Raw genomic sequence first — 136,805 nt, 5'->3', positions numbered from 1 at the left:
GAGGCAGTACATCGCGCGGATTGTCTCCTTGCGGGCTGTCCGCCTCAAAGCGCCTAGGTTCGATAAGCATGTGCACCGGTTCAGAGCCTGGTGCATTTCTCGTTCAGCCATTTCGCGAGTGCGTTGCTTATGTACTTTTAATTGTGGTACATGGAGTGCTTTTCCGGTTGCGCCATCTTCATTTTTTTTTCTTTCTCCATTTCTTTCGTTTCTGGTTGGTCATGTAAACGATCAAGCATGATCCAACCAGGAGAGTTGCTTGTTTCGCAGTTATGTGCGAAGGCACACAGCCTTCTACGCCAAAAACTTCCAGGCAAACGCTAGATATCCCTAGTCGTGGTTCGGTTGCTTTTCCGGCTCGACACTAGGCCTTCCACAGGTCGCTTGCGGTGCCGCCGTCTGGGGCCGCAGCCTTTGCGAATTGTTGCGGAAACGAGATAGACTCGCATTTGCAACTCATAATAGTGGCAGAAGCTTATTCCTTGACTCGCACCCCGATATCTGCGTAACACTTATCCGGTGGTACCACCGTTCGAAATGGTAAGTGGAACTACAGGCAATATTGCAAAACACACAGCGCAATAATAATAATCGGCGCCTTGTGTCTGGCCTCTACTGGCTGAATGATTGTTGCTTCCGTTAACTGGCCGCCGGTGACAGAATGGGACGATGGCGCGCGCCGGCGGTGCCTGTGGTTACTGTGTCGTGTGCCTGACCACCACTTCGATATCAGGACCCCCCAGACACACAGGGTTTACGGTACATTTGTTCTTTCGTCTGAGCGTCAGAAGTGAGACATTATCCAGGCGCTGACTCAAGATTCGTGTGTTTCGTTTGTTCCTGGTTGTAGATGGGTTCCAAGGCGGTGCACAATCCGACGCCCTAAGACAGTCAGCTGCTTCAAACTGTGTGCTGTTCCCCTGCTTCCTAGTGTCGATTATGACGCAAGCTAAAACGGTAGGAGCCCGCCTGATGGGCGTGACCGCATATGTCGCACTTGCAGTATCACTGGAAACTACAGCTATTGGCGCAATAGGGTCCCGTCCAGGATTACGTTTGCCGTACGAGGTCGCAGGACACTCGGGTCCTGCGTACTTCCCTGAGATTTTTGATCCTTTTGTTCAGAAGGAAGAGCCGGCGACCGAACGCCAGCCGGCAGCTCTGTCTCCTAAAACAGATCCTCGTCAAAATCAATCTTTTCAACTGGGTGGTACCACCGCAGCCGTATCCGTTCCAGAGCCATTAACATCCAGGAGGATACAGCCACGAACACCTCAGCCGACAGCATTGGCCAGTTGTAAGCGTTGAACGACAGTGGCCTGTCTTGATGTCCAATACAAAGCGGAGGTGTAAAGGCGGGCAGAAAATATCGTGGTGCATTCATGGACTAATTCAATGCGTTTTGCGTTCAGCACTGGTCTCCCAGCTCCAACAGGATGTGGATGATTACTGCGCTAAACAATTTGAGCAACTGTGTGCGAAGGCAGTACAGCGGAAGTACTGTACAAAAGACCCTGTGGTTGGTCGGTACGATCCAAGAGCACGTAGTGTAGAAGAGGCCTGGCAATGCCACATCAGCACGGAAAATGACCACCGTGAACGGAAAGTGAAGTGCGTAGACAACTGCGGGAACCTGATGAAATGCGTGGGGGATGTGCGTTCATCAGAAACCATAAAGGTGGCCATGCCCAGGATGGACGACTGGATCAAACGACGGAAGTGGACATACTGTTCACGCTACCAACAGGCAGCAGATGCTCTATGTAACTTAAAGCATCATGGGGACATCGCCAGATACGATCACCACGGGCAAAGATGGATGTGCCTTGACCTGGTACGCGAGGTCGTGCAACAAACCAGAGTTACTGTTTTGCTTGCAGACGCATCGGGGAGATAAAGCGCCTCTGCGTGAACGAGGTCTTTCGTTGACGGAGACCTGTGCTTTGCGTGCAGGGCGATGTTGCGTTGGATCGGATTAGTTACTGTGCTGACAACTGTGGCGGACCAACGCCGTGTGCAGGAGGCTTGTTACCAAGTAAGGACACGATGCGAATAACAGGCGTAGTAAGAAGTGAGAATACAATTAAAATGAGTTATCCAGATGTCGACTGGATACACAGCTTCTCGACGTAACTTGGTTTTATTGTCTCAGGGGATCTTCCATACCGGAGTGTACGTCGTGTCCGACATCGCGACATGAAATCAGCTTTTGAGGCAATACAGCCATGCAGAAATGCTGGTGACATCTGCGTGCCCAGCGCGGTGAATCCACCACAGTGCCTATCACAGGGGCAGACTGTAGTACTCCAGAGACTTGTAGAGCAGCAACGGGCTCTTGACGCCGCGTGCCAAGAGGCCATGGACGAGGAATGCAGAAAAGGCAAGCAAACGGAAGACTGCTTTGGACTGTGGCTGGCCCGTTACGACATCGGCCGCATCCCTCGGGAAACCACTGCGTGGAGGTGTTATCCAGAGTCCCGACTAGACTTCACGCGACTGTCCAAATGCATCGACGGATGCGGCAATCGAGTTTCTTGCCGGGGACAGGCAGCAGAAGTGTCACCAGCCGTCATCGACTTCTCCATGCTGGACAAGATCGCCGCCGACATGAGTTACTGTTCCTCGTACCAGCGGGCAGGGAATGCCTACTGTGCCCAGAAGCACGGCTCCGGCTGGGTAGCAAGGCAAAACTGCAACACCTACAAGTGGGCCTGTTTCAAATTGGTACGCCTCTAAGGCATCACTAAGATAGTGCCTCCCGAACGTCCTCTGCACGAAACGGTTCTCCAGCAGAAATTCATGCCGCCTCTCACTGCCTGGACAGTCGATGTGTTTGTGGTGCGCACCGTGTTGCAGGGCAACTTACCGGCGAGTGTCTGGGTAGGATGCGCCGGCCACTGCGGAGAATTCGTTTGGTGCCCCAGCGCTGGAACAGGTGAGGGATTGGGATGCTAACAGCGGATTGATTACAAAACATTGCAACGTCCTCATTCAGACGAGAAACGACAATAACTGGAAACGGCCGGCGCCAAACGACAAGAGTCTTTTGTAGTTGTTGCGTGTGTGACTGTATCTGCAGGAGCCGTGAGCGACGGTGTCCAGGATGAAGACTTGGAAAACGTAGTCGTCGCCGTCCCGGACCCGTGTTTAGTTGGGGAGACGTGTGAGCCGGCAGCGCAAGAGCCGGCGTACTGTTCCGTATCAAGACCCAATCCCCTATCGAAAGTAATTATGTCATCGGTATACGAGTAAAAAAGCTACGAGGATACTGAGAAAAGCGGTTCCATACAAGGTGAATATCACGCTACTCCAAGAAACAACGAAAGTGTTCTCTCGCCGCCCTGATGCGCCGTTTGAGGTGTTTACCAATGAGGGTATTACAAGAAAAAGCTGAGTCAGCATGAGGTGCCGGTGTTTGCGAGTTGTCCCAGCTTCCGATTGCTGGTATCTTCCTGCATGGAAAGACCCATCAGGTCCACGGCATGGGCGGGAACGATATAGGAGGAATGAAGAGTTCTGTTTCCTGTTGCCACTGAAACGTATTTGCAAACACAAATGTGGCAAACAAGGTGTTTCCCATGGCGGAGTGCCCGTGCTGTTGGTAACCCACAAGGTTTCTCCGATATGTAAAGTTTGTTGTGCCTCATTAGTTCAGGTAAATGTGATGTTATCACGTCATACCGAATCTAAGGAGAGTAGCAACCAGGACGAACTTAGACGCGCGCAAGCCGCTACCGTGATGCAGACTAGGAGACCGACCTGGTTCGATCGCCCGCGGCTGATGCAGAGGTTGACACCGCGCGTTTTCCTTAGTACAAAGAGTCGCTGGTAAACTTCCCGTGTGCGACAGCATGTTCGAGTACCTTTATCAAAAGGAAGATATGCCGTGCAGCGACGCGCGCAATGTTGCTGAGCGAAAGCCATTTGAGAGCACAGCATGGAGTAACATAAGCAAATACCCGGATTTCTTCCTATTACAGGGTGACTCTTCGCCTGTGCAACTAGTCACGTACTCTAAAGGTCAGATGCGTAGTACACGCGTTTGTAAATTGCTGCGATCATCACCGCAACCGATGGGTGGTGATATCAATCAGCGATAGCCGAACATTGAATAGCGACGTTATCACGTACTTCGTCGTAGAGTACATAAGGATGGAAGAGAGGATCGGATGGGTGAGAGAGTATTGGAGTGGATGAATTAATAATCTACAAACCATTGGGAAGCCTTAGCACGCGAGAAAAGGAATCTCTGAATTCCTGCGGGAGGCCCTCCCAGAGCAGCGGCAGAGGCACAACCAGGTTTAACACCGAATTACCTTCAGTCGCTCATTGTGATGGGAGAACTGTACCCTATGAAGTGGGTCGTGCCGCGAAGAGGTGGAGACTGTGGTCATTCTCAGGTTGTATAATTACGGTTTGTCGACCAGGGAAAGCTCGATAGAACGCGTTACCATCCGATAGCCGAATGGCGGGCGTACTGACGTCACACCATCGAGGCCTGGATGCGTCTCGGGTGCACATCACACGCGTGGCTCCGCTCGGGGGCTCACCCCGTGTTTCTCGCCACGCTTTGTGCCGCGTGGCGGGACATTCGCACGAATTGCTACAGCATGAAGCATGCCTTGAGCACCGAAGCGAATGCCTAACCTTGGGGACTGTTGCTTATATATTCGTACAATTAATCGCGCTCACCCCCTCATCAAGAGAGTGGAGAGGTCTTGTACACGAAATTATGTCTCTCGGAAGCCATTCCATGTTACGTCTGCGGTCATGCACTCAGGCTACATACATGGAAGATGTGCAATGCGGCCACTGAGCCGTGTGCATTTGGCGCACAGTCACCCCATTTGTGCCAGCAGACCCACAGCATTCTCATGTGCAACGGTATAGCCGAACACAGATGCTTGCAAGGCATTTTAAGCCAACAATCAATTCGGATTTTTTCGGGGCAGTTGGATGTTCGGGCTCATAGACACCGAGTCGGTACTGGCTAGGAGTGAGGAGACACGATCGACCAGTAAGACTGCTCGACTCCCCTAGCCTCGAGAGGCACACCCCCCTCGGGCGCTCCTCAACCCGCACAGTCATCGAAGAAGCGCTATTCAATATCAGCCGATAAGCCACCGATCATATGATGTTTTCACTGGTGTGGAAAGCGCTGTGCTAAGTTGGGACGTCGTTTAGGAGCGTCCGGAAGGGTACATGCTGTGTGTACTGCTTCCTGGCCGTTTGCCATTTCAGCCAAAGAACAGTGCCCATACCTTTAAGGCTGTTTTCACTCGCGTACTGACGTAGGCGGAGGATGCTACCATGATGGTGCCCCTTCTGTGGAAGAGAGGGTTGGTGTTGGGCGCGTCTTTTGTGTTGTTAGTCTTTTTTTGTGGAGCTGCTGGTGTGAATGGGCAGATGCAGCAGCGTAGACTAGCCAGACCTTCCAGGGGCAATTCTATAAACCGTGACAACGATCGCGCGGTTGCGGGTGCGACGCATGATCAACATGGTGCCGATATGGGAATGATGGCACCACACTCGCCGATTCTCCATATAAAGACCGTAAAGTCAACAACCACACGAGCCCCTAAAAGTGAGCGTCCCCACAAAAAACGTGTGACCACCCCAACCGGAGCAGTACCACAGCCTCCCGCTCCACATGAAATGCCTGTGAAGCTGACGACCACTTCTCAGCCTGAAGCTCCAAATACAGGGGCGGCGACAAAGGACATCACAGCAGCGTCGCAGCGTGCTGGCCGTTATGGGCAGTTGTCTACGAAGAGGACGTCAGTTGCGCAACAACCTGCAGCAGCACGACATGGAAAAACGGTCACGACGTTGATACCAGTCGACAGTCAGCCTGCACCTCCGCACGGAAAGTCTGCGACAAAGGCAACCCCAGTCGACCCAAAAAAGCCTGGAGTTGCAGATGGTAAGCCAGCGAAGAAGGCTACCGCAGGTGCGCCAAAGCCTGAAGGTCGAGACGGCAAGGCAGTGAAGAAGGCTACCGCAGGTGCGCCAAAGCCTGAAGTTGCATATGGCAAGGCAGTGAAGAAGGCTACCGCAGGTGCGCCAAAGCCTGAAGTTGCATATGGCAAGGCAGTGAAGAAGACAACCGCAGGTCTGCCAAAGCGTGCAGTTCCAGAGGACAAGGCAGTGAAGAAGGCGACCGTAGGTGTGCCAAAGCCTGAGGTTCCGGATGGCAAGGCAGTGGAGAAGGTGACCGTAGGTGCGCCACACCTTGCAGTTCCAGATGGCAAGGCAGTGCAGAAGGCGACCGTAGGTGTGCCAGAGCCTGAAGCTCCGATGGGAGTGGCAGTGACGAAGGAGGCTTCCGCCGTGCCACACGCTCCGTCTTTGCGGGTGCAGGGAGTGGAAAAGACAACGAGAGTAGCAGCGCCCGCTCCAGCGCCAGCCTGGTCTGTTCTGACAACAACCTCCACAGTTGCAACAGCTGCCACAACCTCCTTGGGGGTGCCACGAGCAGGTAGGTGTTGACAGGTAAACTGTCCTGCACTGGATAACAGGTTTGCAGGCCGACGAACGTCGCGTCGTCGGCAAGTAATCGTTGGCGGACTTCCAGGCTTTGACAGAAGTTTTACATACTTGAGGTGTATGGATGTTGTGTGTCAGTCTCAAGGCTCCAGCAAGATCTGAACGCTTTCTGCACAGCGCAGTTTCAAACGCTGTGTTCGGATACAGCCGGTGGGAGCAGCTACTGCAGGGTCCACAGCGCTGTTGCACGGTTCGGTCCAGGAACCCGCGACTCCGTCTTACACTGGCGGTGCTACGAAGCGTCCATCACGAACACGACCGTCAAGCACGTCCAGTGCATGGATGACTGTGGAAACCATATGCAGTGCATTGGTACCGTTTCAGCGCAGACAGTTGCCACACTGCCTCAGGCTGCCCTCTCTGCTTTCATTAGCAAGCGACGATGGATATATTGCACTTCCTTTCAGCGATCAGCAGATGCATTGTGCAATTTCAAGCAGACAGGAACCATAGCGCGGTATGACCCCGTCAGGAGTCGGTGGATGTGCTTCAACGCGGTAAGATTGGCTACGCGTACAACAGAGGAATAGTACTGAACACCAAATTGAGTCGGGGAAACGAGCACACTTTACGCGGCTTGAGTGGCAGTTAGTGAACATCATCGAAGGATTGAGAACTTGCAGAGGCGGGAGACGCGCACGTTTCTCTCTGGTATTTCTCCGAAGCGTGTGGTGCGCGGTAATGCAGGTCGACATATCTCTTGAAGGCCAGTCTTACTGTGCAAACAACTGCGGAGGCTTCACACCATGTGCGGGGGGTCTATCGCCCGGTAAGCCACAAAGGAAGCATAATACAAAATAGAGGAGGGCGGCATCCGACGTCTGCAGTTGTAAAAGGGCCAATTCAGAACGTGAGTGAGATTTTGTTTGTCTGTGCGTCAGGGGAAATCCCAACTCAAACAGTACACATCATCCCCCAGCCAGACATCGATGCGGCCTTCGCGGCTCTTCATCCGTGCCAACATGCCGATGAAACTTGCATTCCCTCGACGGTGAACCCCCCCATGTGTGTGAAGGCGCACAGAATAGTAGCCATTCAGCAACTGAGCAAACAGCAACAAGCGATGGATAATTACTGCCAGACGCAAATGGATCAGCTGTGCCGAAAAGGGCAATGGACAATATACTGCTACCAGCTTTGGTTGTCGCGGATGGTCGGCAGTCAGAAGGCAAACGGACATCCAGAGTGGCGGTGCTATCCGTTCGCATTTCTTAATTTCTCGTATCTCTCCACCTGCACCGACGGATGCAGCAACAGCGTCCCTTGCCATGGAGCGCCACTAACGACATCTGTGTTAACCGCTGCGTTCCCTAAGTTGGCGATAATCGCCGAGAACCCTGCGTTCTGTTCACCGTATCAAAAAAATGCAAACGACTACTGCGCTAAGAGAAACGGCGAAGGATGGGTGGCCAGGCAAGACTGGACCACAGACGATTGGGCATGCTTCCAAAAGGTGAGGACTCGCTAGAGTGCGCCATGGAGTGTTTGGCATGACCTGTCCGCGTCCGCTGTTCATCTACCTGCATACGATGTGGGAATCACTCATGGAAATCACGAAACATCTACAGGGTGGACACATTCAAAATGAGCACTGCTGTTTTTGAAGGTAATATTTTCGGCTGTCAAATGTGCTGTTTTTGCCGCTCAGACAAAGCTTCCCACGTATCGGTGGACCGGATGCGTGAACAACTGCGGCAAGTCTTCTTTGTGTGCTGCTGGTGTTTCAGGTGAGTGGGGCCACATACATCATTACACAACGAAGACGTTTAAACGGCCATGCGCGTGTTTTGATTGTGTAGGCCCCCAGCGGTCCACTCAAAATAACTACATTGTGACCTGCAAATATGAACGCACTCCGGAGGCAGAAGTTAAGGGGTTTTGTGGTAATAATAAAAGAAATGCCATAGACTGCAGTGGCAATAGCAGTGTGCGCGTACGACATCGTCATCCTACATCCGCATTTGTTTTCAGATCAAATTCAGTCAACTGCTGCGGAAGCTTTTGTCCAGGCCGATAGTGTCCTGGAGCGGGTAATCGCGTCAGTGCCGCCCCCGTGTCTGATAGGGGAATTGTGTACAGCGACAGCGATGAACCCTCCGTATTGCTCCGAAACCAGGCCGAACCCGCAACCGGCTCCTGTCCTGGACCACACAATTCGCAGCGTCTTAGGCTACAGTAAATGAACGCTCCCGCCCGACGAACTATTACCAACAAAGTATAGCTGGCAACAAATTCACTGAGTCTTGCGGCGACACTCGACCGCCTGTTGCGATCGGAAGTACGCAGTGAGCTATCTAGATATACGGAACCTGACACAGTTGCGGTCCTCCTCCAGGTCACGGGTCTCCTGTGCAGAAGGCACCTTCAGAAGCATCAAGTGAATATGGGTGGTGATACAAACTCGAAAGAATCGAGCACTGCTTGCTGTTTGAGGCTACACACGGCAAAAACCGCTTTACTGTGTAAGAGCAAAACTCGATGGCCGGAACCGACGGGAGCTAAGTGTTTCGTGTAGTAGATTGCAGTTGATCTCCGTGAGAAAATGTACAGTTTCTGTGTCCCCGTGTTTTGTGTGTCGGAATCGACACCGCAGCTGTACCGTCAGCAAGAAGTTACCCATTCCCCGCAAAGCTAGCATTAGGTGGGGACCCGCTGTCGATTGTGTTGGATGGTCCGATGGTGAATCTTCCAGATGCATGTGTGTTAGCAGAGGGACAGGGACTTGGGTGCTAGGGGTGAAGCTGCGCAAGGCAGAAAGGTTCGCGTTGTAGTTGACGCTGCTGAGGTAGAGGCAAGCGTAGAATGGGGAACACGAGTTGGTTACCTAAGGACGGTGCCGCCAGCCGCCAGCTGCGGCAGGTGGCGGTAGCTCAGCACCGAACAGGAAGGCTTCTACGGAAACCAAGTAGCTGTTATCCTCGCTAAGACATATATATATATATATATATATATATATATATAGTTATCTGGAAAAGCACTCAACTGCAGAACGGATTTGCTATATGCAGTATCCGAGAGAGGGAGAGCTCTAACCACAAGTGGTTGAGTTTGCGGGATGCTAATCAGTCTGTCAGGGACGAGAAACGGGAGTCGCTGTAACAGACCGCCGTGTGGTTTCAGTATTTGGCACCTACAGCCATTAGTTTGAAACTTGGTTTGACGCGCTTTCATTCAGCAGTGGCAGGTGTGAGTCCCGCTGCCCCAAGAACGGACATGGGGATGAAATGGGTGTACAGGACCGTTTCTCTTTTTCCTCTTGGAATCCTGTTGGACCTATATCTTTTCCGCTGCGTTCGTCCCCCCTTTTAGTTTCATAGAAAATGAAACAAAGGGCGGCGAACTACTTTCTTCTTCAGGAGAAGGAAGTTTGACCTTACGTACTGTCTGCCGAACCTAGAGTGGCTTTACAGGGCTTGACTTAGCCAGGAGCTGATCCGGTGTATTCCGTAGCATCCTGGGCCCTTTTTCACGGTAGAGCTTACTAGTACAGCGAGAAGATGAGCCGTAAAATAAGGCTGCTACCCACTTTAGAATCCGTACTCCTGTCGGCCGTAAGAGATCTAAAAACATCGAAATTACCTGACAGCCCCGCTGGGAAGCCGATGTGGCGCCACCGGTTCCACATCTGGGTGTACACGTCTAATGCCGGTTCAGTAACGACGTGCACCGCAATGTTCATCGCCACACTTTACCTTGCCGGCGAATTGTGAGTCGGCTTAAATAACAATTGCAATATTTTGCTGAACGAGGTTTTCTACGCAGGAGGCCGCTCTGCGAAATTTCTCAGAGACTTCGTTTTCTCCTCGAGTCTCGCGACCATGAAAAATAGTTAATGCGCCGGTGCACAAAATGTCACATTAAATGCAGATATATTATTTGAGAGGCGTCACATCCTTCGCGCTACACCGAAGAACGAAGTTTTAAATGCAGTTTTTAGTACGGCGGTTTGTTATACACGAGGAGGTACGGTTTTCCAACCAGGGGGCCAGCAGCTATTTGGAATTCCCCCTCGTCTTCTCTAGAATATTTCGAAGCGCTCTACTCTACGGCAAGTTAAAACATTCCCCTCAGACGGGGGTCGACTCGCGTGGCCGTGTCAGCATAATCAGGGCGCGCACATCGGGTTGGTGACTTACGGCTCCCCGACTCGAGCAGCCCCGTCTCTCAGAAAATGTCCTAAGCCCCGAAGCGTATGTTGTGTGGCGTTGTAACAGAACTTTCCATCTCCAACACCAAAAACGGAAGGCACAGTCGGTAACAACCAAGACAAGACCTCACCTAGCCCGAGAGCTCCCCCGTCGAACGACGCTCACTGCCAAGCTGCTTCTGCGTTGGAGCGTCGATAGAAGAAAACTCCCATCGGCACGCCTCACACGGTGGCTGCCAAGAAGAATCAAACGGAAAACAGTTTGGCAGATACGCAATTACCGTGTTAAACTTTTCCTGCAGTACCTGACTTTCGCATGCTTGCGTGGGTTCCTGACGGCGGTCTCGTCTCAGTGTCCGTCTGGTGCAGGCCATCTCTCGTAACCCATTTCCGGGGCGTTTTTGGAGTACGAAAGTTCCTTTTCTCCAAAATCGCACCTGCCCTTTTGTGTGCTCAAAGAACATCAGCAGAATGTTTCTGATTGGTTCGTTTTTATCCGTGCCACCCTACTGTCACCACTGCTGCAGAAGGCATCGCCGACACTGCCACCGGCGCCGGCGTCACCGTTGTCCCCACCATTGGTACGGTTGCCACTGCAGATGTGAATCGTCGTGTTGCTCATGGTGCGATTGCTGTTGCTAGAAACAAAAAATGTGAGCCGCGAATCGTCGCCAAAAAAAAACTGGGGGGGATTCGAGCATGCCTGGAAAGTACCGCAATTGAGGGGTAGAAATTGACGAAAAGCGACTGGCGTGACTAGAGTGTACGTACACTGCTCAGATTGGTCACGTGCCCTAACTTTTCCCAGCTTGCTTCGTGCTGGAGCGCTGCACTGATGGCCTATGCGTCTTTTCGCCCTCATGCGCAGCGTCTCCCCCACCACCTGAGAAAAAACACCCACCGAGCGGCGGGTGGAAGAAAAGTGTGATGCGGCCATAGGAGGAGAAATCGCCGACGCGCCCACGAATTCTGGACTTCGTATTTGCTGAATCAAACCGCGACGTGGTGCCTGCGTCTAAGAAAACATGCCCGAATACGAGTTTAGCATATTCCGTGAGAAACAGGAAACGACGATTTTCTCGACGCACTCCGCTTCTAGAATTTTGGTTTCCAGGAAGACAATTTTTCTCTCGTTCACAGAGAGAAGCCTCTTAAAATTACACGCCTCACACCTGTCCCGAGCGAGATAGACCACGCTCTTCTGTGGCCGCCGTTTTTCTCCGTTGATACTGATTCGTGCGGCCCTTCGCTTTCTTTTTTTCGCTCGAGCATAGCGAGGAGCAAACGAAGGCCGAGAGACGCGCATATTGCTCGCTCATATCTGAGAAATTGTTTCCAGTGCAGCAGCTGCGCCTTTTTTTGAGCGTATTCCTTCCCGTTTTCGCCCTTCCGTGGCAAACCGAAAAGCCCTCGTACAACGATTGCGCGCGGCCCTGCTCTTGTGTAGGGGAAGGTTTTCCCTGAAAGGCGACAGTTTATACAGTCACCAGATGCTTGCGCGACGAGAAAACAGAGCTGACATTTTCTAGATTTGGATACTCTCCTGTATTCCGCGGTTCTCTCGCTCCAGACGGTTGTCTTTTTTTCTTTCAGCGGTGGCGCCAGTTCTCGTCTCCCGTGGCCATTTACCCACCGTGTTACATGACTTGTTTTCTGTTTATATATCTGCTCCGCTCTCTCGGACGCCAATATCTAAAGGGGGACAATCACCTTGTTTTCTTAATCAAATCCGTGTGTCGCCGTCCGGGTGCGCTCACTTCCCGCATGGAAAGTAGTCCTCTTTTTGCCACACCCGTCACTGTTCCTCCGTGACTGTTGTGCTGCTGGTGGTCGCGGGGAATTACTCGATTCCTTGCTAGTCAGTTGCAATATCTGCTGGCTTTTTGAAGGCGGCGCAAGCTGTTGCGAACTGCTTTTCAGGCTCTTCGTCCACCGTTTGATGTCTTAGGGGAAATATTAGTCCGTTTTCCAGGAACCCGCAAGCCACTTCGACGGTCGACCTGGACTGGTACTTTACCCAGTTGTCAGAACGACTAGGTTCTTTTCGAGGTTGCCCATTCGTTGCAACTGTCGGTTTGACTGCTTCAAAAGTAGCTCGTCACTACGTGTGAGCCGCGTCTTTTTTCCCACACGTTCGCATCAACCGCGTTCTTCCTCGTTCTGCCGTTTACTTCTGCCTGTGTTCCGTGCCTTACCATCCGGAGAACCAGCTGGCCAGGACAGTTCCCTTTTATCCATTGCCTGCATATCACGGTTCCAGCTTACCGAAAATATCGCACTGGGCTCCGTTGTACGGAAAAGTGCGTGTGTGTGTCGGTGTGTTTTTTGTTCCGGGTCTCCCACAAACAGAAGCCTGTTGTTTCTGCGGTCGCCCCGCACATTTTCTTTTTTTTTCTGCCTTCATGCGTTCGCCTTCTCGACGGCCCCCTACTTCTGGCACCAGCTCGACTGCTACTGGTGGAAGGAGGGCGGTTTTCCTGTCTGCGGGTTCGCTATGCACGATTGCTGAGAAGCAGCGAAACACCGAGAGGCGTTCTGTGATTCCCGCGTTTTCTCTCGAGATATCTTCGTTCCAGATCTCGGGCCGAAGCCTCCGTGTCGTTGTCTCTCGTGATTTTACTATGTTGAGCGTTCGACCTCTGCTTCGTGTCGTCCTCCCGCAGCACCACTGCCAGAACAAGCGCGCGCTTCGGGATAGCGGGGGAGGAGTCCACCGAGATCCCTGAGACGGTTATACATGTCCTTTAGATTGTTGTGCACATAATATAGAATCCGAGCAACTTCAACGCAGGAGTCATCTCCCTCCTCTGACGAAAATTTCGACACAAGATCTGGTCATATCCGATTTTCTTGGCAGGTGGAGGCCCCCAACGTGCTGCTGGGGTACACACTGGCGAGACAAAGAGATACAGACTTATTAGGAGAGAAGGGCGAGACGGTTGAGTCACGTCGACATAGATCCATTTTTAAACTCTCCTGAAGGCTTTCTAAAGCAACCCGTTCATGCTTTTTCCGGAAAAAGGTTCCTCATAGTTCCGGACGCAACTCGCTTTAGAGACGTGCCGTCTCGCGTTTTTCTCGCTGCGGAAACAAGAAAAGAGCCTGAACGTTTCGGTGCGAGTCGCTTCTTTTTTTGGTTCCGCGTTTCTCTTGGCTTTCTCATGCATCTAAATGTTTCCTGGGGTGTTTCGCCGAGCAATGACCGCCGTTCCACCCTTTTTTTGACACGAAGGCAGTTCCACTTTGGAGTGACAATCCAGACTGCGTATATTCTCTTCTCTGACATGGGTTAGCGTTCTCTTGTGTCTCGAGGACGTGCATTGACGGGGCACGGATCTCGCAAGAGTGAGGAGGGACCTCTGGTGCATGCCGTCTGCTCTCCCCGACATTTAGGGCGTTGTGGGAGAAAAGAAAAGGTGTTTGTGGCGGAGCGTGAAGCCCGCGCAAAAGGGGGACGTGTTCTCGCGTCTTGCGGCTGTCTCCTTTCCTCCTGGCGTTTGGGACAGCTCAAGTTGCACGCGGAGTTTTGTTTTTCTGGAGAAGCACAGGTTCTGTCTCGTTCGCGACGTGAGAAAAGATCGCAGCTGCAACAAGCACAGAGAGACCGACCGCGGTTGTGCCCATGTGAGGAGACTTCTGGATCCTCTTTTAGAGCTCCACACGGGGAGTTTTCTGAGACCTGAGAGCTCCAGGAGGGTTCGGTTTGCCGGAACCAAAACGCCTGCCAAGAGGAAAACGCGAGGAAAAGGTTGTGTTTGTGTAGGCATCAAATTCCCCTGGGTGTACCCTGCATTGGTGTCTTTCCCAGCATGGGAAACGTTGTTTGCTGTGTGGGTGGCGCGATTCTCTTCCCGGTGCATGCATCCCGCGGTGCTTGCCTTGGAGTGCAGCCCTGACACGCTGCTGGCTTAGGGACAGAGACGCGGAGACAGTCTCGGGGGACCGGAGGCGTCTCTACGGCGTGGGTAGACTCGGAGTGGCTTCAGCGTGCTCCGAGTTTCACCTTTGCGTGCGTGAAAACGCGTTTCGATCCAAGGCACACGCTTGGAACGCAAACGAAACTGGAGGCTGAGAGAGGTGACCACGTGGCGTCTTCCCTCTCTTCACACGAGCTGAAGAGACGAGCGACTCTGCTGTCGAGCGTCAGCACCAGACAGAAGACGTCTTTCGGATCTCTCTCCTGCGCCGCGGTCTCCTCGGAGTAGGGATTCCACCCTTTTGCGCTTCTTCGCATGCACCTTTCGTTCGAGAAGCGAAGAGGCATCTGGTTTGCACGTCTTCACGCCGACGCGACTTGCGAGGCTCTCCTAAAAAGACTACGTGAGAACGGCAGTTGCAGAAGAGCTAGATTGTGCTCTTCTCGTCTCGAGTGTTTTGCGAGACTCATGCGTACGGAGGAACTTTTTGCTGGCCGAGGGGCGGTGGTGACCTGTCGGGGACGGCGCGTGGTGTGTGCGTGGGTTCGGTGATAGGGGGAGCTCACCTTTCGGCTTCGGAACCGCGGATCGAGACGGGGCAGATTCTTTCTCGGCAGCAAGACTGAAGCGCCTCGCGCATGTCTTTTGCTCCAGCGTGCGTCTGTCGGCGGAAGCGCGTGTCATGCGCGCGTGAGGTGTGCGTTGTTCGACTTCGTTCCGTGGATCGAGGGCCCAGCGAAATTTTGCGGGTCCGCCGAGACCAACCGAAAGGCGAAGCTGTGGTCAACACAGTGGAACAGAAGCTGTCGCGAACCAATTCGGGATGCGTGAAGAGGGACGAAGGCGTGGACCCATAACCGGACACAACGCGAGTGCCCCGGGCTGCTTTCCCGGTTTCGAGTGACGCCCGAAAAACGTACGTCGCAAGAGCAAGAGACGAAAGAGCGCAACTCAGATTTCGACGGGCGCACGCATCCATATGTACACCTCTATGCTATATACGGATGGATTGGTGTGTAGAGACGTAGGTAGGTGTAGTCTGTCTGAGGAAAGCGTTTCGTTTCGAACCAGCTGCTGTTTTCCCTCTCTCGACGCCCCTGAGGCTTGGAAACATGTTTGCGATTTGCTTTTCAGGCCGTCGGAGCCTCGAGTCCTCCAGCTCGGAGTGTGTCTTCCCTCTCCGCTTCGAAACCTTTCGAGAGCTGTTCGTCAGAACGGGGCTAACACGTCGCCGTGCGCCTTCCTCTTTGCATCCATATACATACGCCATACGTCCCTAGATATATGTGCATGCGTTTTTGGTTGCGCGGAGCGACGCGAGAATTCGGCCGGATTGCGAGATCGTGAGGTGTCCCTTGCGAAAGGCACCAGCGTTTGTGGATTTTGGCATTCTCTTGCGCGTTTTCTGGCGTTCGCGGTCTTTGCCGAGCACGCGCAAGAGAGGTCCTCTTTCCCGCGGCCAGCTCGTCGGTGCGTGTGTGTTGGCGTCTCCACGCGTGCGCGAGATCTGGACGGTGTTTCTGTTCTTGACTATCGTGAGGCGGCGCCTGTCTGTGTCGGAGACGCAGGGGCCTTAGAGCACGCTGTTGCGTTTCGGGCCTGGACCATCAGGATCTGATTCTCACTCCCTGGCTAGAAAGATGAACGCATCGCATGGCCTGTCTGGTCTCGAATCTCGTAGCATCCGAGAGCGCAGAGCCAGTCGCGTGCGTCGGTCTTCCGTCTCGCACATGGGGAAGAGCGAGGCCTGTCTCAGCACGAACAACCCGGAACGCACGCGAGGGGGTAGCCTTGTCGACTGCGAGCGCCGCACGCGCAGCGAGAAGCCCAGCGTGGAGCCTCTGCGGCCAACCCGCGAGAGCAGCCACGCAAGGAAACGCGAGGTGGACCGGAAGCGGCCGGACGGCGAAGGCGCGTCTCTGAGCCCCCGGAGCAACGGGGCCGGCAGCGAGTGCAGCACACGCAGCTGCGAGAGCCACGAGAAAGTCGGTCGCACGCTGAGTGGCGAGTCGACTGGGAAGGACGGAGCGTCTCCAGCGCGTCCAGTCGGGACTGCACGGCGGAGAAGCAACGAAGAGGAACGCGAAGTTCGAGGGGAAGTTCGTGAAGTCCGGGAAGACCAAACAGGTCTGCGGGCGAAGAGAGGCAAGGGCGAAGCAGTTCGCGGGGATCGAGTGTCGGGAAGCCCATGCACTACGGTTGCGACCGTTTCGCCTGTCGGGACAGCGCGCCGCAGCCACTCGGGGAGTCAGTCGAGCGACAAGCGGCCGGGGGCGAAGCAGCCTCCTCTGCACAAAGTCGGTTCTTCGTCTTCGAGTCTCAGCAAAACGATGGCGCCGACGGTGATGAACACGCCGACCCGCATTGAGGCTGGCCGACAAAAGTTCTTGATTTTCGACGCACCGAGCCAGGAGAACCTGCCGGCGTACATTGAGGAGATGCGCGCCTACGAGGTCACCGATCTGGTGTGCACCTGCGAACGAACGTATGACGACAAGACCGTGCTGGCGTCGGGGATTCGCCCGCACGAAATGATCTTCCCCGACGGCGAGGCGCCTCCGGACGACGTCATCGACGACTGGCTCACGCTGTGCAACTCCGTCTCGCAGCAGAAGGGAGCCATCGCCGTCCACTGCGTAGCCGGCCTCGGACGCGCTCCAGTCCTTGTCGCCATCGCCCTCATCGAAAAAGGCATGGATCCCATGGACGCCATCATGTTCATCCGAGAAAGACGAAAGGGTGAGTCCTCGTGAGAATAAAACGCTCCACTTCTCTCTCCTTCAAAACCTGTCTACATATATATATATATATATGTGTCTGTATTTATGCGTGTTTGCTGCGCGTGGCGTCGATGCATGCGTGTTGGTTGCATGCACGAGAGTGGCCTTGGGATCGAAGACAAACACGTGGAAGGACGGGGACCCTACAACTCGCGCGCGGTGGAGTTCTACGTTTCTCGATGCAGTGGAGGCGGGGCACGGAATTGTCTCGTGTCTCTCCGCGTTTTTATGCGAGTGGACGAAGCTGCCTCTTCTCGTTCTGGGCGCGTGCACGAAAACGCGTCCGTAGAAGAAAGCGAGAGTCCAGCAGCGTGTGTTTGAACTCGGTGCGGAGACGTCATTTTCCAGAGGACATGCTGGGAGTCAACGCGGTTCCGGAATTTCCTGAGAGCGCGGTGTTTTTCCGGGTTTTCCCCTTCACTTCCGAGACGGAGACAGCCCACGTTAGACACATCGCATTTTCCTGTTTTTGCAGGGGCGATCAACCGGCGCCAGCTGCAGTTCTTGAAGGGTTACAAGCGTCGCAGCCACTACAAGAAATGCTGCGGAGGCGGGTGCAAACTCATGTGAAGAGAGGTGCGCAGGGAGCGGACACTCTGTCTGACACGGCGAACGCGATTGCGAAAGAGTCGCGAGATGGGGAATTCCCGAAGGCGCTCGAAGCTTGGAACTTTCGGCGGACACGAGAAGGAAAGATCCCGCCGTGCAGGCGTACACGAGCGGTCCCACTTTTCTTTTCCGAGACCACCAACTCGCCAGGTGCCGTGTACGTACACAGCACTGTATGGATATGACTATACTCGTGTGTGGTGCATATACATTGCGTGTGATTCCACAGATCTCCACGGCCGTGTGGGTAGGTGATAGGCAGAAGACCCTATCGACGTGTGTATGTATGTGTCATGCAGCTGTGTGCTTACACCTGGTTCGATGGTTTGCGCATCGCATCGATTTGCGTGTATCATGCCGTGCTGAGTAGAGAGGTGGGCGAGGGAGTGCCTGTTTTCCCCGAAGCGGATGCAGTAGACACGAGCCTTTTGTGCCGGCTGAACACACACTGTGGCGTGAACTTGTATGCGACGGCGTCCATGCGTGGCTGAACTCGGTCTTTTCCTCGCGGTGGCTGTCGGGTCTTTAGCGGGGCACTCGAGGCGCATGCGTGTAGGCTGGTCCTGTGCGAGGAACTATGAGGAAACGAACGGAAATTGGTATGATCGCAGCGTTTCTCGTGCGCGAGACAGTCCCGAAAGCTAATCCCTGAGGAATCAGACTGCAGAGGAAGTCTTGTTTTGCCACTGCTTTTCCACGCAAATTCCGTTGCCAGGGGCCGCGCTCTGACCTCGTCTTCACGCGCCTCCAGAAAACGCGCTGCAGACGTTGCCGCGCGAGGGTGTCGTACTTTTTTTGAGATTTATCTCGCGGTCTGTGTCGACCGCCGTGGCTCCACCTCTTCTGAATATGCGCACGTAGAGCCACTGGCGCGCGTAACTCACTGGGACATTCAGACCCGCATCACCAGATATTGGGGAGCTCGTGGTGGACGCGATTCCTACAGCACGCGAAAGGGACGAAACTCGCCAGGCCTGGTGCATGCGCGGCCCCACGTACACACTAAAGCACGAAAGAAAACGAACGGTAGACATGTGCAGGACGCGCGCGAACGCACTTCAGACGCGAAACGGAGAAGGGGCGGGTTCTAGGAAGAACCTGAACCCTGTTTTTTTCGCGCCTGAACGAGCGGGAGTGTACGCCTGCGCCGGCAGCCGCCAAGGCCGCACCCAACACGGGGGCCACGAGGAAAATACTTGTTCAGCAGGAACTTCTCGTGACAAAGTTAATGAAACGGACGTAAAACATTCTGTAGCCACAGTTGCTGCCCAGTGCAGACGCGCTGTGTGTGTCGGGGAATGTGACGTCAGACACGCAAGCTGAAGAACGAAGCACGGCCTCGGAAGGTGCTGTGTGTGTGTGTGTGTGTGTGTCTGTATACCTTTCTATATCGGCAACACATAGATGTATATATTTGTATATGCACACCGAAGGAAGTCAAGACGGACGAGTGGAGAGACTGTCTCCGGCCAACGCCATTGACCGTAGGACACTTTATGTGCGTGTGAACTTTCGTACACCGAGGCCCCGGTCAGCAGGGCGGATTGGTCTTTATCGTGAGCACGGAGCAGTCGGCACGCGCCTCCTCGCTCTGTGCGTTTCGGTGGTCTGGAAACCTCCTTTGTTACAGGCGGTTGTGTAGACGCGCCGACACCAAGCGCAGGCATTTGAGGTCGCAGTGCGATTTGATTTTTGTGGACAGGGGATTGCGGTGCGTCGGGGGCGAGCAAAACCATGCACACCGAGAAAAGCGCCTCTCTTCGCTGCGCCCCAGAGGCCTTACGCAGATAGAATTTGACGTCGAAAAGCATGGGTGGATCAAGGCAAGCACAACGGAAGTGCATGCGTCTGGGAAGGCGTTTTCGACGCTTCACAGTTACCACAGCGGCAAGTCGATGTTCGGGCTTCCGAGAAACTTGCGCACTTTCGCGCCGCGCTCCGCTTTTCCCGCGAGGGACACAGCCCCAAAGAGGCGCCTTTCTTGAGCCGAAAACGTCCCCACTGCGCTGGTCTTCGCACGCCAAGACATCCTCTTGGAGACAGCAGAACGCGTGCCCAGCCGGCAACCGCGGAAGGCCGCCCGCGACACACATAGCTGCTCACCGGGAACTTCCACACATTTTCCTCCTTCCTGTAAATCCCGCTACGCCTCAACAACGCTCGACCTAGATACATCCAAAAAGGGGTTCACGTACGCGGATGTCGCCTTTTTTTCATATGCACATGTACCTTTACACCTACTTGCAGTTTTGTGAGGATGCACATGGGTCCCGTCTTTTGGCGCTGGCGATGAGCGACGACGACGAGTCGCCTGCATGCAAGATGACAACACGAGTTCAGGCCTCGAAGACTGTCCCGAAAAAAGCACCGCCATGCCTTTTCCCCTGGAAGGCTCTAAGAGTTTTCTAGGCAAGGCAACGCTCCCGTTTGAAAAGGATGGAGAGACGCTCTTTAAAAGGCCCCGCTGAAAATCGCGCATGCGCAGCAGCGAGCCTCACGCACAACTCGGCGCGCGCGAGGCTCGAAAACGGTTGGTGACCGCAAATCTTGTTCCTGTGAGCTGACACAAATCGCGACCGTTTCAGACTCTGACTGTGCCTGCGCTTCTGGGAGTGCGGAGAAAAGCGCCTGTCGCGTTCTGGCCTCACCAAATCTCCCCAGATGTAACCTCTTCACACACATATGAATGGACACAGATGTGTGTGCATGTCCAGAGAGAAGCCACACACAGCTGGTATACCCTTCCTCTCTGTGTTCTTCAGTCTCCGTGCCGTACATGTGTTTCTTCGGCTCTTTAAAACAAGAGGTCTCCCCGCACATCTATACCCTATGTGCACATCAATGTAGACGTCAATTTGTGTCTTTGCGTAGAAACATGGGAATGAACGCTGGATTTTCTGCGTAAAAAACTCACACTGGAAACTGTATTCACACAAAAGCCCATATGCACATCTGCTCTGTAGTATTCTTGGAGAAGTTCGAGAGACGCGGATCGCCGCCAGCAGTGAAGGGGTGTCTCGGCTGCATGCACGACGCGCGGACTTCGCGTCCCTCCCGCGTTTTCGCGTCCCTCGTTTTTCTTCTCGGTTCCGGACAAAAGGGATCCTCAGACCTCCACGGGATTCCCCTCTGGTCTCGTGTGTGTGGCGCCTCGCTGGTTTCGCCGAGACGCTCGACCATGAAGAGCCGCTTGTGGAGCTCTCCCTCGCTGGAGAGATCCTTCAAAACACCGCGCAAGCTTCGCGGGTTTGGGCCTTCTTGCCCACGCTTTCCACCTTTCGTGCTTGCTTCTTCGCATACACTTCACTGCTGGCGCGAGCGTTTCGTGATACGGCAATTCAATCCTCTCTTTACATCCCGCCTGTCTTCGCCAGGGAACGCACATCGACAGTCTTCGTGTTTCTCCTCGCCTGCGCCTCGTCGCCCGGTCTGCACACGCGCGTCTTGCGGACAACAGGCGCCAACCCCAAAGACCTCGGGGGCTCGCCGGACGCTAGCTGCCTTCTCGCTCGGGGTCCTCTCAGGCGTTGCAGCCGCTTGGCTAGCCACAAGACACGCGCCTGGCCGGCAGACGCGGTTCCCTTCGCTCGGCTGGAGCGACGCAAGTTTCCGCGAGGAGGAGGAGGGCGACCACGAGGAAGGCGAGCAGGAGGGTCTGGTGTCTCTTCGCGGTCTATCTGCCGTGGAGGCGTCTCTAAAAGCACCCAATGGGCATGGAGCAACTGCAACTGACCCGCGGTCGCACTACCCTTCCGCTCTCTTGCCGTCGACGGAGCGCCTGCTGTACTCCCCCGCGTTCGTGTCTCTCGTCTCCACTGCTCATCGACAGCCGCTGTTCGTCGCGGAGCGCTTGGGCGGCGATCTCCGCTCCGAGGAGGCGGACAGCGAGGAGATAGGAGACGGGACCGGGGACAGAGAGACATTCTCTGATGCGAGTCGAGAGCTTCAGGGCGCGGCGACAGGAAAGGCCACGGGAGCGGAGCCGAGGCGCGCACCTGCGGCGAGAGACCCAGAGAGACAGGCCGAGCCAGACGCGGAGCATGAGAGGCGCACAGAGGGCCTTTCCACAGGGTCCGACGAGGAGAACCCCAGTGAGAGCGAAGGAAGCGACGAGGAAGGCCACCGGCTCGGGAGACGCGGCTTATATTCGAAAACGCCTCAAAAGGGTCTCAAAACGACGGGAGGCGTCGACAGACGGGCTCTCAACTTCACACAAGATCCCCGAATCGACAAGCTGTGGAGCGCGGACAATAGCGACTATCTACGATCGGGTAGGCGACTCCCGATCTCTCAGTGCGTCCGGTTGGCATCCTCGAATAGGAATGCGCGGCATTTCGTGTCGATTCACCTCCGCCACCCGTTGCATTGCGGCTCGTCTGATTCTCTCGTTTGACACACGTCCATCTCTCTCAGCCGTCGACGCTTGTGCCTCGGCCTTTGCTTCTCCCCTTCTTCTCATTCTTGCCTCCGGTACATGCTTCTGACGCGGCCCACCTCCGTATATCTCTGCCGCTCGATTTTGCGCATCTTTCCAGTCTCGCTGGGAACAGCGCATCTCGTGACTCCGGCACGTGTCTACGCCTAGCTCGCCGCAGCTGACCGTGCATGCGCGACTGGGGTGGAGGCACTTCCACGTGTGCGCTAGCCTACAGGCGCGCCTTCGTGTATGTCTGCCTCTTGGGTGGCCTTTGCAGATTCTTGCATGCAGATATACACATCTACACCTACATGCCTATATTTGTATATGTACGATTTTGCACGTGGCCGGGGGTGTAGCTTATGAGACACTTCGCCCTGGTTTGAGAATAGGACTCTAATCGAGCGCAAATGAAGTAGAGAGGACCACGCAGCATTTTAACGCTCATTGCATGCAACGCTTTGACACCGTTTCCTCGCCGATCTCGCTTAGACTCCAGCTGATTCGTGGATCGCCACTGAGCCTGTCCCTGTCCTCCGATTCCTTTGAATCGATGCGGAGTCTCAGAGGCGTTTTGCAGGGTTCGAAGCGAATGGAAACGCATCTGTTGAATTCCCGATTTGCTTGACAGGATACAGCAAGGGACACTTAGCGGCTGTCGCTCTACACAAGGACAGTCTCGAGGCGCTCCAGAGCACCTTCTCGCTCGGTGCAAACATCATTCCTCAAAACCAAGCTGTCAACGCTGGCGCATGGTAAGGAAAAGACTGACGACCCCCCCGCAAAAACCATCAAATTATATATATATATATATATGTATATATATATATATATATATGTATATATGTATATATACAGCGACGTGTGCAGGGGTACACGATGAAAATGTGTGTCGATCTACAGTCGCATGCAAATCCACATAGGTATCTATGAATGCCTGTATACGCATGAACGTTTCTGCGTACACGGAAGAATGGGATAAACACAGGAGAGAACGGTTTGTTCCTCAACGGCTCGAAACGCCTGCTGGGGAGTCGGAGCGATGGGGGAAAAGCTCGCAGCAAGAGAGGAAGCGAACAAGGATCTCCAGACAACGACGATTTGCTAGTCGTGCATGTGCATGCATCTTTGCAGAGATATTCCTGCATGTGTAAATTCACATATATATATATATATATTTCCGTGCTTACTTGAATGGCATTCCTCCACCCATATGCATGCATATTTTTGTATCGCGACACGTGCTTGCGCAGTGTGATTTCTCTGAACAATGGAAGCGGATGCCATCCCTATGACAGGATTAAGTGGAGAAATCGTGGAAGATAAACGCACGCATTTGTCCCGTGTTTCAGCGGACCTTCCCCCCCATCAATTTGTCTCTGTTCTGGTATTTCTCTTTTTCCACAATTGCATGCACAGGTTCAAGTTGGAGGTGCTAACGAAATCACTCGCACGCCTGTACGAAGAAGTTTACGTCGTCTCCGGCCCTCTGTGGATCCCACACGACCTCGTGTCTCGTGCACCCCTTGTCTCTGTCCCTCGTGCTCAAAAGTACACTTCCCCTCCTCGCAGTCTATCCTCTTCTTCTCCGTCTTCTTCTTCCCCCTTTGCGCCTTCTAAGGGAGCGGGCGAGGGGTCGGATCCCTCACCGCTCCGCGAGAAGGACGAGGCCTCGAGGGAAAATTTCTTTTCGAGCGGCGCGCGAGTCGCTGTGTCGGAGCGAGGCGGGCAAGTCGACCGCGCGAACCTCGCGGCAGCGGGCGACGCGCTCAGGCGCGAAGACGCCCCGGGGGACGGAGGCGGAGACAGCGAGAGGAGCGGAGAAGAGGGAAGTGCACCAACTCGCCTTTTGCATGCAGACGGCGAGACTCCTGGCGCAGAGGCCAGAAAACGGCGGGGAGCTTGGGGGCGGCGGTCCGCATCGTTCTCGGGTCTGTCGCAGAGTCGTGGAGAGAGCGAAGCGAAGGAAGAACCCAGGACGACCGCCTTCCGGACATTTGCGTGCCTCAAGTGAGATCGCATACACACAGGCCGAGCGTCCACGTTTGACCAATCGCGTCTGGCCGCGGAAGAAAAAACCCCTCTGCTCCCGCATAAACACCACGTGCGACCTGAAAACTGTGCTCGGGGGAAGGACCAAAAGATTACGCTGACACCGTCTTCCTGGACGCCACACACAGGGAAGAGACGGAAAGAGCGCGCTGCCCCCGGAGGAATACATTTATGTACGCTCATCTTCCTACACACAAATATATATATATATATATATATATATATATATATGCTTGTGCGCATATCCGCATAGAAGTATAAATGCATATATATATATATATATATATATGTATGTATATATATATATATATATATATAGGTCGCGCAGTGTAACTTCATGATGTATTTCTGTGAGGCTCAGGCGACTGCAAACACACGCAGAAAAGTCGAGGCAGATGCGTTTTTGTCCCGACGCAGTCGAGTAGGGGAAAATGCAGCAGGTTGGAACATAGGGCCTTTCGCCGTCTTGGCTACGAGCATTTTGAATGCGGCCGAGAAGGGCTGTCTTTTTTGTGGACTCGTGCGCCCTGTCTCCTTTCAGGCCCTACGCCTCCGCTCCAGATGTCCTTCCTGTCTCCGTTGAGGCGCTCACGGGGTCGGCGGCTTCGCCGGCTTCCCTCCAAGCGTTCGAGTTTTCTTCTGCTTCGTCTCCCCTCCACTCGTCTTCCTCGATCTCCCCGCCGGAGACCGATGGACTCGAATGGAGTTTCCGCGCGTGCCGCGAGGCCGTTCGCGAGCAACACACCAGTCAAACGCCCCCGCCCTCTTCCGCTTCTTCTGGAAAGACGGTGCCTCCCTTGCACGTGGAGCACGAAGTGATCGGCGCGCACTTGGTTCCTGTGCCGACGCATCTTTTCAAAATTGTTCTGGGCGCTGGTCCGCGACGAACATCGCAGGGGACGTCGCGCCTCCCCGAGGTTGTCTTGGGAGCCTTCGTCGTCCCCAACAAGAAAGTCGACAGAGTGTCAGACATGCGAGCTTTCCGCGTGCCTCTGCAGTTCGTCGAGTGGATCAGCGGGCTCGATTTCCAGGTAGGCCGGAAAAGAGCAACGCAACGGTTGCTTTCGCGCAACTCGGTTCTGTTGAACGCGCAAGACGAGGAAGCCGAAGCGAGAGGCCCGAACAGGAAAAGGGCCGGCACCCACGCTCCACAAACACTTCAGCCACACACCGGCGAAACCGTCAGCAGGCAGCAGGCGTCTCGGGCGTGCACAAAAAGAAGTGGGAGAAGAAGGGAAAACAGAAAGAGAAGCGCACCGGCTGTGTAGAGGGCCCCCAGACGCGGGCTTTCTAAAATGCGGCCGCAGCTGGACCATCGACGGAGCCCGAACCACGAGGTGCGACGGAGGCGGCACTGTGACGGGCATGCAGTGTGTCTGAGGGTTTCGTCTTTGAAACGCTTTCGCTTCCAAAGACCTCGGAAAACCCCGCTTCGGCAGCGTCCACGCGACTTCTTTGCTCCCTCGCAGATCTGTGCTCCCACACAAAACACCCGCCCTGTTTGTCTCTTCTCTGGGAGCTCTTTCACATCTCTCCATCTGCACATCTCGCCGTCGCGCTCCGACTCTCTTCCTCGCTTGTTTCTGTGGTGTTTCCACGGACCTTCTTCCACCTCACCTCGCCGAGCTTCCTCGTTGTCTAAAGTATCTCGCCGCATGCGTTTTTCTCGCTGAGCCCGCGCTGTCTCTCCGTTGAGGCGCGTTTTGTGGGCCCTTTCTGTTATCTTCCTTGCCGCTTTTCCGGCTCTCTCGTTTCGTTGCTCCATCGACCGCCTTACGCGCCACCCTTTTGCTTCCTTCCTGCGGTTTCTGTGCGCGACACGCGTCCCGCCCGTGGCGCCCCCGTTGCATCCCCCCCCCCCCCCCCCACTCGCACAACCGCCAGCGCCTGTGTCTGAACGCACTCCGCTCTCTCGACTGTCGGGCGCCTGCATGCAGGGTGTGGTGACCTACGCTCGCGAGAAGTGCGAGCAGACCCAGGCGTCCGGAGACGCGGGAAGCGTTTCCGGCGCGGAGACGACTCGCGGATTTTCGTCTCTGTTCCTCTCGAGGGACCAGGCGAGGGCCACCCCCGCCGGACGAGAGGCGGGAGAGAAGATCTCGCCGAGCAGTCAGCAGGAAGAGGCCGCGTTCGGCCTGCGATCTGGCCGTGGGAAGCTCGGTGAGCGACAGGCGTCTCCGTTTCCCTCGGCCGAGAGGCGTCGTCGCAGACGCGAGCGAGAAGAGACGTCTCGTTTCCTTCTCGCGATCGATCTCTGCAGAACCCGCGAATGGACTCCGACAGGCACCGCGGGCGAGAAGAGACCCTCGCGGGATGGCGGGGACTTCGACGCCGCCGCTGTGCCTCTGCGCGAGAGAGAAGCCAGAAGGGCTATGCGGTCGACACGGCGGGAGACGCAGGCCGACGGGCTGACCGTGCAGCGCGGGCGAAACGCGCAAAACTCAGAGAGAACGCACCCGCCGACGTTCAGCTTCTGCGCTCCAGGCGCGTTTGATATGCTTGGTGCGTCGTCGCGATCGACTTCGGCGCCGCCTCGCCTGACTGGAGCGGAGAAGCGGTCCGAACAAGAAGGCTCTGAACGCACTGGCGAGCACGAAACGACAGGAAAAACCTAAACAGGAAACTCTCGACACGGGCGAACGCAGCACCTGAGGCGACGCCCTCCAGCTCAGAAATCGTGCAGAGCCGAGGGGGAAAAAAGATGAGGAGGCGAGAAAAAAAGGACGAAACCGAGCGCACGTCAGAGTGGAGCGACGGAGAGAGGTAGAGGGCAAGAAGTACCCTCTCGCGTTTTGAGGCGGCAGAGACGCAGACCGGTAGGCGAATCGAAAGCAGCAAGGCGGCGTTGACGCTCCTTCCAATCCCCTTCCATCGACGCCGATACCAAAACACGTGTGTTTCGAGCGTTTCGGATCCTGCGGCGGCCTCGCCACGGCGCCTGTGTTCCTCAGAACACGAGTCGAAAAGATGACGCACGGACGTTGAAAAAACGCGCTTGGAAACGCCGCCCTTCTTCGGTGCGCCAGAGAGTCGATCCGACTGGCCACGCTCTCTTGGATTTACGTGTGCGACGGCGACAGGTTGACGTGCGAACAAGTGAGAACGTTTTCGTGGACGACACCTTTCTCGCCTCTGTTCTCGTCTGAGAGAAAGCCGAGAGGACACAACCAGCTTTCCTTCCTTGAGGCGTTTCTCCGCTCTCTGTGACGCACCTCGCGGCGCAAGCGGCGATCCGTCCAGCGCATTCCTCGCCTGCCTCTGCGCGTGCGGGTTTTCGTTTTGTCTCTTCTCCCCGTCCTTTTTTCTCCCGTACCTGTTCCTTATCTCTCTGTTCTGTCTTCTCTCCCTCGTCTCTCCTTGCTGTCTCTTCTCTCTCTCTTCAGAAGTTTCTCTTATCTCTGCTGTGTCTCATCTCTCTTCGCTCACCCTTTTCTCTTTCTTTGGGTGTTCGCGGGAGCGGATACCCGCGGAGGCAGCGCGCGTTTCCTTCTCGCGAACAGTGTATCTACGGGTTGGCGATGGTTCTTTTTCGTTTTACTTTGGAGGTACAAAAAAGCCTCTTGCGAGTCTCATTTCTCAGCGAGAGCGTCTCTCGCTGCCGAGAGTCTCTGAGTCACCGGCGCCGGCATGAGCCCCAATGACACATCACGGGACGGCGCGAAAAACTGCACTAATTGACAAAAATCGCCGGAAGCGCAAGACGACTGCCACGCCGCACAGGGGAAAAAGGCGACGACTGCTTCGCTGCTTCATCCTTCTCTTCGCGGCTCTATCCTCGCGTCTGCCGCCGAGCTCTTCTGTGCGTTCTCTTGAAACCTGTTCTGTCTAGACACCGCTCTCTGTCGGCGTAGACAGTCGGCGCCTTTTTTCTTTGCCCACTTCCGCAGCGTTTATTTCTTGAGTTCTGCCACGTCTTGCCAGTTGTTCAGCATCAACTTCTGAATGCAGAGAAGCGCCTCGCCCGCGACTTCACGGTCCTTGTCGCTGATCATCAACATCACGCGGTCTTTCACCTTCAGCTGCTGACAAACTCTGAAACCCCAAAAGACACCGGCACAGACAAAAACGCAATTAAAAATCCAAAACTGACAAAGTTACAAAACTACACTCCCACTGTCCCGGCGTCCAAATATCTCTACGAACACCAACATACACACACATGTCTACTACGTGTAAGTATATCTATATATGCAGGTGACCGGTAGAGCCTGCATTTGCCTCTTTTCATGAGATGAGCGAATTCCACTCCTTTGATTTCTTTTCCAGTTCCTTGAAAGGAGACAAAACATCTCGGATACGGATGTGACACACACACACACACACACACAACTGGACAAAGTGCTTCCCGTTTCTCCCCCTTGCTACACCCCGCCATCAACAAAGCACTATGGAAAAAAAGACGCAAACCCCTGATATACACAGTAAATACACACATATACATATATATGCACAGGTATATATCTTCATATATTGTATACATATTGTGTACATATATATATGGAATTTGATTTTTTGAACGTTTTTACTTTTTTCCTGCGGGGTGGAGCCGGGCGAACTCGCCGAGGTCGTAGCACGCGACGGCGAGGGTGGTTTTGTCAGTTGATGTGTCGAGAAGTTTCACCAGCTTCTTGACTGCTCGGAACTCGTCGTTCTCGAAAGCCATGACGTTCTCTCTCCAGAATTTTTCTGAAGAAAAAAGCGACTTCCTTCCCGGAAACCTATCGCGCTCTCCAAGCGGAGACACGGAACGCGTGAGAGTGTGCGACGCAAAAACTCACATCCGGCTCATTCACGCGAAACAAAGAAAACGAGCCGCGACCGCAACCTCCACAGAAGAGCATCTACATCCAAATCGTTCAAATCAATATATATATATATATATATATATATATATATAAATAATATCTGTGTGCATGCAGCTAGATATGACAATCCTTTTTTCTACACACCTGTATATATGCATTACATATAGGAATGAATATGAAGACATCCACTCGGGTACACCCACTGGACTGCTGAAGACAGCTAAAAAAAGTGCTGGATTTCAGTATTATAGCGGTCTTCACGTTCGCTTCGAAGCGCCTCACTTGTACGTTTACGCGCCTAGATATACACGCTATACATGTACACATATTGTCTGCGTATTTCACACGTATATGCATTGTATATCCATGCATGTGCGCCTAGACAAAAACCCGAAAGTTGCGCGTACCTGAGTGAATGACAGACCACGTGAGTTTGCCTTTGTCGAGCTCGTGGCAGTAGCGATCGAAATTGTTGAACTGTCGAGTTTTCTGTTCCAGATGCGAGGCCGCGATTCTGATGTCGTCGTACATGTCTCCATCCCGCCACTTCTCAAACTCCAAGAGAGCCAGCACCTGAGCCGACGCGCACACCCATCGTCGTGCATGCATATGCATATAAATATGTATATATACATATATATATGTATATATATATTTATATAAAGGTAAAGATAAATGCGAATTCTCTAGGCAGTGTGCGATGTATGCATGCACATGCGCGCCAGTACGTGTTTTACGCTTCTACACGAGGCATGAGTCGGAGTGGAGCACATGTTGATTTCGAAGAAACGAAGACACCCCAATACCCCCCCGTCATTCACAGGCGACATGTGAAGGAAGAGAAAGCTTGTGTCTTGTGCCATTTTGTGCGGCTCGTTTGTAGCTTCGTTTATCGAAATCCACAGCGCTTTCACCGGTTGTCGTTATCAAAAGCGATTCGTTCACCTCACCGCACACCTTTCCTCTCTCCTCCCGACCGCACAACTTGGAAGCGCGCTTCGAAACGGAATCCTTTCCTCCCTTTTTCGCCTTTCGTATCACGTTACGAGTGTCTCTCACCTGTGCGACGTTTTGCTCAATGATCGTTTCTACCGAGGCGTCACACTTGAGCAAGTTGTGGAGCACGCCCAGACCGACACGAATCACCTGCCAAAGATGGAAAGTTGAAGGAAATTCAAGACAGACTTGAAAAAACGTGTGTAGGAGCGTTTCTTGTAAACGTGTGTGTTTTTGCACGCGCTTCAACACGCGCAAACCCAGAGAACCGAGCCTGTGCTCCACGCGAGAGACAAAAGCCTTTCTTCAAATTCCCGTCTGTTTCAAGACTTGACCACAACCGACGCTTCACACTGGCGAGTCCACCCACCCAGACGCAGCCCGACACCCAAAACGCTTAACAATCTAGCGTTTTCATTTCTGCTTCGTTTCCTCTCGCTCTGCTCTTCACGTCCTCTCTCCTTGCGCTTCTTCTCCCTCTCTGTCTTCAGTGCACATCTTCAGTTTTTTGCGCGTTTCTCTCGCATGCATGCATGCACCAACTCGCCCCTCTGGGTCTGTGCTTCTGGGCGACTGCTTGTGCCCGCATTTCCGAGGCTTCTTTGCTCTTTGCTCGAAATCTCCCCGAACTACATACAAGTCCCGTTGTACGACATATTTCGACAGCCGTGGTGCGTCGAAGCGCAGAAAGGCTACACAGCTTCGCTGGCAACGCATTGCTGTAATTTTACAGTCCGCGCATTCCGCTCGGTCGTGCGCGGCCCTTCGCGTCCACAACCGCAACGAATCTCAATGCGCTGGAACGGAGACACAGTTTCACTCTTCACCACATGACCTAACTCAAGTATCCCGCGCCGACAAGCGGCTAACGGACTGCAGCGACCGTTCGAATCCCTCGTGTGACGCGTTATGGTAAAACTCTCACCTTCTCCACGCGCGACTCCTTCAATACCACACACACGGCGAGAACGATTCCCTTCTCGTTCAGCTGGGGCAAAAACGTGTCGTGGAAAGTGAGCAGCCAGACGCAGAACATCGCCTTGTATAGAACGCTGGCGGGAAGCGTCAGCGACAGATTCTTCAGCACTCTGCAAGAGAACGCAGGGAGAAGCACTGCGGAAGAGAGGAGAGTCACGAGTGCGCGGGGAAGCGCCTTTTTGCCCGGAAGGCGCGATCGAGAGACATCGCCAAAGCGACGACAAGCCCGACTAACGACAAAAAAAGCCGAGGGGCGAGACTCCTTACAGCTCAGGAAAGCCGCGACTGGCCCAAATCATCGGACGGTAGCGATCTGCAAAGAGCGAGAGACAGGCAAAACACAAAACCCAGAGACACGTTAGCCTCTCGATCGCCTGCCTCTCGATCGTCTGCTCCTGTAGGGTCGTTTTTCGCCCTCGTTTCTCGTCGATCCTGCCTGTGTGCCCCGCGCCGCTTTCCGCTTCCTCTCCGCCCTGCCTCTCTGGCCATGTTCGCGGTAAATCTGAGTACGTTGGGCTCCTGTTGCTCTCTGCATGCGCTCGCCGCCCTCTTGAGGGCTGCCTCACGACACCTGCATGCACCACGCCATGCCTGTTCTGAGACACACCAACCGCCGACCGCAAACCTTCCTCTTGCTCACCGCTTGCCGAACGTCCCCCACTTACACCTACCTGCTATAAACCCAAACAGACACAATACAAATATTACATATATCGGCAGGTGCGTGCGATTCGCAGTTTGCTGCCGCGTCTTTGTGACTGGTTTCGGTTGCCTTTGACGCCAAGCTCACCGATTTTGAGGAGATTGACGAAGGCATCGAGGCGGCCGGCTTCGCTGAGGAGGAACTTGTTCGCTGCCCGACCGTGGAGAAGACCTTGAATCAGATATTCCACTTGAGTGTCCGTGAAGGAACCTGAACGGGCTCGGCTGCAACCAGGAACGAACCGAGAGACGGACCAGGAGACGCGGCGCATACAGGCGCGGAACACGCAGCCCAGAGAACGTTTCCGCGCACTGAAAACTCGGCCAGGACGTTCAGCGCCGCGCCCCCGAAGAAAAAAAGAACAGGAGAGAAAGGGTGAACGAGCCGGCTGTCTTTTCACGCACCGAAAAGAAGCGACGAACGCGCAAGTAAGCAACAGGGAAGAGAATCTCCCACTTCCTCTGCTTCCCGCCTCACGGGTGCCGCCCCCGGCTTCTGTGTCTGCTCTCACCACATGAGACCTGAGAGGAGAAAGGCCGCTCTATCGGCTGTATAGGCATCGAGGTTGGGCACTTCCAGAAGCTGTCGAAACGCCTCAAACACCTCGCCATCAGCCGCAGCTGAACACAGCGCCTCGTACTTGCTGCTATCGTCTGCGAATCGAGCCGAGAGGCGATGCAAACACAGAAAGAGAGACCGCTAGAGAGACAGTCAGAGACACGCCGTGCAGGCAGAGAGGAACGCGGCGGGACGCGGGAGGTCGCGAGGTTGGAGAGAGATGTTCACCAACGTCTTTGCGAACGAACAAAGGAAGAGGAGAGAGATGGGAAGGCAACTCGGCGTTTCTGTGGAGACTGGAGAACCCTATCGCTCCCCTCTCGCCGAAACGTTCACCCAAAACCAAGCAGAAAACCTGTCACCCCCGGAAAGACCAACAGGATAGAGCCACTCCATATATATATATATATATATCTATAACTATATATAAATGTATATGTACATATAAATGTATATAAATGTATACGTAGATGTAAGGATCCCTTTACATGTACGGACCCTAGATTGTTGAGCACGTCCCTCGAGAGGGAGTCTCAGTTGCGGACAAAGGAACCTTTCATTCTGCCGAGAAGAGCTGGGCGAGTCTCACCTCGAACGACTTCGCAGAGGACTGTCAAGACGTACTGAACCGTATGCAAATCTCCCTCGAGGCGAACGAGGCCGATGAGGGAACGAACGAGGTCCGGATCCTGAAAGAAGAGTGAAAGGCAACAAACGAGACGCAGGGCCACCCTGGGAGAAAAGGAGGCGAGTTTCTCGGGGACTTGTCAGGGGACCACAAGAGGAGACAGGGGAGACGCCGTCGAGCTTACGGCAAAAAACGAGAAGAGAAACGGAAAGAAAAACGAAAAGTAAGCGAGTTGTACAGAACTCCTCAACAGCACACAGGCGCATATGCAAAGGAATAACGACACGACGTCAATACACTCTTCCACAACGCCTATATTAATCTATCTCTCTGGTCTGCCCGTCTCAATATCCATACACCATATATGTATAATATATATATATATATATATATATATATATTATGTATGTATGCATGTATACATGTATGCATGTATGTATGCATGTAGATATGCTTCCGTATCTATAGAGATGCATGGAAAAGAAGGACTGTCTATCCGTGCAACAAATCTTTCAACGTCTCGCGAGAGCCACCCCCCTGCATGTATGTACATGCATTCATGTATTTATTTATCATGTGTGGACACTTTTGTATTTTATACATGTAGATGTGTACATGTTTACGTAGACGAAAGATTATGCACTGTCAGGGGTGCATACACCTATATGTCTTGATATGCACATATTTATGTGTCTTTAGGAACATGGATTTCTGTAGGAGTCGCCCGAGCCCAGCGCCGCGAGAGTGCGCAGATGGATGGGAAACGGCGTATCGACCGACAGGTGAATGAGGGGAGAAGACTCGGCGAGAGAACTTACAGCCGCGAGCATTTCCGAGAATTCGTCGAGACACAGAGGACTGATTTTCGACAAGACAACCGAGAGGCCAGCGGGCAGAACGCCCGCCTTCTCCAGCGTCTTCCACTCTGGCGCATTCGCCAAAACTGCGTCTTGTTTCACCTGGAAAGACACAGCGCAGGATCGTGACGCGGCTGCCAGCGCCGAGCTGTTTCGGAGAGACGGAAAAAACGCGGAGAAAGCACTGCGGGGCGCGACTCAGGAGAAGACCCAAAACCGACGCAGTCAAGTTCCGCTTTTCTCTCGGTCTCTTGCTCTCTCTGTCCTCCGCTGCAATGCTACCTCGTCAACATTCGGGAATCTCCCAAGACGAAGGCGCGGTCTCAATAAAAACCCGTCGCATGGCGTCACCCGCCTTTCCTCTCCTTCCTCTCTCTCCCCCTCCTTTCTCTTTTATCTTCTTTTCCTTCTCTGTTTCTTGATCTCGCTCGCGTTCTCTTTCCGGATCTCTGTCTCTCTTCCGCCTACCTGCGAACTTCCCTCGGCGTTGGCGAGTCTGTTGAGAAGGCGAACTTGCTCATTCTGGTCCACGTGATCCGAGTAGTATCCGCTGCCCATCGCGGGAGGCGCTTTTTTCCCGGCGTCTTTCACATCCGCCGAGGCCGCCTGGCCGCCTTTGTCCATCTTCATGTTGCCGAAAAATCTCAGTAAAGACAGGGAGAGCTGACGCACAGAAAGCGAACGGTGCGTGAGGGAGACGGAAGGCAAGCCAACGAACGCGCCAAAGGAAAAGGCCGAAGAGGGAGATGCGCTTGTCGCCTCCTCTCTCTCTAAGGCACCCTTTGTCTCTTTGCTTGTCGGTGTTCAAAACGAAGAATTCACTTCTCGACGGCAAGGCCGAACACTGCACGAATATCCGAAGGCAGAGAGGACGAGGAGAGAGAAGCGCCGAGAAGCAGGCGAGAGAGGAAGAGCAGAACAAGCGAGAAGAGAACACTCTCTGAGGAGAGGAAAAAAGAGACGGGAAGTGTCGCGAAGAATCCCGGAGCAAGAAAGAGAGCCTCTCGCTGTTCCCGCTTCTCGTTTCCACCAAATACCACCGTGACTTCTTTCTCTCCACAAAAAGTTTAAAGATTCGCCTCTCTCTCTCTCTTTCCGGCCCTCTGGCCACGCAAGTTAGAGAGAGACGGATTTTCCAGCCTTCTTTTCCATCTCTCTCTCGTCCTTCTCCCTCTCGACACCGAGGCGTGCTCGCCTTTCTCGTCCTGAGGAAAGTGGAAAAAGAGAAAGGTTTCTCGAGCTTTGGCTTCCAGTCGGCCTTTCTCGCGTGTTTCGCCGCAGCAAGGCAAATGCGCAATTTGCGCGAGGCCCGAAACCTTGGCAGCAATCCGGCGAGAAAAAAGCAGCCTTGCTCGTGGAGTCTACCGTCGCTTTTCTCGCGCTTTTTCTCGGGAGAGCCCAACTGAAAAAGGTGTTTCGGGAAGAACGAACAAACAACTGGAAACTCTCGCAACCGCGAAGACGACGCAGCCGAGAGAAAACTCGCAGCGCTCCCCCAGCGCTGCCCCGTCTGCCGGCATATACACAAAAAGGAGGGCGGAATGGGACTGGGCTCTCCCGCTCCTGCGGCACAGCCCCCGTCGCGTCTCTCTGGATTTCCGTTTCTCGTTCTCTCTCGTTTTCCTTTTGTCCCCTTTCCTCTCACCGCCTCGCTGCGGCTTTGTGTGTGTCGACCGTCCGTTCCTCTTCAGCTGAAGCTTTTTCTGTGTCTCGCAAAGGCTTCTCGCGCTGGCAAAGCGTGTGTATGTACACGCACCGGCCGCTGAAACTTTGAAGACAAGCGTTTCTCGCTTTTCTCGGGTGAGAGGGCGAAGGCCAACTCTTCCGGCGACTCAGGGGCAGGCCCCGTGTGCGGAAATCCCTGAGTCTCGTGAAAAAGCGCGATTCTCTGGCGCAAGAGTGGCCAAGGAAGCAGCGCAAAAAAAAGGAGAAATCCGGTGTGTGTCGCCCACTGTGACCGCGAATGCTGTGACGCGGGACTCGGGTTTCGGAAGCGTGAAAAAGGGTTTAGCGGAGAACACCCTTGCAGAAAAAGCCTCGGAAAGAAAAAGGGGAGCGAACCACCAAACCTTCACTCGCTCAACGGGCGTGTGTGTTCGAAAATCGACGCCATATCTCGGTGCTTCCTCAGTTCAACTTGTGCTTCTCTCTCCCTCCCTGTCTCCCCTTCTTTTTGCTCGGGCCTTGCCCCGCGGCGCGTCGTGCCTTTCTCTGTGCGGTTCCGAGTGGAGCTGTGCAGCAAGGTGGCTGAGGACGAACCGAGCCGCCTCTGCTGTCTACTCTCCACGTAGCCTCTCGAGGCCGTTCGAGCGCCTCCCCGTTCGAAAGACCGGCTGAGAGAGTAAGGACGTTTCCCTCTCAGACTTCTCTCCACTGTGTCCCTTGCCCTCAATCTCTGCCCCTCCGCCTCGGGGAGAGAAGGAGTATGGACGAGTCGCAGACGGTCGACGTCGGCGTGGTTTCGATCGGTTTCCCTGGAAGAGACGACGTTTAGAGACTCTCAGCGGTTTTCGTCTCTCGCGGCTCAGCAGACCCAGACTCGACACTCGAGAAGACATCTCCACACTCTTCGCCGTAGAGTGTCTCTCGGCACGAGTGCTGATGACTCGCAACGCCTCTTCCTCCTTTCCTGTCTCTGCTCGCGGCCCTCTCCTCTTTCTTCCCCTCTCCTTGCCGCTCTGGCTGTCCACTCTTCTCCTGTGCACCTCGTCGGCCTTTCTCTTGTCTTCCGCCGCGTCTCTCTTCACTGTCTCCTGTTTCGTCTCCAGGCTCCGTCGCGTTTGGAGCGGTGCGGCCTCTGTCTCGGCACTTTTCCAGCTCTCAGAGAAGCAGTTAAGACGAAAATCGAGGTCGATCTGCGCCTGGTGCCTCTTCTGTTCGCTGGTGTGCAGTTCTCTGTCTCTCCTGGCTTCTGCGTTCCTCATCCCGCCTCTAGAAGGAAAATCTACGCTCGGTTTCACTCTGTTTCCCCCTGCTGGCCCGCGTTCTCCTGCCTTTCCCCCGGATCCTCTTCTTTTTCCGCGACACACTTCGTCTCTCTCTTTCCCCCCCGGTTTCCTTTCTTCGCTGCGCGTGGGCTTGTCGCGGCCTTCTGAAGATCGTTTCGCTTCGCCTCTCTCTCTTCCCTGTCGAACGTCTCCGCTTTGGTCAGACACGATGAAGAAAGCCGCGCCAGGCCCCGCGAAGAAGCAAACCTCGATTCTGTACGTTTCATCTCTCCCTCCCAAGGTCGTCTCCACCTTCTTTTCATCCACAGCGCGCGGACTCGGTCTCTTCGATCTCTCCTGTGCATCTTGGCTGCTCGCGCTCCGCCGTCTGGACTTGTGCTTCGGGAGTGTTGTCTCGTTTCTCAGCGTCCGCATCTTCTTGCCTTGCGTTCTCGTTTTCGTGTTCTTCCCCCCTTCCCGAAGCCTTTCCCGTCTTCCTTCTCTCTTTCTCGCCCCTCCGTTGCTTTCCGTTTCTCTGTCGTCCTCAGTGCCTAGACCACGTGTGCCACTCGCCTCTCTTTCTCGCTGTTTCGCTCCCTGCTCGTCCATTTGTGTTGTGTGTTGTGTTTCCCGCTCTTTTTCTGACGCTACAGCCGTCTATCTCGCTGGCTTCTGGTGTTTCTGATTCAGGAGTTTCCTGGGCCGAAAGGACGACGCCGGCGGATTCCCCGCCCCCGGGTCTTCGCTGCCTGCGCCGCTGTCTCCTCGCCAGGTTCCTGCAAGGCGCGAAGGGTGCCCGAAAGAAGCGACGGCCCGCGAAGCAGAGGACCCCGTGCGAGAAAACGCGGAAAGCCGAAAGCGGCCTCTGCCTGCATGCGAAGCGCCGCACTCTCCCTCGAAGAAAAAACGCGAATCGCCCAATGCCTCACAGCCAGACGAGCAGGAATTTCCCGGCTCGACCAAGAAGGCGGCCTGCGCAGAGACAGCCGAGCGGAAGGGAGATAACCCCCAGGAAGTCACGAAACAGACTGGAGACGCGGATGCTCCCAGCCAGGAGAAGCGGCGAGGGCGGCTAAGGAAGACGGAAAGCGACACGGAAAACGATGTAAACGAAGGCAACGGGAAGAGAAAGGAAGCGAACGAGGCCGCAGATGATGCGAGCAAACCGCCAGAAAAAGAAGGTAATGCTTCTGGCCGCAGAGCTCGATTTTCGCTTTTCTTGATGCCAAGAACAAGTCAAGGATTCAGTGTGTCGGGATGCATGCACCCCTCTGTCGTGGCCGGCTGTCGCGTCTCGATAGCCCGGTCGTTCAAATCAGCGTTGTGTGTTTTGCGTGCCTTCCGGATGCACAGACGAAGAAGACGCGATCAGCGAGGCAGACAGCGACCGAGAATCTATTGATTCGGACTCCTCAGTGCCGCCGTCGTCCCAAGATGGCGCGAACCCGCCAGGAGATGTAAAGAAAGGTGCGCGGGCGCATTAGAGGGGGAGACAAGACGCAGATTCAATCCTGAAGAGTCTTTCGTTTGAGAGACGGAGAAGGGGTGTCCTGCGGCCTGCTAAGGACATGCTGACGGAACGATACACACGCACAGTGGAGAGAGAGGCCCGAAGAAAACCAGAAGGCTGCAAGGCGGTCTGTTGCTCTCATGTTCACTCTCTTCCTTGTCCTCTCTTTGTCTTCCTTGTCCTCTCTTTCTCGCCCTTGTTCTCTCTTTCTCGTCCGTGTCCTCTCTTTCTCGTCCTTGTTCCCCTTTTCTCTCTTTATCTCTGTGTCGGTTGTTCTTGTTTTTGGCTCTGTGTCAAGCGTTGCTTTGTGTGGTTCCTGTTTGTCTCGCCTTTTTCCGATCGCGGCTGTGTGCATCGCCTCACTCCCCGCCCCGCCATTGACGGATTTCGCGTTTCGTGTTTCGTTCTCAGTGTCGGCGTCGTCTGCGGAGGGGCGTCGCGCGCTGGAGATGCTACAGAAGAAGAAGCGGTCTCCCGCCTCGTCTGGGAAGACAGCGAGCGCAGAGAGGCTGTTTCCAGACAGCGACGAGCCGGCCTCGGAAGACGAGTGGAAAGACGAGGCGGGGAATGCGTCGAAGAAGTCGATTTTGGAGCTTCTGGGGTGCAAGAAAGGAGACCAGAGAGAGGGCGTCGGGCTCGCGAAGGAGAAGAGACACGAAGCCGGTCAGGGCGAGAAGAAGAGCGCAGGGAGGAAGAAAAAGGCCGACGAAGACGAGCAGTTGAAAACGGGGACTCTCTTTGCGTGTCGCGTGCTGGCGAAGGAGCCTTCATGCGATCTTGCTTCTCCGCTGTTTGATCCTTCGCACGTCCCTCTCGACAGCATTTCCGCCCAGAAGGCGGAGCGCAACACGAAAAAGGCACAGGTGGAGGACTCGCCTCCCATTCTGTAAGCGTTTTTCGTTTGAAGACAACCCTTCTGCGTGTGGACCGCGCGCGGGTCCTTTGTTCTTCATAAACACACACAAACATGTGTCTCGTTTGCATCTCTCGGTTTTCTGTGCGTCTCGACCTGTGTAGAGATCCATCAAAGTGCACGCGTGCCTTCTTCATCGAGACGCGTACGTGCGCTTGCAGCAGATGGACTTTTTGCGTCGTTCTGTGCGCGCGAGGGGACGCAAGCGGGCGTGCATGCACGGGTAAGGGTACCGTGGCGGCGACGACATTTTGGCGCGTAAATGAAGAACGCGACACTGGGGTGGCGTGGTTCTGCGGATTTGTCAGATTCGAGGTTCTCGTGAACGCGTTCGACAAGATTGAACAGATGAAGGCCAGCGGAACGGGCAGCAACAAGAAACAGACGGTGATTCTCACCAACCTGTTTCGCCTTCTGCTGTTCTACGAACCAAAGACGCTGTACAAAGCGATCTACGTTTGCCTGAACAAAGTTGCGCCCGACTACCTCGGGCAAGAAGTTGGCGTCGGCGAGTCGCTGATCCTCAAGGCCATGGCTGAGACCTACGGCCGCACAGAGGCGCACCTGAAGAAAGGTAAGTGAAACACTGCCGGAGGACGAGCGAGACGTCCGCGTCTGTCGCTGGGTGCCAACGAGGCAGAAACAGCGGGTTTCTCTCCACTCACCGCGAGCTCCCCGGTCTCTGCGAACGAGGAGAGAGCCCAAGAAGACACCGAAGCGAGGCCGAAGAGGCAACCGATTGAGAGGAAGACAAGAAGGGGGAGAAAACCAAGAAGGGCGAGGAAGACACAGAAAAAAGCACACAGAAGGGGGAGGCAGACAACGAAGGGGACAGCAGAAAAGCGGAAGACGAAGAGAAGGTGCTTGGGAGACGCGTTCGAATGGGGAAAGCAGGAGCGAGGAGCTTTGTTGGCGCAGATGGCCTGGCGCTTTTATGCGTTGTCTCGGCACGTGTTTTTTCCGTTTTGCAGAGCTGCAACACACTGAAGACTTGGGACGCGTTGCGGAGCGGAGCTCATGCAAAACGCGGACTCTCTTTCCGCCGCCTCGCCTCACCATCGACGGCGTGTTTGACCAGCTGAAGGCGATCAGCCAATGCGCGGGGAAAGACAGTCAGCTACACAAACGCGACTTATTGAAGCGCCTTCTCGTCGGAGGCAAAGGCGCCGAGCCCAAGTACATCATTCGTTTCCTCCAGCAACGCATGCGAACTGGAGCATCCACTGCCACAGTGTACCAGGTAAAGCGTTGACTTCTGCCTACTTTTGTATATCCTGGCGTGCCTCTGGGAGTTCACATGCACATCTCTCGTCTCGCCAAGGGTAACTCCGCGAAGGTATACATATGTACATATACATATATATATATATATATATATTAATGCATATGTATGAATGCATATATATATATATATATATATATATATATATGAGTGCAGATGCGTAGAGATGACACAAACGTAGAGTGTATCTTGTGGTCTAGCTGGAGGAGTGTTGTTGACAAACAGTTTTTTGGAGGTAAAGACGGGAGGACGTGTGGGTGCACATCTGCCAGAGTCGTACTTTATTCGGAGAACACGTAAAGAGACCGCCATCGGTTCTTTAAAGAGAGACCGAGCCGGAAAGGCCAGTGGGGGGCGAAACGCCAAACTCGGGCCGAATATTTGCAAAAAAATCCGGCAGAACAAAACGCCGGGTTTTGTGCGGCTCGGCCTCAAGTCCACTGTCGCATCCCGAGCTGGAAAGCCGCAGTGGCTACACAGAACCGTCTCGAGAAAACGAATTTTGAAAGAGAGAGGTTCGGTTTAGAGTGCGGAAGACGCAGGAGACCCGACAATTGATTGCTTTCCTTTCCAGGCCCTCGCCTTCGCATGCTTCCTCACCCACAACGCCCGCGACGGTTCCCCCGCTGTCGGTGACACGCGCCGTCACGTTCCTCAAACAGAAAGCAACCAGGAGTCGCCCTCTTTGTCTTCTTCCTCCTCTCCCTCCTCTCCCTCCTCTTCCTCCTCTTCCTCGTCGTCTTTACCTTCTGCAATGAGTGCAGTTGAGTTGGAGAGTCACTTGTCGCGGATGGAGCAGAGTGTGCGTCGAGCGCTGTGCGAGGTTCCGAACGTGGAAATCGTCGTCGCGCATCTTCTCCGCGGGGCAGATGCAGATGCGCTCGCCGCGTTGTGTGTCGCGACGCCCGGGATTCCTCTGCAGCCCATGTTGGCGCGGCCGACGCGCGGGTTCGAGGAAGTCGTGGAGCGCCTGAAACACACTGAGTTCACGTGTGAATTCAAGTACGACGGCGAACGCATTCAGCTGCACTTGGTGGCGGAGCAAGCTGCCAAGAAGACCCCGGGACTCTGTCCTTCCACAGCTTCTCCGGCTTCGCCTGTTTCTGCGTCGCGAGAGGAGGGAACTGGGACTGGGCCTGCAGGGTCGGTGCGGAAGATCTCTCCGAGTCGCGTGCGTCTGTTCAGCCGGAACTTGGAGGAGATCACGCAAAAGTACCCGGACATTATCGACATGTTCCTCAGCTCTCTCCAGGACACAACTGACGAGTGCATTCTCGACGGCGAGGTAGTGGCCTACGACGTGGAAAACGGAACCATTTTGCCTTTTCAGACGCTGACACGACGAAAGCGGAAAGGCGTGGACAAAGACGGCATCGAGGTGCGAGTCGCGCTCTTCCTCTTTGACTGCATGCGCCTGAACGGCGAGTGTCTCCTCGGGAAGACGCTGGAGGCGCGCCGCGAAAAAATGAAGCAAGCGATCGACTTCCAGCGCAACCCTCTCGTCCAACACGCAACCTACAAGGACATCAGCCAGGCTCAAGAATTCGAGGAGTTCCTCAGCGAAGCGATTGAAGGTGCGCTGCAGAAAAGAACCTGTGAGAAAAGAGAGAAAGGCACGCACTTCGAAAAGAAGTCTCTCGCGGCCGGCGCGGGTCTGCTGTCTGTTGTGTGCCGTCCTCTGCCATCTCGCCTCCCGTAGAGTCTTACTTGAAATCCAGTCTTTTACCTGTCGTCAGCCAGTGAAGGTGGTGTACAGTCATAAAGAACCCGCGTTCTCACAACTGAAGAGTGATCGATTCAGTGTGTCTTCGACTTGGTTTTGGCGGTTTCCCGTTCTCGGCCGCTTCTCTCTGTCTTCCGTCAACCGCGTCTCTCCTCTCCGGCTCTCACCTGTCTCTGCGCTGCCGCCTCTGTTTTTTTTCTTTGAGGAAACTGCGAGGGTTTAATGGTCAAAACACTCAGAGAAAACGCGACGTACGAGCCTTCCAAACGCTCCCTCAACTGGCTGAAGGTGAAGAAAGACTACGTCGACGGCCTCACGGACTCCGTCGACCTCGTTCCTATCGGCGCTTGCTACGGAAAGGTGGGTTTCTCCGTCTTTCCGCTGTCGGCGCAAAGAACCCTCTCGGGATCTTTTTGTATGGTACATGCATGCCAACGTACACAGAGAGACGCATGCAAAGGTGTACGTAGAAAGATGTTCATACGGACATGTATGCAAAGGTGTCTATCGACATGCACATGATATATATATATATATATATGTAGAAGTATGCAGACATTTGTATAAGATGTAGAAGTTTGCAGACATTTGTATACGATTAGAGGGGTGTTATGTTCTGTCTTTACACGTGCTTGGCTTTGCGCCCCCTTCTTGTAACGCTGCCGTGACGACCTGTCGCTCTGGTCCCTGCCTGTGGATCTACGCATGTGCCTCTGTGTAAGCATCGGCGCATGCATGCATGTGTGTACCTAAAACTCGGGTCGTCCCGCTTGTCGTTATTTTCGAGAATGATAGTCCGCCTTTCTCCGGGCCTCCCTTCTTTGAGTGAAGACTTGGCGCTTGTGTGACGCACAGACGTCAGACAGCAGCCCCCTCCGAGCTGTCGCTGTGGAGAAATATCCTTTGCTGTTTCTGTCCATGCGCGCCTGCGTGTGTGTGTGTGTGTGTGTGTGTGTGTGTGCATCGCGCTCTGTGCTGGATGGGCGTCTCTTCGCAGGGAAAGCGAAGCGGAACGTTTGGCACTTATTTGCTTGCGGTGTACAATCCGGCTGACGAGACTTACCAGACGGTGTGCAAGGCGGCGACGGGTTTCAGTGAGGAGGCGCTCCAGCAGCATCACAATGCCCTGAGCGAACACATCATTTCCCACAAAAAGCCGTACTACGACGTGTCGCCGAAACTTGTAAGGAAAAAATAGCCCGGGAATGTCTCAGGTCTACATAGATCTGGGCACGCGCAGCGGTTACGCGCGGCGAGGTGTTTGCAGACAAAGTTTTTTTCAGCGCTGAAGAACCAACATATGCTTCCGAAAACTGTGTGGTTTGGCGGCAGTGAAGCAACTGCGTACACGCTGGCGCCGATGTGCATGCGTGCGCATTTGCGTGTGCGGATCTGCAGAACGACGTAGGTCTTGGAGCCCATTCTTGTACTGAACACTTCCAAGCGCTCCGAACAAGCTGGTGCTTATATAACGCGACGCGCAAAGGCACACGGGGATGTATTCGTCTCTCTATTTGTGTGGACAAATATCTGTATGGGTCTCTCTCTAACTGTAGAGACTGGCAGGCATGTGCGCGGGGTTTCGGAGACAAGACTTCGGTGCCGCTGATGGGGGATTTGTCCCGTGTTTTGCGTCTTTTTCTCAGGAAGCGGACGTTTGGTTCGAGGCGTGTCAAGTCTGGGAATGCCGCGCAGCAGACTTGTCCATCTCCCCCGTGCATACAGCTGGAATAGGAGAGAAGTCTCCCGATAAGGTGCGTCGGCTGTTTCGTTTAACAGCCCATGTTTCTCACGCCTGCTTTCCTGTCGAGACGCAATTCATGTTGTAGTCCCCCAGACTCTTTGGAGAAGCCTCGAGGAACAGACGCTTTTCCTCCGCGCGTTCCCTCCTGTAACTCTAACTCGCAGAAACAGCATCTGCAGCCGAACCTTCAAAAAACTTCACCCGGCCCACCGTGACTCTTGCGCCTCAAATGGGTCCGACGATACTGTGCTCGCCATTCTCGTACGCGTGCATCTTCCTCTCTTGACGCATGCACACATAACCTCATGCATGTACGCGTATCAGGACACAAGCCTGCTAGCGTACACAACGTATGCATGTTTAAATAAGTTAACATACACCCATATATATATATATATATATATATATATATATAGATAGATAGATAGATAGATAGATGTATATGTTGGTTCGTCAAACGGAAAACAAGGGTGAACGCACATCAATGCATGGAACGGGAGAGAGCGACGCTGAGCCGGTAGGCTGTTTCCCCAGCTCGTTTCACCTTCCTGTCGTGTGGTTTTTTGCAGGGAATCGGGTTGCGCTTCCCGCGTTTCTTGAGAGTCAGGGAAGACAAGAACCCAGAACAGGCGACGACGTCTTCACAGATTGTCGAGATGTACACGAATCAATTTCGACAGAACAAAGCTCAGGGTGGAAAGGCTAACTTAGACAGAGACGAAGAAGAAGACGACGTGAGCGATTCCGAGAAACAGAAGGAGGAAGAGTAGGCGGAAATGGTGGAGCGACGGTGTGGACACGCACGTCGCTTCGACCGGAACGGAGGACAACAGCGACGAGGGGAAAAGCCATCACTCGAAAAGGTGGAGGATCGCTGGCGGAGAAAGGCGCAGGCGTCAAGTGAACGTTTCCGTGGCAAAAAGGCAGTGGCAATCGCAAAGGGAGAAGAACGCGCGGAACAGAGCAGCGTTTTCGTTCCTGATGCTGGGTTTGAGAGCGCACGGAAGACGTGCAAGCAGTGAAGTAGCTTTGTTTGGGGGAATTTTGTGTTTTGTCAATTCTTGAAACGTTACAATGCTCTTTTGTTTCCTAGACAAACGCACCTTCCTGGTCACGTTTTGCATCGTTGCGATTTCCCGTGGTCTCCCCCCACAGTGCGGTTCTTCTCATGACATGCGTTTAGAAGTGGACGCGGCTCGTCTCCTTTGTCTTTGCAAAACGTGTTCCAGATTTGCGCTGAACGCAACGGATTGTATTGGACAAAACCTGAGAGCCTCACCGTCTCACACTCTGTTTTCCACTCCGTCTCACACAGGCTTCACACTCTCCCCCTAGTATCTTTTGTCTCGGCTTGTCACCCGCTTGGGTCTTCGCAGACCCACAGAAACGGCTATCCTGATGTGCGTATCGTGTATAGCGAAATCGATGGGAAAATCCGTTCACGGCACCCCCACGGTGCAGCCTTGCGGACTGTCTTTCGCTGAAAGGGGCCAAAACGCGTTCCAGAGGCTGCCAAAGAGAGAACTACGCAGAAATGCATGCACGGGATCCTCAGCCTTCAGAGAGTGTGCGATGCTCGGCAAAACCGAATTTTCTGTGCAGATCTGCGCAGGTAGTGTCACGCACACGTTGTGGCTAGAGAAAGAGGAAGTTACACCGTTGAGGGAAGGTGGATCATTGGAACCGTCATCTTCTCAACGATGTCCATATCTTGGGGAGTTACCCAGAAACAGCATCTCGATGACAGAGTTTCGTGGAGCGACAGTCGAACGCGAACGGAGAAGACCTGCTGCGATAAACCCCGGAATTACATGAATGAAAGTCAAAAAAAACAAGCGATAGTGGTATTTGCGCGTACATTGGGCAACGCCCACCTACACGAAAACGCACGTTTGTGTACAAAAATATACACGCACATCCATCTGCCGAGACCGATACATACCCCCATCCTCATATATATATATATATATATATATGTAAATACATATCGAACACGCGAGAGGGTAAAAGAAAGCAGTCGTCTCGTTTTGGTGAGACGCGCGTTCGCCTAGGTGCATGGAAACGGGAGAGTCGTAGGACTCTCGATACACGCAGAGATCCAGAAAAGGAGACTGTGAGGAGATACAGGAAACGAGGCCACCTCCACGCGTTACGCAGCCAGACGCTCATCGCTTGATCACGGCACGAGCATTTGTCTTCGACGGATAACTAAGAAAAGTTACTTCCGCACATTAGTCGGATATATACCTGCAATCGCCGATATCTCCACGTGGGAGACGAGCCTGCCTGTCTGCCACTTTATATGTACATTTCTTCCAGGGAATGGAACGGAGCTCCTGGGTTTGTCCTCTCTCGCTTTCCCTTCTCAGTGTATACGTGCTCAAGGAACGTCTTCGTTTCATGGATCGTCTTTTAAAATGTGAGACTTTGTCCCAGTGGAACAATACAAGCTCTCTTCATTTTCCCCGCCGGCGCCGGATTACGAGAAACGGAAAAACCCTCTCCCTCACTTCTCACTGTTTTCCCATGAAGGCTAAAAGGATGGAAACACATCAAATCGATGCAAGCTAGACGGGTCTTCTTTACCTGCCGACAGAAGGTGTACCCTTATATAATACAAGGACTTCTTCACCAATTCACTGCATGAGTAAATATCCTGTCATTGCACCTATTCCCTTACTTGTGACCTGCTTGAGATTTCCGCTCTTGTGCAGCCGGGTGCGTTCTTCTGGGCAATAAAGATCTATGCATGCGCATATATCAAACATGCAATCATACAGAGGTAGACGAATTCCACTTTCCGGAGCAACGACTCTGCAGTTGGCTCTGCCTCCTCGACAGCACTTCAACGGAAAGCACGCGTCCGTTCCCTTTATTCCTTCTCTGCACTCGAGGCCCTCGTGGAATCCCCATACACCCGGCCACGCGTCGCGTCAATGCAAAAACACAACGTCATTGTGGGTTGCTCCTTTGATCACAGCTCTGGCTTTTCTCCTCTCAAAAAAGGTAGCACAGTCTGATTTGCGCCGCCCTCCAGTAGTGTGCATGTTCTTGGCGGTTCGCTTGCGAGACGCTTGGGGTATCAGGATCGTATTCTTCCTTGAGTCTCAAATTGCGCTCTGCGTCTACGGAAGGAAAGTCGAGCTCGTTATTTGCTCTTTCTGCATTCCTTTGCTTTCCTCATCCAGGCCACTGTACGAAGCCAGTGCAGGAGAATACCGCGGTCGCTTCTTAGTTCCCACCCCTGCGTTACTTTCTTCTGCATTTCCAACAAGCCTTTTGCTTCCTCTGGTTTCGTCTTGCCTTCCATGACGCACACTTGCTGTCTGCTTTTCTAGGATATCCTCTCTGTCTTCTGTCTTGGCATCATTTCCCTCACTCTCATGTTTATCTTCACACCGAGGGCGCCTTAAAGCCTGGTTCCCCTCCTCCCCCTCGTCTCGCGCCTCGCCCCTTGTACCGGATCGGCCTCGTTCGTCGGGTGGAGAAAACGCCCCCGGTACACAATCCGTTTCTTTCCCTCTGCTCAAAAACGACGCGACATCTCGCGTTTCAAGTGTTTTCGTTTGCAACAGATGGGAAAGATATCGACGAAGATGGGTGTCATTCCTACTTTCCGCTTCTGCGCGTTTGAGGAACTGAAGCAGTTTCAGGAGCTGCAGTGCCCAGTCCTTGTCACCTCCGTCCGAGTACCGTAGGTGCCCCTTGTCCACAGGCACTGTACGGTTCAAAGCATAACTTGAGAGAGGGTTGGGCGTAGGAAGACACGCCCTTGCTGCCTCCTCATGTTGGTTAGTTTCTGACGCATCACCGTTCCGTTCCCCTTGAACCCGCGGAGCAGCTTCGCCTTCCGGATCTTCCACACCCAAACGGTCCCCGTTGTTCTTATCATCTTTGTTTCGAGAACCCTCGAGAAGGCTTCCCTTTGAAGACCTTCCTTCTCGTGCACTTACGCCTTGTGTGCGCGTTTCCGGTCCGATACAGGAGGCCATAGTGCTGCTTTTTTCTGCATGTGACGTCTCGGCTCTGACACCTCCACTGGCGTCTCGATCGACACTGCCTGCTCCGCGCTGAGATGCACACGACGGATCGCAACCGACAGACGAAGGAGGAGGACAAGCAACGAGTGGTACAGCCCTCGTTGAGTCCCTGTTCGCCCCACAAGACGGCGTCTCATCTGGGTGTAACGAAGGCGGTAGTGGTGTACCATGTCCAGAAGCATTAATGCTTCTGTTTCTCTCAAAGGCGGCAGCAGCCAGAGGCGTTTGGGTTCCAACTAAGGCTCCCCTGTGAGTTGTTCCTCCGAGGTTCCCCGCTCTCCGACCAAACAAACCGCCGTCAAAAACGGGCATCTTCGTCCGCGAGCCTCCTAGTAAAAGTGCAGCAGTCAGGTGTACGTCCGTGCCTGGCAGACGTGCCGGCTCATTCGATACTGAGGAGCTCTCATTTTGTCGCCAAATATGGACACTATGGGCGCCTGTGGAATGCTTGTCTCGGGTACTCTTCTCCAAAAGCTCAAGCAACAGGTGTAGGTCTGCACCATAATTTCCCTTTCCTCTGTCGCCTACAACCCGTTCACTGCCTACAAAATTGCTTGGTTGCGTCAACTCTCTAGCTGGCGTGGAGGCGCGACTACTCCCCTCGTTTTGCAGGCATCCTCGTGTAACTGTCTGGGCGGCGCTGGAGCCCGGAAACACGAGGAGACTGGAGGCGTCTTCCCCAGCAGACCCCGAATCCGATATGTATCCTAGAGACGCAGATCTAGAAGACGACGGGGAAGAAGGGGAGGGGGGAGAACAAGAAGAGCTGGAAGGAGAGGAACTCGAGCTTAACTCTGTCTCTCCACCAGCTCCAGCATGGCCATGCAGGGAATACCCTAACTGCGGGTCCTGACAGCACAATGAGAGGCAAGAAAAAGCAGAAAGAATGAAGCGGCACATAATAGAAACGTTTATGCATATTAGCCTACCAAGACTAGTGATCGCCAAAAAAGGGCTGTATCTGCCGCTTTCCACACAAACAACCCAACATATATATACATAGGATTTTAGTCAACAGCTGACCGATACTACAGGCAAACGAATTCATGCATATCTGGAAAGAGGTACGGAACTGTGCACGAGTTGCTGCTTCTATCCCGCACATTACCTAGTTGAAAACTCTAAAGAACAATGAAAAAAATGAACTGCTTCTTGGCTACACGGAGAAGTTGAACAGTATACTTACGAATTTGCTGTCGTCAAGGAGCTCCGGGAACAAGCGACGAAACGCTGGGTCCCGCTTGTTACAGAAGAAAGATGACTGAGCAAACTTCCTTCTCTCGCTAGTCAAACAACCCATAGTCCCCTGCGCCACTGGTTCGTCTTCGTCTAGAAACCCAGGCATGCAAGCACAGAACACAAACGCTTGCTCACTCAGAACAACGCACATACACATAAATGGGTTGTTTTACACAGAGAGTGCAATTCCTACCCATCTATATATCTGCAGGAAAATACTAAATTTTTTTTGAGAGGCCTAGATATGTACATTATGACATTTACATAATTGTGTTTGAGAGAAAGGACCATGAATTCCTTGTCAGATCGGCAACGTAAGAGCATATGCGTGAGATGTTTATGAGTGTACATATATAGATAGGCAGACCAAGATAGACTACACTGGGATTGTTTAAGCAAACTGATGCGGCTCGACTGTAGATTTCTTTCAGGGATATATTTCCGGTCACCAGCCACAGCACATCTTCCATGTTGCCCTCTTTCAGGAAGCTCCTGGAAGAAACACAGAAGCACTGGACTACAGAGTATCGCCACTGATATCTATGCATTTGTTCCGGTACGTGGGCATAACATACGTACGACCTTCGTACTCCAAATAAGTACAGGTTATGTACTCATGCAAAACGACGACCACTCCCGCTGCAAAATATCCAACAAGAAATGCCCAGTGGCACAGAACAGTGCTTCTGTCTCATGCGCTACGACGGTTCGAAGCAACGGACCGGTAGGTCACCACGTATGGCGTCTAAAGAACAACCCCCAAAACGCATAAAATAGAAAAAGGGGAAACAGAAAACAAAGAAGGTACATGCGGTCTGCTCTCACCAATCATGAAACTCAGGAGGCCAGTCAGAATCGTCTCAACGCGCCAAGATGGGTTCCATGATTCCTGAAATGACAAAGCAGTGAAACGAACAGAGAACACACAGTTTAGCCGCCGTTTCAACTAGAGAAAGAAAAACGGTCGCTCGCTGCAACGCTCGCTGCAACATCTTCGACGGCTTCAAAAAACTGTAGGATAGTATCCTAACGCGGGAACAAAAGAATCGGCGCTTTCTCTAATCTTGATTTTAGGGTGTACTTGGAGTCAGCCGAGATGCATCGATAAGACGGGATTTGCCCGAACGGAAAACACGGGACTAAGAAGAGGAGAACAAGGCGAAGACAAACCATGCAACGATTTAGTACGCAAAAACTGGAGACAGACGCATAGTACAAAATGGTGCTTGAGAGGTGGTCAGCGAAGGGCAGGGTAATTCTTTGACACGAGGCGGATCGACATGGAGGAAATTCGTAAGACGACAAGCCAAAGGCAGGAGATGTCAAAGAAGGAGAAGGGCGCACACAAGCAACAAGGCCAGCATCTCCAGACGAATGAAAACCTGCTTACTGGGTGGAAGTCACTTATGGACAAGCACAGTCTCCGGTTTGTCACGAAGCGTCCATTTGGTGTCATCATGTAGATCGCAGGGGGTGCAAACGGGTACGTCGGTGGGAATACCTTCAGCATAACAGGGGATGACAGACAGAAAACGTCAGCACATTTGGATTGAAAACGGGGATAAATTGAAGAAATAACTACCTTGTCGCAAACAGTTATCACACGAACCGTTTTTTCTTGCCTGTTCTTGCTTGCCTTTTACGCTCACTCCGTCCCGCTGCAATCATGTCCCACGCTGCTACACACGCGAATCAGTGAGAAGTCCGGCATACCAATTTCCCGTGGTATAAGCCACCTCGATATGGTGTATCCTCCGGAAGGTCGTGGCTGGAAAGAACAGAAAAAGCAACAGAGTGGTGTGACGGTGGTTTCCGATGCCGAAACCGAAGACAACCGGGTAGAAAGCACAGAGTGAAGGGTTCGGTTTTAGGTCCCAGACAAGAAGGCAACGATAGCTGTACGTGACTTCACCAATTGATATTCACTTGCATTGGGAAATGCGCAACAGACAGTTCTGCGTACGGGGAAATACACCCCTCCGGATGTGTGGCGGAGACGTGTGCCACACACTCCGCGTGGTCGTTGTTCCAGTACAAATTAAATATACACATCGCATCCACATGCATTTACAGACACAAACCTTCGTGACGTTGGATCACTTGGAAACATCATTATCATCGGCGTATCTTATTCATACTCCCAACTGATACCCGTAACGCTCGAGATAACAGAAATGAACCTACATCCCCATCCGTAGTGGTACACGGCTACATACTAATGCAACACGGGTAATTACTTTACGCAAGGCGATGTTCCTTTATAGATACAAACGTACAGGACATAGTGCCAAGTGAGAATATCATTGTCGTCGGGTCTGACAAGAATATATGGAATCTGGTCCTGCTGAATGGCCTGGTACTCTCTCATCAACCTTCCGACTGCGCAACCAGGAACGGGCGACGCGGAGGCGACCGATACGCGTGCACTCATTGTGCCTCTGGTTTTTGTCCTTTATCTGTGGATGCGAATGGAGAGGGAACTTTTTCGGTCCTCCAGTGTTTCTGTCCGTTCGTTTCCCTGCAACAACGCCAAGATCCCCATATCGCGGCAACGCGACTACAATCGCCAAAATCACAGAGACGAACGTTCGTTGCATTGATGACGCCTGACGTACCACGAAGGCACAGAAAAACCCACTCTTGTCTATCTCGAGGAGCCACGAATACCGCGCGCTGAGAGCCGTCTCTTGAAATGGATTTTGCCCTATTTGTCTACCGCTGTCGAATCGACGATGAACGGATGCACACGGAAGGAGAGAAAAAAGACAACATTGAATCTCAATTCTGCAATATGTACCGTAAAGGAGAAACACAAAATGGGTAGTAGAAACGAGAAAACCCGGTGTGCCGTAGGAATGGCATTGACTGCCACTTGTTCCCTCTTTCTTCCTGTCCACCCTCTGTCTCTTATCGTTTAAACGTACGATGCATAAAGAGAGCGAAGAAGCGATTATTGCCACTACACCTGAAATTTACCACGTCGATAAACACAGACACTTAGATGAGATGAAAGACCTAGAAGAAAAACTGGTAGGTGACCGGGGTCGGCGTTATAAAAAGTGGTGAAAAGACAGACACGGCCTCCAAAGGGACGGAGACGCGCTTTGATAAATGAGCCGTGCAAATGTATGCACGTGAGACGGGGGCTGGACCTCGTGTCTGTTGAGGGATACAGAGAGCAGAATCTCCCCGACTGAAACCATCTGGCACGGGATTAGTTTCCAGCCGGAACAATATCCGTAATCGAACCCAACGTTGGGTTCGGTGTCGCACGAGAGTGAAAATTGGCGTGTGGATTCCTCAACCCTCCAGATGACGTAAAGTGTTGCTGCTTAAGGAGTAAGGGTTTAGAGAACATCGACACGATTTAGCTTTAATTTCTAGCAGAGCAGTCCTTATCCAGCATGTCTATTCATGATCTAGGCAAAAACCGCGCCATCTTCTATAACTAGCGGCGTGTAGGTATCTAGCCATCAAATATCGACTGCGTGGGACATCGACTCGAGAAAAAAGACAACCCCAGCAGGCACGAGGAGCAGGGTACCTCTTCAGTGCGTACGCGATGGACTTGCCTCGACTTCATGCATACCCGTCATAGACTTCAGATCGTCCCCTGAAGCCAGTGCTTTGAAGGTTTTCGTGACCGATATTTCATCGCCATTGCGAACGCCTCATCTTGACTGGTTGCAGCAATGTCGACGGTACAAGTCACGGCGCTAGATTCAAAATGGGGGGGACACATGTGACTACGTTTCTCGTGCATCATGTGCGTAAATGATGAGCTGTCCGCGGGTGAGTTGAATCCCACTTACTTATGGATTCTGTACGTCTACAGTGCTTAGGCGTCCTCTTGACACGCCTGGTGCTGCGATCCTCATCATCCTGTGCAGTAACTGGGTTGGCCTCTTTCAGCCTGAAAAATGGCATGACGCTTGGCATCCGCCGAAGTCTCGAGAACATGAGTCTGGCGTTGTGCCTACTCTGCAACTGCACAGAGAAAATGGATTTTCTTCTCTAGGTGTGTTCTGTTGGATGTGTTCTTCGTAGGCGGACGGTTCGACTCGAAACCGTAATTAATGGACAAACAACGCCGCGGGCCGTTCGAACTCAATTAACCTAACACCATACACAGAGCATTCACCAGATCAAGTTCTCTCGCGACCAGGGATCTGATTTACAACACTTTCTCTGTGATCCGGATTAGCGCAGCACACACAGATCGGAAGAGAATGGAGATTCCCATTGTCTCCCTCGATAGCGTCCTCACACCCGCTGTTTCCTTAGCAGTGTGCCCGTCAGGTGACGAGACGGCAAGCCGACACGGGGCTTGTTTGCTTCCTTCCTTTCCGCCTCCGCCTGACAGGACTTCAGGAATGCTCGCCAAAAATCTGGATCTCCAGAGTTGCCGCACCCCGGGGTCACTCGGCCGGGTGTTGCCTCAGGAACGGCGCCGTGTTGCTCGGTCTCGTCTCCACACGCGCGGACGCGTGCGCCGGAGGAGAGATTGTTTCCTATGGCTTCCGTAAACTGACCAATGGAACGTCCCACTTCATTGTGAACAAATCAGTAAATTACGAGCCAAGGGTTCTCCGTATTTTGCGGCCAAGTTCCTCGACCAGGACGCATCCGACTCGGCGCCTGTGCTGCTCTTGAGAGCGGAGCGCCGAAACGTATTCCGCCGCGCGCATGCGCGGCAGCCCCTTCGATCGAGACAGGAGTTTTCGCGTTCCTCGAGACACTTTTTGTGCGGGTTCAGCATCTCAGTCTTTCTCCGGTACTTTTTCCCTTGACAAGTTCAGGTGTGTGTGCCACCTGCCATCGTGAGAACGACCTCGTGTGTCTTATCCGTGCGCGCACACATTCTCGAGAGTTAACGTTGCGCGTGTCTCCCTATACACATTTGGGAACCTGAACGGAGATTCCCGGACCGTGTAGCAGAAGCACATGCGAGGAAGACTCTCGCTTGAGTTCAGTCAGGTCTTGCGGAAAAGGTCGCAAACGGAGTAGGCTGCTAGTGCAGCTCGATCGGTTTGTGGAGAGGCCAATCGCGGGACTCTTCTCCATGTGCGCGTCTGCGCGTCTCGGCTGCCTTTTTTGCTTGCTGTTTCTCAGTTCCCTACACACTGAAAAGAAATGAGTCACTAGTCGTCAAAGGCAGCTCTGTGCGTCGTCATCCGCCTCAAGCCTCGTTTTGTGCGCCGCGCACGCACTCAAATTATTTTGCCTTGCCCCGAAGCAGCGCCTGCGTGCCTGCGACCCTCTGCCGCACCGCACCTTCTGCCGTTGCCCCAATGTCTCAAAAACGACCCCTCTCCAAGTCTACCGGTGTCTCCTGCCGATGCCGACACTTCCCCTGGGTCACCTGTCTTCTTTTTGTCCTTTCCACTGCGTATTCCCTCGTCTACTCGTCCACACACGATGCTAGCGGGAGGGTTCCTCAGATTTTCCCTGTGCTGGCGCTTCACGCGGGGCCCAAGTCTCTAGTTCGCAGGGTGCCTTTGCCGGCACAGCCTCGCGCTGTCGCCTCGGCAACGCCCGTCTCAAACTCTCCCCTCTGGTCAGCGCTCCGGCCGACTCCGGCTTCGGGGGCTTCCGCGGACGACGGCGATACAGACGCGCGGAGTATCAGGACACCCCTGGCCACTGCGACCAGGGGATGGTGGCCTCAGCGCTTGCTGCTTTCCCTCAAACTGGGGCCGAGGGAGGACGTCGACGCTTCAGAGGGAGACGAAAGTCTCGCAACCGACTCAGTGAGTTGCCGGCTGCCTGCCGTGTGCAAACACACAGATGCTTGCAAGCAGACTCGTAGGAACCGTAAAACCGAACGCCATCACCGTCAAATGCCGCTCTGTTACTGCTCTGCGGATTATCTGTCTGCGTCTCGTCTCGTGCAGCTCGAACCCAGCGGCGGCGAGTGTGCGACGGCGACTACTCGGGCGCGAGCTCTGCAAGCGCTGGAGGCTACGGAGGAATCTGTTCTGAAGCGCGTCCAAGAGGCTGGTGGGTTTGCGTGAAGGCCGTCCATGCGCTCCCGTTTTCGATACAAACGTTTGCACGTTAGACGGACTTCCGCATGCACGAAAGGTCGAAAGTTCCACTCTGAAGAAGGCGTCGGTGCGGCAGCAAAAGGTCGAACTGCGAAGAAACCCACCGTGGGAGGATTCTCCAGAACAAAGGCTCGCAACAACGCGGGATGTTGCCTTCACCGAAAGAGCGTATGGCTCAGTCACACGGCGCCAGCGCCGACTCTCTTTTGAGAAGTGCATGCGGATTGTGATTGTCCCTGGGCACCGAAAAACCCAGCCTCGTATGTGGCGATTGCTGACCTTGTCATCCTGCGTGTGCTGGGCGTGTGACGCGTTTCCAGGAAACTCACTTTGTTGCCTGAGACGACGCGCGTGGGTAGCAGCCTGTCGAGCAGCACAGACCCTCGCGCCCCGGAGCCGCTTTGCGAAACGCCTGACGTCTACTCTTGTGACGCGCCTAACTATTCAGTCTCTCCTCTATCCTATCGGTACGTCAGGTGTGTTCTTCATAGAGACGGCTCATATCTAAGACAACTGACCCAAAGTGCACGTCAGTGTATGGAGGAATAGGATGTCTACCCACATGCCGATGCCCCAGAGTGTAGATCCAGGTAGCGTTTATGTACGGGCACGCAAGGTATGTGAAGAGTGACTGCTGTTGAATAACGACGCCGCGTCTCCTGGCAGCGGCATCCAAGCCGGGATGGGACATGAGGGCACTTCCCATTTCGCACAAACTTCACCTCATTGCCCGCCCGCACAAAGTCTCTGATGTGACGGGGCAAATGCGTGGAGCCACTGTTGAAACGTTTGACTGCTGAGACAGCCAACCCTGCGTGATCTGCTTTGTCGTCTTGACCCGCAGATGTTGTTCGCTGCCGCCGGGCGCAAGGCATGGCATTCAAGGTGAGCCAGGGAGAACGGGCGGCGGGCCTTTTCACAGACTGTTACCTTTTGTTTCTGCCTCTGCGGTTTCATACGAAATGCCAGGTGCCTTCAACGCGTTCGAGTTTCTCGGACATGCTGAGGAAACCCCGTCAAAGGAAAACAGTGACTGCGACTCTCGCTTCGTCTAACATCTGGGCTCACTCGGCTGTGGGGTTTCTCCCAGCGGATGAATCAGCCTCAAAAATCGTGCGCTTGGCCGTACCTGCTTGCTCGTTTCAGTCTTCCCGAAGCAGAGGCGGCTCCACGTTTACCGACCAGCGCCTCTCGCCGCATGCATAGCCTTGAATATCTGTCGAAGCAGAGAGCGTTCAGACCAAATACGGTTACCGCACGAAACGCGACGGAGGGGGCTTTCCGCGTCGAGGTGTGCATCTCGCGTCGCAGGCTTTCGATAAGATTCCCGGAGACGAGAATGTGTGGAGCCGTTTCTGGAAAACCGCGTCCCATTTGCTTTTCGCTTTTGTTCTCCCCACAGGACATCCCGGTTGGAGCCCTCTACAACGGCTGCCTGTCCATTCTCGCCATGTCCGAGGTGCCCTACTGCGTGCTGTGCGTTACCCTTCAAACGCAGGCCCAGAAACTGCTATCTCGGCACGCCGGAAGTAAGAGGAAATCCACACCTGTGCTGAAGTGGAGAGCGAGGAAGCAAGTGGGGCCAAGCGGGCTAGGCGGACACCCCCCTGGGACTACTTTTCGCGGGCGAAGGTTTTGTCACGAAACCGGAATTAGGGACCGGTTGCACACTGCGACACTCGCTCCCTATGGTGCGCCGAATCGAGAAAAACTCGTCGGGTGGGAAGTGCAAGATGCTAATGTATCATGCATACAGCACGAATTGATTTGAAGGGACACTCATCTCAGAGGACACGTTTAGACGCCGTATCCTGCCCTCGTCGGTTGCAGGTAGTTCTCGTTGCGCCAAACGCCTCATACTTACAACGAGACGGGCGTTGCCTTTTATGGGTGCTTTCCGGCTGTTTCCTCTTCTCTCTAGCGTGGTTTTTGTCTCTTTCCTGTTGCCTTCTAGAGCTTCCCACGGTGGCAAATTTATTCCTCAGTGCCATCGCTGCGGATAGTGTGGGCAGTGTGTATAAAACTCCGTTCGATTGCGCCAAGAGACTTCTGCAACGAGGAAAAGCGACGTCCGCCCAAGAGGTACGCCTACGAGACAGAGCAAAGACCCCGTCACTGAAGCTCTTGTGCCTTTCGCGGTTCACCATATAAAGCTTCGGGGGTGGGGGTTTCCTGATGCTGATAAGAGTCGCAGCACGCGAGGAAAATCCGCGGGTCTGACAGGAAGCCGGCGCTGGTGCCGGGTTGCCGTCCATCGGGCCACAGTTCGGGGTCTGTATTGAGCGGTGTGTGCGACAGAATCCGCCAAGCGCGCAATGGTACACATTTCGCTCTCTGTGCGCGTCGATTTTATGAGCTGCTCACTACCTTAATGCCTGTGTATACCTGCCTATCCACCCGTCAGCGAAACACTGCTGGAGCGTATGCCCGTGTTGGGGCGCTGTATGTGCGGCCTCTTGAACAGGCGTTGACCACAGTCCTGCGAGACGACCCCTCCACGCTGAAGACGACATATCGGGGCTTCTATGCGCAAGTCCTCCGGGACGCCACCCACCGAGTGCTGAACGGACATACGATGCAGGCGCTTCGGCGGGTGATTGCTGCCAGACAGCAAGCGCAGCAGGGCCCTCGACGACCGTTGCAGTCTGGGATCGTCGCGAAAGCAGCGGAAAAAATGCGCCTCACACCTGGGGAAGACAGCCCCCAGATGAGTTTGAAGCCGAGAGGTGAAGGGAAACTCAACTGGGCAAGAGATTTGCTCGTACATGGCATGCACGGACCACTAACCGCTGTGCGAAGCCTAGCAACGAGACTCACGAACGTGAGGCAAGCAAACAGGAGACGCCAGGGAGACGCCCAGGTAGAAGAACATGCCGACATTGCAGTCGAACAGGCGGGAAGAAATCCTTCCGCTCCTGCTACTCCAGCAGGCACTCTGAGGTGAGATGGCGTTATGGGCCCTAAACATCTGTGCAGGCGTTTGTATACATACTTGCACATGCCGCTAGACATGCATATGCTTGGTGGTAATCCCTTCTTCCTTTTCATAAATATCTAGATATATAGCTATGGATACGAAGATGATCCGATAGCGGCATCCACCACTGAAGCTCCGTAGGTGGGGGCCTGGGCACCAGCACAGGGTGACACCGTCTTCCTTGAGCTGCATGCAGCGAATCCTGCAAATCGACCTGAACACGCCAAGAGACGGTCAACTCTCTGCGCTTGGTGCACCGGAGGTGGTGGATCGTTTCATGCAGACTCGCACGCAGTGATCTTGCGTATATGCTTGCTCGGCGCTGTGTAGCGGCGGCGGAAAGCCGACGTTTTGTGTGTTGGTGCATTCGAGAGACCGGATGAAAATATAACTGGCGCCACAGAAGAAGAAGACTATGCCAGGCGCTGCGGAGCTTCTGGCTGAGAAGAGGAAAAAGAGCCGTTGATTTGTGAGGCCGCCACGGTTTCCTGCCTGTGCATTCGTTTTCTTTTCTTTTTGCGTCTAGCCCCCCATCGGCAGCGCCGGTGACTCTTGGTGTTGGTCTCCTTTCGGGGGCGTTCACATCCTTCGCGACTTCCCCTCTTGAGGCAGCAAGGCGGTATATCGTGGAGAAAAGCAAAGAGGATCCAGAAGCCGGACCGGCTACGAGACTCCAAGGTATGTGCCAGGCGACTCTACAGTCGCCCCCGGTGTGGGGCGGAAAGGGTCTCCCCTTGCACAACTCTGACGGCCGGCTACGCCAGCCCCGACCGCAAGTCTGTGTGCTCCACGTGATGCATCGCGATGCTCCTAGAATGCACACCGTCATTCTGGGAAGCTGCCCTGGAAACGACTAGACTAGTACTATGCATTAGACAACCACATGAAAGCCCTCGGAAGCTTTGTGGAGGTTCTCGTGCGGTTGTATGCGCGTGGGCGCCTTACGAATGACAAGCAGGTCGAGTGGGAGTTGCGAATCTCGCCTGGCTATGCATGGATGTTTCGTTTCTTTTTCTCAATTGCGCTTTTTGCCATTAGGTATTCTCGGTGTCTGCCGAGCTCTTTACGAGCTGGCGGAACAGGAAGGCGTTCTGTCTGGGTGGTTCAAGAACGCACCCACACGAATGCTCATCGCCAGTCCGTGTAATGCGCTCAGCGCGCTGTTGTTTGAGAGAACATCGCGTGCACTGACACGTCTATTTCCAGAGACAGACCAGTAGAAATAGTCAACTTGGCCCCAGCGTGAGGACTTGAATTGGGGACGAAGTGTTTCCAGCAATTCGTGTGCCGCAGACACTTCGTGTAGATGTATGTAAGTTGGGATGCGAAACGGTGCGTTAAAGAAATTCGTCTCATTATGTGTGACACAATGAGGCAGACCGTGCACGGGAACGTCACGGCTCTTGCTTGCGGGTTCCTCGATCTCGGCTGTATGAAATCTCCGTTTAAGACGAAGGCATCAAGGAGCCGAAAGCCAGCCACTACCGAGTTACGGAATGTGATGAGGGCGGCGACATGCACATGATTACACGCGTTACAACCAAAACCTGAGTGCAGAATGGGAGTGTTTGGGGGCGACAGGAGCCAACATGTCTGCAGGACATTGGCGGAACGTAGTATCCCGTGCTGTTGCTCCTTTCTCACTCTGCTCGAACAACGTTTGCCTCTCGACGCCCTGGAAGCTGCCGAGCCCCCGCCGTGGATGTCGGCGTTTTTGGGGATGACAGGCGCGGCAGGCCTCGTGCCTGAACCCCTTCCCAGGGCGTCGACCTGCAGTTGGTCGCTACGTAAATAGTCGTGGGACTGACCGTCCTTTTACTCGACTGTATGTGTCCAGTTGGTCGTGTTGCAAGGGGGCAAGGCTGGCAAAGTTTTTGGGTGAAAAGCGCACGTCTTTAAGACGGCAGGTGACTTCTCAAGGGCACCTATTTTCTGTCGAGCCATTGACGCCTCTGTTGCCAGGAGTATGCCTTACTGAAGATCGACATCTTTTGCCGCGAGGTACACAAGATATCCTGCGATGGCATCGGAAGCACTGGCCCCACGCGGGTCACTCCGGAAGATGGTTCTGTTGCAGTTGTCTAGAAGCGCAAATAGGAGCTAGCTGGAACTGTCGGGTGCATTTTGTGGGGAGACTTAGATTGGATCCTGCCAGTGACGCGCCGTCCTTACGGTAAGGAACACGGGACACACCGCAGATTTCCTGCGACCGGATGTCTACAAGGGAGTCAGAAGCAGTGTGCTATTCCGAGCTCCGCCCGCATCCGTCCCACGGGCTGCACACGAGTTGATTTTTAAAGTGTGACGGGGCTGGGCTCCTGAGTTGAAGTGATTGAGTCGTAATCTGTGCACAGTTGTCCACGACAGAGTTGTCGGATGTTACTGAAGACCCGGACGATTCGGAGCTGCGCGGTGTAGACGCACTTCCGTCAAATAACCTGACATCTGCTCATCACTTCTACCGTTTCGAGAGAAACCATTACGTCTTTTCCGCAAAACACAAACACACGCCGGTTTTGCGCCTTCTTTGCGTTGTGCGTGGAAACGATCACACCCGTCTTCGCCATAAAAAAAGCCAGTCGAGAAGCAAGCAGAATACCGATAGCTGGGCACGTCATACAAGATGCCCAACCAGCGGCCCAAGACATGTGATCCTCGCTCACGCTGGCGTAAAAGGTAACGGCGTTTCGTGCCATACGTGCGACGCACTCATTCCCGCAGTCACCGTACCGAGTAGTGAAACTATTTCCCGAAAGGTACACGGTCACTTCGGTGCGCTATTCGTAAGGCATGGCCCTTTGTTCATTGCGCAGCCCTCTTCTTTTCCGTACAACGCAAGCAGCAGCTTTCTTTCGCTTCAAAGACTAACGGAGCCTGCTTATTGCAGAAGCATTGCTTTCCCGTTCCCCATTTGCCACAAATGTAGTCTCCGACATGTTTTTTCAACTCGGAATCGTAGCCACTTGTACCCGCTTTATACGTGTGACCCGCACGGGGTACACCCACACCCCCGCGACAAATTTACATCATTAACAGAGTGCTACCACTCCGGTCCGTGCATACCATCCATGACCGTCGCGTGTGCGAGCATTCTCAACACTCCTTAAAAATGAATGTGAAGATGCAATTGCACGCGAGTCGCCTGTAGATGCCAAGCCGGATTGCGTACGGGGCCATTATTCGACGGGTTGACAAAAACTGACGGTAGCGGGTGCGTCTTGGTAATTTGGAGGCGTCTCCACTATCACGCACCTCAAATGCTCAAAGTCGCCAAAGCTTTGATTCGGGCGATGTAATACACTGCAACGCTGACAAACCAGAAGAAAATAGAACTGAAAACTCTACATCCAGCGGCTGCACAAAAGAAACGTTCCAACCCCTGCTTTACGTCTGCATTTAACAAATTTACTGTTCCATGAGCATCGTTGCTTGCTTGGACCACAGCGCATCATCGTAAACAACACATGCCCACCTACTGTCTCTCCTGTCCTCCGTTGTGTCTACCACCACCGCCTACGTTAGATGTTTGCTCTTTTGTTCCAGATGCTTCACTGCCTTGTCCACGTGACTCGGTAACAGAAGTCTTCGCGGCATTGGCACTCTCCTGCTCCTTCATTTTCTTGTACTTCTCATATCTTTCCTTCTGCTTTTGAATCTCCCGGAGTTCTTCCTCCCGTTTGCTCTCGTTGGAGCGGAGAGCAAGCTGGATACGTCTTTCTGCTTCCTCCCTGGCGCTTTCTGACGCGTAGAGGACTTCCTTTGGTATGTTTGCTTTCTCCAGGCGCGCCACGCGCTCCAGTTCTCTCTGCCTGCCGGGGTGCATCGTGGCTGCCCGAACGAGATCGCGGAAGAACTCACGCCAATGACGACCGACGTTTTCCCACTTTACTGTGGCAACGGCCGCGTCTCTTAGTTTCGACATTGTCAGTGCAGTCGACGCGTTTGCGAAGTTCACCGTTTCCCTGGGTTTCGTCACGAGATCCCTGGCCAGACGGAACGGGGCGAGCAGCCCGTTCCAGAAGCCCATACCTGCTTCTTTGCCTGCGTCTACGACGATGTTCTTTGGTGGCGGTTTCGTCGTCGTCGTTGTGTTCATATCTCGATACTGTTTTATGCGTCGCAGTTCGGATTTGAGCTCCTCTTCGGTGCTCATCATCTCCTCCTCGTCAAGCAACGTCTCCATAGAACTCGGCAGTCCTGTACCCTCCAGCCCCTGCGACGGCAGCCTCGACATGGCCATACTCGCAGCGCACTTTTCCGGTACCAACACGGCTGCAAACGACACCGCGACGCCGACGAGGAAGAAGTAAACCCAAAGAGAAGAACGCGGCGATCCTTTGCTTCTGCACGGAAAGTCTGTCGCCGCCGCTGCGTTTGAGCACCCGCGTAGGGCGCAACTGCCTCGCTGGGAGTTCATGACGCGTTCAACAGACTCGAAACGTGTCCGCATTTACCCATGCATACTTATATCCACATGCAGAACAATAATGCGCTGTCGGTAGATACCCGACTTCCAGAGTGGATCTACAGATACAATTTCAAATTATAGCAAAGACAGAAAACGACAATAGCCGACACACGACCTCTGAGACCATAAAGAGAGGGACCGGGGCAGACAGGTAGTTCTTTATATGGCCGAGAGCGGAGAGCTAAACAGTCCACAAACGTTTCTCGTTGTCCCTCCCTGCAGCGGGCTGGCCCGAGTGGAGAATCGCTCCCAGATCGAGAAGTTTAACAGCCGTAAACGACGCACACCGGCCCCCAGAGAATTCAGGGAGACTCGGGACCCTTGACTGTGGAAGCGACGCCGCTGTTTAGAGACAAGAAGAAACCAGAGCTGTACTTCATTGCAAGGTGTCGAGTTTTCCAAGTCCACAAAAAGTACGCCCCTGCGTGTAACACTCTAACTCTGTGAGGGTAGCACCACAGTGAAGCCAAGGGGCGAGACAGCGACGAAACATGAAACAAGTAATAACACAGCCTAGGCGGCGTTGGACAAATAGAAGAAGGAGAAAAGGAGACGTTCATGCGCGCTGAGATCCATAGAGTCTCCTGGGGAAGAGGGGGGGCACATCAAATCGCTCACTTCCCCTGCCTTCCTCCGGACGAAACTCTGAAGACAACGAGTTTCAGCAGGAAAGGTGGGTATGTTTAGGCGTCAATACCAGGTCACAATGCCCACAAAAAAAGCGACATTTCTCCGTATTAATTAGAAAAACCTTAACGGCGCGACCAGCATATCCGGGGGCTAGTCAAAACGAGCGCTCGAGTTCCGCGCTCTCGTCTCCAGGCCATCCGCCAGCATCGAACGTGTTGCGAGAGGAAAAAGCGGATTCCGATGCCGAACAACGAGTCCTTCTGCAGCTCTAACGCCTCAATATGCGTCCACTGAGTCATATGAGGTTTTGTGCCCCACAGAGCTGTGCACGTATGCTCGTTTTTTACTGACTAATCGCGGAAACTGCATTCCGACGCGAGGCACAGAGACGGGGCACGGGGGCGACACGTACCACGCGCCGCCAGGCCAAGCGACGATTCGGCGGACAACATACCCGGATTTATGCGAGGAGTCTTTCAACAGAGTCCTTCTTCAGAATGGAGGTTTTGCTTCCCATATATTAAAACCCGGCACTCTGACACCGAGGCCACGAAAAGAAAGGCAAGAAACAAAGACAGCGGCAACCACAAGTTGTTCAGCGGTGAAACCGAGGTTTTCGAGCTGTCGGGATTGGGAGGCGTACAACCGTGCTCAAAGCTACAAACTGTTCATGACACAGACACACAAACCTAAACGAAGCAAAGCATGCCTTTGAATGATTGGGATCGGATTGTTTGCCCGAAACCTTTTTTGACGTCACAGTGCCGTTCGGCGGGCAAAGCCGGAAAAAAAGAGATTCCTGGGACGTTGCGACGGGACTGTCCAACACCATTCTCGTACGTAGTCACCAGAGGGATTTCCTCGACGCTCTTCAGAAAAGAGGTTTCCAAAGAGCTTTCTCCCTCGTCCCTCGCGTTTTGCTCAGCAAGGGCAACCGAATCTGCTATCTGCTTCCACAGGACGGAGTCGCCGAGTCGGTGTAACGGAGAGAGACACATAAACTGTCAAACACCAGAGAACAACAAAGAACAGAGCAAGGATTAATAGGGAGTTTTCCTGGGCGGAGTTGCTCTTGCGTTCGTTCCTTTCGCTGAGTTGCAGTAACGACCGAATCGAGTCCTCAGGAACGGAACTGTATTGGTCGAGTGCTTGTAGGCTGCGGTTCGCACGGCGACCTTTGTTTTCTTGCAGCAAGTCTTCAAGAATACACTGCTGCGCATACGTTCAGCGTTTCCATACCACGCTGGTTCTCGCGGTCCCAGCGATCACCCAGTCACTAAGCTGCGGTTCAGCTACGCACAGGGTACCACACCGCCAGAACGGTCCGGCGACTCCTCTTGTGTATTTTTCGTTGCCAAATAGTGGCGGCAGGGCGTATCTGTGCCGCACCACAGCCAGCTCGTTTCTGGTTCTCGTGTCTGCTCCTGACGAGCCATATTCCTACACGTCTGATCAGATTACTCGAACTGTCCGTTTTCTCTGACACCAAGTGTGTCGACATGCCTCCAAGCGCGAAGGCTGGGTGGGGCAGTCAAGTGGAGAATCGCTTCTCTACTGTTTTTACGGTACAACGCTTCCAGCCAATCGCTGCAAGGATTCTTAATAGCCAGCAATCAACGACATGCCGCTGTGTTTGATGTACCCCTACACGGGTCCGCTGATCGTGTGAGGGAACACACTGAGAAGCAGAGACGGAGAGACTTGGATGAAAACCGGCCGTTCTCCCACCAAAAAACGAGGACCGCTGTGCATGTGTGCGGTAGCAGGAGCTGTTCGATAAAACCGGCAACAGCATCTGCTTTATGACAATATCCAACTGGCGAAACAGCTGCGTACGGCAACGCAAATGCAGTGGTGCCTAATGTGTGCAACAGGTCATAAAGAACATGCGGAAATATGCATGCAATAGGGGTCTCCCTGCTGCGGAAGACAGAGAAGAGGAAGAACCCCTGTTGCGCGACGAGAGCAACACTCATGAACGGGCTGAGGCCGCACCGCATGCGGCTGCTCTTTTCCTTGGAAAAACCTCAAGTTCAACAGATTTCAAGGCCAGGAGGGAGCGGCGCTGACGGAAGGCCGTACGTGGATACAAGCGGTGATCCCTCAGTTCGGTCACCATACGCGTGTTCATCTGAAATTCACTCAAGGTATAAAAAAATCTATGTTAGTCACCTTATCAAATCTCTAGTAATCTGGGTCCTTCGATGTCTACTCAATCTTAAAGTGAATGTACACCGTCTTCACACAGAGCGTGCGTTCACCGTCGTCCTGGTCGACTGCGTTTCTGAGATTTGGACTTTTTCACAATCATAAACGACCGGTTTTTCGCGCCTTTTTGCGCCGCCTTGGCCTGCTGTCTCTTCATCCACTTTTCTTTTCCTTTCCGTGCTTCTTCCATTGCCTTCTTCTTGTCGTGACGCAGACGAAGCTGCTGATCCCTTCGGCGTTTCTTGGCGATCTGAAAGAAATCCAGATGCACAGACGCATGCACACGCAAAAGTGTTCAAAGAAGCTGGCAGATATGTTGACACAAGCACGTGAATAGTTGTATACATATCTGAATAGCAATCTCTGTGCCCACTCATACACACGCACACACAAAGACACCTTTTCCGGTTTTGGTTGTCAGATATTGTCCGTCCGGCGGCTGCGCCGCGCACTCGCGAAACACACACGGACACTCTAGGAAACACTGCAACAGGGAACTCGGCACTTGAAGCATTCACGTATTCCCCCTCTCACGAACCTTCCTGTTTCTGGTAAGACGATTACATATACAGCCTGTCCCATCCTATCGCACTGGCCTAAAACAACGAGTTTATATGCATATATGTATATATATACATACACCTATAACTGCCAGTCTCTCTTCCTATATATATATATATATGTATGTATAACCATGTAGATACACAGGTATTACTTTGGCTGCTTTCCCCGCATGTCTTGCGTTGCCCGCCTCTGGCTGTGTGTTCAGTGTTTCTGGAGAGTAGGTATTCGCTCCTATTCCAGAAGAAGTTGCATGCTCGAGCTCTCTTCTCGCATTACCTGCTCGACAGTGGGCAGAGTGGCAGCCGCTGCACCCTTTCCCCAACGTTGCGATCCCGAGGATAGGACATCTGCTTGGAGTTTTTTCACGATTCTCTTCTGCTTGTGCGTGAGTTTCACACCCTTCTGCAGAGCTTCTTTGATACCTGCACACGCGACAGAACGCCGAGGCCAGGCCAAAACGTGGATTTCTCGCTATCGAGAACGGTGTGCATGCGCGACCCCCCACATTGCACTTTTTCTGGTTTGCAACTCTTCAGCGAAGCGGTTCGCGAACTCTTGCTCCGATACACCCGCGCCACCAGCTACACGAGAGACGACAATACAAATGTGTTGGGAAATTTGAATTAAAGAACTTCGGACAGACAGAGCGTGGTTCACGGCAGAGGCGAAGCGCTTGTGAGAGAGGCACTGCGAAGGACCGCGAGAGAGAGATAGCCGGCGACAGACAGGGGGAGAAGACGGAAACAACGGAGGCAGCAGACGCAGCCAGCGCAGTCGCCGAAAAACTGTTGGAAGAACCTTTCTTCCTCTCTCTCACCTTTGTGTTTGTCCGTAAATGCAAGGAGCCGTCCCGAGGCAGGGCCTGGCCCCTCCCCGTCGGACTCTGGAGGGCAAGGACACACACAGAGACCGAGAACGGAAAAATTCAGAGACCCACAGAACACACAACCTGGGCAGACGGCGAGAGACGGGAAGAGAACGGAGCGAGAGAGAAGGGAAGAGAACGGAGCGAGAGAGAAGGGAAGAGAACGGAGAGAGAGATGGAGCGGGATGGACTGGCCCCTTTCTTCCCGTTCACTGCTCCGCACGCCTAGCAAATGAAGTAGACAAGCAGCAGAGAGAGTGGAGAAAAAACACGAGAGACCCAGGCGGGCTGCACGCGACAGCGAGGGCGACCAGGCCGCCTAAAGCGAACGAGAAGAGAAAGGAGGCAGCAGAGCGAGCGCGCCGAGGCACAGGGTACCTTCCCACAACAGAGAATCGTACGAAAAAACAGAAGCCATGGCAGAGAGGAGGCAGAAATCGAAATGGGCGACAGACCAAGGGGCGGAAAAGAGCTGGCATGCGAGCGAAAATGAAGACCGGAGCTTTTGGGAAAGAGGAAACCGACCTGACGACGAAACGAAGTTTTTGTCCGCACCGCGTCCTCTGCCTCTCTTGTCTCTCGGCGCTGCAGCCGTAAGCTCAGGACTTTCTTCTTCTCCAACTCTCTGAATCCTTCGTTTTGTTTCCCGACACCACTGTGCATAGCGATGTGCGCTGCTTCTGTGAAAAACACGACAGCCGGAGAGAGGGCGGCGCGGCTGTCTTCTTTGTCTCGTTCCAAAACGCGTACACGTCTGTGTTTCTCTCCATACTTTCCGTGCACGTTCGCATGCACACCTCCACAGGTTGGCACTTTTGTGGGAACGAGGCATCACAAACGGTTCGTGACTACACGCCGTCAGCGGCATAAATACTAACCCTTTGAAGGGATAAGTGCGCAGAATACATATAGGTGCGCGCTGTGGAGCTCCACTGTGCAACCAGAAGAAATGACGCAGAAACATACACAGAATGGCCGTCCTTTTGGGAGGTGTACCACATATACACAAAGGAATACGTAAAAAGTTGAGCCGGTCCTGGAGCAGATGCGAGTCTTGCATCTGCACACCAAGACGCAGTCGTTTGGATCGCGTTGCTGGGACCTCGAGTGCATCGCGGAGGCGAAAAAGAACAGGGGACAGTTTTTGCTTAATGGGGATCAGAAGTGGAGTAAAGCCGCTCACGTTTTCTCCTCTTGCTTGTCGGTGCCGCGCTTGCGCTTTACCGCTCGCCCAGTCGCGCTGTCCACTTTCATCATGATGTACTTCCTCTTCTTGGGGTCCCATCTGAGTCAGACAAGAGCACGCACGAAAGAGCGGAAGACGGCACCTTGCCGCTTCATATACACTCCCTCCTCGCTCGTCACCACGCGCAATTACATATCCATGCATGCACGTACGCACATATCTACCTTCATAAGGATATATAAATGCATATGTTTACATGTAGCCACATTGAAACACATGTGCAGACGCAGAGCCCAACAGGTGCATCGAGAAGCGGCGTTATTTGTGGTGACATTCCACCCCATCCACCACCCAACAGTTGTGCATCACGTGCCTGCATAGATGTCTCTCTAGGGGCAAAGACCGCGCGCGTTTGTGCTTTTGACACCAGGAAGCGACCGGTGGACGCTCGTGAAGATCTCTGGGTCTGTGCATGCATGAGGGCTCCGCATGGTTAAACCTCTGTGCAAGACGTCACGCCCCCGCGTCAGCCGTCTTCGCCTTGGCGTTCCCCGAAGGGCTGCAAGTCACCGAGCAGCGTCCGTCGAGACATCTCGGGTTGCAGAGTGGCACATACGTGCCAAGCAAAAACATGCAGCGTGTAGGTTTTCCACGAACTTTATTTGAAACGGCTCCGGTCGGGCGTCTTGGCCGTTCCTCACCGTTGCTGTTCCGTCGCTCGCTGTCGCTTCATGTCGTCGTCTTCGTCGGCGATCAAATCCATGGCGGCTTCATCCAGTCTGAGGAGCGTTTCCTGCGTCTTTTCTCTGCACGTGTCGCGCTTGAGGTCGAGGTAAAATCCGCCCTTCCGCCTCAGACCCTCGTCCTCCGCCTCGTCGCCACTGTCGCCGAGCCGGTCGCCTTCCTGTGCGCGACGTTCCTGGAGCAGAGACAGCGACCGTTCCTTCGCGGCGGCCGACGAGGCAGAGATGCCCAATTGCTTGGCAGTGCGCCGCAGCCGCCGCTTGCTCACGCGGAGCTTCGCCCACGTCCCACCGTTGGGCGTCGAGCCGAGGAGCCCAGAGAGGACAGAGGACGCGGGCGACGCGCGCGGGGATCCGTCGCTCTCGAGGGCGCTCCGAGGCTTCCGCTGACTGCGGGAAGGCGCCTGTTTCGCCAGCGAGGCCGAAGGTCGTGTGCGGATTTCCGACTCGCTCTGGGCTCTGCGCCGCGTGCGCACGTGACTTTCCCCACTGCCTTCCATTTCCGCCTCACTGTCCTCGCCAGTCTCCTGGTCGAGGCTGCAGACGGAGGGTCGGCGGGCATCCTTCAAACCGTCTTCGTCGCGGTCGCTCTCGTCGGCTTCGTACCCGCTGACGCGGGGGAAGTCGTCTTCTTCGCGTTTGTCCAAAGTGGAATCCACCCCAGACTGACGCAGCTCTTGGAGCAGGTTCCGGTACCGAAGCATTTCGGACTTCTTCATGTGCATGCCGCGCATCACCGTCGCCGACAAGACGCTCCCGCGCTCGCCGATCGTCGGCCGGTAGTTCTGCAGGCGAAAGAGCACTTCGCCCTTTATTCGGGAGCCGTCGGCCAGCGCGCCGCTGGGTCGGCTCGGCCCTTTCTCGCCTTCGGAACCTGCCGCGCTTGGTGCAGGAGCTTCGGCGTCGCCGAGAGAAGGCGAGAAACAGGGATGGGAGAAGGCCGACAAAACCATGGCGCCGCCGCACTGCGCGAGGAGACTCTTCGCCCGCTCCACGCTCTGCCGAGACGCCGAGGGACGCGTCTTGTAGTACATCACGTTCGCCGAGGACGCAGTCTTGCTGGCAGCTGCGACGTCCTCGTCGGTGTGCAAAAGATGTTCACAAAATTCCACAAACGGATCAATCAACGCAGGAGGACCCGCCAGAACGTAGTTCCCCAAAGAGGAGGAAGAGGCCGAAGAAGAGGCGGATGAAGAAGAGGCGGATGAAGAAGAGGCGGATGAAGAAGAGGCGGATGAAGAAGAGGCGGATGAAGAAGAGGCGGATGAAGAGGAAGAAGAGGAAGAAGAGGTGTCTGCCGAGCAGGCGTCTTCGCGTTTGAGGGAAGCAAGATCTTCGGGATTATCTTCTTTTGCAGGGTCTTCTCCGGAAGACGAGGAAAAGGGTGGAACGAGACGGCCGCCGAGGAAACTCATCAGCTCGACAGCATAAGGCAAATCGTCGCCAGTGACGAGCGAGAACGCCGTGCCCGCCCTGAGAACGAAGCATGACCACATCCGACACAACGCAAACGCCTCTGCATGCGAGAACGAAAAAGAGGCGCTCCATTCGACACAGTTCAGAGAGCGGCAGCGGGGGAAAAAACCGAAAACAAACCATCAATTCAAGACATACTCCTCGGCCAACGTCGGCACACGATTCGCGGACCCAGCACTGCTGCCACAGATGTTCGTATCCATGTCCAATTAGGGCCGACCGACCATGCATACTCTTATACACGCAGATATATATATATATATATATATATATATATATATATATATTTTAATGCATAACCGTCTTACATTAAGTTATATGCCAAGACATATAAGTAAACAGATATATACATATATAGGCCAACATCCGGACGATAAATGTAACTGTCACCACTAGGCCCCGCGATCGATACGAATGTCTCGGGGTAGACCGCATGCAGACTGATATGGAGACACACTCGAATCCACAACGAAAAAACACTTTATGCATATACATATATATATATATATATATATGAATACATATATGACAGGCAGGTCGATGGGTCGGTTTGGGCAGATCCTTCAGGTGTGAAACTTAGTTATGTTTCATGTTTGTTCCTGTACTTTCGGACTTCGTCCCCACCTGCCGGCACGTGCTGTGCGCCCCACGCGATGCACAAACAGCTTCGCAGACGACGGGAAATCGAAGTTGATGACGGAAGGAAGATGCGGAATGTCGAGACCCCGCGCCGCGACGTCAGTCACCAAAAGAACAGAGATCTTTCCTGCAACACGACACGGCGAGAAAAAGTGTCTCCTGGTCGTGTCCGCGGCATGCGAGAGAAGGGAGAACTTGCGACCAAAACAAAGGGGCGGGCGAAGGGAATACGGAAAAGCAGAGCGGAAGAATGCGAGTCATAAAAGATAAGACACCTTTCACATCTCTCCACACGCCACATATAAGAGCTCTACGCACACTGTCACGTTGGGAAGAGGGACGCGCGGCGAAACCGAAAATGGTAGCACTTCCGCCAAGGCAGAAAACAGACAGCCTCCAGGAGCATACGCACTTATCGTGCTTTGAATCTACGCACAAAGAACAGAGTTGCGGGCATCTACACACATGTATACGTATATATACATATATACACATATATACAGATGTAGACACATCGCATTTAATATATATATATATATACGTAAGTACACCCATGGATATCTGCACGTAAATGTTATTTGCACAAGTATACACCTATACCTACAAATAATATATATATATATATTATGTATACGTATATATGCGTATTTGCATGCGTGTCTGTATTGGGAAGTGAGTGGCGAGCGTCGCTGCGGTTTGACGTAAGGCACGTGCTATTCCCGCCTAAAACGTTCTATTCGAAGGGTTTACCTTTTTTGAACGCAGCGAGAGTTTGGACGCGCTCCGTCTGGTCCATCGCGCCGTAGATGACAGCCGAGGGGAAGGCAAGGCGCTCGCAGAAGCACTGAAGAAAAGTCGCTTGATGACGCGTCGACGCAAAGACCAGAACTTGCTCTTTCTTCTGAACACACAAAGCGGAAGCACGCACGCAGATACTCCCACTCTAGAACAACTACGTATGCACGTATGTCTCTCTTTCCACCTATATATATATATATATATGGGGGTTTACAGAAACATGCGCATGTATGCGGATGGGTATGCATGCGCATAAGCCTACGATGCTTGTAGATATCCCGGCGTCTGTATACGCCGAAACGAATCGCGTCGGAAAATGTGCAAACACCCGCGGCCGAGTCCCCAATGACATAGTTGGCTTCCACTGGCCAGCGGCATCGCCATATCCGCTGCAGCCGCCACATGCTTTTCGGCACCGATCTCTTTCTCCCTTTTTCTCTGTCCCGGTCTGTCTAGGATTTGTGTGCCGCGTTCACGGCATGTGTACCTGAATGGTTTGCTTGAGCAGGAAAAGAAGAGTGGGTATTTTTTGGGCACCTCTGACGAAGAGGAACTGCATTTGGAGGTCGTCGCTGAGGGTGCACTCTTTTTCGAGGCGGACGAATTCGGGATCGCGGAGTCCGAGTTTCGCAAAGTGGACGAGATCGCCAGGGAGCGTGGCCGAGACGAGGACGACTTGCTTGTTCGCGGGGAGCGCAGCAAATAAGATGGAAAGTTGTTCTTTCCAACCGAGCTCAAAGATCCGATCGGCCTCGTCGAGGACGAGGAAACTCGCGGCGGCGAGACTCAGAACCTTGTCCTGGAGCAGCTGTGTGCCGCGACCGACGGTCGTGAGGAGAATATCCGGGTTGCGCGACAAGGCGAGAAACTGCTTCGAGTAGTTCTCGCCGCCGAGGAGACAGCAGAGACGCAGCGAACTGCTGCTGAGGAGCTTGTGGCAGACTCGGTGAATCTGCGCAACCAACTCGCGCGTGGGAGCAATCAGGACCGCCCGCACGCCGACGACTGAGCTGTGCTGCCCCAGGAGGTCGAGGAGCGGAAGGAGGAAACAGGCAGTTTTCCCAGACCCCGTGCGCGACATCAAGATGCAGTCTTTGCGCTTGAGCAGCAGCGGAATGGCTCGGCGCTGAATGGGCGTCGGCTGAGAGAAGCCCAGACCCTTAATCGCCGCCAGAGACGTCGGCGTCGACAAACCCAGAGCCTCGAACGCATTCCGCTTCTTCTTCTTCGCAGCAGCAGGTGCCGCTGACGCAGCAGCCTCACCCGGAAGTAAAGCCATTGGGAAAAAATGAGAACAAACGGGAGAACAAGAGATCAAGAGAGAGAACACGAGGGAGAACAAGAGAGAGAACAAGAGAGAGAACACGAGGGATGACACGAGGGAGAACAAGAGGAAGAAGTTGGAGTATGGAGCTACATCAAGCAGGGAGGAGACGATTTCGTGGGGAGGCTGGAGAAGGCAAGAAAGCGCGGTGTCTATACCTGCAGGGTTAGGAGAACCATTCAGATGTAAGTAGAAGATACGTAAAACTGAGAGGGAAGTGGCGGGGAAGTCGATCTCTCCAGCAGAAAGAGCGGCGAGAGCGTCCCGAGGGCTGGAAATTCTCTTCTTCGAGCAAAGGAAAAACGTCTCGCGACAGAAGCAGGGGCGACGAAGAGAATTAGAGGTATCGGGACACGAAGACGAAGCGGAACTGCATCGAAGGGAGAGAGAGGAGGCCTGACTCAGTCGGGAAAATGCAAAGTCTCTCTCGGCCCGATGAGCCGCCGGCGAGCGGAGAATGTGTGGGATGCCGCGGAACCTCGGAGGGAGACGCGGCAGACAAAGAAAAGAGAAGATGGAGGAAAGGAAAAAACAAGAAGGGACCACCCATGCTCCTCCTGAGTCGCATCTTTAGTCGGTTTTGCGAACAAAAATCGAAGGCTTTGAGCTCGCGACGCATGCATGCAGAGGCATGCGCGAGTCAACGCTTTTTGACAGCGATTTTGAGTCGGCCGTTTCCTCGTCGTTTTCCCACTTCTCCTTTTCTGAACCGCCCCACATCCTCTCTGTGGAACCCGCGACATGGGGAGAGACATGGTGTTTTTTTCCCTGGTTTCTTGCTTTCTTCTTCCAGGCAGCCGTCGTTTCGCTTCTGCCTCCTGACGGGGGAACGGCGTTGCGGGGCGCGTACAGCCGTCGCGAACCGAGAGCAGTGCACGAGAGAATCGAGGGCTGGAGAGGAAACCCAGGAAAGCGAAAAAAACGAGAAAAGCGAAAAGCGAGAAAAGTTGGAAAGTTTGAATGAGAGCAGCACGGAAAACAGCGCGGAAGAAGGTAGAGAACCAAGCGAGCTGGAACGACAGGAGAAACGAGGCTCATACAAGCGGCGAGACGGGGAGCAACACCGAGTACAGAGCGGAGAGAAAAAGCCTGGAAAGACAACAGAGGGCGGCAGGGGAGTCAGTCCCTGTCGAGCAGTTGCCCACAAGCATGCACACAGAAGCAAAGGAAACAGTGGGGAAGAGGAAGGCGTTTCCTCTCTTTTGACGTGTAGTCCAGAGGCGGTAGGAAAAGAAGTCGCGGAAAAACAGACGGGGACCGAGTCTCGACAGTGCCCACTTTTTCTCGGCAGAAAAAGGATCCAGTCTAGCAAACGGGAAGCCCTCCGCAGAGTAGTCTTTCCCACTTTTCGAAATGCTCGGGGCGTAGACAGAGGTTGGTGCGACACGAGCTTTTCAACAGTTTCAGCTTCGGCAGAGTTACTCGTGTCGGTCGAGCTCACTTCTGTCCAGATATTGTCTGTCTGAGAGTGAGAAGGAAGACACCAAAGTTTCCAGAAAAGGTTGCAGCCTTCAGTCCGCGAGTGTCGAAAGTCTGTTGAAGCGTGCGGCCGATCTCACGTCAGAAAGAAGGCTTTACAGCCTTGCTGTAGAGAAGAAAGGGAACCTGGAGTCTGTCCCTGTTCAGAACTCGGATGGCTCTCTTGCTGCCGCTCAGGCGCGCCTCTTTTCCGCCCCGCAGCGGCGTCTGTAACAAGGCATTCCCCGTGGAATGCGCCGCTGGGAGGCACGGAACGTGGCCCCTTGCGGGAGGTCGTCAGAGACTGCCAGGGAAATGGATGCTCGCGAGAAGCGCGGAAGAAAGATATAGCGAGCGTTTCGACAGTCGAGCACACCCGTGAAAAACGCGCGTGTTGATCAGAACGATCGCGTGCGAGAGGCAGAGAGACTTCCGCCCGAAATCAATCCTCGGATTTTCCACCTCACCCGTCTGAAAGGGAAGATTCAAGTCTTCGTCTGCGCGAGGACGTTCTCGCCTCTTGCGCTTCGGGGGATTTCCGCACCCCACTCGAGTGTCTACCGCGTTTCTATCTGAGCCGCGTTTGAGTGGACCGTGTCTCCCCTTTCCACTTTCCCTTGTTTGTCGCTCTCGAGGTGGAGCGATGACGCCGGGGTGGCTAGCTCGAGCCCTTTTCTTCGAGGCTCTGAGTTCTAGAATCATGTGTTCAAAACGCCACGACTGACACAACGTTTCCGCTTACTTCAAACACCCGCCAACTTGGAAGGCCGTCGGAGAGCGGCCTGGGAACTCTCTGACTTTCTGAGCCTTCTAGGGGTTCCGTTTGGAGGACGGAACAGACGGGCTGAGCGACTGAGGCAGCTACCTGGGAGAGAGCCAGTGGGGAACGGCGAAGAGACTCGAAACCATTTGGTTTCTCTGTTTCGGCAGAACGGCGGTTCGTTTCTTAGCCAAGAGCAGGAGACTTCAGAATCGTGAGGGATGAGGCGCCCCCGAACAGGCGCGACCTCCCCGGCACGTACTTTGGTGTCGCATATCTTGCGTATGCCAAAATAAGCGAGCAAAGTGAAAAGTACAGACAACCCTCGCGAGGAAGAAACAACATGGGCTTTCCTAGACAGCAAACAAAGTGAAAACGAAGAAGTCAGAGAACATCGGCGCCGCTGCGAGAGACGTGATGCAGAAAAGAAAAAAGGCCTGTTCACGCAGGGGCGTCTGGCCTCGCCCGTAAGCATCTCGGAAAAAACAGATTCGGCGGCGCTTCCTCACAACTCCCCTGAAGGTTCAAAGCGACACAATCCTCGCAGTCGACACTCACCTTTCACTTGTCACTCATTCACAAAGAGAGCATCCTCGTTGCCTTTCTCCTCGCCCCCGTGGATCCCCCCCGGTCACGCTTCAGTTACCTTGTCCTTTTTGCGAATCCCGGAAAACACATCACTTTGTTCAGAAGGCAGTCAATCCCCTGCTTAAGTCTAGAAGACAACTTGTCATTTCGTCCTGTTTTCCCAGCTTGTACACCTTTTGACACAACCGCGCGCCGCACTCCTGTTCGGCGTTGTTCGTTTCTCCTCCACTCTCCCGTGCACGCAAAAACAGGCGAGAGAGAAACCACGAAGCACGATTGAGTTTTCCCCTCCTTCCGGCCCCGCCGATCGCTGTCACGGGGTAAAGGCCGACTGTGTCTGGACACAACCCTGCGCGCTCTTTCTTGGGCGACGAAACGTGGCGTCTCCTGCGTCCCAGGCGCTTCCAACTTCCGCTCAAAGTCGCCGCACAGCTCGGATACCACGGCCTCTCTTCGATTCGGAACGGAGCACAAGCGTCTCTCGCTCGTCCCGCAGTCCCCGACTTTTTCACTCGTAGGTCCGAACGGGGGCCATGCCTTGCCACATGCGGTGGAAGCACGTAAAGTAATCCTCGCTGGCAGACACCTGAACCGGCACCAATCCAGGGATGAGGAAAACGGCACATGCGTTTTAACGAATACATCGAGATATACCGACACATCAGCCTATTTCGCTGTAGATCGATACACGCATTCACTTGTCTGGAGGGCGGAAACGGACGCGAAAATACGCACATGTGTACACCTGATTCCGCAGCGACGTGGAGACATGTGTATACGTGATGAGGCACGTGGTCTCGAAGGCCACCCCCCTACAGGCGCACCGGGACCGCCAACCCGTTAGAGAACCAAACAGGCACCGAAAAAACACACACGACCGCACACGTGAAGGCTTCATCTAATGCGCCGCCTCGATGCACACATAGAAGCACTAGAGACACCCACATATTCCGTATCACTGTATCTATATACTTGAACATATGTATGTATATATATATATATATATTCATTCTGTTGCGGGAGCGGGGTGAAACGGCGTCTTGTGCCGGCACGCCCTACCTTGAACGGTGTGGGGTTGATCAGCCGCGTCAAATCTTTCCGCAGGGAGCGAAGACCACTGATGCACTGCGCCCGCGCGTCCTGAGGCATGCAAAAGAAAACACAAACGCCCACAATTGACACAACTCTGAATCAACATAAAGGCGCGATCGTCTGCGCACAGGCATAAAGACATATATATATATATATATATATATATATATATGTCTCGTGGCTACATAGATTTCGATGCATGCATGCAGTGGAGAATCCTCCGGACTGACACATCTAGATATATATATATATATACATGCATGAAGATTTGTTTGTTTTGTGTGTGTGCATCTCTGCGTGAGTTTGGATAAGACAGTCTGGTTGGAGGCCGTCGTTAGCTCACTTCAAGAGAGAGAGGTTCCGCGACGAGCTTGCCGCGGGAGATGTAAGGCTGCAGAAGTCGCTTCACATTGGAGGGGACGAGGAAGCATCGCTTGCGATCGTCGTACAGATGCCGACAAAAGATGCGTTCACCTTGAGCAGGAGGAGGATCCTTTGCTTCCTGAAAGTGCGCAAAAACGACGCACAGAAGGATCCCCCGCCGTCTTTGGTCTCCGGAATCTCGATGGACGTTCTTCTGCGCTTGGTTTTTGACCTTTCCCGCTTTGAATAGAAAATTAATGAATTAACTGGTTGTCCAAACAAGAATTTATTTAGCACAGTATAATTAATAGGAAGGTCCTTCTTCTGTCCACCGTTTGTTCCCTGTCGCAAGTCCCGCATTCGCGTCTCTCTGCGCCGCTCGCATTTTCACACCTGGAGAAGGTCGACTGCAGGCGAGCCGTCTTTGGTGAAGAGCCGGTAAGCTTCTTTCTTGCAGGGAAGAGACGCCTTCTCGAAGACCTGAGACACCTTCATGCAGGCGTTGCCTTCGAGCTCAACGAGTTTGTAGACCTGAACGGAAAACGCGAACGAAAAAGGCTGGGACACAGGCGTATTCTCCCATTTTAAAGAATGCATACATGAACAGGTGCACACATTTGGAAGGTGTTCAACAGCCGCGTTCTCCGAAGCGAGAAAAGCCCGTTTTCACACGAGGCGTCCCCAGGCTCCGCCGAAAACGGCATCCTGAGGAAGCATTTGCATGCTTAGACATATCGATGCTCTCGGCACGAGAATCCCTTTCTACACACGCGATCCCTTTTTATCTCCATTTCGACACAAACAGGACTCCCGGCCTTGGGCGGAGACTTGAAGGGCGGATGTGCGACAGTGCAACACCAGGAAGAAGGCGAAAACGGAAACCGACCGACGGTCAGGGGGTGCCCTATCACGGTGTCTTCCTTCTGTCTGCGTTTTTCCCTGGCATGCACACGGCGTTGTCTTCTGCTCACCATGCCCAGCGCAGGCTGAGCCTGGCACGTGACCAGGTTCGTCCCAACTGCAAAGATGTCGATTTCGTGCCCCTGAGAGAAGATGCGAGACAAGGACACTCAGGGCAAAAAAAACAACGACCCGGTGGGGAGGCGGGAAACAAGCAGAGGCGGGCACCGAAAAAAGTCGAGACGCCGCGCTGAGGTCGGCGCCACACAGAACGGTCAAGGCCAGAAAGACAACTGAGACAGAGAGAGAGAGCGAGAAACGGGAGATAGGGAGAAAAACGAGAGTGGGAGATTTTAAAAAACAGAATGGCGTATTTGTACACACGCACAAGTGTATGTATGGGTGTACACATGCATTCATCTTTCTCTATGTATGGATGTGCAGAGCTACGGTCCAGATCAACTTTTTGGTCCACGTTTGGTTTCCGTTCTGAGAAGCGCCGCATGTGCGGCGCGTCTGAGTTGTGCGTACCTCGTCACGGACCGAAGAGATGATAACCTCGTTGAGGTCGTTGGAGGCTGCGATTTTCAACCGACACAACGCGGGCATCTCAAACGCAGCAGCTGCCTCGTGGAACAATCTCCGGACGTCTCTGCATCGCACAAAAAGCACGTGCATGCGACAAAATCCAGAGTGCATGCAAAAACAGAAAACACGTCCAGGAGGCAGAGCTCGCTAGAGGGATATGGACACCGTTCCTCCTCTCGTATCTACGCTGTCCTGCTTCCATGCGCTTCACTGTATATTTGGCTAAATCCACAAATATATATATACATATATATATATATATACGTACACCCAGAGGTAGTCAACAATGCACTATGTGTCTACCTATCTACAACTTTTCGTGCACGTCCCGTCATTGATGTGGAGATGCATTTACTCATAGCTACCAGTTTAAAGCAGCTTCGCCGGTGAGGTACAGCAGTCGGTCTTCTCCCCGCCCCGGCACGTTTGGATCCACGTTTAGGCGTGGCAGATTCTTGAAAAGATTTTATCCGGTTCATGGTTTAAGGGAGGTAAAGGCGCTCCGGGTCTAACCGTTCGGGCCATCTCTCGAGCCTCATACTCAAGTAAGGATCCCGTCTTTGACTGTCTCGAGCAGCTGAGCTGACAGGACGCACCTGGAAAGACACGCCAAATCTCCAGAGTCGAGGCGAACGCCACAGGGCTGGTAGCCGCACGCCAGCAGAGCGGCGCTGACGACGAGCGCGTTTGGGACACCTGGGAAGGAAGCCGCAGGAAAGAGGAAGAAAGAGGAGAAGAGGTCGAGGGGAGGGAAAAGGCGAAAGGGGAAAGACAGGAAAGGTCGAGGGTCGGCGCTTTTGTCTGAGAGTTGTACATCGAGGCCAAGAAGGGAAAGGACCGCGGCAGATGACGCCAGAGAGAGACATCGCAAGCAGCAGCTGGAGGTTCGACGCATGCACGACGCTGTCGATAAGCTGTTAAACGCGGTCGGCAGACAGCGAAAACACCAAAAGGTTCGGACGGAGGCGACTGGGGCAAAACGCGAAAGTGGGTGAACGACGCAAGGGCGCGAGAGAAGCCGAACTCAGCGAAGACGAACGCGACGGCGGGGAACGGCGAGGAGACAGCGAAGATCGAAGAGGACGAGAACGAACACTCAGCGAAACAGGGGGAAAAAACGCGTGAAGAAGACTGTGACATATCTCGCAGAAATGGAAGCCGAAGAGACACACGCAGAGAAACGACAACTCGGCGCGCGTGCGAGAGACACCGAGGGACGAGAGAGAGAGGAGAAGGAACCCTTTCTCGGTTTTGGTCTCTCTTCCTTCCTCACCCGAGTAGAGCGTGTCGTACGTGTCGACGAGGGCCAGAAACGCATTGGGAAAAGTCTGTCAATAAGCCAAGAAAAGGGGAAACAAATGGATATCTCGGAGAAAGAAGAAACAAAAGAGGGAAGAACAGACAGGAGGCAATGCGTGGCTGTGTCTCGAAAACCAGACGTATACACAGTTCATTCTACGCCCCTCCAGGTTGCTCTGTCTGCGGTCCTAAAAGAGCCCTTCGACGGCGTCCTCGACTCCACCGATGGACGACACGTGGCACGGGCAATTGCTCCTCTAAACGCCACCCTCGCTCTGTCCCTGCCGCTCTGGAGCACATTATTTCATTCGGGAGTCCTCGCTTTTCCCATATCCCTTTTGCGATGTCCCAGGCGGGTGTAGCAAGTCAAGAGTCAGTCGGGCCATTCACGTCTAAAATATGTATCATAGGCACGACATGAACTCTGACAGGTAGACATAGAATGAACGAAGGCTCATGGCTTTGGGTGCCTGCTATAGCACCCGCCCCGTCCCCTTCTCTTCGCGCAAAGACTCTTCGAGAAACCCGAGAGAAAAAACCGAGACTCGAGAGACGCTTCCGGCTTTGACTCGGCTGTTAACCCCTCTCTCGCCGTCCGCGCCAAACCCCCCACGAACAAAAGAGACAAAAAGGGAAAAACGGAGACGAAAAGAAACGAAAAGAGGAAGAAGCCTCACTTGCGCAAAAGCCGTGAATGCCGCCAGTTCGCCCATGTTCATCATCGAGTCGAGGTTCTCAGCTGGCCACAGCGCTACAACTTTCTCCCGATACTTGAGCACCTGGCGTAAAAACGCAAACGCGACAGCTCTCAGCGCATGGTCTTGTGTTCCTTCTTGCCGCCAAAGCACATACACCCACGAAGGATCGAGCACCCTGATTATCTTTAAACGCCCACATGCACGAACCTACAAGCACATACACATCCACATATATGAATATGTATATGCACACCTTGAGAGATGTGGATACGTACAAAGACACATGCATATAGATAGATAGATAGATAGATAGATAGATAGATATAGATTTGTGCGCTCACGCCACTCATCGGGCTCTGCCTGAAAGCTCCTGTTTTTTCGGCTTAATTGCAAAGCCAGACGTCAGCCTTTTCCCTGCGGATCCCGCGCATCACGGAGGCACGGCTCCTCCCACTCCCCGAGTCCCAGCGGAGACCCCGCCGGACTTCCTCTCCTTTCTCGCCATTTTTGACGAGGTTTGAGACCACTCCACACGCATGCAACCTTTCACGTCTGCCTCTCTCTCTGACTTTCCTCTAGCACGACTCGCGCCCAACCCGCACAATACCCATGTCCTACACTACATACACAACATACATATACATACATACACATACATATACATACATGCATATGTACATCAACGGTTTGAACACATGTGTATGTAGAGACGTATGGAAATGTTTCTGCGAATTGAGAAGGGGATACAAGTGAGAGGGGCGGTGTGTGAAGGGCTGTCTGGGGGCCAGCACGCACCTGTTCAATGAGATCCTTTCCGAGAACGACGCGAGGCGCAGACGCCCCGCCGCCTTCTTTCTCAGGTTGCTCACCCGCGCCGGCGCCTCGCGTGGGCGGCGGCATAACCAAGTCGCGCTTCAGTTGATCGAAGGAAGAAAAAGAAGTGACGAAGGAGTGCGCCATCGTCCCCTTGAGAGGAATGTTGAACAGATACGCAGCCTGGGAACCGAACAGCGACCACACGCAAAGCTCGAATTAGCCTCGTCGCGTTCCTTCGATTCACCGGCAGGGTGCCGCACCGGCGTGCGTTTGTCTCCTCCCCCTCCCGTCTTCTCTCAGGGCGTCTCTCAATCCAGCTGCTGGCATGGCAGTCGTGTGGGCCGTGTGTGTGTGTGTGTCTTTTTTCGGCTTGGAAAAAATCGGGGCGGTTTGCACGCCCGCCCTTTCTTTCGTCTCGTCCCCAGGATACGCTTCTGCGCGGCGGCGCTTCTTCGTCTGTCAGACTTCTCCGACGCCGTGTCTTCGCGCTTTCTTCCTCGCCGACCGCCACCCCACCCAGACGCTCTGACGCTTTTCTTCGCCCGACCCGGCCTTCTCCTCTCGCTGTCCGAAAGGGTGTTACCTGCGTGTTGCTTGTGCCGTCGAAGCCTCCCAAGTAGGCGTACCGGCTCGCACTGAGAGCCCCGTCAGGGCCTGGAGCGCAGCCAACGAGAGAGACAGAGAGCGGAGAGTCGTGCAGCCAAAAACACGCGTCTGGACACGCAGCTCACACGCACAAGACGACAGAGACGAGAGCGCAGCCAGAGAGCCCGCGGGGAAAGCGAAGAGAACAAACAAAACGAAAGCGTGTGCGACACACCGGGGGAGGCGGGGAGCACAGCTAGGGAAACGACCTGTTGGGGGAGAGAGTGATGAAAGGACAGAGCGCAGGTTGTGGTGGCCAAGGCGAGAGAACGAGAGACAGCGGGGAAGCCTTCGACGAAGAAAGACAGAAAGGCGAAAAGCGCAGAGAGACACCACGCTGATCCCTCCCGACAGCTGGTGTCGAGTATACGGAAGGAACCAGAGAGAGGAGAGACCGGAGAAACTCGGGGGAGGGTGCGTCCGTCTTTTCCCGCCAAGTCTCAGCATGGCACGGAGGAGAGAAATTCAAACTTCTCCGTCTACCTTGAGCCCGTCGCGCGCCGAACTCGAGCAACACTTTGTCCCAGCCTGCGGCGAGGCGGTGTCTGAACAGAGACAGCGTGGGAGACGCAGGCAAGAGTCTGGAGACGAGAGGGATCGGAAGACAGAGCACAAGGCCACGCCGCGGAGACGCACAGGCAGGAGACTCAGCGAAGTACACCAAGGCAGATACAGACAATCGGAAGGCAGCAGCGGCCAAGAAGCGAGGCTGGAGAGGGACGAACACGAAGACGAACAAGGGTTGCTTGAAACGCCTCGCAAGAATCAGGGGAGAGTCTAAGGCAGCCGTGCGGGCCTCGCGCGCCCAGCCCTGACGGCGAGAAAGGCGACATTCGAGAAAAGACGGGAAAGGGAGAACAAGAGAACAGGGAGAAGGAAGAGAAGGAGGAGAAGGAAGAGAAGGAGGAGAAGGAAGAGAACAAGGAGAAGGAGGAGAACGGGGCAAGGAGAACGAGGAAAACGAGGCCGAGGCTCACCGCGCCGCATTTGTAGCAACGAGAATGGCAAAGTTGAGGATGTTCAAGACGGCCGTTTCGATGAGCTGACAAATAGCGAGCGGGCCTTCGATCCGGATGAGAGGAACCTTCGGGAAAACGATCGTGCCTTCGGGAATGGCTGCACGCAGAAAGAAGACCCGGAAAGCACATGCGCCAGCATGCAAGAAACATCGCTCTTCGCAGCGGCGATGGAGACGCGCTTGCGAAAGACAAGCGAAAACGAGTGGGCGCGTCTCTGCTAGTCAGGAAGAAAGGAGCATGACCGAGACGGGACGAGGACGCGTGCTGCAACCCAGACAATCCCTTCAGAGGTTGGTTCTTGCCTCAGGCGTGCACCTGCCGCGAAGGAGGGCGAGATGCTCTCACAAACCACAGGAAAAAAAGAAGAGAGGAAGGCGAATCAAACGGCGGTCACGACCACAGGGAAGGCAAGGCTCAACGGGAGCGCCGTCACGGAAAGAGGCGAGGAGACAACGACGGCACCCGGAGACGGCGCGATGGCGCGTCACCAGAGAGCTACTATAAAACGGCGAAGACGGTCTGTATCTGTTATCTCTGCTCGGATCCCTCTTCCTCGCTCGCCTCTTTGTCCTGATTCTTTCTCTGTGTCTCCGTTGTCCCTCTGCGGGGAGTGTCCCTCGCACTTTTTCACCCACCGTGAAGACAAAGATCGGAGCAGTCGACCGACCGAAGGTAGTCAAAAAACTCCTCGCTGGCGTGCGGAAATTGGGTTCTGTATAAGTTAGCAAAACCGGGACACGGCAGAGAGAGGAGACACACTGTCGGCTACGGGCCAGCGGGTTCGCATTTTCCATGAAACGCCACATCTTTCCTGACGCTGTCGCGTACAATCGAAAACCCGGTTTTCCGACTTCCGCTTTTCACAGCCGACCCCTTGGCTGGATGTATCTTCCGAAACCAAAGTTCTGCCTCTCCTCAGCTCCCCTCGGTTGACGGACCAGGCTCTCCTCTTCCCGAGGCTTTCCCCGACTCTGTCTACTGAGGCGAGATGGGAAAGCCACAAGAGCCTTTGCGGCCCGCGCGCCGCCCCCATCGCACACGATCAAAGAAGCGTCGCATTCTCACACGCACTCTCAAACGCTCCCCATTCAGCACAGAACAAAGCCGTTTCATCCACCGCTTTCCTCGACAAAAACCCTCAACCTTTCCCCCCTCGGTCTCCACTTGCTCCCCCCTCCTCTTCGCTTTCTCGCCTCTTGATCACCTTCCCTCCATTCTTTCCTGCCTCCTCCAGGTTCTCCCCGTTCTCGTCTCTGTTCGGCGATTGTCTCGAATGGCCGCCTGCGGAGTCTCAGCGTGCAGAGCGCCCGTCCTGTCTCTGCGGGCGCCCACGGTTCGGAACAGGCCACTCGCCAGGCCTCACCTGAAGAACGCGATGTGTTCTTCGGTAAACCGCATGCGGGAAATGAATTCCACGACTTGCTTGACGCCGGCCATGACGGCGAATTCCCCCTGGAACGGCGCCTTCCGGAAAAACCCCTCAAAGACGGCATGTTGGTGGTGTTTTTCAGCTTCCCAGTTCGCGTACAGCATCGAGAACTGGTACCAGTCCGTGAGCATGAGAGACGGCGAGCACGGATCCAGGGCGGCGGGCGCGCGGAGCTTCGCCGGCTCGACGCCGTCATGAGCAGGCATCTGGGCACTCGCGAGTCGCCGCTTCACTCGCTGCTGGTTTTTCTCCATCTCTGCTACCTCTCTGCGGAACTCAAAAGGCGAAAACGTGGCGATTCCGAGAGGCCTCCCAGCACGGCGGCGGCGCGCGGAACGCGGAAGGAGTAAAGCTTCGGCACACACGAGATTGACAGGGTTTCCAGGTGAAGACACGCGTGCGGCACAGCGAAGCGGACAGGCTACAGAGAGGCCGAGGAGACGGCAGAAAACGGGAGACGCCGTAAGACACGGGGAGTAAGACACCACAACAGGGACAGAGAGTGGCCTGAGAGACCGGCCACGAGAGATGGGCGGCGGGCGACACGGGGTAGGAACGGAGGCGAGACCCGATCGCCGACACAGAAAAAGAGAGTTGCCACAGAGGCAGAGATGTTCAAAGAGCGCAGGAGAAGTTAACGGAAGGGGAGATTTGGACTTTCGGGTTCTCGGTCAATTCACAGAGCAGCGCACATCCTGGCGTGAGGCGGAAAAGGCGGGTAGCGAAGGAAACCCGGGGGGGAAACGAGGGAAGAAAAACGCACAAGAGCACAACAGAGCTGCAGGAGTTCGAATAGCGGTTTGCCGCGATTTTTCGCTCCTTTTTCTCTGCTCTTGGGGGGGATTCGTTCACTGCATTACGGGGAAAAGTCAGAAATGCTCGCGTGGCAGAGAGCTGTGCGAAAAGTTCCAGAGGAGAGCGGATTCGACGTTCGATCTCTCCCAGTCTTTCACACAAGGTCAGCAAAACAGGCGATTTGACAGCGACTCTCGCGGTCGCAAACGTTGACTTGTCTCAATCCCCTCGGCATCGAATCGTCCAAACTTCCGACGTCTGCTAAAGGTTCGCTGGCGGTGGCCAAGTCGAAGAGCTGTGCGTGGAGTTGCGCTTGAACGAAGGCTAGCGGTGAGCGTGTGTCTCGAGGTGGGTAAAGGAAAGTTTCCGCCCCCGACTGGACCCGAGATGCGCAGTACGTTAGATGAACGGTTCTGGAAAAGATCATAGAAGCGAGGAAAGACGAAAAGGAAGCAAATCCTCGGCGGTCAGCAGTCAGGCAGCGTTCTGCCAGGCAACCGCTGATGACCCGGCAAACCTGGGAACAGCACTTGGCAATCGATCGCGGCAAGACAGGCAGGTATGTCTCGAGAATGAGAAGGCAAAGCCGTGTTCAACAAGACTTCTGAGAGAAGCGTGCGCGGTTCTTGTCGATAAGGCCGTAGCGCGCCAAGGCAGATTCAGATTGCGCATACCGGATGGAGCAATACGACAGATTCTAGATTGAGCAGCCGCTGGAGAACGGGACGCGCAGAGGCGTGCCAGGGAAGACAGAGAGTGGGAGTCGGGAAGAGAGATAACGTGAGGTCTCGATCAGGGAACTGCGGCGGTAGGACACCCTTCTCGGATCTGCCGATACCCGACACCACGCAGGAAGACGCGACTGAAGATGCATGGAACGTCTTCCACACGTTAGGTCTCGACAGTCTGCTGGCGCCACGAAATACAGTGTCTGCATCCGTTGTGGAATGTGTCCTTTTTATCCCTGTCGGCGTTGAGTAGGTACGGAATCGTCTACGCAGCATGCATTCCTTTGTGCTGTGGGGTTCACCTTGCCTGTAGCTGAGGACAGGGAGGGACAGGGTTTCGCTGGACGCCGTTTTCTTTGTTCCTGTTCGTTCCTCTCTGCCTTGCCTCTCTCATACCAGAGGTACTTGGCCGATGTCTCAAAGCACAGTCCGGTCGTCATTCCTCCATTGTCACAAGACAGAGCCGTTCAGGGATTCCGGCTTCGTTTCTGCCGACGCTGTGAAAAAGCGTCGCTATCGGGGGCATCCCTATGTTCGTCAATCGCTTCTCTGAACTGGAGCTTCCGTCTCCTCTTCTGTAGAACTCCCTTTTATGCTTCTTCAGCCTCTTGTCATTCGTTCTGTCGCCTTCGCGCCTCCGCTCTCCCTCTTTCTCGATCTGTCGTGTTTTAAGGTCAAATAGGCATATCTTCCTCTTGTTTTCCCGCGCTTCCTTCCAGTTGATGCCCAAGGAGAAGAGACGATAGGATGAGTTCGCCGTGCGCGAGTTTGAAGCAGTGCACACTAACTGGATCTATGCGGCTGAAATGAAGAGAGTTCGTCATTTGATCCCCTCGCGAGGAAGTGTTGACAACATCGTTGCTACTGGGCTGAAGCGCGCGAATCAGTCCGAAAATGCAGTCTTTTCCCGTGCGTTTGAAGTGTAAACAGACATAAGAGCACGGGCGTCCTTCTCGCACTGATGCTGTCCGCCGGCCCCCCCCCCCCCCCCCCATATAGCAAGACGCTGCTCCGGTGGTTTTGGGTTTTTCCCTGGTGAGCAGACGAAAAGAGAGGCCAGAACTCGGGCTCTTGCGTTTGTGTGAATCGCACGCGAGGCGCGTGCGTCGTGTTCGGAGGTCTTCGCTTCAAACTCGCGCATATTCAAAGCTTTTCTCGGGTTACTTCCTGCTATCAACGCGAGTTCTGCTGTCTGGGCGATTGTTTTTCAGTGCCTGGAAACGTGTGGCATTGCCAAATCGCCTTCTCTGTAGCGGATCTTCTTTGTGAAGCACGTTCGAGGCCCATAGGAGCCGTCTACTGACGGCCAGGCGGCAGAGCTGGCCGTACGGTGGTTTAGGACACAAGGGAAGAGAAACCCGGTCAAATCTCTCCGAACATGGACAATACACCCCATGTCTAAGAAGCGGTGAGAGTCCGTACACGCGCCCTGACGCTGTTGCAAACTTTGCGAATTCCCGATCTGTAAACGCGCAAGGGTGGAAACGCCTTGATACCATGAACAGACAAAAAAAAGCCCACGAGAGAAGGCGGAGGAATAACAACAGATGTGCCCTAAACGAAGGCGAAACTGGAACCGGACTTGACAACAACGCAGCCGTGTAAACAGTCGTCTTCACCGCATTGACGCGATACGAAGAAGGAACGTGAAGGTCCAGGAACTTCCCAAGTTGACAAAACCTTGCATTAAGAGGAAACACAACTCTGACAGAACCTCCCCCCATGTTCGGTGACGCGAACTGAAAGTAGGCCGGTACAACACTTCCGTATATATATATATATATATATATATATTCACAGCACCTACTTTCAACTTCGTGCATGCAGATGCGTCTACTGATATGAGTACATGAAACTTTTCTGTTGTCAAGCGCAAGCAATTCCGGGAGTTCCACACATTTAGGGAGACGAGGCTACAGCCTCACACGCAGACCCGAGGAAAGCTGCAAGACCATTTCTCTAAAAGGGACGCGCTCAACCGATCAGAACCCGGACATACGGAAGTTTGCGTCTCAAGCGTGTGTGCCTCTATCCTCGTGTTTCTGTCGACATCTTTCCAACCATGCGGATCGGTAGATGGACTCTCCACTACACCTTATATATATATATATATATACACGCATCACATACATATACCTGTGTGCGCATTTTTTATTGAGTGTATGTGTGGAAGGTCGCCCCGATCTCGCTAGTTCCAGAGGCGAAGGAGGCTCGCGCGCCCTTCGACGCGATCTCCACGACAGCACGGTTCAAAAACCTTCGCCAGAAAAAGTCCGGGAGCTAGCCAACAAGCCGCATGCATGAGGCGTGAAACGGCCCCGTCTCGGTAAACAAGCGCATGTCGTTTTCCACGTGGTGGGAGACCACCCGACTCTCGACACCCGGAACTGCATGGCCCCGTGACACATCTGCATTCCCGCCCCGTCAAGCGTTTGCAGCCATCTACCCAAGAGTTTTCAAGCTCATTCCTCGGCTGCATGTGACAGCAAGAAATCTGCGTTTTGAAACCTCCCTTCACGTTAGACGCGACTCCACAGCTTGCGGAAAGAAACGCCGCAGCCAAAACGCTCCTCCCGATACACCTATCCCTGCGTTTCCGTGCAAAAAAACCCGTTTGGGAATCCACACGGCGAAACTTAAAATTACAGTCAAAAAACCTACTTGCCTAAAAAAAAGTGATGTCCTTATCACCCGGTGGCCGTAGCCGCTACCTTGGCGGACCAGAGGGGAAAAGGGGTGAGAAAAGAACATTCAAAGCCCTCCTGGGTATCCGCCGACCCACCGCGACACACTGCCGGTTCACGCAGCTAATTGGATGGCCCTCACACCGCCGTTCCAGATCCACGCCGTAAGACTGAACCAGGACTAGCCCTGTGGTCGGCGCGGACCTCTGCGAGCTGGGACACCATCGTAGGACGTCTTCTGACGCTGCTCGGGCCTGACACACGTCTCTAGGTTTTATGGTCGAAAGCGCGGCGCCGCTCTGCCGAGAGGGCAGCGCACGGCAGAGATGGAGTCTCACACGAAAGGCAGTCTGTGCAACAGAAGGCAGATATACACCTCTCTCTCGTCTATGTGTTCGTCCGTGTTCCGCGTCTGCGCTTCGCCGGCCTTGGCTGCCTTCACGTTTCCTCCCTGCTTTCCCGCACCTTCGCCGAGGAGGTGCCTTCCTCTCGCCTTCCAACTGCGTCTCTTCTTTCCGGGGCAGCGAGGGAGTCTCCGCTTTCAAGGGTTTCCTCTTCCCGCGTTGCGGTAGTTGGTCGCAATGTCGGGCGTTCTTCTCCTATCGGCATCTCGGGCGACAGAAGCGGGGAGACAAACGAGAGCCTCCGTGCAGACTGAACGATTTCTCTGCCGACCTCCGCCCGGGCATCTGCGCCCTCCCACCTCGCACTCTTTTCTGCCTCCCTTATTGTCCTCGTGTTCTCGCCCGCCGACACATTTCGATTCGTGGCCAAGCGGCTTCCCTCCGTCCGCCTCCCGGTATCAGCGTCGGGCGCATCCGCCGTCTTATCTGTCTCTTTACCTGCCTCGCCCAGGGGGTCCCCGTCCGCCCCCCGTGGAGCCCAACTAGCGGTCGCGGCGCACTCGGCGGTCCGGACGGCTTCCGCCTCCTGCTGCGCCTCCAGCGCAATCGCCTGCGCGGCGGCGGTCATGTGTGCAGCAGCAGCAATCACGTGAGCAGACGCAGCGCGATTGTTCCATACGAGCCTCGCCGGCGATGAAGCAAACGAGGAAAGCGACGCGGGAAGGTTTTCAGAGGAGACAATCGCGCCGCCGACCGCCGTCGCCGCCAGCCGCTCGAACTCGAGGAAGACGTAGGGCAGCTGTGCGGCGGCTGAGGCTGCGACGCTGGCCGCCGCCGCGTTCGGGCCACACAGATGCGAAGGCAGCGGAAAAGGAAAAGGCCCGAAACGCTGAAAGGTCGAAGAAGCGAGGAAGGCCTGGCTGTCAAACAGCCCGCCCTGCGAGAGAAACAGGGGCGAGGCCTGCGCGGGCCCTGGGCGGCGAGGGAACTCCGCCGAGGGCGACGCCGAATCCGGGGCATGGGAAAAGAGGCGCGAAGGCGCAGACGAGACAGCGGACGAGAACGAAGAAAACGACGAGGGCGAAGTATCCGGCGGCTCTGGGGCCTCGTGAACCGAGCCTTCTTGTGACACGCCCCTGGTGAGCGAGACCACGAGAGGGGTGAGGCGATCGGCGTCGACCGCGGGGTCATCGCAACTCACGGAGACACTGTCGGGCGACAGCGGCTGGAGCCTCTGAGGCGCACCCGACGAGGAGGCAGTGGAGCCTGCGCAGAACCGCAGGGGAGACAGATTTCGACTCTGGCAGGAAACGCGCGACTTTTGGACGCCGCTGAAACACAGGCGCGCGTCCTCGCGTTCGCGGTCCCCAGTGTCCCCCTCGCGAAGACCTGGAACTGTCTCTACGTCGTCGGCAGCCGAAGCTGGCGGCGAGGGCGACGCAGAGGAAGACCGACAGCCAGCAATGGAAGGTTTCCTGGACGGGAACGCGAGGACGGGGGGAGACGCAGCGCGTGCATTTGACAGGGCCACGGAAGGCGACGACGCCGCCGAAGGCGCAGACAAAGGGGCAGAGGAAGCCGCGCATGCAGGCAGAGAGAGGAGGGCGGCAGGAGGAGGCAAGGGAGCGAGAGACGCAGGCGAGAGCGCGGAGGGGAGAGAAGAGCCAACATGCGGAGAAGTGAGGCACTGTGCTCCATGCATGCCGTTCTCTTCAGAAGGAGGGACGAGACTCCCGTTGAGGGGACCGGAAACCGGAGAGCAAGATGCGACTGAGGGAGCAGCCACAGAAGACGGAAGACGAACAGGCAACGGCACAAGAGGCGAAGAAGGAGACGATGAAGCTGGGAAAGGAGAGGATGAGGAAGAAGAGGACGAGGAAGGGACGGCGGGTGAAGGAAAGGAAGACGAGGACGGCAAAGAGGCAGAAGGGAAGGCGGGTGGAAAGGAAGACGAGGAAGAAGGCAAAGAGGAGGGAGAAGAGACATCTCCACGAAAAGCGCCTAGGAGAGGAGCTGGTGAGGCTAGGAGAGGCGGAGCATCGTTCGGGCGCCTGAGGGCCGGTCCGCCACCAGGCAGGCCCCCGAAAGGCTGCGGCTGACGAGCAGAGGCAGGCGTAAAGCCGAAAGAAGAGTGAGCAGGAAACGATCGAGAAGGCGAACTAGACAGAGATGAATCCGTAGAAGGCAGAGACGGAGATGAAGCAACAGGGAGAGACGGCCGGATCTGTGTCGCGTACGTCCGCCGCAGTTCGACCGCCTCTGACATCTCAACGATGACGTCGCCTGAGAGTAAGGCATCGACGGAAACGCAGCGCTAGCTGTTTTGTTCAAGAGTGCATTTGTTATTAGGGACGAATCGGATGTCTCTGTACATCTTCGAAAGATGCGAACCTAGCCGTCTACACACATCTCAACCTTCATGCATGCATCGATAAATAAATATCTACACATATATGCACGGAATCAGGTTTACACATATATATATATATATATATGTCGTTCCAGAGGAGGAGTGAAATGCACGATGTGCACCAGATGCGCGCGCGCGCCCAAAGAGGGGAAAATCTGAGGCCGCCAAAGGGAGATGCGAGGAAGGCGACGAACAGGGAGAAGTCGACAGAAAAGAAGCGAGGGTGTGCAAGAAGGAGGAAGGGCGAGGATCGCACGAAACGCGCGAAGCGAGGCCGCCCACGGGAAGCATCTTGAGACGAAGGGGAGAGCCTTGTGGTCCCTGAACGGGTGGGAGGACAATCGAAAACAAAGCAACGAGGAAGGCGGCCGCAACGCGCGCCTCTCGCCTACTGGATGCCAGCAAAGGTGAAAAAGGACGCGGCATCGTGCGGTTTAGCTGTTTCTGCTCAGTTCGCAAGAGAGCAGGGAGGCCGACAAGCGGCGGGGCTTCGGGTAGAGTGTTGGGCACTGCATGCAATCGTTGTTTGTTGCCATGAAGCAACGCGAAACTGACCCGCCGCAATGACGACGCAGAAGTAGCCCTGGGAGCACCCGGCCCTCTCGCCCATGTCCTGGAAATCCACCAACCGAGGGGGCGTTTCGGCGCCCGTCGCGGTGCGCATCTGCATGCACAGACGCAGGGAAAGGATGCGCCGCCGATAAGCCGACAGCGAGTGACAAACGAGGAGCGCAGAACAGGAGGCAGCCGAGATGAAAACAAAGAAAAGGCACAAACGCCAAAAACTGGAGGCGTCCAGGGCGAGACGTAAAGACCCCCCGAGAACCACACGCAGAGCCGCCTAGCAGGTATGGTGAGAGAGTCTTGAAGAAAGAGAAGGAGATGGAGAGAAAGAGAGGGAGAGGGAGAAAGAGGAGGAGATGGAGAGAAAGAGAGGGAGAGGGAGAAAGAGAGGGAGAGGGAGAAAGAGAGGGAGATGGAGGGAAAGAGAGGGAGAGGGAGGAAGAGAAGAGGGCGAGACGGAGAGGGAGAAAGAGACGGAGAAAGAGAAGGCGATAGAGAGAAAGAGACGGACAGAGAGAGAGAGAGCAGAAGAGGGAAGAGGAAAAGAAGACAGAGAAGGGAGAGGCAGCACATGAATGAGGAAGATACACGAGAAGAGAAGAATAGAACACAAGCGGGAACGTAGGTAGAAGGAAAGACGAGGGGTCAGAGATGGAAATCCGGAAGGCAAGGAAAAAGGCCCACGCGTTTCTGCGAAAGACGACAGGCCAGGTGGGAGCAGGGTAAAGAACTCCGAAGCGGAAAGCCGCATTTCCCTGCGTTACCTGGAAGACAGCAACTTTGCAGTCTAAGTCGACGAGGAGAGAAACGCTCGTTCCAGGCTCCAGAGGTTTTAGCCCCGGCGGCGGCAGCTTCGCCAGGGCCTGGCCCATGCCTGCGGCGCCGCGCATGCGAAAACACCTCGACGACTCAAAAAACACCCGTATCGAGGTAAAACCAAAAGTGGACAACATCGTTTACGGAAACGAACCGACTTTTCAGCGGTTTCTTCACCTGCGGTATGACACGGCGAGTCGCAAACACCAAACGCGGTCAGCACTCAGCACCTCTCCCTCTACTTTTGCCTCTGTGCTACTGCATCTATCCTCTTAGCTCCACGTGAATATATACATATATATATACCTAGACATATAGACCTAGACATATATATATATATATATATATGTTTATCGTGGTATACACCAACATCAGTATGGCTTATCTTCTCAGTATTTATATCTATCTACATGGTTTTGTGGCGAGGTGTCTAGGCATGTCCTTGAATGGCAAAAAGCCGACAAGGAAGACGGACTTCACCGGCGAATTCATATAGGCATCTGTTGCCAGGAGAGGGAAATCGAAACGAATTACAGAGAGGAGGCGAGGATCGGCCTCGAAAACGACGAAACCTGATCATCTTTTCGCGGTGTTGTCTTCACGTTTCCTGGCTTACGTTTGCAAAGGGTACCCTGGCGATTGACGAAGACGCTCCAGAGGTTCTGGATGTTTTTCCCACAAGGGACGCGATCTGCAGAGATGCATGCGGAAGCGGGGCCGACTTGCGTCTCGTGTGTTGTTTTTTTCTCTTCTGGTCTGTTTTGGCCTTTCGGGCGCGCTTCAGCTGCGTGCGCAAGCAGCTGTCCCAAACAGTCAAAGCGTTTCGCTCAGTTCGCTTACTTGCAAAGACGAAGCCCGCGCCATCCGCCGCACTCACGTTCCCTGGCGGCAAAAGGGAGAAACAGTGACAGACGAAGGGGACTGGATCCGTTAAAACAGTTTTTGGAGCAGTCTGTACGACGCCTTCGGTTCCTGGATCTTGAAGATGCCAAGCTCCATTGGGCAGACAAATACAGCTAAGATCACTCTTGTGGAGAGAGAACCGATGAACCGCACGTGTCGCGTGCACCAGAGAAATGTGTGACACATCGCCATTCCAGACCTAAACCCGGCGGGATGCTGCTCGACAAAACAAAGAGAAAACGACACTCATCAGGCACCGCTCTGCAGAGAAACCGAGCGCAGCCAAAAAGCCCACAGCACGCAAAACAGAAAGTATACATCTGCAAACGGATAAGTGAAATTATATGCATATAGACGTATACACTCATGTATATATACATATATATGATACATGTGTAGATTGGCAGGCACCTAAATCGGTCGAATCCGAGGTTCCAGAGGAGCTTTCGGTTGCCGACGAGAGAGCGCCGGAGGACGAAGCTCGGAGAGATGACGTAAATCGATCTCAGAGCATCGATCGGCAAGCGGGTAGATGCATGCGCCGCTTTTGCTACAACAGACAACAACGTGCAGAACTCGTCATACTGGAAGTACACCTATCGCTGCCTCTCTGGGTGGCTTCACACAGAGGGACAGAAAGCCAGAGAGACGCCCAGAGACACAGACGGGGGTTGCGCGTTTAGCGTTTTACCTTGACGAATATCGTATCGATAGGCATGTACGCCGGAAGACCTCAGCGCATTTTCGTAGACGAGGGAAATCATTCCAGCTTTCCGCTTCTTCCAAAACCGTCTTCCTTCGTGGCTAAGGAGTCCCACCTTGGCAGCGTCCTGGTGCCACTGGAGTCTGCATGTCACGTTCTCCGACGCCTCGCCCCCGTCTTCCTTCTTCGGTCCTTTGGCGTTTGCGTCACGCTTGTCTCCGTTGCTGTCGGCACTCGAGTTGAGGTCTGCCTCGCCTTGCCCCAGCGGGGAGGGAAACGAAAAGAAAGACAGGTGAGAAGGAAGAGACGCGGGCAAAGAGGCGCAGTCCGCCCGTTTCTCTTCGGGACATGAAGAGGACGGGAAAGACGACTCACGGCCTCGGCCGTTAGCGTGAAGAAAGACGGAAGGCGCGGGAAACGGCGAGAAGAAAGGAGGCGCGTACCCCTCCCCGCGACTTTCCTCAAGGCCCCGCTGGCCGTCTTGTTCGTCTCGCCGGCTCATCTTTTCTCATCTCCTTTTCGTCGCTTCACCTCACCAGGCGCGCTTCGCTCACCCTCGTGTTGCCTTGCGTCTTCTACCCCGCCCCCCTCCTCCCGCCTTCACCGTTCTGTCTCTCCTTCCGTTTCCCTTCTTCGTTTTCTCGGCTTTCTTCTTCACTTCTTCCTGCTCTTTGGTGCTTTCCTTCGATTCAGCGACGCATTCCTCGAACAAGGGTTGAATTCGCAGAGACAGGCTGCTGCCAAGGGAGAGACAGGAGCCTCACTCACGTTTTTCTCCAATGATTCACCTCTCCTCGTCCTTCTTTTTGAGGCGACGGAAGAACAAGGGGCGAACCGCCAGCGAGAGACCGAACAGGCCACGCCCTAGCGAGACGGCGAACGAGAGAAAAGACGGCAGCGCTGCCTCTGCGGGCCTCGCCGTTCGATCGCGGAGAAGACAGAACAAGACTGAGAGAAGAAAAGGAGAAGAAGCAAGAAGGCCTAACTATCGCGGGCGTAGCGAGAGACGCAGTTCGTTTCCCCTGCCGTGCGTTTTCGGAAAAAACCTTCTCGCCTACAACCAATGCAGCACACCTGCCTCCAATGAAGAAAGGAAGAAGTCGAGTAGCCACGCTGAGGGGGAAAAAAGAGATGCAAGGCATCGCATGCGAGTAGATGTACCCGTTTTCCAACGATGTGTGTCGCTGCGCATGCACCGACGCGCGAGAAAGAGCAAAACCGGGAAGAAGACGAATGCAGTGCAGAAGTTCTCGCGGTCTTTTTTTATTTCTTTTTCTGTAGGCGATCTAAAAGAAACACGCGAGGTCGCCTAGAAGGTTCCTGGACATCTCTCGTTTCTGCTCACTTCTTCGCGAGAGAGCCTGTCTCCGCGTCTCCATATCTCCCGTTTCCGCTTGTCTGGTCCTTCTTCTTTTCTTTTTCATTCTCTGTCCTTGTCCCTTTCTTCTCTCTCCTTGTCCCTTTCTTCTCGTTTCTTGTCTCTTCCATCTCTCTCCTCTTCTTTCTCGGTCCTGTCTCTTCAGTTGCCGTCCCCTCGCTTCTGCTTGTCGCCTTCTCTCTCCATTTCTCGGGAAACGTTTAAGGGGGTTGGCCTCGCGCTCGTCGGAAGTCGAAGCCAGGAACCCTGTCGAGTCTCGGTGGCTCTGAGAGTGCACTTTCAGACTGGGAAGGAAAAGGTCCGTTCGCAGAGAGAGAGGAGAACTGCGTCGCCTTTCTCATTCCGAAAGAACTCTCAAAGAACCGCCGACGACTCCCGTCTGGAAGCGTCGCGGCGCAGACACAGAGGACGAGGCTGGCACAGCACGAAGAGACGAGGAGCACGAGAAAAAGAGAGAAAGAGAGGGAAAACCGAGACAGGGGCATAAGGCTGAGGGAAGAAGGAAGGCGTTGAACTTGCGCATGCGCGAAGGGAAAACACGGCAGCGAGAAACCCCCCCGCGAGGAAAAGAGCTTGTGGCTTCTATCGGTTTTTTGTCGCGGTCCTCTTTCTCTCTTCTCTTTGGCGCCATTTCTCTTTCCGTTATCCTCGGTTTCTCACTGCTCCTTTTCTTCCGCTCTGTCCCTGCAGCTCGAGCTCTGTTTCGTCTCCGCGCAGTTCGACCTGTGCGTCGTCCTCCCCGTCGCTCTCGTGCCCTTCCTTTCCTCGGATTTGTCTCCGTTTCGATCTGTCTCCTTGCGGCGCTCTTCTCGTAGCATCGATGACGACCGAGGACCGCCCGCCTCTGTGGGCGCCTGGAGACCCCAGCTGGGTGGCTGCAGACCCCGAGGCGACGGAGACTGCGGAGGAAGAAGAACACGGAAAGCGGAAAAGAAACGAACAGGCGGGGGAGGAAGAAGGTGAAGGGAAGGAAAGGGGAGGAACGGGAGACTCGTCCGAGGACGTCTGGTTCATGCACCGCGACCTCACGCACTGGCTCGTCAACCCGCGAGAGGGCGTCTACTTCAATCGAACGACCGGCGAGCTCGTGCCCGCCGCAGGGGGAGAAGGCGAAGCTGCGCTTGCTGGAGGCGTCGGCGAAACACATCCGGGCGGAGAAGGAGGAGAGGAAGAAGAAGAAGGAGAAGAAGAAGAAGGAAGAGAAGGAGAAGAAGAAGAAGGAAGAGAAGGAGAAGAAGAAGAAGGAAGAGAAGAAGAAGAAGGGGGAGACGAAGAAGAAGAGGAAGATGAAGACATTGATCTAGACCTCGAAACGGACGTGGTTGCGGGGACAGCAGAACGGAAGGTAACAGAGACAACAAAGAGAAGAGGAAGAGAGGAGAACAGGGCGAGAGGAAAAAAGAAGATGTTGAGACAAGGGAGAGACAGCGTGGTTTTGCATTTTCCGGTGTTGGCGTTTATCTCTGTCGTTCTTTCAGGGAAGCGCAGAGGGGAAAGTGGAGATTGAAGACCGGCACGTCACCAAAGTTCCCCTGCCCGTCCAGGTGGTCACCGGAGACGCGAACGCCCTCTGCTACTACACAGCGATATTTGACGGGCATGATGGATCTAGGTAGGCTTCGTCTCTCCACTCCCTGCATTCTGTTCTTTTTCATGTCGACCCTTCAGCTGGTCTTCGCGACTCGTTCTCCGTCTCCTTCACGCGTGCTCCTCAGCCGTTCATGTATATTTACATGCATCTTATGTTTATTTAGGCACATCGTTCTTTATGTACCTGCAATATATTCGTATCCTGCGCGGTCTGGATTGTGTATCTGCGTTCCGCGCGGCAGCTGTGCTCAGTACGCGACGGTTCACCTCCACAAAAACCTCATCAGCCTGTACAGGCAGATTTACAGTACCGTGCAAGTAAGCCATCAGATGCGCAAGCGTCTCTCGCATGTGCGTGAGCGTTCTGTCTGTTCAAAAGGTCGACCTCCGTCTCCACTTGCATTTCGCAGAGGCCGGGCCGACGAGGCATCATATAGAGACGGATACGCATGCGCCGCTCTTCACGAGAGAGACACATAAAAAACATAGATCTCTTCCCACGCGTCCTCCTACGCGTCTTCGACCCTCTGGTCGGACGGGAAGATTGAGCAGGGGAAAGAGGCTACAGAAGTGTATCGTTCGCCGGTTGAGTTCCCTCGCATCTTTATGCTTTTGGTGGACGTTGTTCTCTCGTAACTTCGAGGCTCTGTTTGCGTTTCCATCAGAGACGACGTCAAGAGCTCGAGGCGCGCGAGGAGGCACGCGAGCGTGGAGCGAAGAAGAGACAGAAGCGACCGAGCAACTTCTCGCTGCTGCTCCAGCAACTGAACGACGGACTGCCGTGCACTCGTCGAGAAGAAAAGTTCTTGTCTGTTGGACTGGAGGCTCTTGTGAAAGCGACGGCAAAGAGTTTCTTCATGACTGATCACAACTTCCTAGACCATGCACAAAAAGCTGGCGTCGAACAAGACGGTGCGGAAACAACGCTGTGCGCTTTTATCTCCCTCAACCTCAGAGCGCGTGACTCGCCTGGCGGGGGACACATGCACAGAGCTCTACACCTCAAAACGCGCATGCAGGCACACGTGTGTTTCTTTATTCGTTGCCTCTCTTCCTCTCTGCCAGTCCCATACATACATGTCTGTGTCCAAGCATCTGCTCATTTCTGCAATATATATATATATACATATAAATGTATATATATAGGTATATATATATATATATATATGGAGAGAGAGAGCTGTGCCTGATGTGTGAATAGATGCAGATGCATGTGGTCGTGTTTAATGCCGCACCTTCCGTTGTGGATTGGTTGGTTCTCAGCCGGCAGCACTGCGTGCGTCGTGCTGCTCTTTGGGCCCGATGACGACGGCCAGTTGAAGCTCCTCACTGCGCATGCAGGCGACACGCGGGCGGTTCTTTGTCGGTAGGTTTCTTTGGAGGAAACGAAACGTTTTTTGTTATGAAAGTTTCGTGGTGAGGAAGGCTTCTCCTTTTCTTCCCCCTGTGTCGCTAGCTTGACCGATTTTCTGCGCAGCGAGGCCGCCTTCGTGCCTTTCTCGCTTTTCTTTCGATGCCGTTGACTCCAAGATCAGCATCCTTTCTCGTATGTGTGCTCTTTTGATTTCCGTTCTCTTTCTCATGGGCACTCTATCTCTCTCAAGATTTGTACTTCTCTATCTCTGCGGGATGCGATTTTTTGTTTCTCGCGCGTCTGTCGCTCTTTCGCGCGGGGTCTCTGGAGAGGCTTGCCTGCTGATGGCGTTCTCTCCCTGTCTCTCCAGTTCTGTTTTTCACTCTCTGTCGAGACTGTTTCTCGCGCGTTTCCAGGGACGACCGAGCTCTCCGTCTCACCGAGGACCACCGCCCCAATGATAAATTCGAGAAGCGAAGGATTCAACAAAATGGAGGCGAGGTCAGAAACAAACAAAGGCGATCCACATCTGCCACACACGAATGTATACAACCTGCATACATAGAGCCTTAAATACATGTATATTACATATATATGTGTTTAGATACATGTGAGGACTGGAGAAACAGAGGAGCTAGGAGTCTCAAACGCAAAATTCATTCTTGGGTTGGTATGTACATAGCAATGTGTATGGAGACAAAGCTATCTGGCTCGGCGCGGTGTACATAACGATAAGGTGCTTCGTTTGTCGCGTTTCCAGGTGATGAACATCGAAGGCATTTGGCGAGTCGTCTTCGTTGACCGCAAGACGAACCGGCTGTTTGGTCTGGCGACGTCGCGAGCTCTGGGCGACCGACGGATGAAAATCCCCAAGAAACTTGTCTCGTGTCAGCCGAGTCTTCATGTCTATGCAATCAACTTCGAAACGGACCTCTTCATGGTAAGCGCACCACGCAGACACTCCACTGAAAACGCATGCACTCAACCCCATCCAAATGCATATATATCTACCTATGTGTCTAGATGTGTGTGTCATGACCTTTGTTTTGAATTCAAGAATAGTCAAGTATGTCTCCGTAGAGCTGTACCACAAACTGAAAGAACGTCTCTTTCCGTACCTCAGACTCAGCGGGGGAACATTTTGCAGCGGCGAACAGTCCTCTTTTGTGTCTCGCCCATAACCTACGCATGTTTGTGATGCATGCGTTCTAGGTCCTCGCGTCGGATGGTATTTGGGACGTTCTCTCTGACGAAGAAGTCGTCGCGATTGTGTCGGAGCATCTGGACAAACCGCCGCAAGAAGTGAGTCCTGTTTGGGCGAAAGGCCGGCCTGCTGAACAACTGCCGAGTCTCCCCACGGTTCCCCGACTCTGCGCGTGCATCGAGCAAACCTCGCGCCTCTCCCGAGTCCAGTCTCTCGTGCTTTTAAAGAACGATCCACGTCGACACGTAGCTGGGAGCTCGAGACTGCTCAAAGTGCCTTCCTCTCGGTCCGCCGTAGACGACTGAACGGCCGCTCAGGCTGTCTCAAGTGGAGAGGAGAGACGCACCTTTCTCCCTTTCTGTTCTCCCCGTGGTCTTCCCTCCTCCCGCGCGCTGATGGAGGATGGGTCAGCGCTCGACTCGCCACCCCCGGGGCATGCAGTTCTTCCGACGCGCCAGAGCGGCGGCTTGTCGAGGCGGCCGTGAGGCCTCAGTCGTTTGCACTCGATTCGCGCGTTTGTTTTTTCGCTGCAGGCTGCGCGGGTTGTCATCGACGAGGCTGTGAAGCGCGGCAGTGAAGACGACAAGACGTGCACAGTGGTCTACTTCAAGTGGCGACGAGATCGCTTTCAGGACGCCGCCGCGGAGGCGCAGACTCCAGGCGCAGCCTGCGAAGGCGCGAGACGAGAGACAGGAGACACCCTGGAGGGAGACGCCCGCAAAGAAGCCAACGAAGGAGAAAGCGAGGGAGGAAGCGAGGGAGACAGGCACACTGCGGCAGAGAACGAGGGCTGCTCGAGACGTGCGCGGCAACGCGGAGACGAGGCGTCCGACACGTCTCAGAGCGGAGCAAGCGAGAGGAAGAGAAGGAAACTGCGAACGCAGCCGGGCACGAGTTCTCGCCCCGAAGGTCCAGAGAGCGACACAGGAGAGGGAGAAGACAACGGAGAGGGAGAAGGCCGAGGAGACTCGCGGTCTGGAGGGGGCGAGCCGCATGCAGAGAGTGGAGAGGGAGAGGAAGCACCAGGGCGGGCACGCGGAGAAGGACGAACGGAGACGGAGGGCGACTCTTTCAAGGCCGGTCGCGGGTTGGAGGATATCGGTCTCCTCTCAAGCAGCAATGTGTACGAGAGGATCCGCAGGGAAAGAGAAGAGCGCGCGGAGAAGGAGGAAGAAGTAAGTTGCTCTTATTTTCTGAGGAGCGAACAGCAGGCCACACGAAAATTCAAGAGAGGAAACCGGGACTCTGGACAGCGCCAAGAGGAAACGACGGGTGCTTGTAGGTTCGGCTGTCCCTGTCTCTCCGCGTTTTGGGGGGCTGCCTTCGAGCCGCTTGTTTTGAGGTCGTATGTTTCGGAGTTTCGCTCCAAACCCATCGGTCCTTTGGTTTCCTTTTTGCGTGTCTCCGCTTTTGCTTCGTCTCAGGTCGCCGAGGAAGAGGAAGATCTCGACATTTTTTCAGCGTGAGCGACGTGGGGACGAAGGCCGCCTCAAAGAGGGGGACGGGCAGAAGGCAAAGGGCCGTGGTTCGCCCCCCGCTCAGGAGCTCGAGAAAGTAGAGAGTTTCTCTTTTTCCCGATGCGGTCTCGTCATGCAGTCACCGTCTGTGCGGTGGTTGGTTTTCGTCTCTTGCGTGCTGTCGTCTCTGCCTTTGTTTTTCCGGCGGTGCTTTCGAGCCCTACCTCGACGTGCAGCCTGCGTCTTTCTCTCCAGTGTTTTTGCGCTCGCGTCCTCGTCTTAGCTGCTTCCTTCTCGCCTTCGCTCGGGGCCTTTCTTTCGCGTCTTTCTCTGGCCTCTCCTCAGCGAGCTCCAGCTACACTGCAGGGGAAGACAAGAACGGAGCGGCAGCGAGGAGCAAGGGAAGAAGGGAAAAAAGAAGAGAGGAGTGAGAAGAGAGCAGGCGGCACTGGCCAAGAACGGGCAACCTGTTGGCGAGGAGAGTGACACCAAACTGCAAAGACAAGGGAGAAAGGGGAAGCGCAAAAAGGAGACGGCGGAGACAGGCAGAGGCCTCGCACAGAGGACAGAAGGTGTGGACGTGAGGGAACGCCGACGGGAGTAGAACAAGAGAAGAAGAAACGAATTGGATAGACGAAAGGCCACGCGTTTGAACCTGCGCGTTTCCTTGGATCTGTTTTTTTGAAACTTCCCGATCTGATGTCCCGCGTTCCGCGGTATCGCCGCTGTTTCCTGACTTTCGCGACGCGCCTCTGGAAACGCTTCCGGGATGCTCTCTGCTTTTCTTCCTCCGCCCCTCTCTCCACCCTGTTTCCGTTTTCGTGGTCTCCTTCCCTACGCACTTTTCTCTGTTTCTCCATCTTGTTCGCCTCTGCGTTTTCCTGACCAGCGTGTTTTGCTTTCCTGACGGGTCTTCCCTCGCGTTCGCGTTCTTCCTCTCTCCTCTGTCTTCCTGCGCCGAGTCGCCCTCTCCCTCCCCCCTTACGCCCCCGACCCCGCTTCGCGTTCGCTTGTTTCTCTGTCCCCCGTCGCCACTTTTCTTTCTCTCTGTCGCGGATTCTTCTCTCGAGTGGAACAAGGGAAGCCTCAGCCCCGTAGCGAGGACGCCGTAGGCTGCGACACAGCCCCAAAACAAAGAGAGACACAAGCGATTACGGCAAAATGGAGAGAAGGGAGCGCACCGAACGTCAGTTTTGTTTGAGGCTCGAGCGAGCAAGAAGTGCAGGTTAGTGTGAAAAAGGCTGCTTTGGCCTTTCGGAGTCCAAAGGCTGCTTAATCGCGCCGCGACACCAGGGAAGAAGACGCGTTCGACTCTGTCGACGTGCAAAACGCCTCGAACAATTCCTCTCAAAAGGCACCGTTTTTTCCCAAGTCACGCGCAAACCTGAGTGTGGTGTCGGTACGGGGTAGCGAACCTAAAACACGAATTAACTAATTACCGAGTTGCGCTGTTTGTCAGAAGAACGAACGGCTGTGCTGGAACAGAGAAAAGCCTATCAGGGGTGCCTAGGCGTCATTTCAGAACTGAAGCGCAGTTGTGCAAGGCAAACCTTCAGTGGAGTTGCATGCTGGATACCACGGGTGAGATATGGTCAACACGAATGACAATGGCTTCAGCCACTCTCGGTTCAGCCTTCGTCCTGAAAGATCTTCGGTTCTACCTTGTTCCTTACGCAAATATAGGGATATATCGATAAAAAGGTGCCTCGACCCGCATGTAGAAATCAATGCAAATCTGTATAACAAATGCGAATCTTGCCTCCCAGCCTCTCTAAAAATGGGCACGTGTTTTGGCGAACGTCTCTGTGCATCGATTCGTTTGCCGACTAACTGTACCGGTTGTGGTGCCGGTCGCCTGTCGGCGGCAAATCGCGAGATTAGTCCGCGTTTTCCTTTTCGATATTTCGAGAGCCTCGTCGCCAAGCCACGCAAGGCTTTCTCACGAACGACCCCTGAGGTAACTTTTTAGTGCGTCGAGATCCACACAAAACTTCGCGACGCTGCCTGTGTCTCTGCGGTGTGGTGACTCACCGCGCGAGGCTGGTTTCTGCGCGGTCGCGAAGCGAGAGAAAAAAGCGGCGGTCGTCTCCCCTCTTGTCGCTGCCAAACGTGCAAAGGAAACCGAGGGGCGAAAAACAGAGAGGATGGGGGTAGAGGAAGCAAAAACAGACGAAACCGCCCCTGCTCATAAACACTCAAAAAAAATATGGGAGCGCTCGCGCGCATGCGGGCTTTTCTTGTCTGCGGGACTTCTCTGCATGTGCCGCGATCGCGTTTTTCTCGCTTCTAACTTTTTCCTCATCTCGACTTGGCCCCCGTCGCCGCTTTCTGGCCTACAGTTGTCCCCAAGTCGCTTCTGCGGCCCATGCTTTTCTCGCCCAGAAAACGACGGTTTCCCGTCCCCAAGTGTCTCCCTCTCTCGGCCTTTCCTTTCCGGGGAAAGGCGAACCGCAGAGCAGTGGGGCGGGCGAAGAGAAAGGGAAAGTTCATTCTGAGGAGTTTTATCTAAAAGAGAGCAAAGCAAAAAGCTAGAGGGCCCACCGACGCCTTCGTCTTGTCAATTTTTGCCTCGCTTTTCCGCCTATACCGCTTTTTCCTCCGGTTCTCGCGCAACCCCGTCGCGCTCTTCTCCCAACAGCCGCTCTTCCCTTCCGTCTCCCTCTAGGTCCCCTTCTTTCTTCCGTTTTCGCCTTCCTCTGTCTTCGAGGTTCACTCTTCTGTTCTTCTCCTCGCCTTTTTCCCCCGGCCCTTTCCTCTTTTTTTCTCTCCCTTCGCTGCGTTCTGTGTTCTTTCTCTCCTACAGATGCCTCGAAAGAAGACGCAGGCGCGCCGGCAGCGCGCGGCGGGGGCGAGCGCCTTTGGGCGGGCTCTCTTGCATCAGCGTCTGATGGCTCACCAGCTGCAACAGGAGTCGTACTTTGCGGCGGTTAAAGCGGAGCATCGCGAAGATCCGCACCTGCTGCCGTCTCTCTCTTCGTTCGCTTCCTCTCCGTCCGCGTCTTCGGCCCCGTCGGCATCCTTCGCTTCGCACGAAGGCAGAGGGATTGCTGTCTCGGGCAGTTCGACTCGACACCACCTCCTCGACTTTCTTTCGGGGCGCAACATGGACGCTGCATTTCTGGAGAAGCAGAAACGCAGTCACAACCTCCAGTCGCTCACGCAACAGTCCGAACTCGACTTTTACCTCTCAACCGTTCTCGCGTCTCAGGACCAGTTCCTCATCAACAAGGGCGAGGCGCGCGTCTGGCTGAAGAACGAAGAAGAGAGTGCGTGCTTCACGGCGCAACCCGTCTATAAGGCGACGGGGAGGACGGGCGAAGCAGGCGCCGAGAACGAGGAAGAAGTGCCGATCCCACGAAGGCCCTTTCGCTTTCCAGTCGTCTGGTTCGAAAGCGAGGACGCCGGCGGGAGGCGACGCGAAGAAGGCGAGGATGGGGAGAGGGGCGAGGACTGGCGAGTGCGGCGGTCGGAGCTGCGAAAGCGAGACAAGATGAAGAGGAAGAACAGACAGCGGGTTGCCGTGCTCCTCAAGGGGAAGATGGAGGAGGCGACGATTCACAACGTCGAGTTCGTTAGTGCACACCGGCGCGAACAACAAATCAAGTGGTCAAAGAAGAAACAGAGGGAAGAGGAAAGAAGAAAAGGAAAAAACAAGTCGCGGCAAGCGAAACCCGGCGCCAGAGGGCCTCTCGCAGACAGCAGCGAGGGAGACGAAGAAGAAGAGGAAGACGAGGAGGGAGAGGAAGAAGAAGAGAACGAAGAGCAGGAAGAAGAGGACGGAGAGGAGGGAGAAGAAGAGGAAGAAGAGGATGGAGGGGAGGAAGAAGAAGAGGAAGAAGATGAAGATGATGAGGAAGAGGAAGAAGTCGAGGAAGAAGAGGAAGGTTCGCGTTTGTCTGTACCCTCGAGTTCGTCGCGCAAAAAATGGGGCGAGCCTGGTGTCACGGACTCTGTCCCGTCGGTGTCTGCTCTTCCTCGGACGGCGGCGGAATTGGATGCCCTCGAGCGCGACGCCTTTCTTCGCTGGCGGCGAGAAGTCGCGTTCCTCGAAGAGAAACGCGGCTTTTCCTTGAGTCCCTTTGAGCGGAATCTGGACGTTTGGCGGCAGCTGTGGCGAGTGGTAGAAAAGAGTCACCTTCTCCTGCAAATCGTCGACGGCCGAGACATCCGCTTCTTCCGCAGTCGCGATCTCGAAAAATTCGTCAAGGAAGTCGACCAACGAAAAGAGGTGAGGAAACGGACTCGCGGAACGCAAAGCGAAGCGTGCATGCGCCCCGCCTTCAAAGCCTGGTCAGAACGGGCTGACGCTTTTGTCGCACGCATGTGCGGGTCTCCACCAGAGGACAGACGCAGCCGAGCGCACTCGTGGGGCTGCATGCGGGTTTCGACGGAGACTCGCGGATTCACAGAAGGCGAAGCGGAGCTCGGGAGAGGCACCGTGCAAGAGACGTGTTTTGTTCCTCTGCAGGTGGGTTTCTGCGGCTTTTTTTACGCCCCGTCTGGACATCAGAGCCCGTGCTTGTCTGTCCGTTCCGTTCTCCTCAGGTGGTTCTCGTCGTTAACAAGGCCGATCTGATTCCGCCGAGTGTGCGACGAAAGTGGGCGGAGGCGCTGAAAAAAGAAAACGTTGAGCACGTCTTCTTCTCGGCTCTGAAGGAGCTGACAGACCAGGCTCGGGAGCGAGAGGAAGAACGGCGGGCGAAAACGAACGAAAACCCAGAAGAGGGAGACGAGGAAGAGGGAGAGGAAGAGAAGGAGGACGAGGAGGCGATGGGATTAGAAGGAGAGCTGGGCAACAAGGAAGCAGCTGGAACTGGTGCGTTCCTCGGCTGCTGGTTGGACGACGACGTCTCAAGTTCCCTCGCCGCCTCGCCGTCGTTGTCGCCGCCCGTTCTGAACACGCAGGATCTTCTCTCCCTCCTCTCTCTGCGCCGGGAACGTTTTCTCGCTTCCTTCGAGGCTCAGAAGCAACGGGAGAAAGCGCAGCACGCGACGGCCGCTGGTGGAGAGGCGAGGCCTGGGGCTGAGGCGGAAAGAGACGGCGCCACGGACGAGAAGGCCCCGCACGCGCCGCCGCCGTTCATCATCGGCCTCATCGGCTTTCCCAACGTGGGTAAAAGCTCCGTTATCAACGCGCTTCTGGGCTCGAAGAAAGTATCCGTCTCGCGACAGCCAGGAAAGACCCGCCACCTCCAGACGCTGCTCGTCGGCGACACGGGACTGACCCTCTGCGACTGTCCAGGTGAGTCGCGCAGAGACAGAGGAGACAGAGGAGAGGCAGCTGCTCGGGCAGTCTGGGGCAAGGGGGGGGGGATCACCGGTGGAGAGACGGCGTCTTCTGTGCACGTCCTCGAGTAGGGGGAGAGAGGAACAGAAAGGGAGGAGAAAGAGAGTAAGAGAGAAAGTGAGTAAGAGAGAAAGAGAGTAAGAGGAAAAAAAGGGAAGTTCGCGGTGAGAGCGACGTGGCTGCTACTCTCCCCTGGGGTGACGCCAGCACGAGACGACCGTGGAGACGCGAGGGTGCATGCGGCGAAGGTCCGAGCGCGCGGAACGAGGCCTTGGGTGTTCCGTTTCCGTTTTCTATATTGTTCAGTAGCATAGGTGACTTCCGTTTTTTCCGAGACGAAAACGGGACGACGTGCATGTGTATAGAGGGGGCATAGGGAAAACGCGTTGTAGGTGGCCTTTCGGGGCGTCGATTGGCGAGCGATCCAGAGCGGAAACCTAGAGCTGTATCAGCATGGCGAATGGAAGAGAACTTCCCCACGCAAGCACTTTGTCGGATCGCTCTTCTGTTCGGCGTGGTCTTTCGGGTAGTGTGCCGCCCGACACTTCTTCCTACTGGATTTCCTTTTTTGCCCAGGTCTTGTGTTCCCGCGACGTGTTGCGACTAAGCACCACCTGGTTGTGAACGGCGTCCTTCCCCTTGACCACATGCGGTAGGTTTGCTCGTGCCCTACTGAGGTTTTTTCTCCTTTTGCGCGTGCCTCTCTGCTTCACCTGCCGGTGTCTCTCTGCGTCTCCCCTTTCCGCGCTCTGAGGTGAAATGGAAACGGGAGAAGGAAAAACGACGCAGACGCGGGGCACCAACAGAGACAGCCGCGGAGGAACCTGTATGTGTTTTCGCATTCTAAGGCGGCCGTAGGAATAATGTGCATTCTTTTTGTTTCCTGTTCCGCTCTTTCTCGCGGTCCTGGCAGAGGCGAGTTCGTGCCGTCCATCCAGCTTCTCTGCGACCGCATCCCGCACCAGCTGCTCAGGCGCTATGCTCTTCCTGCTCCTGATGCGACGTCGTCGCTCTCTTCGCGTTCTCCAAAGAACCGCAGTGCTCAGACCGACCGCCGGCCCCGGGCGTCTCGGGGACAGGAGCCTCGCGCCGAGCATCGAAGCGGCGTGTCGGAGGCGTCTCGGCTGCATGCGCCGAATTTCCTAGAGAGTTTAGCACAGAAGCGCAAGTTCACAGCGGGCGGCAAAGGCGGGCAATGGGATTTGTATCGCGTGGCGAAAATGGTGTTGAAAGACTACGCGTCGGGTCGCGTCACTGCCTGCCGCGGGCCAGACGGGTGCTACTACGACGGAGAAGAAGAAAGGAGAGAAAAAGAGCAAAGGGCAGTCTGTGTCGGAGAAGGAAGGCCGAGCGACGGCGAAGCTGCACAAGGCGACGGTGGAGAAAAAGGCGCAAACGGAAGAACCCGAGTCATCGAGGAGGGAAGGCAGAAGCCAAGAGGTGGGCGCGAGGGACCGGCGGACGGCTCTTTGGCTGCATGTGCAGAGCGAGGGAAGGAAGACGAAAAGAGAGAGATGGAGGGCGAGAGTGAAGCAGAGGATCTCCCGCTGGGGACCTCGCTGGACCGCGACGCCCGTAACTGCGTAGAGAGAACGTCCACACAAAGATCTGTGGGAGCGGAGACCGGAAAGGTGAACCGGGCGTTCTGGAGCGGAACGGCTCTGACGCAAGCACGGGCGAGCGTCGGCCAAGACCTCGATCCTCGCCTGCTTCAGGATTTGCTGGACGTCACGGCGGACGAAGATTTTGCGCAGATTGTCGGCACAGAGACGAGTGTGCTCAGCCTCGGTGAAAACCCACACCGCGGCAACGAGGTGAGTCGCCGAAAAAGCTGTGAGGGAGGTCAGAAGGCGTGTGTTTTCATGCGGCAAAAGGAATGCGCAAGGTGCGTCACACCGCTCGCGGAGGGCCTTAACGCCGGTAGACCTGTCCCATCGCGGCGCCTCCCTGCATGTGGTGGGGGCCTGGAAGCGATGTGTACGGGCGGCGAGGACGTCTGGTTTGGAGTCAGATCGTTCGTAATGGGATTCACGAGAAAGGTGGAGGAGAGCAAGAGAGGGCAGCCTAGGCACATGTTGGCTGCTTTAGAGATCTATTCTCATGGAGCTCGCGAGACATGGGAACGCGGTTGCAGTCCGCCGGAGAGCGCTTCCTCAAGCAAGCTTGTGGCTTTCCACTTGGATGGTGTTTTTCTGCAAGGTTAGGGAAGACCGATAGATGTTCTGACGTTTTTCGAGGAACACCTCGGAGCCTGTAGAAGAGGTCCGAGTCCGCTGATTACGCCATTCGATGACATCAAAAGAGCTTTCGCTTTTGTGGTACCGAAACAACGTTTTCGGTCCGTTTGGGACATCTCGGCACGTGTGGTGGCGCTAGACGAGGAGGGGAAGTCTTGGGAGGGGCAGCGGAGGAATCTGTCTGGAGATTTGTCTTTTGTTGTCCAGAAGTCGGTTTTCTTGCAATGAGGCAGCCGTCGTCATTTACAGTTACTGCGTCAAGACACTGAAAGATCGTCCACACACGCACGACCGTTTCCGGGTGTCCTCGGCCCCGGGTTGCTGAGGTTCCTGTCCCAGGAGCCGTAGAGACGTAGGGGAGAGCGGGGGCCCGTTGAACGTTGAACCGTCTTCCGAAAAACATGGCTTCATGTCCTCCGCACATTTGGTTCTCCTGGTGTCTGTATCTGTTCAGGGGAAAAACGGCATGACGAAGCGGAAGATGCGACACCTACAGAAGCAGGTGCTGAAGGGACGAGCGCCAGTGTCTTGACGCTCCATACTGCGTGCTGCATTTTCGGAATGTGTCAGTCGCTGTCTCAAGGCTGACGCGCGTATCTTCGATACCCGGCCTTCGCCGAAGAAGCTGATGGATGAGAGACAGGTGTCCCAGCTGTTGTTGCAAAGCGAGAAGGCACAGAAAGCAGGCGAGCTCGCTGTGTTGGTCTGTGGAGAAAGCGGATCTGAAAACAGCGTGTTATGTGAGAAATGCAGTGAGGAATTATGCTCGTGTGCAGGCCTCTTGTGTCACATGGCAGAGCCGCCCAGGAATTCTCGGTTTTCTCGGCCCGCGTCAGGTAGATGACATCATCCGTAACCGTCGCTGGCGAGGTCTTCAAAAGCCCCACCAGAAAAACAGAAGGAAAGTGCCTACGGCGAAAGGCTGGAGACAGTGCTTGGACACGATTCCTTTTTTCACTGAACGCGTCGATTAAGCACGTAGCTTCACTCTATGGGACGGGGTCCATACTCTCGAGTTCGGCCATCGCGCTATTGCAATGTTCCATTGAACGGCATTTGCATGGCGTCCGATCAGTCGCGACTCGTTGTGTCCCGTGTTTCTCACGTAAACCAACAAACACCCAGAGAAGTGCATAGGTCTCCTGCGTCTCCTACACAAAAGCACACGAGTTGCAGGTTGTCCCCAGGGGAAACACCGTGCGTGTTACGCGACTCATCAATTGAATCACCGCAGAAGGTTCAGAGGAAGCAACAAAGCTACAAGGTCGACATAGCGGGGGGCTATGTGGTAGAACCCGTATTTTCAGGTGGCAAACATTTATTCCTTCGAGATACTTTTAAACCTGAAAATAACAGAGCCGCGACCCACCGCCCGGCAATTGTATTCAGTCCGGTTGTTGGTGTTTCCCTGTGTTCGGTCACAGCCACCCGCTCTTTGATATTCACATTTCTCCCAATAGTTTTTCTCACATATCGTTGTCTGACGCCTGAGAGCCCCCACCGCTCTTTCTGTCAAAACACCAGAGGGCGTCCTTCTGCTCGGAGAAACGAAGGGGGCGGCACAAGGCCAGTCGGGAAAAAAGTCGGGAAGAAACCGATTTGGTTTTTGACACGAACACAGCGAACTACTACTACCACTACTACTAACGATTATTCACCCTCGTGTAGCCAAACATAGAGCAGTACGGGCACTGGCTTCGACCTACAATTTCTTTGCAGTATACATCGACTCGTGCCGGACTTCTGGATGCAAGGTTCTCGCTTGAGGTTCGTTACGGTAATACCAGTAACGCAGCGGGAGGGTGTATTTCTTGTGTACCAAAATGCTAACCCCTACAACTGAATTAGGCATATTTCTGACATGCCGGGGCATCACGTGAAACTGGAAATTAATTTGTATCTCGTCAATCAGTCCCAATAGGTTCCCGAGAAGGTCAGTACCAGTAATTTCCGTTTTGCTGAGCAGCGTTCTGACTGACGGGTGCTATAAGATAGATCGAATGCCATTCCACGGCGGACAAGATTATTGAAGGGAAACACGTACTACAGGAAAACTGCAAAACATTTTGCCTCTCAAACAGACATCTGACTGTTTAATCAGTTTCAAAGTGGTATCTATGATTATCGACAACGGCAGGATTCGAACCTGCGCGGGCATAACCCAATGGCTTAGCAGGCCACCGCCTTAACCGCTCGGCCACGTTGTCCTACTCCCTTTGGATTAATTTCAGCTGGAACCAGGATCCCTTCGTTTGTTTTGCAAAACACATTCAAGCAGAACATGCCTATACAGACTAATAAACGTCTGCGGGGGGGGGGGGGGGGGGGGCGACTTAGTTGCCGATATTTTCCCCCATTGACATTAGTGTCTACTGCTTGTTTTCTGCGCGGTGGATCTGGCTGTACATGTCCGAAGACTTAAACCTCATATCTACACAGACGCCTAACAAACAATTGTATGAATACAAGTAAGCCTTACAATAAAAATTCAGTTTAAACATCGGTTATCCCGCAAGCCAAACCTCCTGAAGAAAGTGGACGGACCGGGGATCGATCCCGGGACCTCCTGAATGCAAATCAGGCGTGATACCACTACACCATCCGCCCATCTTAACTCACGCATGAGCAGGATAATAGTGTTATAATGGGAAGAGTCGTCAGCCACACACCAGAGATAGTTCTTCCATTCTGTCAGGGAAATCTTGAGACTTCACAAGGAGTTGGTGAAGCATAGGTTCCAGATTGTTAGGAGCTCCACCGCACGCGTGGTAGGGCGTGTGTGGTCCCCAATGTCGTGCCGGTCGTTTTCCGGTGACGGTCGTGAAAAGGGAGGTTAGTCATCAACTCCATCGAAATGAATTTGCGTCAGCGGTGAACTTTCTCCTGTGGTTGCCTTGGATGATTGTGTGGTGATGTTCCCTAGGCGTGCCTAATATTCGACTGCAAGTATCAATAATCAGTAAAGGCAAGGCGTAGCTGGGCCTGTCTGGTGATTCACTGTCTCGGGGTCTACCGTTGGCGTGGCTTGATATCAGTGTGGCATTTGTCTGGAGATCAGAAAATGTGTCGCTAAAATAGGCCTCAAGCAAGTGGAAAAGTGTTTTTTCAGTACTTCTTTTCTTCCGCCTGCCGCAGAAGGCTCCAGTAACTCAGGTGCCTTGAACGTCACACTTCGCCTGCACATTGGTAATGAAAATTCATTCCGCAACATGTTCTTCATGATTCGCGCAACCCATGTTACCACTTTTCTTTCATGATACTTGTCAACCAGTGAAAGGTGTGTTGGCCGGCGCAACCTTGCCTGAGACGCCCCTGTATCCAGACACAACAAATCAGTACCTCTCCGTGGTCATTGTACTGCTGCGAATCAATGATGAATGGCCACATCACACCAACTTCTGCAAACGAAGTATCACAGTGCTTTCAGATTCCGGGAAGAAAGGAAGAAGGGGGAGAGCAAGCAGTCGGGAGGGTCTGCGTCTTCCCTCTCGGGCAGGAACACTTTAGTAGAGCGAACGTGTGACAGCCTGACACTTTCTTCAGGGATGTTCCGTCTTTCTTTGCTTCCCCAGAACAAAAGTGCGCAATTGTATTCGTAGAGAAGATCCAGTGACTCGGATGTAAACACCTACTGTGACCCATGCACCGAACTGAGTTCAAGGGAGAGCATTACTCGTAGCAAAAATGATGACTAAATGTGGCACGTCTGGTTGTACTGGATGCGTGTTGACGGACGGCAAAGAGTTATGGGTGCTAAAACGGAGAAAAGGATCAGAGTCCAAGTTACCCGTTTGTCTATTGGGCGGATGGTGTAGTGGTATCACGCCTGATTTGCATTCAGGAGGTCCCGGGATCGATCCCCGGTCCGTCCACTTTTGTTTCTGGCGTGCAGTGTTCCGTCACCACAATCCACTGTCAAATCCGTAAAAAGGGGGGGAACGCTGAGGCGTAGCGTGGGCGTGTCGACGTCACAAATTGAAGGCCAAGGAAGGGAAACGGTTTCGTCCAACCGTTCAGCGAGGAGAGTAGGCAAAAGAAGACGCTCCTGTGGAGCGGGTTATGTTTCCCTTCAAGGCAGTGTCCACACGAAAGACGAAGCCCTTATGTTGCTTGAAGCTGTTCGTATATACGATTCAGCGGCAAACTTCCTGTTTTCTCACAAATTGGACAGTAGGCAAAAGTTGAGCCTTGAGCCCTGTTCACGTACACTGACTACAGCACAGTACAGCTCCATGTAGCATTCTGCAGAAGAGAAACCACACTTAGTGATTAAAAGCTCCGATTTTTGACTGGATTTGAAAAAAGGGCCTCGCGTATACTTCGGCCTGTGGTAGTGCAGCCATTTGTACTCGCACCCCAATACGAGCCCTGCTTTGGCGGCTAGACACTGCACTGTCGATACTGGTGACGGTGCAGGAAACTTTTGTTTGAAAGCTGGGCCTTGATGTGTTAATCGAACACGCGATAAAGCATTATGACACGCTTATTTAATGGTTTCGACTGAATCGATATTGAAAAGGCTTTCGTTCTGTCCGGTGCCTTCAGGCGCCGTCTCCGCCGTGTCTACTGATGTGCGTTAGTTCACTCTAAGCTGATACGAGTGTAATGCGTGAGCATCCGTAACACGAAGAAAGCCGGGAGAGTTTCTGAGATGCAGCACCCCCCCGTTTGCCAATGCTGATCTCTCTATGGCATCGATGGTTCTCATGTGCAAGGCTCAGCCACATCTGTGGCGGGCCATGCAGTCGGTCGCAGCCTGTCTTAAAGCGATCTAGTTTCATGACGCTTTGCTCTGTGGTGAGCTTTCTGGTTTTGAAATTGTTTCTTTCCGCTCTCGTATTCATCGCCTTGTCGAAGTTGGTGGAACACTCGACTGGGTCGAGATGCTTGTACCATGCTGCGATCTTCAGTGTGTCACTGCTTGCATAATCTTTCGCTCAACTGAAGAAAGGAAAACTTAACATTTGATAGTCAAGGCCTACGGGGACACCATAACGTTGTAGTAGCACATATGGTTCTTACAAAGCAACTGCTACGGATAGAAAGCTGTGGTCCGCTAGTAACAGTACTACGGGGTTCATTGTCTCATCCTCCCCAGTCATACTGTAGCTGATCACTGCGCTCAGCCGAAGTTACGTTTGCGAAGCTGTTGCATGTCTGGTGTGGCCGTGGCCATAAAAACGTGATGCATCGAGAATACCAACGGGAGTCTCGCAAATTCCCAAATCAGCAAGCAGTTTCGAGCCATACAGGTGAGGAAACTTGCCCAATCGGCAACTAAATACGAAGCTTGGCAGTAGACATCGTAAAAGTGGTCCTGCCATATTTCCCGGCTACGTGGAGCTGACACCAGAAGAATCTCTCTAAAGCACTCTGGACGCTCTCACCATCACTTGGCGCGCAGCTTCCTGTTGCTCACGAGCTTGCTACTGCTGCATAGAGTTCTATCATAGAGTGTTGAACATATCATTACTTGCATAAACAGGCAATGACTGGGCCGCGTGACCAGCACTGTCGCAGGCAGAGCTTGCGACTATGTCCGTATTCCGCTCGTGCCCATATGCAAGATCAACTTTCCTATGGGAAAGGGTGCTCGGGTGCTCTAGCAGTACGTCAATGTGCGAACAACCCCATTGATGTACACGTACAAGTGTTAACAACCTGTGGGCACTATTCCGTGCCCAGGGATATCTTTACTCCTGCCTTTTTGTGTCACTTTTCGTGCTAGATACTCTCAACGGGATATTCTATTTGCAGTAAAGGTGATCACAACGAGGGGTCGAAAGGCGATTCTCGAATTGCGACGAGGGGGTAAACGCGATCTAGCTCGAACCCTACGTCGAGTCGAGGTACGTGGCTAAGCCACTGAAAAAAACACAGAAGAGTGATGATGGATCTTAGCGGGCCCCCTCATTCCCATTGAGAGACGGGCAAATGAGTCGGAATAGTACCTGTAACGAAGTTGTGTTCTTCAACCAGGTGCCAGTTCCTAATTCGTTTTTGGTCCTGACGACATACGCTGTGTCCTGTTTTGGTCGTGAACGCAGCGCCGGTGACCTGTCTCTTCTGTAAAACTGTTCATATTACAGTTTTTTTCCACCAGTGTCCACATTCTGTAAAAATGGGAAATTTTTCTCTGTTCTTCGTTGTTGGAGTTCTGGTGTGTTCGTTTGGCACACCAGCGTCTGCCTCAGCCGAAATGAAAGGTACGCGACAGAATCCGAGCTTGACTAGTTGTGGCTCCTCCATGGGGCTTGGTACTTCCACTCTCAGCTGTATCTGACGGGACACTAGCTGCTAGTGTTCATTCATCAAACAAGAAAGACCTTCGGCCTACTGTGGATGTTCTACTAGTGGCTCTGATTAGCCCTAACGAGGAACTTAGGTAGTGAACCCGTGACTAGATAGCATAAAATGGAGCGGCATCTTGTCAAATTGACGTTCGCGTCCTTCTGAAGGAAAATGTAGTGAGTGTATTAGCGCTTGCAGTGTGGAGACGTGTTTCCTTTTTCAGCATGTCCCTGTCCGCGCAATCTTGATTTAAATTGCGGTGTCGATAAAAAAACGTATTCCAACCACTGCGTCCGAGACTGCCAAGGTGTCGCCCTGTGGCACGCCGGGCCCTGCACTGACTCAGGTAAACTTTGAGAATGTTCCCCATGTAGGGCAATTTTAGCTCTTCATGATGAGATTTCTTGTTTTTGCCTCCCGCTACTTGGCGATTGACTGATGCCTGCACTTTTCTGCATTGGCACGGACTCTGCTATGGAACAGAAAATATCTGTGCCCGGATGTTCGTTGGTAATTTCTGGCGCGTCGCACTTTGCGCCGGCGTTCTGAAATGTAAAGTTGCTACATGGGGAATATAATCTCAATCTGGAGGGTTTGGTTGCCGTTTCGCACAGATGGAAGGGGGACGGCCTGGCGACAAACAGTGAGACGTTTTCTTAGGTCTTATGTGAACTGCCTGTTATCATTCTCCATATGCAGAAGAGGGTGTCCCGTCGGGCGTGGAGCCACCGGAGGAAGCACTGGAGAAATCTCAACCTGAAACGGCCGATACACGTCAACAGTCAGGTTCATCACCAGCGGCGACGGAGGGCTTTGGACAAACGGATGCCCCAAGGAAGCCTAAGAGGTTGAGAGGTATTTTTTCTTGAACATTATTCTCGCTGTAGCAGTGAATGTATTTTGCTGTGATAGTGGCACGTGGTATAGTAGTCTGTCTGACACCATTTTGATATAAAGCTGTTAACAACTGGACCACGGGAGCATGTTAATTCGGCGCTATTGTACTGTAAAACCATTGTTAGCGAAGAAAAAGTCCTATTGTGCTTTTCATGCCCATCATGGTATGTGCATTAAGTATAGTGGTGTTCAGCGTATATTTGAGTAGATGGTGAGTTTTTTTCATGCCTGAGTAAATGTTCTTACGAAGTCCCTTTGTTTCCTCCTTTGATATGCGGTGTCTGTCTCGAGCATGCGCTTGCACTCGCGAGTTGTGACTCAATTGCGGTGTGGACGGTGTCACGTATTCAAACCACTGTGTTCGCAAATGCGGAAGAGTCGGTTTGTTGCATGATGGTCCTTGTAAGGAAGGTAAGATGCCCCCTACTCATATCTACTGGATTAGAGAAGGCATGTCCTGCAGTATCTACTGGATTAGAGAAGGCATGTCCTGCAGTGGTGGGATTCAAAGCTTCATACGTATTCAGAGCTGTTTACCTTGACACAGCGAGGTGCCATTCTACACAAGAAGGGTCTTTGTTTGAGTGCGCTACTCCCGTTCATCTGACGGTGAAAGCTCGACATGTCGCTGAAGGCTCTGTCACTTGCTGACGATGGTGTGATGGTGGCAGCTGGCTTTCATAGGCGAACTCAATAATCAGCATCCCACGGAACTGTTCGCTTTTTTCTCTGTGTCCTCTTGCTTTCGAAGATACGCAGTCTTCGCCACTGTCTGGCGATGATGAGGCCGATGCTCCGCAAGAGGCGCAACCAACAAGGGAAGGTAGGACGTCACATTCTATTAGAACACATAACTTGTTTCTGTCATTGGCTTTAGGGCTGCACACGTTATGGTGCCTCACAACTTGCAAGCTTGAATATTCGCGTGGACGTTTCTGTTGTGGCAACTGATTGGGGTTTGTGTGTATCCTGTCGATACCTTATGCAGTGTGTGCCTGTCCCCTGAACTTGATGCTAAACTGTGGCGACGACAACATAACGTATGCCAACCATTGCCTTCGAGCGTGCAAGGGAGTCACACTAAAGCACGAGGGCCCATGTGAAGGCGACGGTAAGATGACTAGAGTGAGGGGTCGCATGGGGGACTCTCGCTACGTTCCCATCTAAGACGTGACAGGCCAAGGAATTTACGGAACGTGTAATAGTGCTCATTTTCTGCAGAAGATCTGAGTTGTTAATACTACCAAATCGGCGACCGTTTTGCACTGAAACACGAAAAGAGCGGTTGGCCTAGTTCGTATCACAGAAGTCTCGAGCAATTTCGCTTGGTGGCATATTCAGCTGCATCGGAATGATCATGTATTACATAGTACCCGTTTCCGCGGAAAGAATATCATATTTGGTTTAGAGCTTGGGAGAATGGATACAATTTGAGGGTAGGAAAATAATTTTCGGACCGTGCATATCCTGCTTTTTCTGCGTGAAGTTGTGACAGGGGGATCGACGTGAGGAGCCAGTGGCTATGTGCATGTGTTTTCAGAACACATGCAGCGGCCTATACCCAGAGGTGACGATGCGAATGACGCGGCGGAACGCGCAGTGAAAAATCTGAAAGGTAAGCGTACCGACGCTGCAAGACAATGTGATTCTCAGTCGAGTCTTTTCTTGTTCGGGGATCGTGCCCAAGTTGCAATTGCTCCGCCAACGTACGCGGAGCTTTTCAGATGTGGCGTCATTCGCAACAGTGCATCTCGCTTCTCTTTCCTTTTTTTTTCAATGGTTTATGTAGACTGCGCTTGCCCCTTGATCCTAATGCCAACCTGCGGTACGGATCGGATGACTTACTCGAACAACTGCACCCGAGAGTGCGCTGGCGTCCCCCTGCTGCACGATGGCCCCTGCGACGACGAAGATGATGAAGGCGCTGAGGATGAAGAAGATTCGTAGGGACCGGTCTTGTTTGGGGCATACTTGTGTTCTCTATTGATGTACGGACCTAGGAGGCGAAAGTGTACAGGAAACGTACACGTTCTCGCCACCGTTTATTTTCTGTAAAGAGCCGATCCTGACGGTATGCTTCAGTAACTAGCTTGTCAGTCATTCATTTCTGTGATTTTGAGTGTTTGCTTTGTGGCGTGTACAAACTTTTTCACTCGCCAGCGCTAATCCATGTTGAGTCGCGATGAAACAAGTTATGCAAGTGTGTGTATGAGGAACTTCATTCAGGCTCTACGTAGTGAAATGTGCTTATGTCCAGTCAACTTCTGGCGTTACATTGGGCAAGTTAGTAGGCATCTGCCGGGAAATACTTCCTGCATATTCAGTTTCCTTCAGAGCTTGCTTGAAAACATGGCTATAGACACACTATTTTTAGTGGTCTCTCAATAAATGTAGGAACCCATATATGTTGGTTTATCGTCTGCGTAGGTAAAAAAGTTGTCGGCTTTTTGATTGGCAAGTCGGTGAGGAAACCGCTCTTCGGGCGTCAGTTAGAAGACGGGTAGATGACGAGATTTCGAAACTTGTTGGACAGCCTGTGATACTCACAACAAAGCTTTGTCAGCGGATGCAACAGATTCTGCAAAACAGGTTGCAACAGTCCCGATAAAGGATCATCATGGGCGCGGACATGGCGCTTTTCTTTTTTCTAGGCATCAAATGTCATCACACGCACAAGACGTGTCAAGGGCTCAAATCGATACCTGTAATACTGTGCCAAAGATAATGTGTATGACGCAAATCGTACGCTGGCGTCTTTAGGCGGTGGCACGGTGCTTCCAAAAAGCGGTGGTGTCGGACATTTTGTCTACGGTTGCACAGTCGACACGCATCGCGGTTAAGCCGTCAGTAAGCCCTGCTACACGCAGCTCTCCTCTTTTTGATGTCTTTCAGCGCTCTTCGTTATCTCTACCACCAGTATCGGCACCAGAGCGCACGGTGACACCACCCGCGTGGAAGATCTCTAGAGGAACCGTTGGTACCGAAAATGGTGCTGTCGAGTGATACGAAATCTGTCTCATCACCAGTTTGTATTTCGCCATTTCTCATACTTAAGAGCAGCAACGGCTCCAGATTGAACAGGTCGACTTGGGCGGTTAATGTCACAAACTCACCAAGAGGCAAGATTCAGACACGAACTGACCGGTTCACCAGAGGACTCGAGAGAAAGATGAACTTGAAGCAGCGAGCACTTGCCACCCTTTACCAGCCTCTTCGTTAAGTGTTACGTATGCACATAAGCACAGAGGACTACCCAATGATGTCGACATACATATGCTGAGAACCGTACAGCACCTGACCTCACGGCTGGTGCTAAAAAGGAAGTTTGACTGTCACTAGTCATTTTTTGGCAGGGGCAGATCCTGTCTTGGCTGTGGAAGTTTCTTGAAGAAGCGGATTTTTTGGGAGTGCATAGGCATATCGGGGATGGCCAACCATCCTGAAGTTGGTTGCGAAGAGATGCTTCATCCGCCAGACAGCCCCGTGGATTTTCCCCTCGTGGCCAAGCATGGCAAGGTAAGCCAAACCAAGAGCGAACATGAAGATACTCTGACCGTACTCGTTCTCGAAGAAGCGCTCAGTGCAGTAGCCGAGTGCGTTGCCGGCCATGAAGATCAACTCGCTCTTGGGAGATGCAGTCTTGTCGTAGTCTGTAAACAGCATCGGGGATGCCGCCAGCATGCATCCTGCACCCCCGCCAACCGCAGCACGGAAACCCCTGCTCCCTCCACTTTCCGTATTTTGCTCTGCCTTCCCTGATTGGCCGCGACCATTTCCTTTGTTACACTTCAACTTGTGCGCGTCAGCGACATTGCGTGCTCTCTCCGCCGGAAGCTCTCCCACGAGGCGTCGCGACGGGAAGGGGCGCACGGCGAAGCGCGGTTGAGAAAAGACATTTGTGTGGCGTGGAGCAGAAAACGAGAGCGCTACGCGCCTGGCTGCTGCTGCAGCGGGTGCAGAGGAAAAAGCATTCATTTTCACTGTACACGTGGAAAGTCGAGAGTTTGATTTAAACACAGGAGGCCTTTCGGCCCGATGGGTCGCCAATTTCTGAATGAGAAAGAGTATGCGTAACAAACACAGGGCTTTCTTGAGACAAGAAAAAACTCCTATATTTTTAAGAAAAACCGGAAGCAACCGTTTTTCCACAAGGCAGCGTTTCTCTTCTCGGAGGACAGAAACTGGCACAGGCCCTCAGGTGCTCCCTCGTGGCAGGATGAAGTTGGAGAAAGTCTGATACCCCTCTTTCGGCACACGAACCTGTCCTCTCAAAATCGGTTTTAGGGGACGCAGATGTCTCTTGCTGTCATGCTGATCCGCTCCCAACAAAGCATCACACCCGCGTGTTGAAACTTCTCTCTGTATGTGCTCGTCTCCTTGGGGTCGCGCACGACACTCCTGTTTTTCGAACAGAGTCACTTCAGCAGTATCCCGTCTGGCTACTGTCGTGCCTCTCTTGCCTTTCCACAGGATGCCATCATCGCAAAGTCGCACGACCCGTCGGCAGCCGCGATTCGATTGCCTTGGTTTGCCGCTCGACCCATGGAGCAGGCCACTGGGCTAGAGAGTCGCCGCGAGTTCCAGTGCACGCTACCTTGAGACCGTCGCTTGTCGAGAAAGCAAGTCAAGGGCGTACGCTCTTGTGACGCTTTGGCTGAAAAGATGAGTTTGTGCACATTCCAGCTGCGTCCATTTTCCCTTCGCAAGTTCGTGGGGTCCTCAGACGCTCTAGCCTCTCGCCAACTGTGCCTTAAGCCGTCAGTCAGCGGAGAGAGGCCGGCCGGCACCCACCTTACAGTCTTCCCCGAAATCTCGAGTCTATCCCAAAGGCGGACTTGGAATTTTGAATCGATCCCGCCACCATGAAGAACGAGTGCGTTGCCGTTGTTCTTGCCTGCCTTTTGCCTGTCATGGGTGATTGCATGACAGCGGAGCCGCAAAAACGTGAGTGCGTATCTGGTGAGACTCTGTCCCCAGAGCGACAGTTGCGCGTCATGGTTGCAAAAAAGATAGAAGAGCGGAACTGCAAAAAACACATTTTCGAAAGTGAATACATTAAAAGGTTCTAAGTACCGGGGTAGGGTACTTGGGGTGGAACACGCAGTCCATTCAGTGTACGTACAGCCGGAACTGTAGAAGTGAACTCTCGTATTTTTCAGGTGTGCCGACTCAACCTCAAGGGTTCCTGATCACCACGTAGGCCTTTCAAGTGTGTCGTCATAGTTCTTTTCGATGAGACACTGATCCACACGAGGTTTCCATTTCCCCTGAACGGCAGCTGATTCTTGTTTCCCTCTTCTTTCCACGACAACAGAGGCCCGTCCCTGGGTAGTCGGGCATACTCGGAGGCACGGCCACCCGACGGGAGGGACAGATGCGTTTCGCTGATGCAATTCTTGTGACTGGTTTGGTTCGTTGTCCTTCCTACAGTCTGCATGTGTCCAAGAAATTTCGATCCCGAGTGCGGGGTTGACGGCGAGACTTACGCAAATGAATGCGCACGCGTTTGCGAAGGCACTGCCCTTGCTCACAAAGGCCCATGCACTGAAGCAGGTAAAGAAGTGGGTAGAAAAAATTCCGTTTTGCAATCATGTGTCCCCCACTTAAGAACTTTTCTCGTTCCGTTGCCTCCTAAACGAGCATGTCTTCGCAAATCTCACGGCTCTGAACAGGTTCAGTGGAACCGGTTTATCAAGTCAGAACGTTGCGTGTCCACTCAGTTGAGAAAATTGAAACTCTTTCTTAGAACAGAAGCTTTGTTTCTTCTTCCAAGAAGACTCCTCTGGTCAAATGCTGCGCAGGGGTCAGAATCGTTTCCTGAGGTGGTTCTTCTGTGCAGGGAAAACGCAAAGAAACCAAGGGAAATCCCTAGACAGCTCATTCAGCGGACGGCACGTCGAAGCGTTTGTGGCGTTTTTATCTGTGACGGCATTCAGAGAGCAGTTTCTCCCCCGTGGGACTTTTTTGCATATTTGTAGGATGAAAAAAGTCGAAAACAAAGAATCGTTTCGAATCAAAGCGACATTGACCGTTAGCATTAGCTGAAGTACTCTACTGCCGCCCTCTGTCGAAGAACTCCTCGAAGCGTTTGTGTACGCCAAGGAATCTGGCTGTACGCGGAAGGAGGGTATCAGTTGGAGTTCGCACGACTGCCTTTGGTTCTTTTGATCCTGCAGAAGAAGAAGCCCGGACGGCTGAGCCTGTGGTTGACAATGAATCCCTCGGTGAGCACAAGAGATGAGTGAAGAAGCAAGGCGTGGAGTATAGGGACACGCTTTCACAAGCAGCATAGAAAGGCACAACTGAATCGCAATTCATCTCTGTTTTCGCTTGACAGACATTCTTGAATACTTTTGACCCGCGAGGCATGCACGACGCGTCACTGGGAACAAGAGTCCGCCCGAAGTTTTGCTTGGGCATCGTGTGAGCTTGTACAGTTGTTCTACTTGCCCGGGTAGAAGGTACGCGAGAGGTGCTATGAAAGACGAACTTCTCTTTTTCGTTACACGCTGTGTGGGCCCTGCAGAGGATTGCATCAGCAACTGCGACTGGAGTTTTATGCCTATCTGCGACGTCGCCGCCCAGACGTGGGGGAATATGTGCGAGCAAAAATGTGGAGGCCGGCAACCCGCCCATCCCGGACCTTGCACCCCACAGGGTGAGAAGAACAGCACGAACGGGCAGGAGGGGGTGTTGTGGCTGTCAGGAGGCACGCCTCTTGGTTTGGGGTTTTTCCAAGTAGAAGGTCGCACCCCGGGAGAAGCCAGTTGAGAGGACCGATGTCTCGGTTTTCGCCGATGTCATCGCGCCTGCCACAGCACTGTCCACGCGACACGTAATGTACTAAAAGGGAGAGAGGTAGAGAAAGGTACAGAGAATAGGGAGGAAGGGTGCACCCGATGTTGCGGGCCGAAGGTGACGAGTCCCCGGTTTTTTCTCCCCACTGCCGCTTAGACACCCCATCGCGAGTCCTTGTTTCCGACAACGCGCGCCGTCGATACCGAAGCCGCAGCACCCTGTGGGGTGGATTACTATTTCAGAAGGAAAATTGTAGAACGTCTCTTTTCGGTGTGGGATTTGCAGAGATTGAGACGGGCGCGGCCCCAGTCGGATGGACAGGCCCTAGCTTGGACGACCTCACGAAAACGAAGAAAGTAGTTGCGACACTTGCAAATGGAGAAACGAGGAGTAAGTTGCTGTTGGAAGAGAAGCGGGAGCAAATGTGTAGATAAACGAACAATTTCTCTCCTGCACGTTCCCAGTTTTGTTAACACCCTGATTGCAACTGCACCGACACAGATTCCCATAATAGGCGCAAACGGATACGCAGTCGAAGAAACATACTGTGCCAGTGGTTAGAGAGACATACATGCCTCCATGCCTACGCTATCATACGTACACGCTTGACTGCTAAGAAGTAGAGATCCGCATACCAATTCAGACCTTGTGTGTGTACACACATATTCGAATAGACACGAACAGGTGTACACTTATGACACACATCTGTCTTTATGCATGTTTATATATATGTATGTATTTATGTATCTATTTATATATGTATGTGCATTCACGCACACGTATTCATTCCTACAGAGCATATCGGTATCCACATAACGCTGCGTCATCAGGTTCGTGTACGGATACGGCGAATGTGCCTAGAGCGTACTGCAGCAATGTGCTGTCATTTTTCTGGTTCCTATTTCTCCACTCTGTCTTCTTTGAAAGCCGTTTTTCGTTTCCCTACTAAGCAATTGATGAAGAGGACCTTGGCACGTCAGCAACCTCAGTTGGGGAACCCGTTGTTGCAGAACCGAAAGTGCAGCTTTCGTTGGTGTCCGTTCGCTCCACTTTCGCCGCGGTTTACCTCTCTTTTCTTCCTCTATCGCCATTTGTTCACCCCGTTTTTGTCTTGTTGTTCTCCCTTTTTCGCACCCTCTTCTGCAGCGTGCGACTGCCCCGTTGTTTCTGCGTTCGTCTGTGGCATGGACCAAAACACATACGATAACGAATGCGTGCGCGACTGTCACGGCGCAAACCCTTATCATCCGGGACCCTGCAAGAAATACGGTACGCTTGGTTTGTTCCCTCTCCATCTCTCTAGGCTTCTTCCTGTGAACCGACCGTTGTGTGTGAGTTTGTAAAAAAGGTCGATGCATAAGTGTCTTCGTTTTCCCCCCAAGGTGAAAAGCCGTACAAGGCGTCAGCACCCACGAACTGCACGCTCATCACTCTATCTATGTATGTGCATGTATATTTGTGTATACATATGTAGATCTGGGCGTGTGCACATGCATTTAAACGCGTGTATCCATGCAACAAGGATACTGTTACACGTCACATGCGAATGGACGCATCTGCCTGGAGACGTATCGACGTGAGAGTACATACTTGACGGGCACCCTTGGTTTACGAAACAAGATTAAAATGCTTGCTGGAGGGGGAGTGGAAACGAGAAATGAGCACCCAAAAGTCCGATTTAGGCTCCAAAGAGAGACAAAAGGAACAGCATAAAGTGAGAGCCACATCGTATTTTGGGGCCTGGTTCTTTCGTGATGTGCCTGCAGACTATCCTTCGAAGAAGGAAGGCCAGGCGAACAAAGGTAAGCCGTTCCGGCTGTTCTTTACAAACGCGTATTACACGTACAACAGACGCACACAAGCATACGTTTAGCTTGTCTCACTAGCAATACCTCTATACCAACAACATTTAAGCTTGTGCCGACGAGAAGAATCTGTAACTCCGTTCATGGATATCGAAAGAGATTTCACTGATCGTGTCTACGAAACACCGTTAGTTCACCTCGCTAACACGATCCGGGTGTTTGGGAACAACTCCCTTATGTACAGGTAATGTATATTTACGCAACAGCAACACAGAGATCTTTTGTGTAGTACGTCGTCTCTGAGCTATCTATGCAAGCAGCGTCATATCTTTTCATATGGTCAGGCAACAGAGGTTCTGCCTGCGCTTAGCCTGTTGTTCCTGTTGCTCTCTTCGAGACAACTAGCACAGTAGCGTCTTTTTCTTTGTGCCTGTTTCCTTCCTGTCACACGTGTCCTCTTGACCGCATATGTGCCTGCTTTCCTGGCAGAATGTCCGTGCGCCAAATCGTTCACTCCTATGTGCGGCGTCGATAACAAGACATACCAGAATCTTTGTTTCCTGCAATGCTATGGCATCTCGAAGCTCCACGATGGCACGTGCTGGAACAGATTGGAGGATCAGGCCTAAATTTCGCAACGACCTTGTGCATAGATCGGAGGCCAGGGGAGATGGATTCTGGAAGTTCCTGACGGTTAAAGCACTTCAGTGACTCCGTGGTTGCGGGCTTGGAGACACAGGACACTCTGTGATTCTCCCGTACACAAGCAAGTCACGGAAGGGTGTTTTGTGAGATGGAAACTTGCTGTCACGCAACCCGTGTCCATTCAGAGGGAACAATTGTTTGCGTAATTATCCAGGCATTCGGCACATAATCTGTTGGTCCCTATGTGTAAGAAACTACCTTCTCCCGTGTGCGTCCAAGCCCTGCAGATTCACGCACGTGTGTGCACTGCAGCTGTGTACTAAACAGGCATTTTGCCTCTGTTTGCTGCCCCGCGATCGGTATGGTCGGCTGCACTCTGGCGACCGCCGTTGCCTTTTTTGCCTGCGCGGATCGCCTGCCGCACGGGGAAAGAAACCGCGCGACCGGGAAGACAAACTGAAAGGTTGATTTAGAAACGCCGCTGCATGTGTACCACTGAGCCCCAAGCAAAAAAGGTCTTGGTGAGACAAGAATACAAGAGACCGAAGACTGAACCAGGAACAAGAGAGAGGCCTTTCGGGCCTGATACGTCTGGAACACTGTATTAGTGCGACAACTGGCCGACTTTCCACTTCTTTCTCTCTCTTGTCGCTGCGCTCGGAACACACAGGGAGATCTTCGCATCCCAGACGAGAAGGCAAAAACGGAAATACGTGCTGCGGCGGGGCTCGAAGGTGTCTTCGAGGCACACAGGGCGCTGCAGGGGAATCCTGATTCACACGCGCGGCGTGTCGCATTCTGATGACAAACAGTTCCCACCATTTATTTGCTCTTCCGTGCTTTTTCCGACCGTATATCCACACTAGTCGAGATATACCAGATGGTGCGCATTTGCCCTTGCGCGTAAGGCGAATATGCGCGCATAGATGCACACCGGAGAGTCCATGGACTCTGCGCACAGGCGGGTTTTGTGTCTGTCCCTCAAAATCGAGATCACAATCTGCAGTTCTCCGGAGCTACAAGCTTACACACGCACATTTCCCACATGCGTGCACCTCTCCGCACCTCTACACACACATTCCTACGTATCACCTATACAAGTTTGTGTATACGCGAGGAAGGCTCGCGAGGCCGCGTCTGAAGACTACCTGTGTAAAGAAGCCAACCAGTACAGTCTGACTTCTCAAAAAAAGACCTCCGAGGCTTGAGTGCGAAACGGCGCCTGCAGAGAATCCGCCCTCTATTCGCCGTTCCCACGCGCACTCGCGGCTGCCTGGATTGCCATTTTCAGAGGCACGCACATCTGGTGCCGAACCCCTCAGCAGATAAAGACACCCACAAGGGGAAGGCGAGACGCCGAAGGGCAAGACGCAGACTGGCGGATCCTGGACGCGGACGAAAACGACAAAGGCCAATCGGACCTTTCCTTCGAGATGCGGCTGCAGAGTGTCGCGCCACGCGCGCATGCAGTGTGTGACCTGGGGGTTACGCCTTGGAGGCTGACAAGCAGGAAACACATCAACAGGGGAACCCACACGTCGGAGAAGCGAAAGGAGAGAGCGGAGACGGGGATTCACTCGAAAACGCGCGGGGCCGCCAGGAAATTTGGAGCGAATGCACGCGAACTTCCCCATGGTGGCATTGCGCCTTCTCTGCGGGATTTCTGCCCGAGCGGAGGCTGGAAACACGCGGCCCGAAGCGACTTCTTCCTCGAAATCGTTACAGACTGAGGAAACGTGATAAAGAGGGCTCGCCGACACACACACACACACGACTCGCCGTCTGGAGACAGCGCCCCGTCTTTTGGTGTCTTCGTCTCCAGCTGCCTCTCCTCTCCGTTTCGCTGTTCCGCGCTGGGCGCCTTCGCTGTACGTACACTACGCCGAAGCACGGCGGCAAGACGAGCTTCACTCGGAAGGCGACGCGAGCTGCGCGGTCTCCTGGGAGCGGGTTTTCTGGCTTTTAGCCATCCGCTGAAGTCTTTTCGCGTGGAAACTTACGCTTCGCAGAAACCGGCCGGCGAACGATCTCGCTGCCGTCGTTGCTTCCATGGCTCCGACGTCCAACGCGCGTGTCGGGAAAGGATGTGTGGCTGCTGCGGTAGGCTTCGGCGGTGCCCTCGGCCGGGAAGGTGGCGGCCATATCCCGCAGGAATTGAGACTGTCTCTGGTGATGCATGCGGCAGTCCGAGACGACTCCAGCCAGGTGCGAAGACATTTCATACGAGGAACTGAGGAATTCCCGGAAGAGCTGCGCAATCGAGCGCGTCAGCGGCGGGGCAGGAGTAGGCTTGTACGCGTGGTGCGGGAACATTTTTATGGGCATGTAGTCCTCGGGCGGGGGGCACAACCACCACTGGATCTGCACGCACGGAGACGGAGAAAAGGCGAGACGTACACGCGCGGAGCATTTCACGGCAAACGCGAACGCGCCCGTTTTTTCTTCGTGGCACGCCGCCTCATACAGCGAGCGCGAGAGCCGGTTAGGAAACCGAGGAGACAGCTCGGAGCCGCCGGAGCGTATGGAGAGACTGGCGGGCACGACGCTCGCGCGCGGGGGGGCTGCGCGCAAGAGAGCGAGAACAAGTCAGCACAGGGACTGGACGGCCTTTGACCCCTCATTCCTTGCGTGCCGACAAAGTCGTTTGGTTACCTGAGGAATAAAAACGACTATCCCAGCAGCAGCATAGACGAGGACGATGAGGGCGAGCCCCGCGTTCCGGAGGTTTGGAGAAGGCGCCATTTCTGTCCAGTGCACGTCGAATTCGGTCAGACCTGGAGGGAGCCGAAGGAGAGATGCACATTCCCTGTTTCGCGTCGCGCTTTGCCACGCACCGACATGTTGTCTCGGAACGGAAGCAGCTCGGCACGGGCCCCCTGCCACTCATTTTTTTTGTGCCGAGGCGAAGAAAAAGCGTTTCCGTGCTGGCAAACGAAACGCACGCGACGGGTCGACCAGCTCCTGTGCATGTGAAAATCGCGCGCTGACACGGAGCAACGCCCGGCGCCGCCCTACTCTCTCAGAGCCACGGAGTCAGGCAGCAGAATCACGCGAACGTCTTGGGTTTCCCCGTTTCCCTTCCCACTGCTCCAGAAGGAACGCATTTTCCGGCCTTCCTTGCGGGGACCGAAAAGCGCCGCGGAAAAACCGAGCCCTCGCACTGGTGGCTCCGCACAGTGTCGCTTCACTCTCCAGGTCACCGCTGTCCCGCACGCCCACCGTACCTTGGAAGACAGGAAGAAGAGCGGCCGCCGGCAGGACGTATTTTACGCAGAAAGACCAGTACATTGAGGGTCTGCAGAGGAAGAACGGTCCTGCACTGCAGCAGGAGCAGAAGAGGCGCTTGAAGAAACTCAGACAAACTTGCGCAGGTCTGCTTGAGCGTGGTGGGAAGAGCGTCACGCGACACACGTCGCGCCTGAACGTCTCGATGTTGCCCAGCCAGAGCGCCCAAAAACGCGTCTGAACGCACCAGAGCACAGTTTGCAACATTCTCTGCAGAGACATCTGTGCGAGCGTTGATCCAAAGGCGTGTTCCCCAGACGCAATGTCGCCGCGCTCCAAAACGTCTCGTGCTCTCCACATGAACATACAGACAAGAGAGGGATAGACGCGCCGAAACGCACATTCAAATAAAACACATTTGCCGACACTTGCAGCCGGCATGCACACACACATATGTACGCAGTGGCCGAGGCAGCGAGCGATGCACGAATAGACAGCTCCGCGCAGAGGTCGAAAAAAAAAGGGCCGAGTACACGAGTCGGTGGACAGAGGCTGGACGGTTCGTTTGCCGACGTTTTTCGCGGCACATTCTCAGGCGGAACAGGCGCCGGAAAAGAGTCTCACCGCAAAATCTGGCGCCGCTTGCGGATCTTTGAAGACGAAGGCGAAAACGGCCGCGAACGCCGAATTGACCAAGGGGACGACAAGAAGGGGTGTAGGCCGCGTGCCCGAGAAAAACACCATCAGGGCGGTGTACAGCACTGTGAAGATCCAACATGCTGCGACGTGCGAAAAATACGCTGCACGCAAGGAAAAAAGAGCCACAAGAACCAAACCGCCTCCACGAACAAACGCATGGCAACATCCCAGTCGCCACATGAACAAAAATGCCAAATCCATCCCACCTTCTGAAGCTACACACGTCCACAGCTGTGCGACTATACATATATATAGTGGAGGGATCCCTGAAGAAACCGTCTTATCAAAAGAGTCGTCCCAAGATCGAATTGCTTGCATTCCACGCACGAGCTGCGTTTACATGTGCAGCTACGTCCTCCCTCAGTCTCTGCTGACAATGAAGCGACTGCAGAGGTGCTACCATGTTTGTACCTTTCTGTCCGGCTAAGCGGATTTGGACGCGGTAGTTGTGGAACCATCCGAGGGCAATTGCCTCCAGAAAAATCACGACGGGACTCAAAAACGTTACCATAAGGTACTTGAAGTAGTCGACGCGCTGAGGTCCACATGGGAAACGGAAAAAAAAGTCTCCACGCCTGCAGACCACGCGGCGACATCCACACTCAGGGGTGCGGGCGCCTAAATGCACGCAAACTTGAAGTACCGCTAGACTCCCTGCGTCGACTAGGCGAGACGGTCGACGCCCGGTGACGCCGCACAAAACGCCAAACGCACCACAGAGAAACTCCCCAGCATCCAGCTCGGCAGAAACCTACAAAACCATCGCTAGATCGAAAGGATGCGTGTACGCCTGGAAATTCAACGGCCACGCGGAGAGACAGACTGCGAATGGACGACGCGAAGTGGGGAGAAAAAACCACGGGGGAGAGAACACGAGAGCGACAGGCGGGTGGGGGGATGGGCCTCTTCGGTGCCTCTCGAGTTTTGTGTCTAGATAACCGAGACAGAGTGAACGGTGTTTTTGCCGTCGCCGGGTGGTCTCGGCTGTATGGCGGAAAGAAGAGGACTGATCAGCCCTTACCACTTGCTGGTTGGATCCGCAGAAAGGGATCGAGAAGAGGAAACAAATGACTACCATAATCGTCGACACGAGCTTCCTGTGTCGCTTCGGGCAGACGCGCGCCTCCTGGGGGCAAGCAAACGGCAGTCGGAAAGAGACAGATCGCCAGTGACGCCCGGGCCACCCAACGCGCGACGACAGGCCGCGTGTTTCCAGTGCAGATCCGCTTACCGCAACCATGTTAATCATGGTGTTGATCGACACGGCGGCGACTTGGGTGTTCAGGACGAAAATACCGCCGAACAAAAACATGGCGAAAACCTGCAGACGCAAAGCAGACACACACGCCGAGACGTGCGGGAACTCGCGAGGCGGTTTGCGCCCAAGTCGCGGCGTCTCCCGCGACACCGGCACCGTGCAAGTCTCTCTAGGTGCGCATGCATTTGCCGCAAAAAACATTCTCGAGTCCGACGCACACGCACTCAGACCCTCCGTCACAGCTGCACTTGCCCCGCGAAGCTGCGTGCTGCGGCCTGCCCGTGTTTCCACTCGAATCCCCCACTATCGCTCCTCTTCGTCGGGATGCGAAAGGTTCGCATGTTTAAAAGCTTCGACGCCTCTGCGCAGCCGCGCAGGCTCTTACATTCGGCACAGAGACGCGCGTAAAGGCGGCCGGGAAAATGACGAAGTACGCCGTCGCTCCTCGAGTCTTCGAGACCAAGTGACTCACAGACACTCCGGTGTCAGCCTGCGAGGACAGAAACGCGGACGTCGCAAATGTGGAGAGGACAGACCACGAGACCGCAGCCGAGGGAACAGCGCCACGCACGACGCGGAACCTCTGCAAACATGCGCCCTTAGCATGTTTACGTATATCGACTTTTGTCCGGGTTCTACATGTACACACGCCTGTGCATTTGCTTCTTGTTATGGAGTCACGCCTCTATCGACATGCATGTTTGCGCAAACGCTAAGGGGAGCAAAAACGCTTGCGAAGACCGAAGCAAGGCGCGTACCCAGAGTGAGAAAGGCTGGACGCACCTGGATGCTGCCGATGGCGGCGAGAAGAGCCGCAAAGGCCAAGAGAGACATCGTGCAGTTGACGAGGGTTGCATAGGCGACGCTGGGGATCGCGTTGTAGCCAATCCTGACCAGAAGAGTGGCGAGGGGTTTCCAGAAAAAACTCGAGTGAAGATAGGAACGAAAACGCGGAACTGGAGAGGAACGGCACAACGGAAACGGAAAACGCATCTCACCGTTTTGCACGCATAATTATATTCCGCTCTCCCTAGGGATATGCGGACGCGGGTAATGCGCTCTCTGCACGCAGCTGCTTCTCCGCCCCCGAAACGATAGCTGTCGATGCATCCATAGATCTTTCGACGTGGGTATGGCAGCGCGAGAGTGCTGGCGGATAGACGTCGCCGTGCGTTTCCTACTTTGTGAAGCTCCCGACGGTGCCAAAGACTCCGTAGCCGAGGGAGAGGTCGTCGAAGATGCACTGGATGACCGAGGACGTCAGGTGCGACATTTTGAGCGCCGACAAGATTTGCCCCATCTCAAACGTGGACCGAACTACGGACCCGATGTCTCTCCCCGAGTCAGAGTCGCCAAAGAAGCAAACCATCATGAGGGTCACGCACAGGACGCCCGCAACAAACATCAAGATCGCAGACACTGCAAACACACAACCAGACACACGCGTTTCCTTCTCCCGTTCCCGCTTCCGGCCACCCATATATATATATATATATATATATATATATCTGTATATTTGCATACTTACCTATTTATATCTTTATATATTTATGTGTTGAAAAAAAATATATTTACATATATGTCTGTACAGTGTACATGTAGATACATGTAGAATACACAAACGGGTCTTGCAGCTCAGGCAAAATTCGTCGTCAGCTCCAGGGGCAACGGGACGCGCGTGTATGTACCAACGGGGTGAGAAGCAGAGGAAGGCAAGAGTGATCTGACTAAATCGTCGAAATCTGGACACGTGTTTCCCCCGACATCTGTTTGTGCTCAAGAGCGTGAGTGCAAACATAGCTTTTAACGTCCTCGCCTGTGCTGGAGATCGCCAGGGCTTTCGCCTCGGCTGCGTCTCGTGAACCTCACAGAATCCGAGCTTGAAGAGGCCCCGCCATATGTAGGCGAGTATGTAAAGCCAGACGAGGGCGACCGCGCCGATGTACTTTCCCTGCAGTTGGTCTGGGTTGATGCTTGAGTCAATCGTAGAGGGCTGAAGCTCCTTGAGGTAGTAGTAGGTCGCCTGAGACCACACAGACAGCCGGCGGGCATGCAAAGGGACCGTGGCGCCACCGAAAGTTGCCCGGCGCGGCGACGGGGCTGCGGTCTTGCTCGCCGCCAGCGGCTGGAGAGAAGAAAGCGGATCTACATGGAGACACGACGGGCTGTCCGCGCACCTTCCCGGTTGGCGATGCCATACAGACGTCTTCCTCGTCAATGTAGTGGCAGAGCGTGCCGTGCATCGACGCTTCACACTGGAATTTGCGGCCACTCAAGATGAGGCAGTCGTGCAGGTCTTGCGCGGTCAACTCCCACGGGTGCGGAGTGTTGACGCTCGCAATAAAGTAGACCAGCAGCTGCGCACTGCGATCTGCAAAGAACGCAAACAGCACTCGCTTCGCACTCGATAGAAACAGAGATACGCCAGAATCCACAAAGACTCACAAAGACACCTCAATATGTGCATGTGTACACACAGCGCTGCGAGAGACATATCAACCCACAAACTCTCTTTCTCCATCAATGCATATATATATATATATATATATATATATATATATATGTTTAGATGTATAGAGGTATGTGGATGTATCTTCACATGTGTTTGTGCCGACGCTTCATTCACGAGATACACAGATCGCCAAAACATGAGCCTGCAGAAAAGTGATCTAAATATACGATAACGGGACTTTCGACGGAACCTGCGATAGATAAATATATCCTGGATGTGTAGGTCAACAGAGATAGAATTCCAGAAGAAACCTGCGTGCGAGTTTTTGGATTGACGTGGAGATCGACGGGCGTTTGTTCTCCAGCTGCGAACCGAAGCCTTCGCCAGTGAAGCGAACCGAGCGTGCTAGCCTAACGTCGCGGAAAGCCAAGTGTCTTACTGGCGAGAAGAACGACGCGGAGGAGGCAACTGAGGAAGCAGAGAATGCCGGCGCCCACGAACTTGTGGCTGATCTGGGTAAACTGTTTGATTGCCGATCCGCGAAACAGATTTCCCATCAGAATCTGAAAGCACAGAGACCAGAGCAGCAGTCGCTCTGAGTTCTGTTTCTGCCGCGTGAGCAGTGCGTTCTGTGGCCATCTGACCCCGTGAATCACAAACTTTTGAGAGATAAACACTCTATCTCGGAGGATATCGGTGTGCTTATCTACGTTTAGGACATTCGCGCTTTTCCTCCGGCTTCTTCCCTGCATGCGGCTCCATCCGCCAGAACCCTGTCCCCTCGGCGCGTCACACGCCTTTGAGCCCTTTTTTTCCCGGGGGCGTTCCGCAGCTCAGCGCGCACCTCCAACTGGATCGTCGGCAGGCCGACGCCCAAGACGTAGACGAGGAAGGGGAGGAAGAACATGCTGCTTTTCCACACTTGCAGCTGGCCCCAGAAGATCGTGAAATTTTGGCCGCCGACAATCCCGCCCAAGACGGTCATGTAAAACAAGGCCTCGTTGTTGAACCAGCCGCGGTATCTCTGCCGCTGGACCCAGGCGCGCCAGTCCAGGACGTGAGGCTCGCCGCCCACGTTGCAGACTTGCATGCTCTCTGCCCCCAAGTGACCGCTGAGAACAGCCGCCACTCTCTCGCGGGCGCCCCTGTCTCCGGCGGCCGCGCCTCCGGCTCCGATCGAGGGGACTCGGGAACCCGGCGGGCTGGCCTGGAAAGTCCCGGGACTCCCCGCGCCGGGCGCTTGTCCGGCGAACGCGCCTGCAGTCGCCAGCGGGTACGGCCCGACGCCGTCCGTGGAGCAGGTCCGGTGCAAAGCCGACCCCGGCACGCCCCCTGGCGCCGGCGCGATGGTGGAGCCCAACAGCTGGGAAACTGGCGACACGTGGGCGGTTCCCGGTGCGAGAAAGCCGGCACTCTCTGCGGACTCCAGAAACAGGAATTCGTCCGGCATCAGCAGGGGCCCGTTGCGCTCCGACCGCTCCAGAGCCGCCACGTGCATGCGCAGCAAGTGGTGCTCATCCAAGCGCTGATCCAGGTGGACCTGGGAAAGAGGAAAAAAAAGAAAGACGGAGCCAGGTGGGCGCCCGGCAGCGCGCGACAGGGGACGACCGACAGGGGTGGGGCGAACGCGAAGAAAAAGCGCGGGGGGATCCCCCGAGAAAGATGGAACGCAGAGAGAGGAGAAACGACGCACCAGCCGTCGACGGGTTTCTCGGGGGAGCACGAAAAAACAGTCCTTTCGGCACATGAATGTCAACGCATGTGCAAGGGCGTGAACAGGACGCCTCTCGTTTTCCCGTCTTCCCTTTTCGGCTGTACACGCGCACGTTCGAAGAGTGAAACACACTCCTCTTCTGCACTTCTCCACTGGTTTTCCGACCGACCGCACTGTAAAGCTACGCACAATCCATAGGTATCTGCCTACATCCATATACGTCAGAGATACAGATATGCAAATGAGTAGGGGCGGGTCCGTACATGTAACTGCATGTTTAGGCGCACGCGCGACGGGAGTTGTGAGGCTTTCCGTACTTTGTTTGCGTAGAAGGCAGTATTTCTGAACAGGAGAGACTCGTTGTACACCTGTCGTCTTGCATCTTGGTAGTAGTCCACGTTGAAGATTGGCGAGGATGCCTCCCCGAGCATGCGGTCATCTGCATCTGCCGACACACAGAGGAAACAGAAAGACGGCAAAGGTCGAAAACGCTGAGGATGAAAAACGCCGCGAGACGCACTCCCCGGCCTTCAGCTGCTGCAGGCAGGCGCTGCACTTGCGACGCCCACGCAAAGGAAGAGACAACGCAACCCAGCCCGGCCTCGCCACGACCCCTCCGGGAACACGCATGGGAGAAAAGGGACGAGGTAGGCCGATGATGAGTGACTGAAAAGACTGAACATGCAGAGAAGTGCACGGCAGAGGGAGAAGAAAAAGACAGAGGAAACCCGGTCAGTAGGACTCGAACACCAGAAGGAGGAGAGGCAGACCCGAGGGAAAAAACCTCAGCCCAACTAGCAGATGTAGAGAGGGGACGAAGAACGGGAGAAAGAGCCCGCGGACTGGGGAGAGACAAAACTCTAGCGAAGACAGAAACGAGAGGAGCGAAAGATTGGAGGGAGCGGAGCCTCGAGAGACAGCGGCGACACAGGAAGCCCCGAGAAGCACGACAGAAGGACTGAGAGGAGAGAGGACGCATCGGACAGGGAAGACGACGCCTATCGCTCATTCCCTACCCGCTCCATCTCGACTTTGTTGATGTTTTACAAGCAGGGATTCGACACGCTCGAGCTGCGCAACTCCGTCGCTCTCCCCTCGGTCGGGTTTCTGTCTGAACGTTGTTGTGTACAGCCGTTTCATCATTTTGTCGACAGGTGGAAAGTACGAGGAAGGCCAAGAGTCGAAAAGAGAAGAGGTAACAGCGAGAAAGAGGACGGAAGGAGAAGCGCAGACGAAGAAGATGAGAATGGGAACGAGGGAATGAACAGGCAAAAAGACCGAGGGCCCTCTGCGCGTCGGATTCACCACTTGACACTGGACCACCGCAGAGATCTACCTGTATTAGGCAAAAACTGGTCAAGAGAAATCAAACCCCCCCGAGAGTTCGCCGACGCCACTCGACAGAGGGTATCTGTTCCCCATCACAGATCAGAACTGCGTGAGGAACAGGAAAACGTCTCTCCACGGGCCCAGCACTGCGGGGCGAAGCCCGTGGTTCTGTTCCCTCTCGCGGAGGAGACACGAGGAGGACGAATCCATCCCCTGGTTCCCTCGTAAGGTCCCCGAGAGCAAACCGAAACAAAGAGTTTGGACCGCTTCTGGAACAAGCGACGCCA

General features: G+C 54.0%; 19 protein-coding genes and 3 non-coding genes across 22 annotated transcripts; 11 read left to right on the top strand and 11 right to left on the bottom strand.

Annotated features, from left to right (window-relative positions):
* Positions 1-939: 939 nt before the first annotated feature.
* Positions 940-3,252, top strand: NCLIV_003260 (putative NcMCP3; the record flags this gene model as incomplete). Its single annotated transcript, XM_003879826.1, has 6 exons — positions 940-1,303; positions 1,413-1,834; positions 1,954-2,035; positions 2,153-2,733; positions 2,857-2,935; positions 3,080-3,252. 6 exons carry the CDS (start codon positions 940-942, stop codon positions 3,250-3,252), a joined length of 1,701 nt encoding a protein of 566 aa, XP_003879875.1.
* A 2,061-nt stretch (positions 3,253-5,313) lies between these two features.
* On the top strand, positions 5,314-8,729 carry NCLIV_003250 (putative NcMCP4; the record flags this gene model as incomplete). The annotated part of the gene is made up of 6 exons (XM_003879825.1): positions 5,314-6,478; positions 6,625-7,043; positions 7,234-7,315; positions 7,428-7,999; positions 8,195-8,231; positions 8,518-8,729. 6 exons carry the CDS (start codon positions 5,314-5,316, stop codon positions 8,727-8,729), a joined length of 2,487 nt encoding a protein of 828 aa, XP_003879874.1.
* A 7,521-nt stretch (positions 8,730-16,250) lies between these two features.
* On the top strand, positions 16,251-17,960 carry NCLIV_003240 (putative phosphatase; the record flags this gene model as incomplete). Its single annotated transcript, XM_003879824.1, has 2 exons — positions 16,251-17,349; positions 17,866-17,960. The coding sequence occupies 2 exons, from the start codon at positions 16,251-16,253 to the stop codon at positions 17,958-17,960; spliced, it is 1,194 nt and encodes a 397-aa protein (XP_003879873.1).
* Positions 17,961-20,476: 2,516 nt separating this feature from the next.
* Positions 20,477-27,083, top strand: NCLIV_003230 (putative DNA/RNA non-specific endonuclease domain-containing protein; the record flags this gene model as incomplete). The annotated part of the gene is made up of 6 exons (XM_003879823.1): positions 20,477-20,554; positions 21,457-22,270; positions 23,048-23,171; positions 23,836-24,426; positions 25,010-25,499; positions 26,406-27,083. The coding sequence occupies 6 exons, from the start codon at positions 20,477-20,479 to the stop codon at positions 27,081-27,083; spliced, it is 2,775 nt and encodes a 924-aa protein (XP_003879872.1).
* A 1,275-nt stretch (positions 27,084-28,358) lies between these two features.
* NCLIV_003220 (putative vacuolar ATP synthase subunit h) lies at positions 28,359-34,623 on the bottom strand (the record flags this gene model as incomplete). The annotated part of the gene is made up of 11 exons (XM_003879822.1): positions 28,359-28,500; positions 28,995-29,154; positions 29,681-29,846; positions 30,333-30,419; positions 31,195-31,357; positions 31,515-31,560; positions 32,038-32,174; positions 32,462-32,603; positions 33,098-33,197; positions 33,955-34,095; positions 34,462-34,623. The coding sequence occupies 11 exons, from the start codon at positions 34,621-34,623 to the stop codon at positions 28,359-28,361; spliced, it is 1,446 nt and encodes a 481-aa protein (XP_003879871.1).
* A 2,526-nt stretch (positions 34,624-37,149) lies between these two features.
* Positions 37,150-44,862, top strand: NCLIV_003210 (DNA ligase (Polydeoxyribonucleotide synthase [ATP])(Lig(Tk)), related; the record flags this gene model as incomplete). Its single annotated transcript, XM_003879821.1, has 11 exons — positions 37,150-37,196; positions 37,611-38,101; positions 38,274-38,387; positions 38,842-39,316; positions 39,652-39,917; positions 40,315-40,583; positions 41,200-42,199; positions 42,590-42,708; positions 43,346-43,531; positions 43,995-44,102; positions 44,662-44,862. 11 exons carry the CDS (start codon positions 37,150-37,152, stop codon positions 44,860-44,862), a joined length of 3,276 nt encoding a protein of 1,091 aa, XP_003879870.1.
* A 2,355-nt stretch (positions 44,863-47,217) lies between these two features.
* Positions 47,218-50,830, bottom strand: NCLIV_003200 (ubiquitin-conjugating enzyme, related; the record flags this gene model as incomplete). Its single annotated transcript, XM_003879820.1, has 4 exons — positions 47,218-48,981; positions 49,319-49,461; positions 50,197-50,260; positions 50,762-50,830. The coding sequence occupies 4 exons, from the start codon at positions 50,828-50,830 to the stop codon at positions 47,218-47,220; spliced, it is 2,040 nt and encodes a 679-aa protein (XP_003879869.1).
* Positions 50,831-55,211: 4,381 nt separating this feature from the next.
* On the top strand, positions 55,212-59,946 carry NCLIV_003190 (putative mitochondrial carrier domain-containing protein; the record flags this gene model as incomplete). The annotated part of the gene is made up of 9 exons (XM_003879819.1): positions 55,212-55,371; positions 55,739-55,885; positions 56,263-56,303; positions 56,821-56,947; positions 57,373-57,500; positions 57,883-58,358; positions 58,922-59,073; positions 59,434-59,532; positions 59,846-59,946. The coding sequence occupies 9 exons, from the start codon at positions 55,212-55,214 to the stop codon at positions 59,944-59,946; spliced, it is 1,431 nt and encodes a 476-aa protein (XP_003879868.1).
* A 1,921-nt stretch (positions 59,947-61,867) lies between these two features.
* NCLIV_003180 (conserved hypothetical protein) lies at positions 61,868-62,812 on the bottom strand (the record flags this gene model as incomplete). Its single annotated transcript, XM_003879818.1, has 1 exon — positions 61,868-62,812. The coding sequence occupies one exon, from the start codon at positions 62,810-62,812 to the stop codon at positions 61,868-61,870; it is 945 nt and encodes a 314-aa protein (XP_003879867.1).
* Positions 62,813-65,750: 2,938 nt separating this feature from the next.
* NCLIV_003170 (putative ATP-dependent RNA helicase) lies at positions 65,751-73,251 on the bottom strand (the record flags this gene model as incomplete). The annotated part of the gene is made up of 9 exons (XM_003879817.1): positions 65,751-65,951; positions 66,542-66,687; positions 67,083-67,148; positions 67,656-67,810; positions 68,314-68,415; positions 69,018-70,532; positions 71,160-71,301; positions 71,925-72,075; positions 72,460-73,251. 9 exons carry the CDS (start codon positions 73,249-73,251, stop codon positions 65,751-65,753), a joined length of 3,270 nt encoding a protein of 1,089 aa, XP_003879866.1.
* A 3,359-nt stretch (positions 73,252-76,610) lies between these two features.
* On the bottom strand, positions 76,611-85,205 carry NCLIV_003160 (nicotinate phosphoribosyltransferase, related; the record flags this gene model as incomplete). Its single annotated transcript, XM_003879816.1, has 15 exons — positions 76,611-76,688; positions 77,162-77,242; positions 77,538-77,696; positions 77,951-78,088; positions 78,529-78,600; positions 78,989-79,109; positions 79,642-79,741; positions 80,319-80,373; positions 81,022-81,123; positions 81,838-82,038; positions 82,442-82,512; positions 82,987-83,048; positions 83,481-83,619; positions 84,158-84,234; positions 84,886-85,205. The coding sequence occupies 15 exons, from the start codon at positions 85,203-85,205 to the stop codon at positions 76,611-76,613; spliced, it is 1,776 nt and encodes a 591-aa protein (XP_003879865.1).
* Positions 85,206-89,596: 4,391 nt separating this feature from the next.
* Positions 89,597-91,768, bottom strand: NCLIV_003150 (conserved hypothetical protein; the record flags this gene model as incomplete). The annotated part of the gene is made up of 1 exon (XM_003879815.1): positions 89,597-91,768. One exon carries the CDS (start codon positions 91,766-91,768, stop codon positions 89,597-89,599), a length of 2,172 nt encoding a protein of 723 aa, XP_003879864.1.
* Positions 91,769-92,346: 578 nt separating this feature from the next.
* Positions 92,347-95,400, bottom strand: NCLIV_003140 (conserved hypothetical protein; the record flags this gene model as incomplete). Its single annotated transcript, XM_003879814.1, has 3 exons — positions 92,347-93,350; positions 94,133-94,174; positions 94,887-95,400. The coding sequence occupies 3 exons, from the start codon at positions 95,398-95,400 to the stop codon at positions 92,347-92,349; spliced, it is 1,560 nt and encodes a 519-aa protein (XP_003879863.1).
* A 1,696-nt stretch (positions 95,401-97,096) lies between these two features.
* NCLIV_003130 (GTP-binding protein, related) lies at positions 97,097-102,485 on the top strand (the record flags this gene model as incomplete). Its single annotated transcript, XM_003879813.1, has 11 exons — positions 97,097-97,621; positions 97,755-97,888; positions 98,109-98,184; positions 98,532-98,778; positions 99,130-99,232; positions 99,637-99,721; positions 99,981-100,160; positions 100,433-100,522; positions 100,958-101,599; positions 101,849-101,886; positions 102,227-102,485. The coding sequence occupies 11 exons, from the start codon at positions 97,097-97,099 to the stop codon at positions 102,483-102,485; spliced, it is 2,379 nt and encodes a 792-aa protein (XP_003879862.1).
* A 2,199-nt stretch (positions 102,486-104,684) lies between these two features.
* On the top strand, positions 104,685-109,937 carry NCLIV_003125 (GTP-binding protein, related; the record flags this gene model as incomplete). The annotated part of the gene is made up of 5 exons (XM_003879812.1): positions 104,685-106,109; positions 106,427-107,123; positions 107,745-107,820; positions 108,082-108,982; positions 109,860-109,937. The coding sequence occupies 5 exons, from the start codon at positions 104,685-104,687 to the stop codon at positions 109,935-109,937; spliced, it is 3,177 nt and encodes a 1,058-aa protein (XP_003879861.1).
* A 1,593-nt stretch (positions 109,938-111,530) lies between these two features.
* NCLIV_t020007 lies at positions 111,531-111,612 on the bottom strand. Its single transcript has one exon. It is a non-coding gene; the product is annotated as a tRNA-Ser (tRNA).
* A 328-nt stretch (positions 111,613-111,940) lies between these two features.
* NCLIV_t020006 lies at positions 111,941-112,012 on the bottom strand. Its single transcript has one exon. It is a non-coding gene; the product is annotated as a tRNA-Ala (tRNA).
* Positions 112,013-113,205: 1,193 nt separating this feature from the next.
* On the top strand, positions 113,206-113,277 carry NCLIV_t020005. Its single transcript has one exon. It is a non-coding gene; the product is annotated as a tRNA-Ala (tRNA).
* Positions 113,278-115,526: 2,249 nt separating this feature from the next.
* NCLIV_003120 (uncharacterized protein) lies at positions 115,527-118,540 on the top strand (the record flags this gene model as incomplete). The annotated part of the gene is made up of 8 exons (XM_003879811.1): positions 115,527-115,611; positions 115,920-116,042; positions 116,399-116,543; positions 116,970-117,055; positions 117,345-117,416; positions 117,582-117,704; positions 118,134-118,208; positions 118,383-118,540. 8 exons carry the CDS (start codon positions 115,527-115,529, stop codon positions 118,538-118,540), a joined length of 867 nt encoding a protein of 288 aa, XP_003879860.1.
* Positions 118,541-119,932: 1,392 nt separating this feature from the next.
* NCLIV_003110 (conserved hypothetical protein) lies at positions 119,933-120,568 on the bottom strand (the record flags this gene model as incomplete). Its single annotated transcript, XM_003879810.1, has 1 exon — positions 119,933-120,568. The coding sequence occupies one exon, from the start codon at positions 120,566-120,568 to the stop codon at positions 119,933-119,935; it is 636 nt and encodes a 211-aa protein (XP_003879859.1).
* Positions 120,569-121,455: 887 nt separating this feature from the next.
* NCLIV_003100 (uncharacterized protein) lies at positions 121,456-125,825 on the top strand (the record flags this gene model as incomplete). Its single annotated transcript, XM_003879809.1, has 8 exons — positions 121,456-121,537; positions 122,024-122,146; positions 122,770-122,817; positions 123,120-123,251; positions 123,677-123,781; positions 124,538-124,660; positions 125,158-125,193; positions 125,686-125,825. The coding sequence occupies 8 exons, from the start codon at positions 121,456-121,458 to the stop codon at positions 125,823-125,825; spliced, it is 789 nt and encodes a 262-aa protein (XP_003879858.1).
* Positions 125,826-127,326: 1,501 nt separating this feature from the next.
* On the bottom strand, positions 127,327-136,332 carry NCLIV_003090 (sodium-and chloride-dependent GABA transporter 3,related; the record flags this gene model as incomplete). Its single annotated transcript, XM_003879808.1, has 17 exons — positions 127,327-127,340; positions 127,842-128,202; positions 128,494-128,615; positions 129,066-129,303; positions 129,691-129,866; positions 130,177-130,300; positions 130,787-130,891; positions 130,997-131,086; positions 131,409-131,513; positions 131,807-131,912; positions 132,205-132,442; positions 132,893-133,046; positions 133,201-133,394; positions 133,915-134,038; positions 134,320-135,015; positions 135,507-135,634; positions 136,206-136,332. The coding sequence occupies 17 exons, from the start codon at positions 136,330-136,332 to the stop codon at positions 127,327-127,329; spliced, it is 3,102 nt and encodes a 1,033-aa protein (XP_003879857.1).
* Between the last annotated feature and the right edge of the window lie 473 nt (positions 136,333-136,805).

Source organism: Neospora caninum, chromosome Ib, assembly GCF_000208865.1.
Source record: "Neospora caninum Liverpool complete genome, chromosome Ib".
In the NCBI taxonomy this organism is placed as follows: Eukaryota; Apicomplexa; class Conoidasida; order Eucoccidiorida; family Sarcocystidae; genus Neospora; species Neospora caninum.
This window is presented reverse-complemented; position numbering and strand designations above follow the sequence as displayed.